This window comes from Ictalurus furcatus, chromosome 13, assembly GCF_023375685.1.
Source record: "Ictalurus furcatus strain D&B chromosome 13, Billie_1.0, whole genome shotgun sequence".
In the NCBI taxonomy this organism is placed as follows: Eukaryota; Metazoa; Chordata; class Actinopteri; order Siluriformes; family Ictaluridae; genus Ictalurus; species Ictalurus furcatus.
The window spans coordinates 15,182,497-15,326,675 of record NC_071267.1 but is presented as its reverse complement, the minus strand read 5'-3'; the positions used below and the strand labels follow the sequence as shown (position 1 = coordinate 15,326,675).

The window sequence follows — 144,179 nt, the reverse complement described above, 5'->3', positions numbered from 1 at the left end:
CAAATTAAGGAGCAGTTCAGTATTATCTGGTGACTGTTTAACTGAGTCAGAAACTCTCACTAGATGTGTAGGGAATTTAGGATGGAATGGTATGTGAATGTAACTGGAGGCAGTAGGGCTGAGAGGCCTACAGACGTGTGTGTGTGTGTGTGTGTGTGTAATCCCTGAACTGCACTCTACAGACCTGCACTCAGTCCCTGGAAGCCTCCTGTATGTTCTTGTAAGGGATTCACTAAATTAAAATCGGCAGGGGAAACATATCCATTCCCACCATCAATGCTAAGATTCTTCTTTTTCTTTTACTTCCAACTTTTGGTTTTCTCTTTTTCTCCCTTTGCTCCCTTGCTCACCCCCCGCCCCATTTCACTGTTGTTTTCTTAGTTTGTTTTTCTCTCATACTCCCCTCTCTGTCGCTGAGCGCTGTAGCCACTTTCAAAGGCTCGGCTGTCACGCACAGGCTTTGAGAGCTGGTTTAATTTTTAACGTACATGTTGTCAGGGTGCCGTCAGTCGTGATTGACAGGTTCGTCCCAGAGCAGCCCGGCTTGGCAGACTGGCGTCTTTTGTCAGATAGAGCGAGGAGGAAGCAAAAAAAAGCAAAAAAAAGAGAAAGGAGCAGAGAAGAAAAAACACACATAAATAAAACAAAAAAAGGAGAAAATATGTACACTTTCCAGCAGAGATTCAATTCAATTAAATTGAACACACAGCATTTTTAGACTAGAAACTGGACTTGATATTTTGCTCTTTAATTCCAATGATGAAATCTAGTTCGGACTGTTTTCCCTTTAAAATAAATTGATAGTGCAGAGAAGTAAAATACAGATACTAAGAAGAATGGGTTAGTTATGGGCCAAATTTGACCAAGAAATCCAGCATTGTGAGATTTATACAATAGCCAACTAATCATTTATTTGCTTTTACTGTGCACAATGTGGCCCTCTGGAATGAAAAGAAAAGACCCACTCATCACAATAAACAGACTTTGGTTGCAGCATGGCCTTTTTGTTTCTCTGTCGAATTGAAGGTTATATGGTTAAATAGAGTAACTGATGGCAGTTATGTTACTGTGGGCAAGAAGCTTAACCACAGGATACCTGAGCTACTGCACTTAAGTTTTAAATTTCCAATGAGAAAGTATGAAGTGAATTTGCTAGGGATTTCTACTCTTTCTCCTTGTCAGTCTAGTGTGATGAAGACATGACACTCCTCTTGAGAAAACGCACAACAGGACTTCTTTGAGTGTCAGGATTCTGACAGGTTGGCCACAAAACAGTGATGCTCTGTCCATGTATATTGGTTCCTCAGCCTCTCTAACTCTCTAAAAGCCTGTGTGTGTGTGTGTGTGTGTGTGTGTGTGTGTGTGTGTGTGTAGAGACAGTGCAAGGTCAGGAGTATTTCCAGAAACAGTAGAAATCAATGATTATTTGCATCCTTATGAATCTTGCCAGAGCTTCCAAAGAACTGAACTAAGTTTCTGTGTGCCTTGGTCATGTTTTTGTATACAGTATCATAAAAAAGGAACAAAAGAAACCGCATTTTGGATATTCTTCACTGTACATAAACTCTCATATTTTATGGAAGTTAATACGCTGAGCCTACAGGCAATTTGATTGAGTGATGTATTGTATATATTGTAAATGTATTTTGTGTGATATATTAAATAATAATAATAATAATAATGATATATTCAATATAATTTATATTCACTAAATTAATGAATAAATAACTCTGAAGTCAGTGTGTGTCTGGTCAAAGATATACAATTCATGACAGTGATTATTTGTTCATTCAGCAAACATTTCTTGCGTTTGAAAATACTGCTATTTCTTATTTTGTACGCCAGCTTGTTGACACATTCTTGGTAGCTTTGGGGTAGAACCCTGAAGCAATGGAAAGCCTCACTTAACTAGCAGGAATGATGCTTTCTTCACAGAGCCTCCCACTGGTTCACATTATAACTGACACTTTTGACATGGGTTCAGGGACAAATCTTCTCTAATGCAGGGGTCATCAACTGATAGACTGTGGTCTAGAGGTGGACTCAGCAAAGCATTTCAGTGGGTAGAGCTGAGTAGCAGAACTGACAGACATATGAAACAACTAGCTGTAGTTTAGAGATTCCAGATTTTGGTTTTGTTTTTTCACATGAACCATACCAGCTTCTGTAGCAGATCCATTGTTGGGGCTTGTTGTAGCCAATCACATATTTTAATGCAAATTATTTAGCTGAAGACAGCTCATTAAGAAAGGGAAAAGTTGATTAGTTTTTCACAGTTTTCATAAATCTTGTCAAATCTTTTTTTAATTTACCCTCTCTGTTCTGATTAGTGAAGTTATGACGTGGTTTTTTTTGTTGTTGTTTTTGTTTTTTTAAAGGTGATAATGAAAATAGAATACTTAAAGATGACTGGACAGAGAGATCTATGTGTTGCTTAAAGTTCAAAACAAATGTCACAGTCTGGGGAACAATAATTTCAAGTAGCTAGACTTTAAATCACAAATTTAATTTGAATGCCCTTGCTCTAGTGTATTATTTCCCCACAGATAATTGATCACCATCCACGGAATGAGTAAATCAGACACATTCTGCATCCAATCCACCGTATTTCAGTTTTGCATGCCTCATAGAAGCAGTCGAGTTTTCAGCCAGGGGTTATACAATTTATATCAGCCATACTCAAACAAAATTTAACACATTGTCATTCATCTAGAGGCATGTGTGAAAAAGCTGGGGTTACTCCATAGTAAAAAATTAATAACAGGGCACCATGGGAGCATGTGAATGAGCATGTTTAATCATTCTGTTTGACAACAAAAGGAAAGTGTCTGTATCCCTAGGAGTCTCATCACTTTACTTTCTTTCTCCACTGTTAACCCCGATACCCTCACCAGGAGAGCAGCAAGATGGGATTAAGTTACTCATAAACAATGTAAAACACAAGATGAGTGCAAACTTTCTCACAGTTAGAAAGCTCATCCTGATGATCACTGCAACAGCTTCATTTTTAAAACAAAAAAAATGTGTCTGCTCCTCTCTGTTGTTGTGTCTCAAATTGCATATTATGTACTATTTTAGACCGTTAATACCCAGTAATACTAACCAGTTTTCCTATTACAGCTAATGTTCATTTTGTGGCCTTCAAACACACCAAAAGGTCTGTCTTGGGTGCCAGTCTTCTGGATTTTATGGGATAGTCATACTTTCGAACGTAAGCACTTGATTTGAGGCGCAGTCCATGACAGAGGTCAGAATTTTCTATTTGAGAAGCAGTCCATAACAATAGTCATGATAGTGGGGGGAAATTTTGAAAATGAAACAGAGCTGGTCTTTGTGTTTAATGTTACTGTGCATAAAATCTCTAAACAATTTACAGTTCGAATTGGAAACCTGATGGTCTGGGATGTTTTGACTCTGGCATGACATCTGGTGAATGTCACTTTTAAATCTTCTGGATGTACATAAGGCACTGTACACAGCAAGTGTGTGAGCAATGCTGCTTGCATTGCTGCTGCTTCCATCAATTATAAACCAGGCTCTTCTGTTTCATGTCAGGCTGTATCACATCACCCCGGCGTGGAATATTTTCCTGTAACAGCACAACACTTCCCACTAGACTGGTAAGTAAGTAAAGGGATATTCCCTTGTTTGTAGTCACTTACTGTAGGTTACACATACATACAGTATGTTACTATTATTGTATAAATCTAGAATTTAAAAAAAGTAGGGTGTTCAAGGCTTGGGGTTGCAGAAAATTCATAGTGTCCATTTAGTGCCCCTTGCCCCAATAATTTGGGAACCCCTGCTATAGGTTATTTACAAAACAGATAACAACAATTAATTAAAAGTGTTTTCATATTTAAATATTACAATGTGGTCTAAATATTTTGTGGGGCATAATGGGTTAGCATGCTTGCCTCGCACCTCGAGGGCACGAATACCTCCCACCTCTGCTCAGTGTGTGCAAAGTTTGCATGTTTTCCCCATGCTTCAGTTGTTTCCTCTGGGTACTCATGTTTCTTAACCGAATCCAAAGACATGCATTGTAGGATGATTGGCATTTCCAAATTATTTCATAGTGTGTGAATGTGTGTGCGATTGTGCCCTGGGATGGGTTGGCACCCTGTCCAGGGTGTCCCCGCCTCGTGCCAGGAGTTCTCTGGGATAGGCTCCAGGCTCACTGTGTAGGATAAAAAGTATGGAAAATGGATGGATATCAGATTTTTTTTAGGGATCTCATTCAAAGCATTGAAACCCTTGATTCAGAAATGAAAGAAACATAGACACTAAAAAAGAGTAGGAGAAAAATATATGAAAAAAATAACTGCAGGCCAAATCTGAAAAAGTCCTTAGAGGTGAGTGGAATGAAGTCAACATTTGTATCACATTCAGAAATATTTACAACCAGCAATCACCCCGTACAACAGTACTGTGCTATCACTGTGCCAGGACATTAATGTGCATTAGAACCTATTCCTAGAATAAGCTCTTTGGATATATGTCAGATTTTTGCACTGGGATGCATTCTGCATACTGCAATGATGCTACTCATTATATTATGGCACTGTACAACTGTACAACTGTGGTTGCTCTGTTGATCACAGCTTCTTTGCTGCACACCTAAAACGGAACTCTAATTTAAACATCTTGGTTTCATCATCTTATGTTTATACAAATGTTTGAACTATAAAGAACTAAATTTTGTTTGGGTGCTGAATAAGAAAACTACACTGGGCCTTGAAGCACCCAAATAGTCAATATGTGAACCTGTCAGTCAGTGTTTGGGAATGTTTATTGGAAAGCATGTCAGTGTGGTTTGACTGAGTGAAAGAATTTCAAAATGAAAACATGTAGACTTTTGGTTATTGCAGATCTGAGTCAGGGTTGGAGTGTGCAGGCATTATTTGACAAGTGCTATACATGAGGAAAAACCCGGTTAGCACCCACTGTCGTTTTTTTTCATTTGTTATTTGTTTTATATATATATATATATATATATATATATATATATATATATATATATATATATATATACAGTGAGGGAAAAAAGTATTTGATCCCCTGCTGATTTTGTATGTTTACCCACTGACAAAGAAATGATCAGTCTATAACTTTAATGGTAGATTTATTTGAACAGTGAGAGACAGAATAACAACAAAAAAATCCAGAAAAACACACATCAAAAATGTTATAAATTGATTTGCATTTTAATGAGGGAAATATGTATTTGACCCCTCTGCAAAACATGACTTAATACTTGGTTTAAAAACCCTTGTTGGCAATCACAGAGGTCAGATGTTTCTTGTAGTTGGCCACCAGGTTTGCACACATCTCAGGAGGGATTTTGTCCCACTCCTCTTTGCAGATCTTCTCCAAATCATTAAGGTTTCGAGGCTGACGTTTGGCAACTCGAACCTTCAGCTCTCTCCACAGATTTTCTATGGGATTAAGGTCTGGAGACTGCCTAGGTCACTCCAGGACCTTAATGTGCTTCTTCTTGAGCCACTCCTTTGTTGCCTTGGCCATGTGTTTTGGGTCATTGTCATGCTGGAATATCCATCCACAACCCATTTTCAATGCCCTGTCTGAGGGAAGGAGGTTTTCACCCAAGATTTGACGGTACATGGCCCCGTCCATCGTCCCTTTGATGCGGTGAAGTTGTCCTGTCCCCTTAGCAGAAAAAAAAACCCAAAGCATAATGTTTCCACCTCCATGTTTGACGGTGGGGATGGTGTTCCAGGGGTCATAGGCAGCATTCCTCCTCCTCCAAACACGGCGAGTTGAGTTGATGCCAGAGAGCTCCATTTTGGTCTCATCTGACCTCAACGCTTTCACCCAGTTGTCCTCACAATCATTCAGATGTTCATTGGCAAACTTCAGACGGGCATGTATATGTGTTTTCTTGAGCAGCGGACCTTGCGCGCGCTGCAGGATTTCAGTCCTTCACGGCGTAGTGTGTTACCAATTGTTTTCTTGGTGACTATGGTCCCAGCTGCCTTGAGATCATTGACAAGATCCTCCCATGTAGTTCTGGGCTGATTCCTCACTGTTCACATGATCCATGCAACTCCACGAGGTGAGATCTTGCATGGAGCCCCAGGCCGAGGGAGATTGACAGTTCTTTTGTGCTTCTTCCATTTGCGAATAATCGCACCAACTGTTGTCCCCTTCTCACCAAGCTGCTTGGCAATGGTCTTGTAGCCCATTCCAGACTTGTGTAGGTCTACAGTCTTGTCCCTGACATCCTTGGAGAGCTCTTTGGTCTTGGCCATGGTGGAGAGTTTGGAATATGACTGATTGATTGCTTCTGTGGACAGGTGTCTTTTATACAGGTAACAAACTGATATTAGGAGCACTCCCTTTAAGAGTGTGCTCCTAATCTCAGCTCGTTACCTGTATAAAAGACACCTGGGAGCCAGAAATCTTTCTGATTGAGAGGGGGTCAAATACTTTTTTCCCTCATTAAAATGCAAATTAATTTATCAAATTTTTGACATGCGTTTTTCTGGATTTTTTTGTTGTTATTCTGTTTCTCACTGTTCAAATACAACTACCATTAAAATTATAGACTGATCATTTCTTTGTCAGTGGGCAAACGTACAAAATCATCAGGGGATCAAATACTTTTTTCCCTCACTGTATATATATATATAAACATATATATGTGTGTGTATATATCCATCCATCTATCCATCTTCTACCGCTTACTCTTTCTTCAGGGTCGCGGGGGAACCTGGAGCCTATCCCAGGGAACATTGGGCACAGGGCAGGGTACACCCTGGACAGGGTGCCAGTCCATCGCAGGGCTCAATCACATACACACACCCATTCATACACTACGGACACTTTAGACACACCAATCAGCCTATCATGCATGTCTTTGGACTGGGGGAGGAAACTGGAGTACCCGGAGGAAACCCCCACAGCACGGGGAGAACATGCAAACTCCGCACACACATGGCCCCAGCGAATCAACCCCGGACCCTGGAGGTGTGAGGCGAACGTGCTAACCACTAAGCCACCGTGCACCCTGTGTGTGTGTGTGTGTGTGTGTGTGTGTGTGTGTGTGTGTGTGTGTGTATATATATATATATATATATATATAATGTGTGTGTATATATATATATATTACGAATGTATGTATGCACAAACACACACACACACACACACACACACACACACACAGACACATGCGCACACACACACATACTGCATGTATGTGTTTTATGACCAGTGTTAGCATCATGAAAGTCAAGTCTGTGTTCTAGCCTGTAAATACTGCATTTGTGCTTTTGTGCTCATCTTTAGTGCAAAGATCTCTAAATGTCTTGTGCAGTGGGCAATTGGTCTATTTTTTGTCCTCTAGATGTTTTGACCTCTTCATTGCACTAGGTGTGCATTTCCTTGATCTAACTCCTCTTTTATTACCAGACAGTCCCTACCCCCCACCTCAAAATCCCTTCATGCCCCACATCTTGCTATGAATGATTCACTCCTTTTGCTCTTCTTCTCTCAGAGTAAGGCGCTTGGTGAAAAAGCTGTGCTGCCCAGCCAAAGTACCACTCTGATCTCTCCATGTTGTGTAACTCTTCAGAAACCCTGCATTCCTCACACTCATCTCTTTGTCTTTTTTCCAGCAGTTACACTCAGTATTGACTGCTTATGCTTTTGAATGTTTGTGGAGAGGCCCTGGGGCTTGTAATGGAAGGGAAGCGTTCTCCTTGACACCCTTAACGCCCCCATAGTGAACTCTAGCCCTGAGCGCTCCTGGAAGTACAGAGACCCTGTCTCCAGCCGGCACTGTGTATGAGCGCCAGCACTCGCCGCCCTCCTCTGGAGAGATCACCCAATGCATGATGGAGATCCACAAAAGGCACTCATACAAAATGTTTACACAACGACCCCTCTCTTTCCCTATCAAAGCTGCTGAAGAGCTCTTCTACTGTGATTTCTTAAGGGGAGGTTGAGGGCACCAGGGAGAAAGAGGGAGTGAGGGAGAGAGAACATGTACACCCATGAAAAGGGTGCGCATCGGTCACATTGAACAGGGAACGAATGACTCTCTCATTCTTTATGTCTGCCTGCCTCTTTTATTTTCTTTTGCTCCCATGTGAATCAGTGCTTGAAAATACTCTTGGATCGAATCTGGCAATAAATCTATGTGGGCAGCATACAGACATTGGGGTTACGGTGATGTTATCTTAAATCTATTCCAGATGAAGAATTTACAAATATCATAGTTTTTAATAGACCACTCAGTATTCATAATGTTGAGATGAGAAGATTAGACATGTTCATGCAGGTTTTTCTCTAAAGATTAGAATGTGTAGGAACGTCTGTGCAGTGAAAGTGTAGGTAGGTCAGATGTCTTTTATACTGCACTTTATGACATGACCTTCTATTTGTAAACAGTAGCTCTTGACAGAAATTATCACACAGTGGTTTGTTTCTGGCCTTCTAGAAACTATTTTTGAAGTACATGTTGTTATAGTGGAAGTTGTGTGCTGTTTCTAAACTCTGTCTTTTATCTTTCCATTAAAAACCCATTTTGTACTGGGCAGGATATATAGTATGATCCATCGGTTTGGAGATTAACTCCCTGGATGGCCAATGGGTCCAGATTCATCATTGTAATTATATACCATTCCTCTTCCTTTCACTGTATATACTGAATAATCAATTGTAGTCACCAAATAATATATTTTAACTGTTAACCATATGCTTTAACCCATTACCTCAAAAACGCCTGTCCAATATTCATCACCTTTGTTGCCGTTAAAATCGTTTAGAAACATCCATGTATTTAGGAGTTGAATAATGAACCTGAATATATATATATATATATATATATATATATATATATATATATATATATATATATATATCAATTTACAACATATGGTTACTACATTGAATATTCCTCAACACTCCTTTTACTATTTCTGTTTCTACAAAGTGTCAGAAAATATTGTCTCAAATAAGGACAATGTGTCAGGCAGCTGTAGAACAAAGACACACTGTGCTTATTGAGGACCTGTGCTATCCATGTCCCATGCCACCCCTGCTTTTCTGAAAAAGAAAGACATCATAATGTGTTAATGAGAAGAGGCAGCTGATGCCCCACACTTCTGTTTTACTTGCACTGTTTGTAACTGCATGTTTCTGGTTCCTGCAGGCATTCAGGGGTCTACGTCAAAGGGCTGCTGCCTGAACAATATTGATTCGTGATTCGATAAAAAAGGTCAGAGGACCCCTCCTCTTACCCACCACCTTACTGAAAATGCAGCATCTAACTCCCTGTAGTCTGAGCCCACCTCAGTTTGCTGTCCCTCTTACATACATAATACACACACACACACACACACACACTCCCAGCTGCCACCTGGGGGAGAAGGACAGGCTGCAAACAAGCTAATCATCGCTTACTGTGAACACCTCCCGACTGGCTGACAAATGTCAGGGTGACTTGTATGGTTATTTTTGAAAAAAGAATGAATTAATTGAACTGCTTAATTAGGTCCCTGAGGCCTGTGCGCTAATTGCAAGCCACCGCGCTGGCGAGAACAGAAAGCCCTAACAAAAGAGAGAGAGCTCCAACAAACAAGCGAGCTCAAGAGCAGGCATCCACAGACGCACACTTGAGCACACACACAGAGATATGCACACGCTCTGCTCATATGGGCTTTTCTTCTCCTTCTCAGGCTTCCCCTCTGCCTGCACAATTCCATGACCTGCCAAATGTTCTCGGTGTCTTGATGTGCGGAGACGTGTAGCCACAGAAATCTGCCACATTCCACAAAGCATCTGTCGCTGCACCAACCCGCATTCATTAAGTTTCCACCAATTAGCCGTTATAACTTGGCAAACATCCGCTTGTGCTTCCTACTTTGAAACATTTCCTAAAGTGACTGAGTTCCTCAATGTCTCGCTGTGTCATCCAACTTTGTCTTCAGAAAGTGTTCGTCGCATTTAATTAGGAAGAAAATGCATTTATTCCATTTTCTTCATGGCAGTCACTTTTTTAATGTTTCCCACTCAAGTGCACCTTGAGAGATGGTCTGCTTTGTCAAGGAATCACAGCAAGGTTGTTTGAAAGACTGAGAGTAAGAGTTGGAGAAGGAGGAGGGTAAATGGGGCTCTAGGAGTTAGAGAACACTCTGTGCTCTGCCAGCTTGGGCTGCTGTTTCAACAAATTATCGCACCTTCTGATACTTGGTGATGTCTTTCTGTCAGCACTTGCTTTTTAAACTCCAAATTCAACTTGCCTTTGAGCTATACATTCCTTGTGTTTTTGTTCTCTCTCAAAATGGGCTCTCAAAAGCTCAGCGTGCGAGGGCGTTCTGATACGTTTGAGCAGAGTCACATCCCTTAAGTACTACAACAGGATTACAACTGCGTGCGCCTTAAGCTGAGTCTTGATGTCAGATGTGAAGTGCAGGAGAGTGCACATGGAATCCAGGTCTTCTGATCACGGAGAGAGAGTGTTGAGTACTTGTGGATGTGATCAGTGGGATCACTGTTGGTGTTCTGTATGCTGTTGCACCTCCTCCTTAAATCACTATCATTCCTGGTCAGTTTTCTAAGGAGTTAAAAGATGCAGGAGTTACAGGAGTAACTTACTGAAGTTACATGAGTGAATGGGTTGTGCCAAGCCTGTGTAGTGTATCAGCTCTTTCAAAGCCAATATCCGGGTGCCTACTAGTACCAGTAGCCTATTAGTTGATTTGATTTCCTGTGTGGAAATATTTTTTAAATCACTGGTGTCCCTGGAGGTGCCATTATGTAGATTAGGACTTATAAGAGTTTATACAAGAGTTTATTTATAGGACGTTGCTTCTGATCACTTCCTGGAGTCCATTTTTAAAATGAATTTCAGCTGATGCAGAAAACTACAAGTGTTTGATGGGGATAATATTTAAACATGCTGGTTAAATTTTTGGCAAAGTTTAATACAGATGTTCTCGCGGTGACAGTTTGTATCTCAGTTATTTCTGATGAACTGTCAGTTTGCACAGAAGTGGATCAGAAATGATACCACCTGGTTGTAAATGTGGAGTAGCATAGCATTCAGTAGATAATTGTGTTCACATGCTATAAAAGTCATATTATGGTATTTATGAATAGTATTACCCTAGAAGCATATCAAGGGTAGACAAGTATTTTTATTTTAAGTCACATCTAAATGTCTAATATTGTATAATAATAACTATAATGTGTAACATTTACTTTGAAAAAGGTTGATTACAATTTCCACAAAAAACAGAGTAAATAATTTAATTTAATTTAATTTTTTTTTAATTAACTTATTTTAAAGTAAATCACCACATTTTCAGCATACTGTGCAAAAAAATATGAAACCCCCCCCCCCCCCCCCATCATCTGTCTGCACTAAAGCAACATTTGTTGACGTCCATTGTTGATAATCAGGTGTAAGTGTTAAATCGCTTTGTCCACCTGGACCATATGGGGAGTAGATGTCAAGTAAGAGAGTTTAGAAAGTGGCACTACCAAACACTATGTTGCTGTTCTGCTGGTCACTCTGCTCAAAATAAATTTTTTGATAAATGTTTTTCAAAATCATTAGCAATTAGTTTTCTATCATGTATTATAAAGTTTAGCTTAGTTCTTAGAGTGTCCCAGTCACAAGCAAAATTCTAACAAGGCTAGCTATTTATCTAAAATAAAGATGCCATCCACTGCATTGGATGTCTTTGCATGCTCCTCCCACAACCACAATTTTAGCCTTTAGAGATGCTCTAAATGTACAGAAATGTATGCCCTAATAACATACCGCAGACAAACCCTTCTGGAAAAAGGAAAAGCTCACTACAACTCACTTTCAGCCTGTCTGATTTGGATGATATTTTACTCAAATCGGCAAGGCCTAACAACACAGTTACTCCATCATACAATATAATTTTAGTGTAATAAACAGATTAATAACCCTTTCTGTATAGTATAGGTGACCAGAAGGAATGCAGAGTAAAAGTTTCATTATACACTTTGATTGCCTGTTTTACTATGCCTATTACAATAAATTATTGAATCTATGCTGTTTTGGGAGCTTTACATGTCAGGCAGAAGTAAAAGATAGTTTGGCAGCTTTCAACCCTACCTAGTTTCAGTCTTTCAGTCTCTCAGCTCTTTCAGTGCTGAAAAGCATCATTGATTAAATGCAATGCTCCTTCTTGCTCAGGTCTATTTTTTTCTGATGCACTCATCTGCACTCTTTAAATTTTTTTCCCATTTACAGCATTTGGGAGCTACTCTTACCTAGTGTGACTTATAAAAGTGCTTTTTAATCTCCACTGAGAACATATCCCTTGTGCTAGAATAAATAGGTCAGGATCGAAGAAAACAATTCAATTAAGTTAATCTCCTGTTAGAATGGAACAAGTATGGGAGTTAGTACAAGGTTTTCTTTTAAAATGAGGAGGTCAGAGTGAAGTGACTCAATTGTTCAGACAATCAGGAGAAGTTCATTACACCATCTGAGTGCCAGTACAGAGAAAAGTCTTGATACATGTCTACCTTGGGTCTTGTGTGGGATGGCTTGAGGCCTGAGTGGAACATCCTACAGAAGTCGTTTTTAACAAGTGTTTTGTAGGGTAAGGTCTAATTTTATATTTCTGAGTCTGCAAATCTATGAAAGTGTGCAGGCAGATGTAAAGTGAACATGTGCACTAGGAGGCAGTGTTGCACATACAAAACCAGAATGTATAGAAATAAAAACAAATCAACATGAAGTCTCACATTTCACCATAGCAGAGAAGCTAATTTTTTAATGTGACAAAGAACTGTTTAGATTTTGAGAATCATTTGCATAGTCAACATTTCGGAGGTGTGCATGTCAGCTCTTCTACAAGCTTCGACATTTACCCATAAGCCCCTTCTCTGCATACTGATGCTGATATATTTACCTGCATCTTTGTAGATAGTAAAATCATTTTAAAGCTGTTGTTGGTATTGATATTCCTGAAACAATAACTCTGCTGTAATCCTAGACATATTCTATCTATCTAGATATCCATTTCCTTTTCATTTATAGCCTACTCTACCCATGCACACTCATAATACTTGACAGGCACAGAGGACCACCACCTTGTAAATAAGTTCCTGATTGGTTAATATAGCTGGGCCATGTTGAAATAGCGGATTACAGAACTCACTACAGTGATATTTTGTAGGATCTTTTTTTAGTGTCTACTTATAAGAATAGTTTAGCCAAGCTGATTTAAAAATCACTTACAGAAGCTTTAATGTGCTGAATATCTATTCCCAGAGTACTGTTTATGCAGCATTTGTAGGGTAATATATGAGACCTCCATGGCAGCCCCTCTAACTCCTCATTAGCATTCAAAATCATTCTCTCATGGCTGTAACAGGGCATTAGCACAATCTGCTATGAAACAGCACTGCACTCTGTGTATGCCCCCTAGCATCATGATAATGCCCCCACACTCAACTTTGCCTCTGACCCACAATGCTCTGCTCTGTGGGGACTGTTCACACATGGGTTGAACAGGGAAAAGCATGCCTCTGGGTCAAAGGTCATGTTCAGGAGGAGAGTGAGAATCTCTTCACATTGATGAATAAAGGGATAAAAACCGAAGAATATGGAAACCAAATGCCATGTGTTTTACTGTCGATCAGACTGGGGTTTTAAACAGCCACATCAGCATATAAATCGTACAGAAATGCTTTCATTATTTTTGTTGTACTTCTTTTTCTTTTTTTCATAGAGCCATGCAGACATCACTGCTTTGAATTCCCATGATACTTGATGGAGAAAGACACTGTTTAGCACAATCATTAGCTTTAATTTGCATTTGTGGTTCTTCTATAGTGTAACCAAAGCTCAGTTAGTATCATGTTGTGTCTTTGAATGTATGGCATCTACCAGTCTTCATAGACACAGCACTCCTTAGAGACCCCGCTGTCAATTCTCCTTAGACTAGGCCATATTGATCGGCTTGTTATTGACATGACACCAACCAAGCAGGGCTTAGTTATTGATAACCAATGCTATTTCTGCCCCAGATCAAACTCCAACTGCCAGCTTTTATGTTTGTAAACACTATCGATTTGCATAATGACCTCAGAAATGAGTACCTGGGATTAGGCAAGGACAGCGTGCGTTCCAGCATTAATTATGAAGCATATAGTACTGGCCTTAAAAAAAAAAAGGGTGGCGGGGAGGGGGGGGGGGGAGGGGGGGGTTGAAGTGGGAACAGACCTGATGATTGACTTGACAAGAGCATCTCTGTCATCACCTTTTGTAACGTTACTGATAATGAAAGTCATTGCATTAAATAATAAACTCACCCCTACCTGATCTCAGTAGACAAAGTGCTGATGCATCATCTTTTTACAAATATGCAAATTATTACTGTGTGTCATGATCATTTATTTATGAGCAGGTTTGTGTTCCTGCTTGTTCACCTGTCCTTGGCACTCTCTTCTCCCCATCAGGCAGTGCAGCACACTGAAAGAGACATCAGGATAAGGGAGTGAAGAGGAGACTAGCTCCTTCTTTTCCTGCCCTGTAGCCGTAACCTTCAACTGTAAAATAAATCCCATGGACCCCTCAGTACAGAATTATTTCATTAACATTATTTATGTGAGTACAATAATATTTTGTCTATATTTTTCTATGGCTTCTTAGAGCCATAGATGTTCTATTCCTGAAGAGGTTTGGATTAAACCGATTCAAATCAAGGGTCCCATGAAATAGGCTATAACTATAAGAACTCAAAAATAAATATTTCTTCTTCTTATTATTATTATTATTATATAATAATGGCTGGTTGTGATTTCCACAGCTGTACCTGAAACTGCTATTAATTTCATATCCAGTTTTATAGTCATTAAATGCTTGAACACTGAACACTAAGTTTGGTATGTTGGATTGTTGTGTTTAGGTTTGACCTAATTACTGATGCATATACAGTGGTGGCTTAGTGGTTAAGGCTCTGGGTTACTGATCGGAAGGTCAGGGATTCAAGCCCCAGCACTGCCAAGCTGCCACTGTTGGGCCCTTGACCCTCTCTGCTCCAGGGGCGCCATATCATGGCTGACCCTGCGCTCTGACCCCAGCTTCCTGACAGGCTGGGGTATGCGAAGCAAACAATTTCACTGTGCTCTACTGTATATGTGACCAATAAAGACTCATTATCATTATTATCATTACCTAGTCAGTACCTAGGCAAACCTTTTGTGAATTAGCTAACTAGCTTCATCTTAAAAAAAAAAAAATAGTATGACATAATAACTGTCCTATGTAAGCTCTCTATCTGTTAACAATAGCTGGTTAACTTATCTTGCTGCTTATCTTGTTCTTTTTTTCACATTATTGTCGCTATGACTTCAAAATTACAACAGGTACACTTTTTAAAAGTAAAACTAAGGCTAAATCATGCACAAACGCCACTGGATTATTTACTGGATTCACAGAAATTTTCGAACAAACTTTTAATGAGTTCAGGCTCTAAAAAGAGCTATTTTTGGAACAAATATTCTCATTATTTTAATGTAAACAGTTGCTTTATTGGTTTTTGATTGGGAATCTGTCATTTCTGACTGTCTCATTACAAATTTGTCCGGCAGAAACTGACTACCATACTTCTTATCCTGCCAACTTAGATTTGAATCCCTCAAGTGGTATCAGAATTGAACAGGATGGTATTTAGCATTAGGTACAACTACTATCTAAAGACCTTGAGCCTTGGGTCTGTTGTGCTGTGGATGAACATACGTTGAGTTGATTATTCTTCTTTAAATAAAGTGCTAATGCTTTTTTTTTTTTTTTTTTTTAAAGAGCTCAGTCATCTTAAAATGCATTATGAGGCAAAAAGAAGGCATTGAATTTTAAAATCAGCATTTGTAGTTTGGTTTGACCAAATTTGATTTGAATATCATGAAATGGACTAAATAGACTAAGCTTTTGTGTATTTGTGTTGTCAAAAGAAGTTTGAGCAATGTTGTATATTAAGTGATGGGTAATGTTTCAATTATTTTTCGCAAATCAAATTTTCTCCTTGGAACAACAAATCTCTAAACAGAAAGTGACTGTCTACAAAGCTTTGTCTGTGCCACCTGACACTAGTGACATCTCGTCTTCAGAATTCTGTGTGTTTATTTCCTGATGCAAGCTTGACAGCCATCACCGAGACGGCTCAGAGGCAAGTTTGGCTTCTTCACATGAGGTGAAATAGTGTCTGGCAACAGACCCGTGACACAAGATGTTGAAACGGAGGTATGCTGTGACTGTCTGATATGTGGCTAAAACCAGAAAGAGGCAGACTGGAGCGAGTGGCTGAAAGGAAAAGCAGAGGTATGGCGAGAGCGGGTGTGTTGTGTTGCTTTTTAAAGCAGCGTAGATAAGAGCAGAAGGAATGAGATGACTCTCACAGACTTGGCTTGAAAAATAAAATAATTCCACATGTGCATGGCTGAAAACCACTCCCCGTTCACTCGCCATTATTTACGAAGTGCTGACACCAAGGTCTGAAAGAATTAGTATTCTGTTAGGTAAATGTTTTCCTCTGAGGTCCTCCTCAGCAACAGCTTGCAGATGTTTGGATGAAGCAGCCAAAGAGCACACATTCTCACTGCAGACTGAATGAAAAAGTATGTTACAAAGTTCTCCTTGTACAAGCTCTCACAATGATCTATGATCTTCGCACTGCTTTCTCATTTACTACACATCCCAAAATTCATTACCACATTTGGGCTGCAAGATATTTATCAGTGGATTGGTAAACCTGAAGAAGCTCCATCAACACAGGTATTTTTAGATAGTATGCTGATCTGGCTGGTGTCCAGTAGCAGATGTTGTGCTGGAGCTGTAGCTCCAGCACATCATACCAATGTCTAAAAACACAGTAAGTTATGTCTGGTCCACGCTAGAGGATAATCACACCAATTTTGTGGCTGAATTGCCTCTCTCCATAATCGTAAAAGGTCTCTGGATTTTAGGCTGGTCCTAAACAAATATCTACCCATATTATCCTGTGGTGTGTGGTGTATAAATCCAATATTAACTGCTTAGATTTACTCGCAGTCCCAAAGTGGCCATCTCATATGAAAAAAGTTAAACATGCTCAGTATTTAGGAATCAACATTCTATAGTGTGAGTAGATTCCTGAGTGTTTTATGTGAAAACGCAATCCAGACATCATGCCTGTATGGCCGATAACTGTCATTCGCCATGTTTGTTTTGATCTGAAGTCAGGTTCGTTCAGGACAAATTCTGTGACGTTGTCAGGATCATTGCTTGGGATGCTAATCTGAAAGTGTGTAGTGTTTTATTCTGGCAAAAAATGTCATACAAATGTCATTGTGTTCTTTTTTTCAACATTGGTTAGAAATGTATAAATGTAGTGTGGCCCAGACATAACTAACAGCTTCTAGGCAAAGACAGGAAGCTATGCTTCACCCTGCCTCAGATAATATAAACCTATAGAGTTTCTCACTTCAGAAAATAGAAGAGAAATATCTAATAGATTTATGAATTGAAAATAGGTTAATATCTTATATACAGCTGTTTACAGTTCAATTGCTTCTTATTGCCTCTGTTGTTAGAAACGGTTGCCAGGCCAAGCCTAATCCATTTAAACATTTGATTAAACCTTGTATACACACATCAGTGCAGAGATTGTCTGATGCAGGTGGCAAATGCCATCCCCATAGGTAGCATGTGGCACTGAAAACATTGTTATCAGCAGGCTGGATAAAGCACCTTGGTGCAGAGCGCCTGCCTCTGGGCAAATAGAGATCTTATCCAAGTCACAAGAGCAGGTGTCTAGAAGGACGACAATCTTGAAAGCTTTGCTATGGTGGGCCTAGTTTAGGTTGCAGATGACACCTCTGGTTCAAAGTTTGACCTCTGAGCACAATCAGCTGCAAAGTGAATGTTTTAAGATGTTTGGATGATGTCATGTGACCAAGGAATACACTTTGTTTCATAGAATAACTGTTTGTCTTTGTCTTTGCAGTTAAACCAGAAAAGTCAGATCAATATCACAAGATAACTCAAAGAAGAATCTGAATAATGTGCAGTAGGCTGCGTATTGACTGTGTTGCTGTTTGTTTTAATTTGTGTGACTTATTGAGCATTGTGTTACAGCTTTACTATTGGAGAACATGGTTGTATGAAAACAGTTAGGATCATGTAAAAAGAATATTTGTTGAATTTTGCAGACATGAGTTGTTGTTGTTTAAAAATTATTATTATTATTATTATTATTATTATTATTATTATTATTATTAACCCCATAAATTCTCAAGGTATTATTTAGTTATGTATGGATGGTTATTCAGTAACTACAATGAATCATTTAATGACTATAGAAAAACTAACAGAAAAGCCACACTGTTAGGGAAAAGGTTATTTTTATAGTTAAGGGTTCTTAGGGGTTTTACTTGGATCGCTCTCTGATAGAGAAACAGTGTGCTTGTGTTACAGAAATGTAGGCTTCTCTATAAACCCTATGTGTATGGGGGTGTGGGGGTGTGAGGGTATGATGAGAGTGAGTATGGCCTGCCAGTGAGTCCTGAGAGTGTACAGTATTCAGTGTATTCTTCATACAATTAGTAATTATTGTAGATAGTTTCATTAATGTGCTCTATCATAAATGTTTTTATTTAATCATCTTTTACATGTAAAGCACTTTGAGATTTTGGATTTAAATTAGAAAATGATATTTAAAAATATTTAAATAAAGTCAAGTAATGAAACAAATTCAAATAACTAAAAAACTACTACTACTACTACTACTACTACTACTACTAATAATAATAATAATAATAATAATAATAACCATAATAATAATAATAAGAAGAAGAACAATAGCAGTTATAACAATAGGCTAACGATTATGATGATAATTATAATATTATTATAATATTCTGTTATGATATTTATTATTATTGTTGTTATTGTTATTGCTATTGTTGTTGTTATTATTATTGTTATTATCAACTGCACAGTGCACTGTTTCTCTCTTATTCTTCATGTGGTATATGTTTGGTATGTTATTTTTGTTTTGTTTTGTTTTTTTTTGGTTATTTAGGATTGATTGATTGATTGATTGCCTGACTGATTGATTAGTTTGTTTGTTTATTTATTTATTTATTTACTTACTTACTTACTTACTTACTTGCTTATTTTAATACACAGTAGCTGTGGTTGAAACACAGATGGGTCCCTGTAATTGGTTTCAACGTATTCAACTATGCCATGTCTGTGAGTCAGAATTGGAAGTAGCAAAGCTTAGTGCATTCTGTCTCTCGGAAGTTCAGTGCATCACGAGAGGATTCACTTCAACACACTTTTGTCTCTTCTATACTTCTTTCTATTCCTGATTCTTTTTCTGTCTCTCTGCTCATATTTTCATCTGCTGTTCCTAGAGTTGCTGTAAGTGTGCGAGTGCCAGAGGCATGGAAAGACGAGGCTTTTTTGTTTTTGTTTTTTTTAATCCTCTCTAGAGTGTGTGAGAGGGTCCGAGCCACAGTAGTTCAGTGAGGGACAGTCCATCTCTGCTCGTCCTGAGTCAGGGCAGAAAGCTGAGTGCGCTCTTATCTCAGGGCTTCATTATTTTAGCGCGAGGCGGCTGCAGTCCTGCCAGACAGCACGTGGCTGCACAATCACTACTACAGGCGAGAGGGGATGCTGCACCTGTCAGGAGTAATCAACACACGCCATAATAATGCACTGCAAATGAGATGTGTGCACACAAAGATGGGAAACAAACACAAACTGGATTGCAGAGCACTGGCAGTGACAGATGTTGGCAAAGGAATGGGCAGGAAAAGAACACTTTCATTTTATCTTTGCTTCATTTGGCTTTCATGGCGAAAAAAAACCCCAAGCTGTGGTCTGTCTATCTCACTACACATTGTGGTCCAGTCTCAGACTCTGGTTGCTGCTTGTAACCCCCCCCTTCAGATTTAAATGCCCAGCGAGAATGGAGCTGGAAAAACACAGGAACATCGTTGTGATGTCTCAGTAATCAGCTGTAGACATGTGTTTGTTTATGCTTTTTATATATATATATATATATATATATATATATATATATATATATATATTTGTGTGTGGGTGGGTGGGTGGGTGTGTGGGTGGGTGTATTATATATTATATATGTATATATACACAATAATGCATTGAGTTACAATAAGGAAACTCGCTGCTTTATTGTACATGTTTAATCTAGGTAAGTTTTTGATTGCGAATTGACTTCTTCATAATCACAGCACACACATTTCCAAATAGGTCTTATGACAGAACTGGAAAAATGCGAACAAATTTCAAACTAAGTCATGAGTATGATCCAGTTTCTCCAAAATAAGTAGTTGTGCACTTTGGCCAGCAGGTGGCGGTAAAGACACAGTTAAAACACGCCATGCTCTTTCATCGAGCAGATCGATAGGGCCGGTTCTCTGAAACACTGAAGGATATGGAAGACAAGGAGGACTTTTAAGCGATCAAGGCCTAAAAACCTAAACAATATCTACAGCAAATACTCTTAAAATATATCCCCAAATCTTGTTATGCCGCCAGATGAGTTTGTGTATGTCTCTGGCCTTTAAGGCGCATATTGGATAAATCGCTAAGGAAGATTCTCAGAGGAGTCTTTTTTTAATATATATTTATATATATATATTTATATGAGGTTATAGACTTAAGCAGTGATCCCAAACCCGTTTTAATATTTTCAGGAAGAAAGGATAAATAAAATATGTAGGTCAGGGATACGCCATGATCACTGGGCTAGAGAATGAAACGTTATTCCTGAAGTTATATGAAATGAAACCGCGAGTTTTAATGTGCAGAAAAGCAGCTAGTATAAACAGCATGCATTAAATCAGGAAATAAAACCAGCAATTGTTTACCTTTATAACACACACTAGAATCGCTGGCAATTCCGTTTTTATTTGGACTTTTACATATGAACACCACTAATGTGGCGCTGATATTTTATTAAGCATGAGAATTTAATACATTTTATACATAATGCATGATAATAATAATAATAATAATAATAATAATAATAATAATAATAATAACTTCTTATTAAGCGATTGATTTAGACTATATTTCGCATTAACGATTTGTTTAGGGTTTCAAAGCGTGCGCATTAATAATAGTAATAATAATAATAATTGTTGTTGTTATTATTATTGCATTAAATATTATTATTACTATTGTTGTTATTATTATTATTATTATTATTATTATTATTATTATTTTAAGGGGTACCTTAAATTTATCCGCTTTTATTTTCTAATATCCCTGTTTACCTACTTCATATCGTATCCGTCGTTCGGGTCGTTTTCTTAGAAATATAGTACTGTAGAAACACCGTTTTATTTCATTTTCTTTCCTGAGCTTTGGGCTGTAATGTACTGAACGCACTGCGTTTCTTTTCAAAGTGTAGAATCTACAAAACAATTTCAGTGTGTTGTATTTTGTCATTTTAAATATACATCATTTATATCTTATCCATATGACAGATTTTTACATTTACAGTTACTCATTACCCCGTGCCAGTTTATGTGCATTTAATGTTATTGTACCAATACACTCCATTACAATGAAATTCTATTTTTGTGTATCTAAAAAAAAAAGAAAAAGAAAAGCCCATCATTATGCAGAGCCAGTAGTGTGGAGAGAGAATATAGAAGATGATGGTCTCTCAGATGATGCCACCTACACTTAGCACTGATGTGAAGCAGTTTGAGACATGCATTTGCTGCCTCAGTTTAAAACGAAAGCTTGAGTTTATTGTGGATCTAAATGCAGTGTGTGTTCATATTCATTCAAATAAACCTTTCAGTCTAATTTGGAAATATTAGACCAGACTGAAGGACTACAGTGACAATGATGCTTTCAGCCAACTGAGGTTAAATGTCCTTTCTTGTGAATTAATGTTCTATTTAACTGCATTTTCATTTAAATTATGTAATTATGGCCAAAGAGCTTTTTTTTTTTTTTTGCATGTTTTTTTAACAGAGGGAATTAATGTTTTCTTGTCACAACGAGATAACATGCTTTTGCTTTCCACACTTTTAATTAGTTATCCATCAGTTTGTAAATAGCCATTTACCCCCATATATAGTTAGTGTTAAATGGGATTATGGGGTATAGTTAATCATTTCATCAGTCGATCATCTCATCTCTTCACACACCAAGCATCTCCAGAGCGCGAAGCAGACCTCTGTCACCATGGAGACATGGCTGTTCTTTAGCTCATATGAGGAGATTAAAAGTGGTCGTTACAGATACAAACCCAGATTCGAATACATAGCTGTGGGAGGAAAAAAAAAAGCAATGATTGGCTTCTTTACTTTCCTGGTGTGGTAATACACTCTGTTTGTGTCCGTGTGCGTGGACAGGAGTTCTCATACACTTGTGTGATGTGACAAGGGCGAGCTCATCTCCATTCAGCCTGACGCGGTGCACTCAGCAGGGGATGGAGCTCTCACACTCCTCATCTCTACTCCTGTCTCTCCAGAGCTGTCGTGCTAATCATTTTAACAGTGCAATCAAAGCAAATAATATGTTCCGCCGGCAGAGAAGAAAGCAGGCAGGGTGATTATTAGTGTTTGTGAGGAACAGGCAGTGTGATGGAGCTGAAGGGGACTTTGATTTTTGTATTTTCTCCTGTATGCTGTTACTCCAGGTTCGGCACGTGTTTCTTCTGAAATTGTGCATGTCGTCACGTAAATTTAAAGTTTTTTATCCAGTCTAGACAGAGAGAGAGAGAGAGAGAGAGAGAGAGAGAGAGAAGAAAAACAGGGAAAAATCAGCAGAGATCCAAAAGAGACATCTAGTGCTTTGATATTTTATTATTTCATGTTAAAAAGAAATGCATTGTCTTAATCCTGTGTATTTTCAGTAAGCGTCAAAAGGGGGAAGAGGGGCCATATTTAAATACAGGTTCGGGGGGTGGGGTCCCTCTGATAAGAGCAGCATCTAAATAGCATTCAGCATTTTAGTACACATCTGGCTTCAGCCTGTGTTTATTAATTCTGTTGGGTAAATGTGATATATATATATATATATATATATATATATATATATATATATATATATATATATATATATATATATATGAAAATAGAGTAGAGATAAATCAGCTGTGTGTATCTCTCTCTGTGCTTGTGTAAGCTAATAGACACATTTGATGTCATGCCGCATCAAATATCTTAAAAGGGAGTTGTGTAAGAGTTTCTTACTTAAAATAACAAACAGCCAGTACACTCTAGAACAGCAACAGCTAACCTACAGTCTTTTATATCAAACACCCATAATAGTTTTATTTAACACACCAACTTTTTAATATGTACTCTAATGGCATTAAAAGCACAAGTCAATAGAGAACTGAGTGGAAAACACTTTTTTTTTTATGTTTTCTAAGGGAAAGATATTAAGAACATATGGGTCAGTGAAACACTGAAATGGCAGAAAGAGCTATTACTGAAAAACAGCAGCTTTGTTCCTTAAATCAATGAATTTGCTCTCATAATAGTGCCTGTGCATTTATTTCTGCCAGGCACTGACTGCAATAAAAGATAAAAATGTCCTTGATGTAACTAACTTGTCCTGCATGTGATTTGCTAAAGAGGATGTGTTCGGTTTCTTCAGTAGCATAGTTGTGCAGGGCCGCAGATGTGTTGGAGTTCAGGTCACACAACTCCTACATGAGATTTCACCCTTCTCCTCCGCTCTCTGTTCTAAATCGAGCATGCAGAAAGCTGAATCGCTCCCAGTTTAGTGCCAGGCTGTATGTTCAGGAAGGCTACTGGCTCTCTCACTTGATGTTCTAAAGTGCTGGAGAGAAAGTGTAAAAAAAATAAAATATTTTTTTAAATAAATAAAAATAAAAACCTTGGAAAATTGTAGGTTTGGTTGACAGATATAGTCACTCCAAGTATTTCTGCCTCTTGTGATCACAGGATTTTGCAACATTTATATGTAATGTCTATTTGGTTAAATGTTGATGGAGTACTGGGGCATGGGGTGTATACCTAGATGAACACCATCTAAATAAGGATCTGGCTTATTGTGCACTTATGTGAGTCTGTAGCCTAGATGACAGTGAAAGTATAGTATTTCTATGTTAGTTATTCTCATGTCTGTGCAAAAGTATAGAACTGCTTGTGTATTTGTGGGTTTTTTTCTTCATGTGTTCTCTGTGGTACATTTTTCAAATGGTAGGAAGCACCAAGAATCCAACGTGGTCATTTTACAGCCCTGTTTATTTGTCTAACTCTTATGGGTCATTACGGTACTGACAGATTGTAGTCTTTTAACCCATTTTTGGCATCAGTGCTCAAGCAGACATTTTAAACGGTAGTCATGATGAGATGGCACCGTGATTACTCCATCGTTCATCACTGTAATATGCATGTGGTAGGATGGCACAACAGAGCAGCTGGCAGAACAGATGTTCATCAAAGTGTCCATCAACAGGCTGATTCTCAGTGTGTGTTTTCATTGTACACACCTTTGCCCTAACAGCTCAATATGTTTTGTATATGACTAGATTTGATTGAGATCTAAAAAGGAACATGGGGGTTTGTATAATAATTTTGCCTAGCTTAGCTTCACTTGGTTTAACTTGACAGAAAGTGTAGATGTGCATTCTTTTGGATGTCTGTGCATTAATTAGGATTTTGATTGAGGACTCAGAAGTCTTTAGCAGAATCGAACTCCAGAGAAGTGCAGTCTTCTATCTCCTAGACTTCTGATGACCTCATCAGAAAAGGAAGGCATCCTTGGTGTGGTTTGTTCAAAGGCTGTCTGAGTCGCTGAGGCAGAGAAAAGCACAGCCACAGATCTCCAAAACGAACGCATCTCCTAGTGAGAACCCAGCACATTCCCATACTTTCTTCCTCCTGCCGTTTCCCCCCACCCGCTCACACTCACACTCACACTCTTTCTATTTCTCTTTCTGGCTCCTCTCTCTGGCTGGTTGAAAGTTGTCCTGCCTTTTATTTTCAGCAGTATTAATTTGGTGAAGTTTGCCAGCTCGGCAGTGGTGCACTCCTTTCTCTTGACGTTTTGCTGAAGTTTGTATGCCACTCGAGCCTGCCGTCTCCCTCACTAATGATAGCGGTGTTGAGTCTCTGGGGAGCGAGGGGCCGCCTCGCTGCTGCCACGCTCCCGCACCTCCCGCGCACGATATTTTGGGAGGCAGGAGGGGCCCTGTGAGGCACATCAGTCCCTGCTCCCTTCCCTTCCCTTCCTTCCTCTCTCTCTCTCTCTCTCTCTCTCTCTCTCTCTCTCTCTCTCTCTCTCTCTCTCTCACTCACTATCTATCTTTCCCTCTCTTGGTTTCTCCTTCCTTCTTTTTTGTTGTTGTTATACTTCTGATCACACATATATTCTGAGACTCGATTTTTCCCAGTCTCCTTTTCTTCTCAGTTTTTTTCTGCTTCTGATTTTAGAGTGAAGGATGAGAGTGGAAAAATATGTGCATGTGGGGGAAAAAAAAAAATCATTTTTATTAACTTATTCATTGTATATTAAATCAAGAGGGTTTCTTTTTTTCCTTCTTCTCTTGGTTAAGCCAAATGAATGTTTAAAGAGGTAATTTACTGGGTCCTGGCAGGATTCACATTGTGTATTGCACAAACACAGCAACAAAAGGAAATTCAAATCCAGACAGTAACATGGCTGCATTGAGGAATCTCAGCAGGGGGTCCAGATGAATTATACAACAATCTGTGTTCTCCCTCTTTTAATTTAAAGCTCACTTTTCAAGGCTATTGCCGGGTTCAACATCACAGGAAAGGGTTTGCCCGTAGAGGTCAAGCCCATATTGACAAATATGAAGAGGGGAAATAGAAACGCAGTTAAAATGAAGAAATGAATAAGTAAATGTACGACTTAGCAAATACAGAGCAACAATACAATGAAGACAAGAATTTTTTTTCTATAGCACACCTAGAGTCTTGACCTGTCTATCTATCTGCTCTTAATTTCCAAGGCACAACACTGAGAGGAAAGGTGGTATATTAATCAATATTTCAGTATATATATTTGTGCATGTTTTATATTGCACCAGAACTATATAGCATATAGCATTCCAATGCAACCAAAAGAAATCATCGACTGTTAGCTCTTGATATTTTGGTGAAATGATGTAAAAGTTTTTATATTGGGCTCTGTAACTTCAGTCAGCATCATATCCAGATGCTCCTGTTTCCATGCTGTGACATTTCTTCAGTCTCTTTCTCGATCACTTTTAAGCCTTCACTCTGTCACACACATGTCAGCGTGGCAGGTGATGACAGACTGAATCATCCACACTGAATCTGCTCACCCTGAACAGCTCACCTCTGATTTCTTTCACCTCTGATATCTCCTCATCCCACACTCCCACAGCTTCCTCATCCTCCTCACCTACATCTCCCACACCAATCACCAGAGCTCATCATGCCACACCCAGCTGGCAGGTTATGAGCTCTAAACTCACCCTCTGCCTTGCACTACATGTTCCGGTAAGGAAATGTTGACCTTCTGACCTCCTGAAGAAGGAAGCAAAATTGCTGTTGTGTGGTAGTGGGAGAAGAGTGATTGTATCTTCCAGACGCTGACTGAAGAAACAGTCCTCCTGGTTACTGTGTCAATCATAGTGTCATAGGATCAGGGGGGTTTTATTCTAAATCTAGTCATGTTATCCATATTGATGAATCTACATTTTGCTGTTTGTTTAAAAAGTGTAGAACATGCAGCACAGCAGGATTAGGATCCTGCTCTCCACAGCAATTTGGTTTCATTTGTGTGCACATAAATCAACAGAGGAAACTGTAGTGCTAGTGATTTAGTGCACAAATGCTGCCAATATTGACTTGGAATCATATGCGTCTACTGGATTTTGGAGTTTCTTCATAAATAAAGAACAAAAGACATGTTTTTCCTTATGTAACTGTTAACAAAATCTCGAAATGTGTAAATTATGTCTGAATATATTGATCTTGATAAAAAAAATATTTTTAAATGTATCATTTGGCCAACCTGAGCTCATAAAGAGCTGGAGCTCTTCCATTTTTCATATGAATTAGCCCCTAACCCTAAGCTTTCTAAACTTTATACCTTTTTATTCAACTTGAGGTATGTGATTCTTATAGATTTTAGAAATTAGAGATCAGCTAGTTTAAAAGACTTTACACGAACTCAACTCTGTCATCTACCAAAACTACAGAGAAAATTTTGCATGTGTGTGTATGTGTGTGTGAGTGTGTGTGTGTGTGTGCATGTGTGTGTGTGTGTGTGTGTGTGTGTGTGTGTGTGTGTGTGTGTGTGTGTGTGTGTGTGTGTGTGTGTGGTGCCTGCCTTGGAGCAGAATTATAAGTGAAGAGATGGATTGGAAACATTGGGGAAAACCCTTCTGATCAAAAAGCTCTACTGAAACAGTGTGACCTCTGTGTGGGAGTACACACACCTGTTCCTTTAGGCAGCTGAAGAAACTGTGTGTGCATGAGCGTGAGTGTGTGCGTGTGTGTGTGTGTGTGTGTGTGCGCGGCCTCTGATTCTACCAATCTATTTCTTCCTCTTTCCCATCTTTGACTCATACATGAATAAAAAGCATTTGCTGATATCGACTGATAGTTCCTCACATGTAGCGTTTCTGTTTCATTGTACCGTCTCTATTGTACACCTTTAATATTCAGAGTGAGCCGCTGAAAAGGCCTGAGTTGCATGTTCTAGTGTTGTGCTGATTGCATTGGTAAACATATACGTGTTTATAGCAGCTCGAGCTCGAGCAGTGTGCTCACATTAAGATTAATGCAGTTGTGACAATGGATTCGTCTCTGCTCAGGCATGGCTTATGCAGTCATTACAGCATGATTGACAGGTCATTGTCTTGTGTGCGTATGCTCAGCAGGGTGTCCATAGGGAAGATAAGTAAGCTGTTTGTTCAAGCATACAACCCTGAAATCTTCGACAAATCCATGGGCAGTATGTTGTGACACATGCTAATTATCACTCAATCATCTGAGTAAGGTTATATGTAGGCGAGAGCATGTATCTCAAAGAGATTACAGGTCAGGAAATAGATGCATGGGTTATGGTATAACTGTCAAACAATATTAAGTATTTTCAAAGATTTTTTATAATGAAAATGAATCTTTAAAATACCTGTGCATTGTTCTACCTTTGTCTAATGTTTTAGTAATGTATGGACTGTTGGCCAATTAAATACAGATTATTTAATTATTTTCATAATAAAATGCATGGGATTTATGAGAATAGTCAGATCATCTCAGCTTAATAGCATGAGCAGGTGCACTGTCCAATATTTTTAAACCTTACTGTTTTTGAGGATATCTTCTAAAGAGAAATCATAAGAATGTTTCACAGTCATATAATTGCCACTCAGTTCACACACAGATGTGTTTAATCGTTAGAGAAAAGCTCATAATAGTTACATAATTGATGCACTAAAAATGTGTGCATGTGAAGTGTGATTAGATGATTTATAATGAGGCGCTGGATCTTATCCACCTCTTGACTGATTGATTTCAGTAAATCTTGAGAGCCGTGATTAATAAATCTTTGCACAGTGATTATATCAAATTGAAGTGAAATATTTTGATCTGCATTTATAACCTATAGTAAACTTAGTGTGTGTGTAAAAAAAAAAAAAAAAAAAAAAAAACTGCCCTATCTTTCTATCTCTCCAGTGAAACATCTAGCAAGCACCAATGCTCCCACAGAGACACTGATTCACACATATCAAGTTTGATTGATGAGGAAATGGAGGGCAAATTGCATTGTCCATTCTGATGGATGGCATCATTTGGCCGTTGTGCTGATCATGTGTACCTAAGAGTTGACCCTACTTGCTTTCCTTACCATTGATTTGCTTGAGCTTGTTCTATTGTCATTCTTTGAATCTAAAGCTTGTCAAGGCTTGTATCTCTACCCATCAGCTACTGCTCCTACAATTCATCTCTATCTGAGGGGCACTGGGCGTGACTATACACTGGGATCTGCCCTCATTCCCCCAGACACACTGCTCATTTCTGTTAAATACGCTTCATTTCTCACCTGTGATCCCCACAATACAGTGTGTGTGTGTGTGTGTGTGTGTGTGTGTGTGTTGCAGAAAGTGATGTGAATATTCATTGTTCCAATGAATAAGGTTTGTGTTCAGTGTATGATCCCAATAACAACGTATTGTGATTAGGTGATTTGATATATTTTAGGATTTCTGAATAATTCATGGCCGTACGAATGAAACAGAAATAATACTTATTTATTTATCACTGCTGCTGGTGTGTAGTGACAGGTGATAATGAGCTGAGCTGATGGATGGAGCGCAGCATGCAGGGACATCCAGCTTTATGAGCCACACTGCATTTGAATATTGAGAGCAGCTGTGTCATATGTGCATATTTTGAATTATTTGACAATATATTATAGCCAAACTTGGTTGCATAAAAGGATGAGCAAGAACTCCCTGTGCAAAATTTATGAAGTTCTATTTGTGTTTTTTTTTTGTTTGTTTTTTTGTTTTTTTTTTTACTCTGCTACTGGACTCCTGTAGGTGAACACCTGAATTAGAAAAAAAACATTTCCAGCAATGTCTTTCATTTGTTCTCGACTTGGTACACAAATGGGGACAATTTTTACTTTATTAAATTCATATTATTTTATAAATGTTCAACCTTTTTCCAAAATACAGCCTATTTAGAAAACACATTTTGCCTAAATGTAAAAAATTAAAGACTGAGAAAGAATAGAAACTTCATTCCAAAGATTTTCAAATATTTGATTCCAAAAGATTTTTTTTCAAATATTATGAATTGCACATGTTTAGTAGGTTAACCCAAAATATAATATAAGGAAAATATTGTGTTCAAAGGGTTGAGGGTATAACTACAATTAAATACATATTGCTAGCAATGTTATTCCTAAATGTCATAAAATTGCTCTGCAATTTATACCCTTCAGCTAAAATATACCTCACTCCAGCAGGTGTCAAATATGTCTTTATGCAACAAGCAACAAATAATCAGTGCACATGAATCAGTTAGCTACTACTGTCATTGATTCAAGATTATAAAATAATCCTAAATTTGTAAATGCAAATGTTTAACACGTCAATTAATCCAAAGGAGGTCTGATTATGGTGTATAATGAAATTAATTATTCACTTGAAGGGTATGTATTTCACATTTATGTACTTGATCATTGTTTTTTTGTTCATCACTTGTGTTTTTAGGACACTCATCAGTTCTGATTTTTTTTTTTTATAAGCAATGGAATACATTGTGTCTATAAGTTATTGGACTGACTTTATGAACACTTCATTTTTATAAACAAACTGATATTCTATATGCATTTCTATTGAAATGATATCCACAAATATCAATGATCTTATCATGTGTACTTAATTCAAGAAAGTCTCTCTCTCTCTTTCTCTCTCTCTCTCTCTCATTAGTAAACACATCCTTGGTGTGAGTATGAGAGCGAGAGAGAGAGAGGAAAGATGGGCTTGGCCTGGGGGGCCCATTAAGCCCGATAAGTGGTCAATAATGCCCGCCCACTTCAGCCTCTGCACATGACTGACAGATGTAAAATAAAGCTACATGACTCCAGGGAATAAGTTATTGACTCATGCTCAAGGGAAAGAAGCTGTTGAACAGCCAAATTAATTTTCCACAAGCCCTTCAGTTCAATGGTGCATCTACATTATCATCACAGAGGATATGTTCTGGTTAACCCTGGTTCTCTATATCTCCTCCTGAAGAGCTACAGTATATACTCCTCCAACTCTCGTGCTACGTAAACTGTGAAATGCCAATAAACTATTTGGGAATTTTAAAGAAATTACATGTGTTTCTTTTGATAGCAAAAGGCCAAAGCTGTCTGACATGTGAAAATTTGCTAGATTACAGATGACCACAAAGGTCTTATATGTCCCCCCCCCCCTTTTATTTGCACAGTTTAATGCTGTTATTTAGTCAGTGTGGCATAACACACAGTATTATAATGGTTATCAATCATGATAATCACTTTAGATCTATATTAAGTAGTCTAAATAAGAGTTCATTTGAATCTTTTGAGAAGTCTTTATTTAATACAGCTTTAACATATACTACATTGTGAATTGTGAAACATGAATAAAGTCTGCAGCTTGAACTGACTTAACATAAATTCTTCAGCTCAGCCTCAAATACAGTCATGTGAAAAAATAAATACAATAAGTTGGCTTTTTTGACATATTTGGACAAGGAAATATTTTTGTAACTGCAGTCATCTTTGAAACTGTGCCTATTAATAAAGTTGGTATACTTGAATAAAACCACAAGGAAAATTAGCTTTTTCAATCATTTACTCAACAGAAATATCAATAGATGTGATGTTCTGTGGAAAAAGTAAGGACACCCTTGGCTTCAGAAGCTAGTATTGGCCCCATTAGCAGAAATAAATTTTTGCCCACTCTTCCTTGCAATATTCTTTCAGTTGCAACATTTGACTGGGCCATTCCATAACCCTCTATTTCTTCTTTTTGAGCCATTCCTTGGTGAATTTGCTAGTGTGCTTAGGATCATTATCCTATTGAAAGGTCCACTTTTGGTTCAACTTCAACTTTCGGACAGATGGCCTCACATTATCTTCAAGCACTCTTTGATACAATGCAGAATTCATTGTTGAATCAGTGAATGCAAGCTGTAAAGTCCCTGAGGCAGCAAAGCAACCACAAACCATAACAATTCCACCACCGTGCATCACAGTTGGTATGAGGTGCTTCTTCTGAAAAGCTGTCTTTGGTCTGCACCAAACATGTCTGCTGTTACTGTGGCCAAACAACTCTATCTTAGATTTGTCTGTCCAGAGCACATTATTCCAAAAGGCCTGGTCTTTTCCTATATGCTCATTGGCAAACTGTAGTCTTGCTTTAATGTTCTTTTTAGACAGCAAAGGCTTTTTCCTGGCACGCCTCCCATGCAGGTCACACCAATTGTTGCAAGACTTACTAGAGGATCCTGTGATGAAATTTTGGGTTCTTGGAGACTTCAGGCAGCAGTTGGCAGTTCGAGTCCCTGCTCACATGACTCCACATGACTCCACATGCCAAAGTGTCCTTGGGCAAGACACTGAACCCCAATTTGCTCCTGATGTGTAAAGTGCTTTGTAGAACTGCTAAGGTTTAAAAAGCACTATAAAGTACAGTCCATTTACCATTTACCATTCTTTTTGCTCTTGGACTGAATTGTTGGGACGGCCCGTCCTGGACTCACTGGCAGGCATTTGAAATCTTCACCACTTGTAGATTATTTTCTTTACAATGGAATGATTTTTTAAAATCTCTTGCCAGATTCAGATAGCAAAGGGAACACCAGACAATAGATATGAGAGGGGTATAAACAAGACAGGTTCCACCTGCACTCCCTAAGCAGGTTCTAATCACTGGCACCCAATCTTGAACACCTGATTCTAATTTTATGAATGTGAAGGTGTCATAAATGTAGGGTTGTACATACTTTTTCCATGTGACTGATCTGTTTATGTTAATTTAAATTTAACTACAAAATGTCAATTTTATGTATTTTAATAGTGTATCAACTTTATGAATAAGCACTGTTTCAAAGATGATCAAATGTTTGCTTGTCCAAATATATATATAAAAAAATCCAACACTTTCCATGGGGTGTACTTATTTTTTCACATGACTGTATATGTTTGTTTGTTTGTTTATTTGTATATTTTGAAAAGCCAATTTTAGTACAATCTGCAACAATCCTCACTTACAGTGATGCTCGTAAGTTTGTGATTTTCTATATATCTGCATAAATATGATCTAAAATATCATCGGATTTTCACACAAGTCCTAAAAGTAGATAAAGAGAATCCAATTAAACAAATGAGACAAAAATATTATACTTGGTCATTTATTTATTAAGGTAAATGATCCAATATTATATATCTGTGAGTGGCAAAAGTATGTGAACCTCTAGGATGAGCAGTTTAATTTGAAGTGGAAATTAGAGTCAGGTGTTTTAAATGAATGGGATGACAGTCAGGTGTGAGTGAGCGCCCTGTTTTATTTGAAGAACAGGGATCTATCAAAGTCTGATCTTCACAACACGTTTGTGGAAGTGTCTCCTGGCACGAAGAAAGGAGATTTCTGACGACCTCAGAAAAAGAGCTGTTGTTGCTCATCGGGCTGGAAAAGGTTAGAAAAACCATCTCTGAAGAGTTTGGACTCCACCAATCCACAGTCAGATGGACTGTGTACAAATGGAGGAAATTCAATACCACTGTTACCCTCCCCCGAAGTGGTCACCCAATAAAAATCACTCCAAGGGCAAGACTTGTAATTGTCTGTGAGGTCACAAAGGAGCCAGGGTAAATTCTTAGCAACTAAAGGCCTCTCTCATGTTGGATAATGTTTATGTTCATGAGTCCACCATCAGGAGTAGACTGAATAACAACAGTGTGCATGGCATTGTTGCCAGGAGAAAGACATCAGTCTGAATTTATCATTATCCAAGATTGGTGAACACTGTGATATTTAGTGAGTGAAAACTCCATGTGTGCTGCCATACCACCTGTTGGCAACACATTTTGAATCCCAGTAATTGCTGTTTGCAGCCATATATATTTTTTGTTATCAAGCTGAAAGACTTGCACCTTACATTTGCTCATTAGTTGAAGTTTGATGTAGTTAGAGTGACTCTTCGTCTAGCCATCCTCTCCCATGTTCCATTCCTTTCTTTTGATTTATCCTGGTGACAAAAGTCCTCCTACACATGCTGTATAACCAGCTGTGATCACTTTCACAAAGCTACACAGGAGCCGTCAGCATTAATCTCTTTACACTGCTGTTCTAACATTCTAATTGTTGTATAATATTGTAGTTGTACCTGTTTCCAGCTTGTTATTGTACGTTTGGGCATTGAACTTGCACAGCAGAAACTGTTAAACGAGCCAATGATATAAAATGTAGCCTTGCAAGGTGAATATGTGGAGGGAAAAAAATTCATTGTCTTCAGGCTGAGAGCTGTAATGTTACATTTGGGGCCAGGATTTTGAAAGGCATTTTCCAAACAGCAGAAATCTGGCTTGTTCACAAATTCTAAAGATTTATTGATCTTACTAGCTTCCTGAAACGAATACTGCTCTTCATAATGAATTCCTAATAAAATTGCAGACATATCTTCAACTTGACAAGAGACTAGTAGGTGCAGCCTTACCAAGCCAAAACTGTTGTCTAAGAGACATAGTATATAGCTCCAGTCATATGTATGTGAGAGGGAAGCCTGAATCTTCAGCTAACTAAGCTATATGACCAGATAAAGGCCTGCCAGGGACAGTGCAGCTTATTTTTGGAATAACCAAAAGGGACATTGTTACAAGCTAAATTGCTTTTTTTTTTTTGGAAAATCTTTCTTTTTTTCTCCTCCAATACTTGGATCTTTTGAAGAAACTTCATCATGGCATATTTAATAAAATGAATGCAGTCACAGCAGCTAGGGGAGCAAACAGAAATGAAACTATAATCTGAACAACTCTAATGATATCCACACAAGCTATCACTTTAAAAAAAACAACTGTCTTCTATTTTTCTCTCTATACCCTCAGAAAGTCAGACTAGCTCATCTTGCCCGCAGGACAGAAAGCACCCAGCCCTGTGCCTGGTGGGGTTGCTGTGAGCCGAGTAGGTTTGAAGTATGTGATTGGCACTCTCCTAACTGTTACCAGTCCGCTGTTTCACTCTTTGTTGACACTCACATGAATAAGCAACACATCAGAGATGTCCTCCATGCAGACCTGGAACAGCGCTCTAGCTCACTTCAATCTTCTTTAATTTTGCAGATAAAATCAAAGAGGTTCATTTTCGCCTCTCTATCTGAAGCAGGGAGCTGGAGCGGGTGGTAAAAGGAAAATCAATCTGGTCTAAGTGAGAGATCAAACTCGGTATGTCTGATCAAATTCCAGTGACAGCATCTTCATTAAGGCAAACGAATCCCTTCCCACACAGGGCGATCCAGGTCATGCTTTGTATTTGCCATGGCTTCCTGTTTATGTGCACTAAAGCAGTAATCTTAGAAAATGTAGTTCTGAAGAATAATTATATTTAAGGTACATTTAACTCCTTAAACACACTTGAACTGTTATTAGGTTCAGACTTATATTTCTCACTCTCGTAACTACACTCCTTTTCTGTTAATGTCACCGTTACTGAATAATCTGTATTAAGATCAGTAACTGAACAATAAGATGACAGCTGGGTTTTATGATAGGGTTAAGTCTTGTCGTTGTTTTTGATTGTTAAAAGTGACATAATAGATCCTAGATTTTCGTAGTGATATCCTTATATTGCAACAAATTTTACCATACTGAGCCACAAATTTGCACTTTAATCCAATGTTTTTAACTAGGTCATAAATATTCTCTTAAACAGGGATTTTTAGATTTCATGAGGCATTGCTTCTCACATCCATAATTCCACTCACTTAAATGCGTGACTGAGTCAGAATTACCACAGGACGATATCAGTGGTCACAATGGAATGCTTCAAATGTGGACTGAGGTCTTATTTCACAGACAACAGTCATATCAAGTATTCATTACTGCATAGAAGATAAAGGTGTTCTTTACTTTCTGGCAGCCCCTTTAAAGCCTGATGAAGTAGTTTGAAAATGTCACTGAGCTCCAGTACCTGTCTAAGGAGGCTTCATTGCAAGCTACATGCTCAATACAATATGAATTATTACTCTTTTCGGTGTGTGTGTGTGTGTGTGTGTGTGTGTGTGTGTGTGTGTCTGTCTTTGGAAAGGTTGAGTAAATTGGGATGAAGGAAGGCCTTGACGGAGAGATGTGGCATTAGCCTGAGGGCTCACAGCACAGTGAGGATAGTTAGCTCACAACATACCAGCATCATTAGCACCGTGGCTGGGCCACTGCAGTCACACACACTCACACACACTCTCAGCAATCTCAAAACCCCACACTAACCTGAGCACGCCATCCCCCACTCTATTCACCCTTTCATTCATCGCTGTATTCCTTTTACTATCTCTATTTCTTTCTATTCTTCGGTCTGTGCATTTCCTTAGAAAACGAACATAAATATACAGTATTAATAAAAATGCATTGAAATGCAGTAGTAGATACTGCAATACTACTGATTCTAAACATTTAAGTCAGGCTTATTGTTAAATATTTGCTCTGTTGCTACAAATCCACAGGTATTGTGCTCATCAATGGAAAGGGGCATATTTTTGGAAATGAAAACATCTCCCAAATGTAACCAAACAATGCTATTGTACACTTCATTATGGTTTTCAAGGTTATATTATATTTCCCTTCTTGAAATGACACATGGTGGACCCACTGTTGAAGACTGAATACCTTTTGTTGAATCAAGCATGTTTTTCACCCACGCGCTTATTAAACGAGAAAGGAATTAAAATGTATCTTTTTTTTAAAATGCATGAATTATAATATTTTTATGACACATGAATATGTCATAATGAATATATATATATGGATGTGAATATGTGTATACTCCACTTCTTAGTCTAATAATATTATAATAATAGAGTAAGCACCTGTATCTGTAGTATAAATTTATTATAAGTCATCAGCTTGGAATTACCATTCTGCTGTCAAACTGTTTCTCTTTTTTTCCCCTCCACTCAAAGTCGTCCTGTCATCCACAAGGTTTGGGCCAGCGGTGACAATATCACTCATCTCATTACCAAAGTACACAGAGTCTCAGTGGGATTCCTGCCCTGTCTCTGCCTCGGCTTTCAAATACACATGTAGACTCTCTAAACTTTTTTGAGCTTAAAAAGTGTTGAGTCTCCCAGGAAGTACTGACAGCTTGAGGCGATAACTGGATGAAGTGACAGTAGGAAGCCACTCATTATGATCACCTCCGCTTCGTTCTCTCTCCTCCCCCCCACCCCACCCCACCATTTTTTCTCTTCTTTCTCACTCCCTCTTCTGCTTGATCTACTTCCCCCTTGACCAGGTCATGATTTATTAACCACCACACTAGTGTCATACCTGCCATAGTTGATAGCCACAGACCACAGCACATTTTCAGCCCTGTTTTTTGATGCCACAGTAAAACAGCTCTGCTCAAACTGAAAGTTATGTAAATTGCCGTCATAGTCTAGTTCAGTTATGAAAATTGAGACAGAAGAATGTTAGAGTTTCGCCAAAAGCTATGCATAATGCTTTCCCGATACTGTACAACTAGATGCAACAGGGATTACTGAGAAATTGATTTAACAACAATTAATTTAATTATTTTAACAACAATTGAGCAATACTTCATTGCTTCCTCCAGTTTTAGAAGTTATTGCTACAATAGTATGTTTGTATGAAACTGTATTAACTGTTTTAACATTCAGATGGAGTCAGATTCACTCATAGCTACTTATATAGTAGGATCAGGATAATTGGGGAATGGTAGTTGACAAGGGTTTTGCCACCAACCCAATCTGGGATAAAAAAAAAAAACAGAGAAGTCCTAGGCCCAGAAGCTGGGGGGGACTGACAACAAAAATCAGCCCAGGAATTTGCTGTCAAGTGGCAATTTGATACACCAAATTCGAATTGACACATGTTTCTCCATCAACAAACCATTACTTAAAAAAAAAACAACAACACAAGCTTTATATTTATATTGGTTGTCTTAAGGTAATATGTAAAACGATGAAACAAATTTTTTTCTGAAGGTTTTCCCCCCCAGGTTTGTGTGTACAGAAAGCAAAAATTCAAAGTTGAATTAATGTAATTATCACCTGACACCTAATTTGACTTAATAGCCTGCTTTTATTATCAGAATTATTAAAAAGACCAGACTTCACAAGACCTGCCCACTGGGAAAATTCCCGAACTTTCCAATGGCCATTCCGAGCCTACTCAAGAAGGTTTAGTGATTCACTGTAGAATAGAGCTACTGGATACAAAATACATTGATCAGCTGTGGGGGGTAGAGTACTGTGCAGGGAAGGCCTGTTTGTCATACATTTTCATTTGGATTAAAATGAGAATATCTATTTTTTTGTTGGTTTTTTTTTGTTTTTTACTGGAGACAAAAACCAAAGGTCTTCTCCAGTCGTCAGCGGATCTCAGCAGGTTTTTGTTCAGGATTTGTCTCTAATATGCACCAACTTTAGCAATGAAATGCCAGTCGCCACTTGTTCTTTGCAACCTTGGACTGCTGTCTTTATGGTAAATGCCTTTAAAATGGATGACCCATGCATATTTTCTCTTGTTGCATTCATTAATTTCTGATATCACAACTGTCTTCACAGTATTGTCTGTGTGTCTCCATCAGCTAATTTTACTCAGTGTGATTCAAAATCTTTGCAAGGATCTTGTAGCCTACCAAACATGTATTCCTTTCTATAATTATCTCTCGTATATATCTCTATTAGGGATGTAACCAAATACATTATTCATATTGGAAAAAAGTGTTCTAAGCAGATACAAATACAGATACGAATAGAAGATGCACTCCTATTCGTTTATTTATTTATTTATTATTTTATTTTATAAAACATATGCTGTCGTTAGTAAGTACCTGGTCAGGGTTGTGGTGTTTTAAATTAGGCTACTAGTCTGTTTATTTTTGGGGAAATAGAAACAACTTTTTATTTATTTATTTATTTATTTATTTATCTTTTACAAGAAAATACCACTGGGAGGTACAAACAAATATAATAACAAACAAACAAACAAAAAACAGTTCCATGCACATCTCTAGCTGAGGCTGAGGCATTGTCAGAGCCAGATATGCTACATGCTGACAGTGCTGACATTCATGCCTGCAAGTGAGTTTAGGCCATGCCCACTTCAGGTTTAAATACAGATACAGATATGAATATTTGGAGCACTAAACAGATACATATTGCTATATGCACATATCTGTATACAGTGTATGTCATTGTGTTACACCCCTACAGACAGTATTTTTTGTACAAAAGAAATATTATGCACTATTTTGCCCCAACACACTGTGTGGTCAGTTTCAGCTTTAAAGTACAAAGGTATATGAGAACTGTTTAAATGTGCTCCCTCATGTGTTTTCTTTTATTATTATTATTTTTTTTAACCTTGATTCTTTGTTCAATAAAATGTTCCTTGTGTTCACTCTTTCCTTTTTTACTGATACACCCTTCCTCTTTCTTCCTTTATCATGCCACATCACATCTGCTTGTCAGAAACAGCCTAAGACTGATATGTGGACCTCTAGGATTTTCTGATGCCTGTGTTTGTGAGCGAAAGATTTGCAGAGGCAATAAACAGTGCTGTTGTGAATCAATTGTTACTTCTTGATGTTTGTTTACTTCTGTGTCTCCTCTTTTCAGAAGAAAGACAGGCACAGAGCTTGCGGACATCTTTGTCCTTATTGATTTGTTCCTGTGAGGCCGACGTTCAGCATTCAGGAGAAAATCTGAACAAGCTTATACACAGGTCAGTTTGTAGCTGTACATCAACAATGAAACAGTTCTGTTTGGATAAACAAGATATTAAGGTAGGCTAAAATCAGGTAATGCATGAAAGTTTAACTATTAGTTAGGTTTAATAATGACACCACGTGATCAAAATGACATTGCATTGTGAATGTGATGCAAAGGAAAGTATAAGGTTTGTGGTATTGTTGTTGTTGTTTTTTTTTGTCTGACTACAGAAAACATTAACTAATGAGACTGCTTGTTTCATGTATTTTGGGACACGTGTGTAAGCTTTGTAAATAAAAAAGGTGGATTTTGAGGACCTTGTTTATTTGCATATGTGATGTGAGAGAGAGAAAGTGGAAAATTGAAAAGCAAGAAGTTATTTTACATAAGTGCACAGGTCCACAAAAATACTTTCATATTATACTAATAGAGTACATGCCCCATAAATCATATACATCAACATCCACTGAGACATATGAATAGCAATTTATAAAGGTAATACTTCATATATTTTCTTAAAATTGTTGTTCATTTATTATGTTAATATTGTGACCTGCAGTATTAATAAAGAGTATTTACATTATGAAGAATATGTTTGGAAATAATATGTAATTCGGGGCAATTGAAAGACTTTTCTGCTTTTGTTTTCCAACACCTGCAACCCTAAACTAAAAATGATATATTATAAATAGACATGAAATATATATATTACTAAAATGTTTACCTGTGGTATCAAACATACAGTAAATTAATAATACGGTGTTCTAATATCATCTGTACACACAAGTTACAAGTTAGATGATCATCTTATTTATTATTGTTGTTCCCAAATTAACAAATGATGACAGAAAACTGTCATTTTTAAACACAGTATACGAATGTTTTCGCTTTAAAGTTTTTGCTTGAAAGTCAGTGTGGGTTAATGTGGTTCTTGGTCTGTATATTTTAAGCAGATTAATTTTTTTCCTTAAACTTAACACATGAATGCTGCTGGCAGCAGACAGAAAAAAATGGCACAAGGAATCTTATTTGGCTTATCATTTCTCCTGTGGTATCATAGACAGTTTTTTAGTATCCCTAAACAGGATCTTGGGGATTTCAGAAAGCATAAGTGTGTTGTGCTAAAATATAGGATTTTTTATGAAAAATGTTTATTTAAAATGACAAAAGCTTCATCCTGTATACTGCAACAGTTTTTTGTTGTGGCATGTAATGATATGTTATTATATTTTTTGATATATTCACATGTATTAGTATGTTTTACTATGCATTATATACCAAATTGCATACTATTGTAGTATGTAATATGTAATAAATATATGCTTTGGGATTTAGTGATCTGGCCATTTTGTTACAGTGTACGTTTATATATATATATATATATATATATATATATATATATATATATATATATATATATATATATATATATATATATATATATGATTATTATTATTAAATATATATTTTTCCACAGGATTTTTTTTTTGGCATCAATGGAAAAATACTAATCAATCTATTATTTATAATTATTTATGTGGCACAAGTGTTACAAATAAAGATTGAGTACTGAGTACATTTTAATACACTGTATAGAATGTAATAAAGCTGATGCCCATAACAGACAGATGTGAAGGTTTAGAAGCACTTCTCTGCCTTTCCTATGATATACACATCCAACGCAAACACTTGTCCTCTGCCTCAACATCCTCTTACAGCTCATAGATCTGAAAGCCTGCTTTTAATCCTGAATAAAAGACACTATAAATAAATATAAGTAAATAGACACTATAAATAAGATTATGAGGTATTAAATGTACAGCATAGATAAATATGCAGTAACGGGGGACTTTCTTTATTGAGGAGACGGATGTTGACAGCCTTTCTTCACCGTACCACGCTAAGCTGAATGCATCTAATTTCAGTTCTTTATATGCACCTGAATTTATCATAAGAAAAACAGCATGAAGTCATGTAAATATATGATGGATTTGAGATGCATGTCGATTGCTGCTTCTTTTGATCATGTGAGACTAAATAGTGATCACGAAGACTAGTGATGTATGAATCACGCTAATCAAACTAAACAACTGATAATTTAATGAATATTAAAAGAATAACTGAATGTGCAAGTAAATAAATGAAACTAAGAAATTATGAACAAATCAAAGTTTAAAAAATGGATAAAAATAAAAATAAATAAAAACTTTATATGTATAACAATACAAGCATGTTGCAGAGCTTTTGCTCTATTATACATAAATGAAATGAAAGTAAATGAAAAAAACATGTTAAATGTTTTAAACAACAATTTGCTGTTCTGTTTGGGTTAAGAATGAATGAGAGATAGAACCATATAATACTGAAAAAAAAATCTGGGTTACATGGATCCACCTCACTGTCTGCTGAAATCTTACATGTATAACCTACAAAAGCTGTTTTACCAGATACAGTCCATGAAATGATATTGCATTAATTTGATCATGAGCGGTAAAATAGATTTAGAATTGGTGGGGATTTCTGACAAGTAATTTGCAATTAATATTAGCATCAGTGTGTGTTAAGCATTTCTGCTATCACAGAGTCAGTAAACTGCTGGTAAACAGACAAACGATAGATGGCTGCTAGTGTTAACATAATAGAGACAGTCAGCTCTCTATAGGAAACAAAACCATGATGCTTCACATAGCATAGACATGTGCCTAAAGAAATGATAATACTATCAAACTATAATTGTGGCACATTTGGGGCTGTTGTGATTAAAAGCATATATGTTTAGAAACATATGTTTAGAAATATACATACATACATACATAGATACACACACACACACACACACACACACATACACACATATATATATATATATATATATATATATATATATATATATATATATATATATATATATATATATATATATACACACAGAGAGAGAGAGAGAGAGAGGTTTTCCACAGGGAGGAATTTGAGTTTGTATTACTAGCATGTAGTCACTTTTTCTCTATTACTAAAATTAGTTGGATAAAACTAGATAAGAACAACTTTGTCTCATCCTATATATTTTCATATATTTTTAAATATCGATTGACAGAATTCAGCAACTGCCTTTAGGTTTCCATTATGGAAATTTTGATTTTACACTGTTTTTCCGGCTTGGTACAGAGAACCATCTTAATTAATATATGTTCTATGCATGTTTTTATGGCTAAAAATACAGTGATGATGATCTCAAAATGTAAAAAACAAAACAAAACAAATCTGGAATCAATTTGTACACTTTCTGTCCTGTGTTTGTTCACTTTATTTTCCTGCACATGTGATGGACAATGTAAGAGTTACTCTTCAGCTCTGTTTTCCATTTATGTCAAGATTGATTACACATGTTGGACCTACAAATGTACACTGATCATAGATTACATCAGATCCCCAATTCCCACAACAACAAAAACTAACATGAATGAAGTAGTTAGGATGCAATCAGTTTGGTTCAATATACAAATAATGAAATGACATGTTCAGATTGTGTGTATGATGTTGTGACTAATAAACAATAGACTTTAAGCTGTTTATCAAGACCTTGAAATTATGAGATTCTGCATGACATTATTGTGATACATTATTAAGATATCGAGCCATATAAATTTGATCTCCAAGTCTCCCATGCCAATGGCACACTGTTACGCTGGCACACAGCAGTTATTCCCAGGCCAACAGAGGTCTCAGTTCACTGTCATGTTAACTAATCAAGTTCATGTGTAGCTCATCTGCTTTTTGTCTATTTAAAAGCTGCTCTCTTTGTGAAGTCTTGCCTATCACTTAGCAAATCTGGGTTGTGTTTCAAAGCAGTTTGCATGTATCTGCTGTGTTTAGAACCTGGGTTGTTTTTTCTGTTTGGTCTTTAAATTACCCCTGATCTTCGTTTGCCTGAAGTATTTGCGACTGACCGCAGAACATTGAATTGGATATTTAATTGTTTTTGGATGTCAGTTGTTTGCATTTGACTTTGCTTCTTGAACGTAGTAAAACCACATGAATCCTCACAACTCTGATTAACCTTTTTTGTTGTTTTTGTTATTTGTCTGGTGCACTCTTAGAAAATTTCTTAAAGGTTGAAGACAGTTTGTGCCTAAGGAGACCCCGTAAGGGTCTTGTGTAGAACCCTACAACAGATTAACCCTTTCACAAAAGGTTCAAAGTGAAGCCCCTTTAGAAAGCTGGAACTGCTAACAATCAAAAGAACCACTGAGAAACCTTTTTTTTTTTTTTTTTTTTTTTTTTTTTTTTTTTTTTTTTTTTTAAAGAATGTACATTTTTGGGAGCTGGGAGGAAACCGGGGAACCCTGGGAAAATGCTGTACAGACGTCACATTACTAGTAGCCGTGAGGTACGTACCTGTAGGTAGTTCAGTTCTTTTGTTGACAAAGATCATTCTCAATTTCTAGTTACAGTGTGATATCACAGGAGCCCAAAGCCTCAATCATGTCTTCTGTCAGTCAGTGGCTGGGTTCGTTGGACCTTGAATCTGGGATCTTGGGTTTTCAGAACCCCAGCTCAGATCTTTTTGAATATCTTGATTTGGAGCTCTTGAGTTTAGGCTTGCCTTTAATAGCTACTGGCTCAGCTTGATGACAATTAGATCCTGATGTATAAAACCGACTTTGTATATAAGGAGGTGGTTTAGCAGACAAGAGATGTAAGCAGAAATAAATATATCAGAACAAAACAGTAAGATGCCCAACAAGTTAGACCTCTGGGTATCAGTAAAGTAAGTCTAAACATTTACACACACACACACACACACACACACGCACGCACGCACACACACACATAGAGATTCAGATTAAGACAGTGGTAACAATGGAATACTTAAATGGTTGGAAATTCCCATGAAATGCTATATGGAAAATAAAATCAAATGGTAGGTCAAATTGATAGTCCATGCAAGGTCAAGTGAGAGCCTTAATAGGCTGTGCAGTGCAATGAAAAGCCGGAGAATAATGGACAGTGACAAAAAAAACACAACCTACAAGCATGAGCCCCAAGATCACGAATTCCTGAAGCCTTCTTTATCAGCCTTGAAGAGTGTTTATTCACACAGAGGTGTATGAAGTGTGAATGATGGGCCTTTCATATACCAAAAAATAGAACACACTTCACACACAGCGAATAATAGCTGGATTGGGAAAATGTAATAGTTCTAGGTGTTATTGCAGTGTGAAGATGAACAATTAGAGCAGTGAGGTTTGGATGGATGAATGCTGAATCGAATGCATATGAACCTTGAATGCTTTTAACTGATTTCTACCAGTGAACTGACCAAATGAAACCTCATCTCGAACCTTCTCTTTTTAATGGTCAAAACAGAACGTACAGAACAAATGCGTACTCCTACAGTCTCTCCATTCATTTATTTAATGTATTATGAGCCTTTGAGAGTTTAAGCTGCAGACAAAATGCTTTACCACTCTGTAAAAGACTAAGAAGAACACTTTATGTAGGACTGAGTTAAAGCCCTTGACCTTCCACAGAGAGGGAGATGAGATATCGACAGTTTGGCTGTTGTGAATGCAGCAGTTTCTGTCTAAAAGTCTTCATTATGTGTGTGTACAGTTGACATCTTTGAATACAACAAAACGTTTTATTTTTGCATTTCTCGTATGCATGGCATCTCTTTTTTTTCTTCCTTCAACGTGAAACATTGCATCTGTCTGACTGATATGTGGACCTCTAACATTTTGTGAGGCCTGTGTTTGTGAGCGAAAGCTTTGCAGAAGCAATAAACAGTGCTGTTCTGAATCAATTGCTACTTCATGATGTTTGTTTACTTCTGTGTCTTCTCTTTTCAGAAGAGGCTTCAGAAGACAGGCTTGTGGACATCTTTGTCCTTATTGATTTGTTCCTGTGAGGCTGACATTCAGCAGAAAAGCTGAACAAGCTTATACACAGGTTATTTTGAAGCTATACATCAACAATGAAACAGTTCTGTTTGGATAAATGGGAAATTAAAACTAAATACGATTTTTGAGAAAGGTTTGCTGTTAAACTCGCTCTCTGACCATCTTTTTACAGGAAGTTATTGTTGTTGTTTTTTTAAAACTTTTTTTTGTTTTTAATTTTCTTATTATTTTTATGCTTTTTAAGTGTATTAAAGAAACCTTGAGGCCACAGGAACAAAGTTCGAAGATAAAAGAAGATAAAAGAAGACAAGATTTAAAAAACAAAACAAAACACCACATCAGCCTGGGTCAGATGAGATTTCGCATGTTACCACAACTTACAGTAACCTAAGCACAAATGCACCTAAGGGCACAAATTAAAAGTGTTGTTCTTCCATGAATGAGTGCATTTGAAAATCCTTTAATCTAAGCAGGGAAGGGAAAATCAACAACGAAAAAAGTTAAACAGCTCTTTAGAGAGAAATTAAGAGAACACAAAATAAACTCTGATCAACTGGCTGCGTAGTACAATAAATTCAGAACTGAATAACTGATTTCATCTCCGTAGTTTCAGCCAGAAAAATGAAATATCTACTGAATATCCCCCTCAAAATGGAACCAGATGCAGACAAACGTCAGGAGATTTATGTGAAACACCCCCCTACCCCCCCAGAGGACAGGAGATTTATGTGACCCCCCCCACTGAGAGTCCTAACTGTTTTCAGGTGGATTTGACTTAGCTTGGATATCATGAATCATTCTTTACCAAGCGACATTTATCATACGTGCGCTGCTTAAAATTTATCTGCTATTTTGCCACAAAATCAGGTAAATGCTAAGCTTGGAGTGGCACGCTGTCCAAGTCTATATGGCGAAAATGAAGGTCAGAGGCAGAGTGATGAGAGAAAGCAAGGCAACAAACTAATCTGCACATACTAAGTCGCTTTTATTAATACAGAACTGCATGCTACAGAGACTGTACAGCATAAACATTTATTCATTACAAAAAACATGGTCTGGGAACCATTTCAAATAACTAAAAAACCAAAAAAAAAAAAAGAAAAAAAAAAAAAAAAAAAAAAAAAAGAAAAAGAAAGAAAATAAAGCAAACAAAAATAAAAGCTAAGAGCATAAAATAGAACAGGAACATCACAGCCGTTAAGGAAACATTCAAACTATTCATCATTAGCATCTTAATAAACCAGAGAAGAGATTGACGGCTTACAGTCGCATCATGTCAACTACAATGGCACCGAATGGATGATTCTCTTGTAGCTTTTTTACAGCTTCTTGCAACATCAACATGCCTATTTTTTCTATCTACCTATATGTAGTAGTGTACTTAAAAGTGGCAGTTTGTGTATTTTTTGTGTTATTTAATAGTTTTTTTATGAACCTCCTAATATACATCATTTGGCCCTTGAGGGTTTATACAGTATGATGATGTCCGTCTTTTATTAAGTTTAAATTTTAATATTTGACAATCTGCTACCAAACACATTTTGTTATAGCAACATTTATACTACATACATAGCAATCTATGTAACGTCACAGCAAAGTATGGTTGAGGGAAAAAAAAAACAAAAAACAAAACAAAAACAAACAAAAAAAAAACCTGACAAACCTACAGCATTGTAAGAGGGGGAGTGAGAATTAGCACAATTTCGGCACAGAAAATCTGTACACAATTCTACAGTCCAGTGGAGATGAACTTGCAGTTAAAAAAAGGATGGGCTTTCGATGATGAAAACCAATGACTAAAGACACGGTATTCACTATCCCCGTTTCAAGTTTTCTTTTCTCCTATTGAAAAATGGCTTATAGATATGCTTTTAGAAATTAAGTTGTGCATACATCTGTTTTGGAGAATCTACACTGTGTTGGTGAAACTCTGGTCTTCAGCAAAAGAAACAAATGTTAAAACAAAACAATTCAACTTCAAAACCTCCTTGTAAAAATGGATCATTTATATATATATATAAGTTGCTTACATTAAAAAAAATTTTGTACAATGTATTAAGTAAAAGAAAAATATTTCGAAAAAGGGACAACATACAGGATACAACAAGCAATCTCTAAAGCAATAAATACTACTGGTCCTAGCGTTGTGACATTTTGTATTGTATACCACAATCACCCACCCTCCCACCCACCCTTAAAACAGTCCCCCAAACATTCCTCCAACTGAGTCTACCCACCCCAACCCACCTCCACCGCCCTCCCACGGTAAACAATGACAAAAAAATAATAAAATAAACAACGCAGTGGAACAATGCATATTAACACAGTAACCCCCCAAATATTTCTGTACATTTAAACAAGAACAAGTAACATCACAATTAAAGTTGTTCCTCAGCTGGAGAAGGGTGTCTCCACGGTCCTCGTGCCCTCCAAGTTTTGAACAGGTGTAAAATGATTGGTTCGCAAGCTCGTATTTAATACAAATAATGAAGAAGAACCAACTTTAAGAAAAGGGCTCACTGAATCCTCACCTAGACTACGTTTATATCTGTCTTTTAACATGTCTATGTCAATTTACATAACAGGTATTATTTTTTTCTGTTGTACAGTAAAAAAAAAAAAGAAAAAAAAAAGAAAAGAAAAAAGTCTTACATTTTGGCAGACTTATATAGCTATACTCTACAACTCATTTTACTTTATCGTCAATATTATTATTATAATAGTTCCATTTATTTTAGATAATGACAGGTCAAATATTGACCAATGAACTTTGATAAAAGAATTAACTAATTTCAAAAGCCATATGTGACAGAAAAAATGAAAAGAAAAAGAAAAAACAAATAGAGGAAAAGAACTTAAGTGTCAGCAGACAGAAGGGAGGAGTTGAAAGCTGGTAAATCGGAGCCAGTTTAGCCTAGTCTATGGACTTGGTTACGAGCGAAAGCGGTTGCGTTGGGGCAGAGCTGGGCAACAGAGAATGGGAATTACACGCTGATGCAGGCTGGGCGGAGCCTGAGGGGCGAGACGATGACACGTCTGAAGGGTCCAAGGAGCCATTGTGGGCGGGGCCGTGGGTTTTGCCTGCCCCTGAGTTGTCCAGCAGAGCTAAGGGCGGAGGCGGTGCCATGGACAGGTGGTGGTGTTGGTGGTGTGAGGATGAGACCAGGGGGCCCGATTTCATAGTCAGTGAAAGAGGTTGCATTTGTTCAGTCTGTGGTTTGGACTCTTTCGAGGGCGGAGAATTGGGGACCATGGAGGGGGAGGATGGGGGCGACTCTAGTAAGCTTCCATCCGAAGAGGGAGGACTGACACAGCTGCCTTCACCTTGAATGTAGCGAATGCACTTCTTTTTTCTCCTGCAAACAGAGAGCAGGCTTGTTTAACTCCTACGTAATCTCAGCAGTGCTTTGCAACTTGTCAGTAGGCTTGTAAGAAAGCCTTAGCATCCATTTAAATGCACATCCTACATCATACAGTTCTGCACACACATATGAAGACTGGTGATATTTAGTCAGCAGGCCAATTTCAGCATGACTGAACTACGCTCAATCGTTTTCAGATATAGATCGGGACATCTAATTGGATGCTCTTGCTTTCTGAGAATGCCAATACAAACAGATGAGCAGCTGAGCACTGGCTCTCTGCCACTGACTTCCTCTCACCTTCCATCCAATATCATACATGCAAAGAAGACAGACATGGTGGAGGAGGATCTACAGAAATACAGATGCCAGATGAGGAGACGGTGAGACAGATGGGGAAAGTGATGACAAGAAGCACTAGGATGAGGAATTTGGAAGAATAACTACCTCCGAGGTTCAGAGGGACACAGCCAAAGAGGTGAACACTACATCTCTCTTTGTTTTCTCTTACTAGGATAACAGAACGAGCTTGAAACAAAGAACTCCACCCCAGCGCGGCAAATCGCACGGGACTCCATTCGGTTTACACATCAGCTTGAATTATTACACTCCTCTTTTTCCCTTCCTTTTTTCATGTCTCTTTACTGCTTTTTTCTGCATGTTCCTTGGGGGGAGTTCAGATGGAGAGGTAAGAGGTTAGAGGAGATGCGCTACTCTCAGCCTGCCCCTAAGACATGTGTGTGAGTGTTGTGCACAGAGGTCGCGCCGCCATGTTTGCATTTCTGCTCGGGTCAGGACCCTCCCTCGTCTGCTACGCCTACGGCCAGCCATTCCAGCCAGCCACACGGGCAAACACAGCAGCACCAAGCCAGTACGCCGAGAGGGGTGCGAGAGGAAAAGAGAGCAAGAGATATTGAGTGAGGGTGTGAGCGAGTGATAAATAGAGAGAGAAGTAGAGAGAGAGAGAGAGAGAGAGAGAGAGAGAGAGAGAGAGAGAGATTTCCAATGTCTCCTAGGTGCTTGGATGCATACCCTGTTTTGAATCAGGAGGAAAGAAAGAGAGAGTAACCAGAGAGAGATGGAAAGAGAGCTAAAACCCTCAGTGTACCTTGCCCTAGCGTGACCTGACCCCATACCCCTGCCAAAAAAGGGGGGAAAAAAAACAAGAATCTAATGCCTCAAGGCCACGTTAAGCTATTCAGCTTCCTACAGGTTTGTAAGACAGGGACAGAAAAACAAACAGTGAACATGAGAAGAGAAAGATAGGGGGAGCTATGGAGTAAGGAAAGGTGTGAATTTAGTTGTGACTTTTTCCTTTTTTTATACCGGCAATATAAAATCCTGTTGAAATCCAGGTGAGGATTGTTTCTTAAGTTATACCCCTGCCTGGTCTTATGCAAGTATAGGTTTGAGACAAAAATAGGAGAAAGAGAGCCAGAGAGACAAGGACAAGAGTACAGAGTGCCTGGGAGACGCATTTAAGATGAGAAGAAAGACAAGACAGATATGGATAGAGTTGAAGAAAGAGGCAGACGTTTGATCCAGACGCATACCCTGTATGGCTAAAGGACATGCACGGCATGCAATTATTTGTAGAGAGCTGTGAGGAAGCACAATAAAAAAGTGCGTCACTATTGGGACAGAAACGACGAACAAAGAAGCATCTTAAAGAGTACTTTAGAGTGCGGGTCTTCAGGGCCAGAGATGGCTGAATGTACGAATAAAATCAACGGATAGATTCAATACGGTGTACATCACTGTATTCAATATACGGTGTACATCATTTTGTGAAATTCTGATAGCAACAGTATAGTTTCCTGTGAACTGAAACGTATTTTGCTGGTCTCTGGACACACTCCAGAGTGCAGCTCTGTGCTAACTGCCCGTCAAACGGCTGCAAATAAGCTAATATCCATTTTTAAGAGCCCTATTGATTCTAAGTATCTCCCCTTGTTCCTTATTGATTTCTGCATCTCTGGGGGAATTAGTGCGGATGCATCTTTCAGGAAAACCGAGCCTAGTGGGGTCTTTTAACCTCCCAGCTCCCTGAATAAAGGGCACAATTACCAGCGCTTCTCCCAAAGCAGCCAAACACCCAGACACCTAGGGTGCTTTGTAGGGACACTACTCAATTCTAGTCTCCTTATCTAGGCTGCTTAATTCGAGTGTGAATGAGTCATAAGTCAGGATTTAAAATGGACTTGAAAGATTGAACAGGATGAAAGTTTGCTACAAACAGCACAGGGAAGTGTAACACAACAGAACAGGACAAATATCTGGCATTCGCAGTGAAGGCAGGAGATGGAGGAAACACAAGTGAGACACAGAGAAGGGTATTACTTAGCAGAAACAAATACCTACCATCAACATATTTCCAATTCAAAGACTGCTTGTGTTAGAACAGAAAGACAAGAGGTTGGGACTGAGTAAAGGGTTATCGGAGAGGTGGGGGGAGGGGTGGGGTAGTTGAGGAGGGAGAACAAGAGGTTACAACAAAGTTTATACAGAAGGTTGATCAAGACTGTTCTGATGGCAGAGATATACCATAGGGCAGAAAATGGGACAAAATGGTAAATAGTGGCTTTACAATGATCATTTCTGTTGTAGATAGCACTGTCAATATAGACTATAGATGATGCGTGATTATAATCACAGACAGACAGTTCCACTTTCTGCCCCAGGAGTTCAGCTGCTCTATTACAGCACATCTCAGTTAGACAGAGAGACAGATCCCCCAAAATCAACCAGTTTGCCAAACATATAAAAGATTGAAGAGACTAGAAGAAAGAAAACAAACAGTAAAAGTGGTGAGAAGAAGAAATCAATCTTCATCTTTTCATAATCATCATTATGATCTACATCCTTCCCAAAAGTGCCTTTCAGAGTATACCTGCAGGGTTTGCACCATAAACTGAGTTGGTCAAGCCCGAACAAAGCACGGCACTTCTTAGGGGTATTTGCATCTGTTAGCCAAAAAGGTAGACACAAAAACACACAAGGAAAACAAAAAAAAAATGGACACATCATTTGGACAAACAAGACATGTAGCTAGAGCAAAGGTGTCAGCTGGGGACACTGGCACTGTACTTCCCCAACACTTACCGCCAGTTTCCAATCCTAACCCTTCTCAGCCACGTCCCCTTTTCAGGCATAACTTTCAACATATTTTACAATTTACTGAGTCAGATCACAGGGTTTAGGTTGAATAAATGTACACATACACTGTGCCTATCTGTGACAAAAAAAAAAGTCTGCTTGCATTTTAAAAGCACTCACTCATTCAAGTGCACCCCCACACAAAAAAGCATTCATATGCCATTACGCCTGTTGGCATGACCCAGCTTTACAGTGGCAAAAGCAGCTGATTGGTAGCATAAGGGGTGGCGTGTAGAGAGAGAGAGAGAGAGAGAGGTAGAGGTAGAGGCTTGTGAGAGGCAGGCATAGGGAGGAGTTGCCAGTGTAAGAGTTTCCCAGCTGTCACCTGCTCTAGCGTACCTGCCAGCACACCAGATACACACCTGCAGGGGCCACACCAGTTATTCTGCTGATCGAGCCCAAAGCGTGCGCGACACTTCTTAGGGGCACTCAGGTCTGAGCCGATGAAGGGAGGAGAAGCCAGCAGAGGGAAGGAGAAATGACCGAGTGAAGAGAGGGAGGGAAATAAAAGGGAAACCGATGAATCTAAATCACTTCAAGTCAAAGCATTATATTACTGTATATTCCCAAAGATATTCCCAGAGTCAGATTATTGCTTTAAACTGTGCAGTATTGTTTCTACAGACTCGCATATATTCATGTTAGTTTTCAGACATTAGTAAAAAAAACAAACAAAACAAAGCTAGAAACCAAAAGGTCAATGAGTAAGAGCAAAAGAATAGTGTGTAAATAGAAATAAGAATAAGAGCAAAGCCACAGAAATATGTAAATATGAAATGCTTGTTTGTTAATAGCGTGTGATGCAGCAAATATGATTACATGTCTGCTGCAGGCCTGTTCTCTGATTTACAGTGAAGGACATGAGGGGACAGAGTGGCAAAATGTTGATTAGTTGCAGCCGGTGAAACGGTACACAGCCAGAGAGTGCAGGTTGCTGGGAGCTTGGGCCTGCGTTCATCAGCCTCTCACAGCCAGTGTGTGGAGATGTGAAGATGAAGATGAGGGCAGGCCGCAAGACATCGTTCTGAGGAGCAGGCAGCCGCGCGGGCAAACTACTGAAGCCAGCAGATTAAGGAGGTTTACCCTGATAACGTCTCTGGTTATTCTCGGCGTTCGATTTTCTTAATGAATATACTGCAACTTGTGTTTGTCAAATGGAAATGCTTTAAACATTCCAAACTGGTTTCTAAACATAGAAGTGGGATATATACTGGATATATTTTTATTTCAAGCAAAGGGCAGTATGAAAACGTGAATAAACATAAGAGCAAAATTAAAGTGAGCAAAAGAGCAAATCAAAAGCGATTCGTTCTTGAAAGAGAACTGAAGGATAAATGAATACAGTGCAATAAAAATATGGAAAGATGTAGCTAGCATTCTTCATGACTAAAGACAATATACTGCACACACAGATAGATAACTAAATATATAATAAACTAGAAGAGAGGGGGAAGAAAAGCAAGTTAGTAATTTAAGACTCAAAATGACATTAGCACCTGTAATCGGAGGGAGTGAAAGGCAAGGATTTGGAAAATATTCTCTGTGTTCTGGAAGAAAAAGAACAGATAGAGAGGTCTTCAAAAAGGGCTCCATGTTGGTGAAAAAAAAAAGAGACCGCAAATATATCATTACTCGCATTTCTCCTTCACATATCATAATATAGATCAAGAATCAGAATCATAAGAGCATTATAAAGAAGAATGTCAAATGAGGGAAAAATCAAAGAACTAGCAAACCTCCTTAATTTAAAGAGATGAGGTGATTTGTTTTTCCATTCATCCTTTTATTTTAGTTGAATTATTATGTATCGGTTTGAGGCATGCAGCAGGCACAGCTCAAAGTTAAACACACACAGGACAAACATGAAGCACAGGCCAGTGGCACGGCACACAAACACATTCGGCAGCATGGTCAGGATTGGCACAGGAGCAGCACTCATTCAGCAGCATGATTAACACACACACACACACACACACAGAGCTCACACTATGCTAAATGCTGGAGAGGGGGCTGTACTAGGAGGGACGACGTGCTGGGGTGTAGGATTCATGCATATTCAGTGTTATTAGTGCTCGACATGGGGCTAGGGTGGGGGATAACAAGCAGTCTAACGTGTAAATATTGCATTGGGTAGCATAACTATATACAAGATGAGGCAGGCAAAAAAAAGGGTTGAAGAGGAAAAAAAGCTGGACTTTTATCTTTGAGATGTCACCCTTGTGACAGATGATGGATCTGCTCTAATATGAGACATAATTGCATCTCACTTACCATTGCCATCTGCCTGCTGCTTTTCCCTTTTTCTCTTCTTCTTTTTCCCCTGTTGGTTAGCAGCCAAAAGAAAGAAATAGACAGGAACCTTAGTTATTATATTGCAAGAAAAGGCCAAGACACAAACTGAACAAGAGAGCCGTGCTTTTACTCATTCATTTATTCATGCACGAGCCTGAAGGAGTGGAATGCCACTGTGGGCCATAGCACAACTTTCCCTTTCTCTCTCTCGTCCTTCTCGCTTTTCTCTGTGTTTATTCCTTTGTTTTCGAGCTACTCCTTCGTTCTCCCTGTGTTGTGAAATAATTTAGGGCTCTTGAGATTTCTTTGAAAGAGTCAGATTACTTGGGGGGGGGTATAGAAAGAGGACGAGAGCGCGCTCCTTATCTGCTCATATGTTGTTTCACCTCCTCATGCCTTTAACTGTCCAATGACTAGGTCAAGGTTGAGCTAGTGAACCTGAGCATGTATTTAATAACGATCTTGTACAGAGGCTGAATTTTATTCAACTAAAGTGGCTCTTGTTAAGTTCTTTCTCTTTGCGCTGGCTGCGAGGCGTCAGACAGCAGTGGGAGTGACAGATTGGGCGGAGGGCGATTTGTTGGGCGTATGGGAGCAGCGCTGCACTCTGTCTGGGCCTTAAAATGGTGTGGTCATCCCCCATTGCTGCTGTCTAAGCTGTGGAGAGACATTCTCTTTCATCAGATCTGTGAGGCATTTAGGCCCTGCGGTTATTTAATTACTCTGATCTAAGTTCGTCTTTCTTTTTTTTTTTTTTAGACGAACCGCTGGAATACTAATGAAAGCAGCCGAGAGTGAACGAGGACGTGGCTGAGAACATCTACAGCAGAGGAGAAGCTATGCTGTGGAGCGGATGCTCAGGGATGCATCATAGGCTTGACCGCAAACCGTTCAGAGCCAGCTGAACTGACGTGGCCTGAGCTACTAACGCTACAAAGAAGTAATCCGTTAGATTCCAGTATTTTGGATGGCGGAAAATGTGCAGGTTGCAGGATAACGGAAGCCCAATAAACACCCTCCAACCTAAATGTGTGAGAGGAAGCCTGAAAACCTAAAAACATACATAGTTGTCTCGTGCTGACCAGCCGGGGTAGAGCTGCATGTGTAGCTGTCGTTCTTTCCTGGCCAACTCGTAGTATTTGGCCTGCTCCTCTCGAGACAGGGCATGCCACTGAGGAAATGCAAAAAAAAAAAGAAAAAAAAAAAAAAAAAGAGATAAATGTTAAAACATTGAGTTCATTTTTCATTTATAAACAGTTCAGACTTCAGTGCTCGTGTGTGTGTGTGTGTGTGTGTGTGGGCGCCCTCACCCTTCGGCCCAGGATTTGATTGATAGCTGCACTCTCTTTCAGCGTGCATTCTGCCACTACTTTGGCCCTCATCTCCTTCATGTACAACATGAATGCGTTCAGAGGCTTCTTTATGTGCGGCTTCTTCTTTTCATCCTCCTTTTTCTGGTCCTGATGTTTCCTGTTGGATTGAAACAGATGTTTTTGGGGAAAGGGGACGAGTGTTGGCATGGGTGGCAGTTTGAATTGAAAACGGGTACGATATTTAAAAATGCCGGGTGTATGTTTGCGTGTGCTGCTTTTGAACTCACGAGCTGTTGAGCGTGCTGATGTCGCTGTGAGAGGACTCTTGTTTGACGTTGGGCGTGACTATGGCAGGGTGCGGGATGCCCGTGGTGTGCAAACTGTGGTGGGGGGGCACCATGTGGGGAGGGAATCTGGAGGAGAGAAGACTGTGTAAATCGTCAGAGTGGTCATGGGTGAAATGGGGGCAGATACACACATGCACAGTACATTTATGCACAATGTATTATTTAGTAGCCTATGAATTCAAAGACAACTGCAGATGACAATCATTCTCATTAGGTATTTTAAGATTTTATGCCTTGTTTAGCTTTTCTTTGCACTAACACACTGCCCACTTGACTGATTCTGAATATTCTTTTTTTCTTTGTTTTTTTTTTTTGTTCAGACCCAGTGGGGTCTCCTTCTCCTCCCTCCATCCAGTTCTCCATAAAATTAATAAAACTGGTTTCCCATGGCTGTAGGGATTGAAGAGATTATCTTTAATATGTTCATAAAGATACATCACATCATCTTCTCTAAACACAAAGTAATTAGCCTGGAGAAAGCCTATATAAACCGCTGTGTAGAAAGCAAGCGAATATTTGTGTGTGTGTGTGTGTGTGTGTGTGCGAACTGTGCAAATCCTTAGACATATCTGAGAAAGAGTGGAAGATGATAAAAAAAAGAAGAAAAAAAAAGAGCAGGAATATTTTAAAAAAACAGCTCATTATCCGGCTGAGTCTGGCTTCATAGCTTGGAGCCAGAATATAATGATGAGCATAAACTCACAAGGAACAACTAGTTTCTGTTAGAGGCGCTCTCTGGGGACGGTGTTTACCCAAGTCTCTCCTCCTCTCCTCCCGTCATCGCTGACACGTCTGCGTTTGCGCCGTGTCACATGCCTGCCTCTGCTGAAGGCGACCTGTACTATAGCGGTGGCTCCGCCATCATTAGAACCCCCTACTCCACCCATTCTCCTGCATACTTGTTAAAATTTCCTCTGTTCCAGCACCCAACTGCCCCCCCTCTGCTTCTTAGTGTCCCATCAGTCCCTGCATGCCCCCTCCCACCAGTGCCGTTTCCGCTGCGAGGCCCAGATTATGGTTTAAACATGACGGCCATGTCTTTGAAGCGGAGTGCATCATTCAGCTCATCGGCACAGAGCTGAGACTGCCACCAATTTAACCCTGGTACTGAGAGAGAGAGAGAGAGAGAGAGAGAGAGAGAGAGAGAGACAGACAGACAGACAGGCAGAGAAAGAGAGAAGGAGAGAAAGTGATGGAGAGATAGAGAGACAGAGAGAGAGAGAAAGAGAGTGAGAGAGAGAGAGAGAGAGAGAGAGAGAGAGAGACAGACAGGCAGAGAAAGAGATGAGGAGAGAAAGTGATAGAGAGAGAGAGAGACAGAGAGAGAGAGAGAGAGAGAGAGAGAGAGAGACAGACAGACAGACAGGCAGAGAAAGAGAGAAGGAGAGAAAGTGATGGAGAGATAGAGAGACAGAGAGAGAGAGAAAGAGAGTGAGAGAGAGAGAGAGAGAGAGAGAGAGAGAGACAGACAGGCAGAGAAAGAGATGAGGAGAGAAAGTGATAGAGAGAGAGAGAGACAGAGAGAGAGAGAGAGAGAGAGAGAGAGAAAGAGAGCGAGAGAGAGGGGGAGAGAGAGAGAGAGAGAGAGAGAGAGAGGGGGCCCCTGCGGGTTGCAACGTCTCAATCTTCTCCCTCACCAGCCGCATGTCAGCGAGAGCCATTTAATTGGCGATAGGAGCTACGGCCCTCGTGTCTGTTTAATGTATAATGACCCCGCTGGTGTACTCTTTCGCTCCCTCTAGAAAAAGAACGGATGGGAGCGTAGGTGCAGATGGAGGAACATATCAAAGGGCAGACACAGACAGGGGGCCTTGCACTTCCTCCTCCTGCCACTCGGGATGGGTGATGGACCCGCACAGCCTTCACCCCATTATCAAAATAATGTAGCTCATTTGCCAGATCTAAGTCCACTCTGCTCAAATGTATTTTTCAGGAGGTCGCTGTGGTACCTGGCTGCAGAAAGGACTGCTCCGTGAGCGCTGTATGCTAAAATGCAGTCTAAACGGTCAGCACTAATGCCATGTCCTGTAGAGGGAAATCCTCACAAAGCCTTCCAACATCTCTCTCTCTCTATTTTTTTCTCCCAACTTTTCAGACAGACTAAATGAATATTCCTGGCTCTCGTTATTTTTTCTTCCAGGAGGCGGGGTGACCATGGGGTTGAGTACGGCCACGCTGTTGCAAATTTTTGACACAAACATGCTAAAGCACTTTTGCTGCACACAGACACGAGACTACCATCTATTAATCTATGCTAATTCAATTATAGATTATCAAAACACATTAGCTGTTCCCCAGCCCAGCTCCAATCCCCCTAGCCCCCATTCACCAGATTCAATTAGGCAGCACTGGAAATAGGATGATCACGATATAAAGGGCTCATTAGGGGGGAATTAGCTGTCACTTAAGACCAGGTCCACTAGAGGCTGGGGAGCGTGCGGCATGCACACACACACACACACACACACACCTGAGTGTAGAGATTTAGCAGAGCTCAGCCAACCGAGGCAGAGTACAAACTGCAGCCCTCCAGAGCCAAAGCTGCTACCTACACACACACACACACACACACACACACACACACGCATGCGCACATGCACACACACGCGCACACACACACGCACACACACACACACACACACACACACACACACTAGACCATGTGGGACCTCACTGATAACTGGACCTACGGCAGGGTTCTTGCCCTTTTCTTGTGAAAACATTCCAGACCTTCTCAAGTCTTTGTTTTTTTGTTGCTTTTTTATTTTTATTTATTTTTAAGCTCATTAAACTCTCTCATGAAAAGAGAAAGCCTTGAAATGTATTAGAGATGCAGTTTTAATATCTAAAGACAACAAATTTAGAATTTCGGTGGCTTGAGATTAGAAAAAAAACCCAGAATATCCAGAATTTTTCCAAACTGTTTTCTGAATTTTGCTCATTTTTATCAGGTCTGAAAAAGTGTATCATTAAATTCTATTTCTCTATATCATGAGCAGCACTAAGAACTGAACTCATGGTGGGCGAGACAGCAAACATATGTATTACATTATATTAATCAGTACATTAGGCCTGTTAAAAATTTGTAAAAATTTTTTTTTTTAATGCTAGCAAATCCACATGAAATTTCCTCAATAATTAATGAGTAAAAATAGATTTTAATATCCACTTGCAGAGAGTAACAATGACGTTGGTGAGTGTTGTAAAAGTACTAATGATACCTTCAATCACATCATGACAATTTATCGTGGTATTAATACCAAATCATCCATCCTAAATGTTTTCATTTGAGGACCTTTGAATATAACTTTGTACAGTGTTAATGCTTCTAATCTGAATTTAATAGTGAATATAATATAATTCAAATGGCACCTATAATAAAAAATCTTGTAGGTAAATATCCTGAAAATGTTATCGTAGTGACAATAATGAGTTCTCCATCAGTTGTTCTGTGTGAGAGGCCTGCGAATGGTGGGTTCTCTCTACGCACACTAACCCCAGGTCAAGCTTCACAGGAGTTACTCTCACACCGGTTCTCTCCTCATTTCTCTCACTCCCTCTCTCACACTTATCCATCAACGTCCTGTGGCTCAGCAGGACCAGCCCTGTCAAGCTGTTTTTCCAATCGCACTGCAATTAAATAGGAGTTTGTCGTTGTCTGGAGACAGACTGGGCTTCTCCAAACTATAAACCAGACCTGCCTCTCTGCCTTTCAAAGCTCTTTTATCATCATCAAAACCATCATCATCATCACCATCATCTGTGAACTGTGGGTGACGTGCAGCAGGACAAGGGAAGGATGGGGGGGGGGGGGGTGGAGAAGTGGGCGGAGGGAGCCAGGTTTTCTTTTGCACCTCTTTTGGTTTTTAACACAAGACATAATAATAACAACACCACAATAAGATGATTTGTCATCTGTAGTTAACTCGTCCTTCTACTAAGCATCTGAGAATCCCTGTGGAATGATTGCAGTGACACACACAGCACTATAAATTCTCCCTTGGGTGTGTTTGTGTACTCTTAATGGTCTCCACAAATCTCAAAAGCACAAGCAGTGTAAAAAAGCAGCAACCTCTACTTCTCAGCAATGCCTTCATTGGCTTATTTATTTTTCTATCTAAACAGCAGAGAAGACATTCACAGTCTATAATATTCTGTAACGTGCATCGGGGATAAACGCTCTTCAGGGATCTCATTATAAAGTAATAACAATAATTAATATTTGAATAGAGAGCACAGCATGATGGGTACTGGCTTTCTGAGTGCTGAGGCATGAGCAGCCTCTTCTTAAGGGAAAGTGCACAGCAAGTTTGACATGTGCTATATCTAAGTCTAGATAATATTCAGTTCATGTGCGCTGTCCCAGGGCGCAACTCACCTTGACATGGATGCGTTGACAGTGAGGGCAGTTGGGTAGGGGTGTCTAAAACCTCCCGTTGTGATTGGGTAAACCGGTTGACCTTGCCTGGGAAAAGAAGAAAGGGATGAAGGTAAAGCAGGGGATTAAAAAAAAGGGGTGAAAAAAGCTTCTCTCTCCATGCAGACTGCTTTATTCTCATTTGATCGTGACAAAAATCTAGGGGATTGCAGAGTGCCGATCAAAGGGAAGCAAACGCCGAACAATTTGAATTCCACAAATCTGATAGGAATAGCTAATTAAATTTCATAACCCTGTGCTTGGTGTCGACGGAGGCCCCTCTTCCCTGAGCTGGAACTAGGTGTTTTGTTGTGATAATTAAAGACGAAGCACCAGGCCCTTTAATGGAGCCATCACGCTAATTGAGGTCTACACATCCAAAGACAAACAATAATGAATGTAAATTTATACCAAAATAAAGTGCAGCAAATCAAAGGACCGTGGCTGTGCTTGGGGCCTCTCTCGGTATTTAGATCGTGGTGAGAAAACATTAAATTAACAGAGCTTAATTTGTAGCCTTTTGTCATATTAACAAGTGTTGACAAGAGTTACCAGGGGAGAGCCCCCATGTGGAATTGTGGGTAAAAGACGGGCAATCACAGTTCATTACTCTAATCGGACAATACAGAGACATGCAAAATAGCGTTTGCCACAAAGAAACAACTTAGGGTTCAGGGGAGGAAGAAAGAGGGTCTCGGAGGTGTTTTACTGTAACGTATAAACTGCGTAGTGGAAGAGAGCTTTAATCTGACCATGCACAAGTCTTAAACTGCTTTAACACACACACACACACGGTATAAGGTACAGCAGTGGCAGAATTAGCCATGTCAGAGAAACAGGCACAGATTATGGAAATGACTTTAAGATGTCTACATAAGCTATCCGATACTGTACACTATGACATCATTACTGAGATTTAATACTGCTGATATGACAAATCAGGACACACAGAGAAAAGGACATACAGACATAAAAAGAGGAATAAAATGGTGTGCTTACTGTGGTACTAACCATCCTAGCGGATGGGGGATCTGGCCTACAGTGCCAGGTGACAGAGGGTAGTACGGAGATATATCTGAAGGATGTGGAGGCCTTGGGATTCCTGCAAGGACATTTCAGAGAAACAAAAGATGCACGTTGTCAAGATATTCATCTCCTTGTCCTGACATTAGAGGGTTAAAATCATACAAACTGTACACAGTAGATATCACTAAAAGGTGTTCAGTGAGAGAGAGAGAGAAAGAGAGAGAGAGAGAGAGAGCAAGAGGAGAAGAATAAACAGTTGTGTATAACACAGCCTGTGATAGCACATTTTTTGATCAAAGCTTGTGGAGGCAGTCGCAAAGTGCTGCGCCGAGAAATACAAGAAGAAAAAACAGCAGTAAGCTGTCACTTTTGTCTGTTGTGTCAGAGGGTTAATAATGTGAGATAATTGTGTTTTGGGAAATGCTCTGTGTGCTGAGACAGGCTCAGAAATTAGCATCAGAATTCAGGTCAGACCTCAGCTTTCCAGCCACTAGGTGGACCCTGCATATCTGACTCAGTGCAATCTCGCTGTAAAGGAAGGGACTTTGAAATACTTCAACATCAAGAACCTCTTACCGCACTCATTCGAACTCAAGATGAGATGAGATGAGAACATGTTCCTAAAGAATTGCAGAAAATCTACAAGTGATCTTATTTAATCTGAACGATTGGGCCTAGGAATTACATCCAAAAACATGCCAAGTGTTTCAGTGTCACAGTAACTACTGCTTACTAATATAGGCCTCATGGCACCGCCTAGCAATGAATGAAGCTGATTTGTCAAAAACCATTAAATACGTAAATAACGGGCATTTGACAATGTGTTAGAGGTGGGGGTTAATGTCTCTGAAGCTGAGAAGAAGGAAAGCAGGCAGATGTAGCACTGCAGCACACATGCAAGTTCAGGCAAGGGTCTTAATACCGCTTGTTAATGAATAAAAAGCTAAACTCAATTAAGCAGCTCTATTAAACGGTTACACGGTCCATTAAACAGCCTCTAAATCCTTATTGGCTCTGTGATGAGGATCATCAACAGTTACCTCAAAACACAGCAGAACATGTTGGCTATGGATACATAATGTGTGCGCTTTGAAAAACCAGTGGTGGTGCTGAAGTTTATTACAGAAACCAGTACTTTTTGTGAATATTCAGAAATGGCAACGCTTCAGAATCGGATTGTTTGTTCAGTTCATAAGAAAGAGCTGTACCTTGACAGTTTAAGAAAATATGAGTGCAGAAGGAGTAATATAAACGCGAGCCCTCTCTCTGACCCCTAAGGTAAAAGAGGTAAGTCTAGCCCATGCTCCTATCTTTCTATAAGCATACATATTCTTTTCATTATATTCAGTATACAGGTCTTTTGACTTTTGCTTTGAGGCTGATGTTATCATGCATTTGAGGTGGGTTTTGGATTAGCAGTGCCATCACTTCAATGGACTGGATGTGCATGTGGCTGTTTTTCCTACCTGTTTTGGGGTCCACGTCTGTCTGTAGGTGTGGAGGAGGGTTCCCCGGCGTGAAGTGTTCATTGCTGTAGGTGATCAGAGGCGTAAGCGGGTGCACATGGTGAGGGTGCTGTACCACCGGGACCTTATTAGACTAAAGAGACAGAAAGAAGAAAGAGAAGAGAACAAGGTGTTAATATGTATAATAATTAGAATTGTGCTACAAGTCTGTCAGGAACCAACTAAATGCTACGCTATCAAACCAAGCCTGCTGACTCCACTCCAGCCACAGGCCTGTGTTCAGCATAGTGAGGTTTGAAATGAAAAACACTTGTGCAGAGCTGCAGGGCCACAGGATATTGAAACAGACATTTGACACCGAAAAAGCCCCCATGGCTGCTGGTTACACTATACGCCCCTCTCATCCACGGCTTTGCCCAAAGCTATCATCACGAGCACTATCAGGGAAACCACCTAATAAACAAAATGGCAGGCAATCCAAACACACTCCAACAGCAGCAGCCCGCAAGTCTCCTACTTATCTTGCTCTCCCTCTCAGCTCCCCCTTTTCCTGTGCCTCCTGCTCAGAGCTCCCCGAACGTCCCTGTCCCCCTCCTCTTCCCCTCCAGTTCCTCCAGGCTCTGGTTTTTGGGGAGGGTTTGCTTTAGAAAATACTGGGAGGGGAGGTCGAGAAAATCCATTTCTGCGTTGTGGCCAAATTGGTTTTAGCTATGTAATCTGCTCTTTGTGCTCCTAAGTGGCACAGGCCCCATTTTCAATTACCCAAGATTACAGTTGAGCAGAGGGGTGCTGAAGCATAGCCTGGCATTAGCGGATTCCCAGCACACTCTACCTAACCAGATTATGGCTCCGCTGTAGATTAGACAGGCCCCACCGCAGCCTGCACGCGAATTACAGTCTGCCGTTTCACCCACGATCCTTTTATTCGTCTACAGTACACAGCCTCGGGAAGCTGATGAGGAGCAAGAGGTGATTCAGTAACTTCTGCTCACCTGCCCTAGTTAGGCATGGAAGGGCATGTAATAACTTGTTATTTTCTCCTCTTGTGACTCGACAAGTCGAATCAGGTCCCCAGTGAGATGCTGTGAGGGATGGCCATGTGGGTTGTCACAAAGTAGTTAAAACGCTCATGAAACAATGACAGCGACTGCGTGTACAGGCTTTTTGAAAGCGGACACAAGCCATCCTTTTGTTCGGGCTAATCTCTTGGAGTCACTCCCCCCCGCATTTAGCCAAGGAGAGACCTTGCATGTTGAAGGTTGACTACAGCTTGGGTCTGAGTGGTTAAAGCATTCAGCTAGGGCCCCCTCAGCTAGAGAAAGATCGAGAGAGCGAGAAAGAAAGAGAGGCCACGTTGTGGGGGGGGGGGGGGGGGGGTTCCACTCCACCATATTCCCAATGAAAGATTAATGAACTGAGCAGAGCTGCTGGGTGAAAAAAAAGGGCTCTGGGGACTCATTCAGGGTCCTGAGCACAGCCACGGCTGGGGAGAGAGTTAGTGAAGGAAAGACCATAGAAAGGGGAAAAAAATGAGCGTTAAGAATGGAGAGGCAACTTGTTAAATTTGGAAATAGAAGGCCTGGGAGTGTTTCATTTTATTATTATTATTATTATTATTATTATTATTATTAAATCCCATAATCAGAAAAAGAGATGTGGTGATGACAGCTGCCAAACACAGCTGATGAGTTTGCCATTGAGGCAGCAATGCCCTGGTCCACCCATAACCTCCCCCTCCATAATGATGTGAAAGAATGTTGTCAATTCTCCCTGTGCTGAAAGGCTTTAGTAGCCATTTAAATGAGTTCTTTTGTCCAAGGCTCTCCATTGAGAGACAGTTCCAAATGGCTATCCACTGCAGCCACATTCACCCAGAGACAAGCCAAATGATTTACATCACAGTCAGTGCGGGCCTAACAGGCGCCCTTTCAAACGCCCCACGTTTAATAGGGAGACATTCCGTTTATCTGGAGCGCTGGCTACAGTTATACTCTCGCCACACAAAAACATGGCCCTGAAAACACTACTGGGACAGAGGAGACCTGAGAACTGGAAGTACACCTCTTTAAAAAAAAATACAAAGCCCAAACAGCTCCTGCGTGACATTAAGTAGGGCAAGATTTAAGATTTGTGAACTTGGGTCAAGATACAGCTCCAATATCCTCACTGACCTTTCATGTAATTTATGCATAGCTAAGATATACATATAAACAATTCTTAAAACATTTCTTTAATGAAATATAACTTTTACTCATTAACATCTGCTCCTAACATCATTGCTTTTGATTCCTCTCTTTCACACTCACACACACACACACATAAACACAAACACACACACACACACACACACACACAAAAATAACAAGGCAGGTGGATAAATCAGTTGTCTCATATTATACAATCAGATCCTGCAAACTCTCTTCTCAGAGGACTATTCAACTCCATTAAATCCTCAGTCTTTAGAAAAGCCCCACTTTAAGTTTGGCATATTGACCCCTTCTGCTATTATATGACGGCTTCACACTGTTCCTCCAGACATGGCTAATTGTCTCTAGCAGTTGTAGGGAGTGAAGAAGACCACCTACACACACAGCACACAAACACCACAGCAGCTTTCTCACAATCCTACTTCAGGATTGAGACGCACACTAATACTGGTGTGTGAAAGAAAAGAAATATGGAGGCGTCGTATTGATATCATCTGCAAAGCAAAGTGGTGTGTTCAAGCGTTTGTCAGTACCTCCCACAACTAGCATCACTGACAGGGATAAAAATTTTTAAAAAAAGATCATTAAAAGGTTCACTGGAAATGAAACCAAATGAAATAAAATTGCTTTCAGGATAGATGTTTGTCAGACAGTGTTTATGACACCTGTCTAAGAAAGTGTGAGTGTGTTTGGAGCGCCGATGCTCATTCTCGCCAACGTAATGTGAATGACAGTTCATGCTTGGGGTCGTGACCCCTCGAGGTGGTCCTACAAAGGCCAGGCTGTTTGAATGGAGAGTGTGGAGAGGCCTGTTTGTCACACTCGTTTCACTGGTGCATCTGTCAAGTGAGGTCGCACATAAAATCCCGACTGAACGTGCTAGAAGACAACTAACGGATCTGGTATCGGATGACTATTCTGGTCAAATAATACTGTGAAATATCAACAGGATATTTTGCAGAGCAGTGGATTAGACATGTCAAAAGCAGAGGGATGAGGGACAGCGATGTGGACGAATCAAGACAAGCTGTTTGCACTGCGTTTCCACTCAGTGGCACCTTGCACAGCAATTTAAAGCCTAAATGTGAAGGTGGTGACCCTGTGGTCCCCCAGGGGCCCGGGAGCTTCTCCCTGTTTTATGTCATGATCTGATGAGTTGTCAGTAGGGCCTGCGGGCCCTAATGAGCTGTGGTGAGGTTGCGGTTTGGGTTGCGGTGGGGGGGCTGACAGCGCTGTGATGGATAGGGGGACTCTCAGGCCTGCAAATTCCAGAGCTAGCAGGAAACGCTGCCAGAGACCTGAACTGAAGGAGTGAACATGCCAGTGGCTCGCATCCAAGCACACAGAGGGACACGATGCAGAAAACACACTCGCATACATGCCGAGTATGCACACGAGAGTCCCGTGCACTCTCAACTAGAACCGAGTGGGAGTATGAGAAACGTGTTAAGAATAGGATATTAAATCAGTTATCAAAATGCAGTTCTTAAAGTTTACAGAGCAGCCACGTGGCTTTTTGGGTCAAAGACCAGACAGAACATCTGAAAAAAGCTCTCTAATAATTTAAGGGCCTCAATTTCTGTTATCCATGGTATGTTTATGACAAAAATAAAAAATAAAATAAATAAAATGTTATCAGTTATTAAAGCTGGCACTTTACTAATATTTAATAAGATGTCTTAGGATTAGTTTCTACGAATTTCTCTGAGAAATTAGATTTTACAAACTAATATCATGGTACACACAAATTGTATTTTTTTTGAAATATGGAGAGAGAAATAAAAGCACCAGCACTCCACTGAATTCGAATTAAAATTACGATCGAATGAAGATACTGGTGATTATGGGAATCTGACAGCTGCACAGATACATTTAGCTTTAATATTTAGTGCTGTGAGAGAATTGATCAGATGGTAATGAATAAATATAATTGCATTATATTTATATAATGCGTAATAATCAAATAATCTATTTGTGTCATGAAAGCCTTATTTTTATTTACTCATTTATATTACACAAATGCAATAAGCACAATGGTACATGTGCCCTATGATTCAAAAAACATTCAGTTCCTCCCACACACACACACACACACACACACACACACACACACAGACACGTTTACAGATATACAAATACAGATACACAGAGACATCCCTCAGAAATGGTGTAAATGATCCTAAAATAAGTACTAAAGCTCCGGAATGATGAGTACTCACCCAGGCAGTGAGAGTGAGCGGCCAGCAGCGGGCCTGTTGGAGCAGAGAGAGGCTGGAGGGCAGCGTTGCTCTCTTCTCAGCCCCTTCATCCAGCCCCAACGCCAGGCCTTCCCTCAGGTTCATAACCACGGCCCCCTCCCCTTTACAACTTCGCTCCGTTGCTACAGCCAGCAACAAACTGCACGCCTCCTTTTCTTCCTCCCTTTTCTTCCCCTTTTTTCTTTTTCAGCCCTGTTTTCTGCCCCAGAACTCCTTTTGTGTTTAAGCGGACGCATGTGTGTCCCTCACCAAAAAAGCAACTTCACCAACGCGCTATACTGCCAGGGATGATATTTAGCGTCGAGGAGGGCGGGAAGCGGGTCTCAGGATGCCCGGTCAGGCCCAAAACTCCTCAACCTCATCACACACCTCTCTCCATCTTCACATGGCTCGGCTCAACTCAGCCCATTCCTCTTTAACGGCCAGCCCGGCTCGCTCCTCAAGCAAACTTTCAAATGGTTAGGAAAAAAAAAAGAAAAAAGAAAAAAAAAAGAAAAAAGATATGAAAGCATGTGAGCAAAAAAATAATAAAAAGCCTATGTGAGTTTATGCCACTGCAGATTTTCCCACAAGCAAAAAAACTTCTGAAAAAAAAAAAAAATCCTACAAATTGTTAAAAAAAAAAAATAGACAGAGAGAGAGAAGAAAAAAAAATTAACTTCTTATTTTGTGTGTGTAAGCGGTATGTGTTTGTGTGTGGGCTCTAAACTGCCTGCAGGATGCCCAAAACCCAGCAGCTTGAAAAGCCTCGGCTACAACAAGGCAAAGTGAGCAAGGGGAGCGAAGGAGACAAAGAGAGAGTGAGAGAGAGAAAAAAAGGCAGGAGAAAAGAAGACACAACAACATCCACAAGGAGAGGGCAAGATCAGCAAAGTGTGGCATGTAGTCACATAACACTGTAATTCTGACACTCGCCGTGTGTGTGTGTGTGTGTGTGTGTGTAAGGAAGAGGGGGGGACAGAGCAGAAAAAGGTATTTGTCTCCACTTTGACACAGACGTGGGTTCTTGCTTCTCCCTCCTTTCTAAATGGGTGAACCGACCACATTTCCTCCTTTATCTTCCTTCACACACACTCATTTAAACTTCATGGTGCTGGAATAATTCCTGTAAAAATGCAGCGGCTGCTGTGTGCACTTTCCTCCACGCAGGATCGAGACCGTGGTTTCCACGTCCTCACACCACTACATCACAGCTTATTCCTTTTATACGTCTTTTTAAAAACTCCGTTTCAAATATGCGAAAATATCAGCAGGCAAAATTACTCAGGAAATTAATATGAAAAAATTATTACAAATGTTAGTAAGGTAATTATATATATATATTACATTAAAAAAAAAGAAATCTCCTCATCAGATCATTTTAATATGCGTCTATTCTTCTCAGAACGGAAACAAATGATGACGGGGAAATTTAAAGAGGAGAAAATGTTCTTCAGTGCTGAAATATTTTAAGCGCTACTAAAATTTGCTCTTTTGTCTCACTTGCTGTCCAGCTCTCGGCTGGCGTTTGGCCGCCGTCCTGAGGCCTTTAACGCCCGAGCTGAGTCCTGGGAAAGTCTCAGACACTGCACACAAAAGCAGCAGGCTGCAGTGTGACGAGTGAAAGAACGGCAGCAGCGTGGCAGCTAATTGCCTTCAATCCTTTTCTCCATTCAGACGCCTGACACTCGCACACACACCTTCATCACGCTCGCCGATTCTACAGCAAACTGCCAGCCTGAGCGCTACTGACCGTCAGCCCACAGGCACCCAGCACTTTCACACACATGATTACACAAATAAGATAAACGCAAAGCGAAATAAAATTCCCGAGATTTACACATGATTTAAGATTTATGCAATTTAGCGTAGAATGCAGAAATACACAATTAATAAAAGAGTTGTATAATATTCATAATACAACAACAACAATAATAACAATACTATTATTATTACTACTACTACTACTACTACTACTACTACTAATAATAATAATAATAGTAATAAGGAGAAGAAACATATTTTCAATATTTCTTTTCATAAACCCAAACATTTTCCTATGTATATGGAAAACTGGGTTTATGAAAAGAAAAGTTAAAAAAATATCTGTTATATATATATATATATATATATATATATATATATATATATATATATATATATATATATTCTTATTATTATTAAGAATATAATTTAAATAAATTCAAAGTAATGTAAACATATTTTCACACTAAAATTATAATAAACTTGAATTAAATAAATGCTGAAAATATAATAACTGAATGTTGTCTAGAATTCATAATCATTACTGGTAATTGTACAAGAATATTTTAGTATGTAATCAAACAAAAAAAAACATTATTTCATATGTAATATATAACATTTCATATATAACAACAATTTATTATTTCCATATATATATATATATATATACACATACATATCTCTCTCTTAAAATATTACACCTATTACAAATTGAATGTAATAAAATTGTCAATAATATATCTGCAAATAATAACTGAAGTATAAGTGCTAATAAATGTATTAAAACATATATTTGGGGAAAAAAGTTTTTTATTGTTTTTTTCCCCCCCTGAAAAGATGTAATGTCTTCAACTATTTTGCGCACCATTCTTGTCTTTATAAAAAGCTGGATGAATGCGCCTGACAGGACAATCAAACAGAGCAGCCGTTCATTATAGAATATTGTCAAGCTGTCACTATCAACTTAAGTGATATAAATGGCTAAATATCAGTGACAACGAAAACGAGAAAAATAACTGGCAGGTGAAAAAAAAAAAAAAGGGAAAATTGATCAAATGAAAGGTATTGTTTCGAATAAGCAGGAAAATATGTATAAAAATAACGTCTTACCATTTAAAAAGCTCTATATGGGATGGGGTCCTGATGCTGCTTGGTTCCTGGTTAAAACGAGCATGCTGACACTCGCCCGAGCGCTTTGACTACAACATGCACCTCACCATGTCATCTGCTAATCCACTGGAGGGCAGCACCTCATCTGCAGCAGCCCGGCAGCCCTGATCTCCTCCATCCGATAACACAACACACTCCGATATACAGCATTCCCACTCGCCCGGCCCGGCCGCGTCCTGAACCCGTTACAGAGCGGGAACCTGCACCTTCAGCCCCGGAGCTACACTCGGCTACCACGCTACTCAACCTGTTCCCTCGCGCCCTCACTCGCTCTCAGGGAGAAGAGAAGATCCCTCTCTCTCTCTTCCCCTCGATCATCTTCATATCTCCTTTAATAAGCCCTTTTGTATCCATCTCTCTTTTTCGGCAATGTTGAAAGAACAACCCAAATTATTATTTTTTTAAAAAAGACCGAGGAAAAGAGAGAGGGGCTCTCCTGGTTTCCGCAGCTCGCAGAGCAGAACGCTACTCGAGCCTCTTCTATAGGAGTTGCCCTAACTTGGCTAAACTCAAGCAGCAGGGTGTCCCTCGTCATGTCATTAATCCCTAACGCCACGCTCCATTCACAGCGGCAGGAAAAATAAAACACAAAAGCAGGGGAAAAAGGAGTGCAGGAAAAGTCAGAGCGAGTAATCCGATGCGACTCGGAGCGGCTGGATGCGGACACTTCGGCACGTCGCCCCACGCTCCCGCTCGCCTCACCACGCACAAAGTTTGATGTGGGGACACAAGCCATCAGAAACGGATAAAAAAAAGGCAAACTGACATTTATCAACAAAAGAGTTCTGCACATGGAAGCTAAGCTTTTCAACTTGCAAGCGAGTCCCAGTAATCTTTAAGGAGAACAAAAAAAAGCACAAAAACAAAACAAAACAAAAAAAAGCACCCAACCATAAAGTCAAAGCGCAAAACAGCCCAAAATCAACAGCAATAAAATGCTAAAAACTGACAACTAAAACAAGCCACGCTGATTTCTGGAAGATGAGCAATAGGAAAATTAAGCACGGGCAACTGATGGCTGGAAGTGAGGAAGCCCACTCTTAAAGCCGTGATCCGACCAAACGCCGTGCCACCGCTGTGAGCCTTTTAACCATAGCAGGAAAAAAAAATCACCATTGATCTTCAAATGGCGATAATTGAAAAGATCAAAAAGATTAAACAAAAACTGAGAATGTGCTGACTTACCATGTTACGTTAGGTTTTTTTGTTGAAACTTTTTCGCTTGAAAAAAAAAAAGGAAAATATTTGCTCAAAGATGCAGCATCGGAGGTGTCAAATTTTCGCAGTGGTCTCTTGATCGTATTACTTCCGCAGCCCTGCCTTCCAATGCGTCTGAACTTTTTCCCTTTCTCTTTTATTTCGTTTGTGCTACCTAGCCTTTTTTTTTTTTTTTGTTTAAGACTTTAAACGCTTTCAGCTCAGTAAACCAGCACAAATTATCTTGCCGCCTTGCGCAGCTCTGATGCTTTGGCCGCTAACTTTGGAAGGCCCTTTACTACTGCATCAAAATTAGCATTGTCAAAGCAGTTAATGAATATTAATATTGTATTTGTCATTGGAGCTGGCCCGTTGCTGAACTCCAAGTCATCCATCAGGGACAAGATTAAGCACACAATTATTTCTGACTGACAGGGACTAAATCTGCCTGATTTTTTTTTCTTTCAACAATTTAAAGAAAAAGACTATCATTTTTTTTTTTTTTTTTTTTTTTTTTTATGCAGCACTCAGAAGATAATAAACCCGTTTAATAGACTTTTATTGAGTCAACATTTTATTTTCTGTGTGAAGGAGAATATAGGCAGAAAAAGAAAAGAAAAAAAGGACAAAATACTGTTCTACCATTCTGGGTATTTTTGATAAGTGCATAAAAACAGTTTGAACACGTTCACTAACACCTCTACAACCCGAGTCTGTAACCTTAAAGGGCTGCAATTTCATTTCACAGACAGTCATTTTTGAAACATTACAAATGATTCTATTCACGGGGAAATCAGCAAGCAAATCACACCATGAACATGAAAGAATCGGATGAACCGCTTGATAAATGGTTATGAAATAATTATGAAAAAAAAGAAGAAAAAAAAGACGGAGCATTAATCTGAAACGGCAGGCCTGATTTTTCTCTTCTGGAGTGTTTCATTGTGATCGTCATGGACCACACAGACAGCACTAAACCAAACCACACACACTTTCCTCACCTCGTCCACAAACCCAATTCCACACATTCTACACACACTCTCGCACGCGCAGCTGCTAATCACAAATTTATCATCGTTTCATAAAAAATATGATAAAAAAAAATCAAAATAAAAAAACCCCAAAAAGCTTCGTTTTTAATCATTGTTCATATTTTGCAGGAATTCTACAATACAATGACTTCATCGAGAACATCTTACCTTAGACAGTGCCTTGGATAAATTAGCCAAGTAATGTGCCATTTAATCCAGCTCAATTTCTGCCGCGCGCTCCATCAGTAACAAACGCATGCAGCCGAAACACGCGCAGCAACACGCAAATATCACAGCTGTGTTTTTGACGTGTTAGGAATAAGAGCGAGTTTAAGTAAGTTTAAGATCGGCGAATGAAGTCTACTCTCGAGTCTTTCTGAACTTCAACGCAAGTCTTCCGGCGGCTTTCGCCCGCATCATCACAAGCCTTATCAAAAACAATCGTCTTTCCAAAATCCGAATATTTTTTTTCTCCACTCTTTGCTCTGAAAAATAGGCGAATAAACAGTGGATTGAAAAGGCGCAGGACGGGGGGCTGAGAAATGACAGATGTGACGGCTCTAATGCTATCGGAGCGGTGAATCGGTACGGGCGCGGGTCAAGCTGTGGCTTCACCTTAGAGCTCGGCGCTCCTGCTGACCACCCCGTCGCTCTCCTAATACCATTAGCACCCTCAGATGAACACACTAAATTGGGCTTTTGTTCTGGTGGAGCTGCTATGAGGCCGCCGGCTCAGGTTTACCAATACGACCAGCAAAAACGAGAAAAGCCGCTTAGGAGCTGCTTTCAGGTCTTCTGTAGTGTTTTCTTTTACATTCGAACCCTGACGATCGTGAGAGAGACGCACTCGGGGTCTTCTTTCTTTTTCCTTTTTGTTTGTCCTGTTTTGAATTGAAATCTTCTGAAAACAATTTGGAATTTCAAATGGTTGAAAAACAAAAAGCACAAAAAATGTGCCTTATTTAATGTTAAAAAAAAATGTCAAACGTTATATATGTAATATATAAGGAATTTTTGCAGAAACGCTTTTATATTGTGAAATTCTGTACATACACTGACATGCAGAGTGGAGAACCAATCGGAATTGTTATAATCATTAATTTTATTATTATTATGATTATTATTATTATATTAAATAAATTGTTTTATTAAATAATTATACATTTTTGTAAGAATTTATACATACATATATATATATATATATATATATATATATATATATATATATATATATATATATATATATATATATATATATATATATGCACATGCTGGTATTTGTGAAATTGTTCACATAAGAAGAATTCTTTTAACAATTCATTTTTATGTTAATTGCATATTATTATTTTACACTATAATTGGCAAAAATATATCTTACAGATCTTGAATCAATACGAGCCCAGAAAATATAGAAAATCATAGAAAATATAAAAATATAGAAAATTCTGAAATACAAGGCACCACTCTTAAAAATTTTTTTAAAGCTTTAAAATTGTGTGTTGAATCAGTGTCAAGTAAGGAAGTGCGAGCTGAGATGAAAAGACGCCGCCTGTTAATGTGCACCGAGAGCGGCAGAAATAGATGCGATGTGCGCACGCGAGAGTGTGTGTGTGTGTTTGTGTGTGTGAAGCGGCTGGAGGAGAGGCAGAGAGGTGCGAGTGAGTGGTTGCCGGCACAGCATGATCACATCAGCACTAGTATCAAATTAACTCTCCAACTTTGAAACTTATTGATCTGCTATTAAGACACTAGTGAACTTGATGAAGTGAGTGCTGTAGGTGACTCGGGGACTTCAAAGTCTTGCACAAGCCACATAAAACAAGCTGCTTTGATTCCTTTCTCACTTCAGAGCTGGAGAGGGAGCAGTAAAAAAAAAAAAAAAGAAAAAGAAGCCCCGATTCCTCTCCTTCGGCCTTCCATTCAACCGGTCGCTGAGCCGAGCCCCGGCTTCAGCATGAACGACTTTTCTCCTCCACCTCCAGAACCGCGGCCGCCCAATTTACACCTACTGTGCGTTAAGCGAACCTCAGAAACAGCACACACAACTCAACTCAGACATCCCTCCAACGCAAAGCTCCATGGCAGCAGAAATAAAACACACACACACACACACACACACACACACACACACACACACACACACACGGCTAGGAGCATCGACGCCAATCTAAAAATGTCAGCATTCAAATTCAGGAAGTGTAAAAATTCTGTTCTCTGTGCACAATACACTGCAGCAATGAGAGGAAGAATAGTGAATCGTAAGGGCACAAATTTACAATAAACACCGTCATTAAGACCTCTCCTGTGCCACCGGGTGGAGACACAAGAAAAGAGAACAAAAACATTTCACCCGCTCATCATTTATAACTCCAAAATTATATTAATTTAAATTTTTTTAAAAAGAAGAAGAAAACAAATAAAGCATAGTAATTTTATAAATATATAATGATTATGTAATATTATATATATATATATATATACACACACACACACACACACACACACACACACACATATATATATATATATATATATATATATATATATATATATATATATATATATATATATATATACACACACACACACATATGTATGCATTTTTATTGCATAGATTATAATTACTATATAAAAATATCAATTTGCACCTGAAACACAAACTGCCTTTCTGCCTTTCACATCCCTCCTCTAAGAGACGGCTGCTAAATGGATTTCAACAAGTGCTTTTGTAAACAGAGGAGGTAAAAGAGCTCAAGTTTACACACAAGTCCTTATCTAGCCTACAGGGGTTTGCTAAAATAAATATTAAATATTAACAACTAAATTAATCATTGAGAGGACACTGCCTGTGCTCGGGCTTCAAATCTCAAGAGGAGTGTGCCATGGCACCGAGTGTTAGTGCTAAGCTGTGTGTGTGTGTGTGTAATTAAGAAGCCTAAACAGATGACAAATAGGAGACAGTTAAACATTTACTGTGTGTTTCTCTTTCCCCCTTCACATTAATTTATTTAGTTATGAATGGAGTCAAAGAGGGGGTGTTAAGCACGTAACAGGAGACAGGAGATGAGAGTGTGTTTAAACACCACGCTGGAACATGACAGTCTGCACTGGAGCAGAATGAGAAATTGTTTGAACATGTCTCCCACTTTTTCTTTTCTTTAAAAAAAAGAAGATGCAGAACATGTTATTTATTTACGTTTCCCTGCAAGTTAATGCAGAATAAAACTGAAATACTAACGTATCATCACTAACAGCACATCATCATGTTTATACCATTACATGAAATAGGTACGTGGCTCTTCTTTTCTGTGCTCTGCTGCAGAGAATCGCTATCAGTCCTCTGCACTACAGAAATAATACAGCGAAACAGAAGGAACAACGCCTCCAGCACACACGTCATATTTAACCCACTTGCAGTATCGCAGTAAAAGTTATCACTTCCATCGTGGAGGGAAAAACATATAGTGCACTGACGGGAGAGGCAGGAGCTAAGGAAGAAGGAGAAGCCGACAAGGTTGAAAAGAGCCCAGTGCCACAAGCATATAGAGCAACTTTCACCAATTAGTGAGGAGGGTGAGAGAGAGAGAGAGCGAGAGCGAGAGAGAGAGCGGGAGCTGCTGCGGCAATGCTGCTCAAAGAGCCTGGGCCTCACGGCAAACCTGTCACGTCGGCTGGATTGATCAACAGGCCCGCCGTTTCTAATGGCATGCTGTCATGAATTGGGAGCCACCTGCTTCTCTGCTTGTAGACAGTGTGTGTGTGTGTGTGTGTGTGTGTGTGTGTGTGGTATGGGGAGTGCAGCTGGGTCTATATGTTGCTGGCTCCACTGCGGGGCAGTTGGGGCGTGTAACTCTGCCCTATCTTTAACCAGCAGTGTGAGGATGAGCTGATTTTCTCCTCGGAGCTTCCTGCTTTATCAGCCCTCAGGTGCTTGTGTGTGACACGTTCAACAATACCGCTGAAACGCAACGCACCGGCTACAGAAAGACACACACTCACTGCTGAAATATTCCAATGAAAGACAGACAGAGGCGTTGGAGCGTTACGCTGGCGTATTAGTAACAAATGAATGCCATGTTTTCCGCACAAGCAAAAAAATCTTTACAAAATAAAAATGTTAAGAAAGTACTAATATTAATAGTACTAATAGAATAATAGTAAAAGAAACAATGATTATTGTTATTTGTATTATTATTATTTTTATTATTTTCAGAATTTTACCTGTGCTTGTATTTATATTAAACTATATTTATTAATGTAAACAATTATTATTACTATTAATGCTAAATCCTTTCTATTATTATTTTCGATTAAAGTAAGCAAGCAAGCTAATTTAGTTTTAAATAGTTCTTCAAACAAAAGCATAATAATAATAATAATAATAATAATAATAATAATATCTGCTGCATTGTATACATGCAATATTACTGGATTGACTGCAAGTACTAAAAAGTAGTTTTATCTCTGCAAAAGTAATGACAACTTTCAATAAATGAATAAATACACTGAAACACAAACCTTTCCCCTTATAGTATATGTATGTATACGTTTAATGGTAAGTAGAACTTGCGATAAAACCGATATAACGTCCAATAAAACAATCACGTATATGTCCTTCGTTCTTCCTCTGAAAGGCCAGAAGAGCGCTGGCGTGCTAACGATTAAAAGTCAACTGAAAGTTATAGAACTTTCGAGTTCAAGGTGGCACTACTCATTTGGAGTGTATGTCACGTACAGGTAACCTTTTTATCGCGTCTGCCTCTGGTCTCATCAGTCGATGAAATTCTCTGCCCGCGGCAGTGGCTTAGCCGAGGGACACCAACCAATAGAAAAATATTTCATTGTGTTAGCATTTCAAATGGCGGGCGGAGGGCGGGCGGTGTGTTTGGGAGAAGAAGAAGCGCTAACCGATAGCTGCTAGTGGAATTAATTGGCTATTCCGAGAATAATGTCCCTTACTCTCGATCCTCGGAGGGCCAAGCACCGGTGGAGTCCACTTTTTTCGGTGTCTTCAAAAAGAAGAGCGCTTGGGGGTACGGGCTGTATTAGGGTTTTAGCTCATTCCCCTAAAGGCCGGCGAAAAATAATCAGAAGCACTGAACCAAACTCGGCTAATCCACAGCCTAATTAAAAACACAGAACCCCATTACACAGAGCCATATTGCCAATCAACAAATACATATTTGCAGGAAAATTTCTTTACATTTTAACACCACACATTTCAATTATATTGAAATGGTTTAATTGTTCTGCGAAAAAAAAAAGTTAATCAAAAAACTTAAAACTGAGTAATGCGTGATATCCGAGAGAAGCGGCTTTATCTTGGATTTCAGCCAGTGTTCGATAAATGGCTAAAGATGGCGCTACCATGGAGGTGCTTCAATCCTTTTATTCAAGGGGATTTGAGTCTGAGCTCTGTTCCACATCACCCAAACACATGCAATGACCCTAACTGATATTGGTGCATCTCTTAGACATATCTTAATCTAACCTTTTGAAAGCTCTACAGCTTTTCAAACTCAAAACAGCATTAAGAATGAGCATTGTTTGAAGCGGGAGAGTAGCCCTGGGAGATGAGTCCTTCGAATTGTCTGGCCTGGTGCAGGGCAGGAGCCCTCTAGACACACAGCTGCTTACAGACACCTAGCAGAACCACCAAAAAGAAAGAAGAAACAAACCAAACCAAAACAAACAAACAAACAAACAAAAAACGGGGGGGGGGGACGTTGATTTTGTCCAAAAAGTTCTTCCAAATTTTAATTTTTTCCCCCCGTTGAGTCTATAGGGCTAAATGCATGGTCTGGTGTCAATTTCATCCCATGGAAAGATGGACGGGCGAATTCGTTATACGCCTTTCGGTTGCTCATTGTAAATTCCGTCAACGCAGTCAATCTTATTAACTTCCGCGCTGGTTCACACATGACATTTTCCTCAATTTTCTCGCCGACATCAAAAACATCAATTAGCAGCTCGAAAATAGGAAGGAGCGAATGACAGAGTCCGATAACGCTGACTTATTTGAAGCCGAGGGTAAATCTATTCTCCAGTTTCTGAATGTGTTCATTACAATTTGCGGTTTCAAAGAAGACCTCCAAATAGCAAAGAAATTAAATTTATCTTCGAGAAATGTCCAGAAACTGCGAATTTTTTTTTTACATTTTTTTTTAAATCCCATGTCTGTGTCTTGGCCTCAATGGGAAACACAAAAGCAGACAAGCGCTGCATTTATTATAACAGATCTTAACTCGGGCAGAACTTGAATCCATAGACCACAACGTTAAGACCACTAACAAAAGAATACAATAGATTTGGATTTTTTTATTGTGAAAAATATATGGTTCTCATATAAACTGAAACTAAAATGTGGTATAATTTACCACATGTACAGTATAATGCGAGTTATAATAAAAATTATAGCATGTATTATTAGCTTAGTTGAAAATAAGCTCAAATGATTGACTCAATTCGACGGTTTGTGTTATCCATAAATCACGCATAAATAATAACGTAGACCTACATATTTAACATCCAGGACGTTGTAACAAAAAATCAAAATGAGGAAAGAACTGTATAATATATATCTTGGTCATTTGTGTTGTTCTTCTACAAATATCACAAATTGCACATAAATGGAGACATGTATTATGATGAATGCACCGCTCTCATCTGTGTACGTAACTCAATAACGCTCTGATAGCAACCTTAAAGTAAAAGCCTGGGTTTTTTTTGCTGATAGTCGGACACTGTAAGTCGAGTGCTTAAGTTACATCTCTATGGGAGTGAACAAAAGCAACTTCAGTGGCCATGGAGAGACACTGTGGTGGAATAAATGTGAGAGGAACGAGCAGATCACGTTCCCCCGGCCCATTGATTTCTGATCTTTTGACGTTATTTAGTTGCTTTTTATTTTCTCGGCTGTCCGTTGTTCTGCTCGTCACCGGCGACAGCCATGTCCAAACAAGCGACGGTTGGGATATCTACTATCTGTCAGAGGAGCGGGGCTCTTCCCGGCACTGAACTAGTGGAGAGCACTGACGCAGTGCCGAGAACCGGTGGGATGAAAATATCACTCGTTATAATGGGGGCTAATCAGATTTCCGATGCTGTTCACTTTCTAGTGGAGGGTGTCACTGAGCAGGAGCGGTGTAACCAATCTGCATCCCCGACCGTCGATCATCCATGTCCAACGTCCTCCTGCCCCGCTAAGATCACGGGTGAAGCGTTGCTGTTCAAGGTGTGTAGCATCTCCTGATCGCTGAGCCAGTACAGGTAAAACAGAACAATACACGAAGAGATGCATTTCTAATGCCGGAGGCAGACAAAACCTCGACGCTGATCTTTTTTCCATTACTCTGAGATTTGATCTTCCTCAGCATTCATTCTGCGAGTCCTTTCGATTAGATCACCCTGAACACTGGCTCTATTTTTCTCAGTGTAATTATTTTGATGCGGTTGGCACACACTGTATTTCTCAGATGGAAAACACAAAAGTGGACATGCACATGTGCGCACACACACACACAAATTTATGCACAGACCAATTATTTCTAAAAATCTCTGAATGCCATTAACCCATTAAATGATTTTATTAAAAAGCCATGATGAATGTTGGGGGGGGGGGTAAAACATCAGACTGTTTTAGGTCAAACCACAGCTATTATTGTCCTATCTCTAAATAAACAAATGGTGACAGTAATCTCCTCTGGCCTGACACTAATGGACTTTCAATAAGGTAGGAAAACTAGGAGGGGTGCAGGGTGACCGGGGAATGTTTTCCACGTCCCGTGTCCGCTTTCAGTCGCTCGCTCTAGAAGACACAACGCAGGCTCTCTCAGGGTGCTGACCCGTAAATACAACTTCACCCTCATGCCAACAGCTCCTCGTTTATTTGAATCCCATTTCTGAACCCCTTTTACGAACACAGCAAAAACATGTGCAAATAACGATGTCCGTTTAGGCGTAGCGTAAATTACAACGCAAAGAACCGTACCCTGTCATTTAAAACGAAACGTATATTTCCAGTAGCGGTGCGTATCTGATTAAGCGATTTTAAAAAACATTGTGCTTTCGCACAAACATCTTATTCCCATTTCGGTTCCGGTGAGGCCGCGTCACTTTATCACTCCCCTCAACATCTACCTTTGCAATTACTTTCAGAGTTTGGGATTTACAAATTTGCTCTTTCATGTCCTATGTTGGCAGATAAGTCTCTGCTCCTGGCCATGAAAGCAGCTTTTTAATGAGCTAAGCTGAGGTTAATTGCTTTGCCAAGATCCCAAAGTCATGTGTCTCAATATGAAATTAAGCCATTTCCCGGAGTTTCCCTGACTCATTTAATTAAAAACACTTCAGTCCAATTTTCATTTCCCACAGAGCAGTAAACTATGACTGGGATCTCATTTGTTTTTTAGTGAACATAAATATTTTGTTTGCAGCAATTAAGCGTAAAACGCCTCACATTTTCAAGCCTCGGTGATGATGTGTACAGCTGCAGAGACATCAGTGATGGAGACTATTATAGCAAACAAGCCTTGTTTTTGTACTGGATTTTAGGCCTATCCTATTTTCCCTCCTAATTTTTCTGTCATCAAGGAAATTTGTATACTTGTTCTTGTTGATAATAATAATAATAATAATAATAATAATATATATTTTTTTACCTTTTGCTAACACTGTAATATTCCAACTAAATTCACTCCCCCGACAGAGCACACTAAATGACCGCATATTCACTTGTGATTAGGGATTACATGAGGTGCATCTGCCCATATGAGGGACCTTGTAATTAACAGCAGTGTGAATGTGTTAAGGTTAGCCTCTTGTTGAGACGGTTCACTTCCACTGACGGCGTAATTACGGGTTTGCTCAGTTGGCCAAGCGTTTCACTAAAAACTCATTCCATCCATCTTCATTTGGCCGGCACCGCCCCCTCTGATTGATGGATAGTTATCATTAGGCAGTGACAAAGTCGAGCATGGATGGGGAAATGTGATAATTCCCAAAGCTAATGCTAGGCCACTAGTGGATGCCACCTCTCGCTCTATCTCACACACTCACACACTTCTGTGGTCTGCCTGCTCTGCACATAGATTACTGCAAGGGTTGGGCTGAAAAACAGAACTGAGCTATGGGTCACTGACCAAGGTGCTGCCTGTGGGAGAGGGCCTGCTCATACACACACAAAAAAAAACACTTGGCTTACTGTGACCCCTGCATACACAGAGGCTACAGTTCTACCCCTTTTTATAGCATGCTGCTTACACTGCTGAGAGATTGAACACACACACACATATACACACACACACACACACACACACACACACACACACATACGTACACACACTCTGAGCAGTCTCATGTATGACGCTGTCCAAAACTAACCACAGGCGGCTGATTAACGGAGACTCGTCTGCTTCTCTATATTTTAAGTCTACGGCTATATAAAGAGGCAGCCATATGTCTTAATTATGTGTTCTGTTTTTCGCTCCAGAGGGAGGCAGCGCTAGGCCTCTGTAAATGACAGCCTTGCAGCCTTGCAGGTCTGTGTTTGCAGATGGCATTGGAGATTACATACCTCGCTCAGCGCCTGGAGAAATACGCTTTAAGGCCAGACTCCTCCAAAACCCAGCGGCCGATTCTAACCGCTATCGGCGGCCTCTCGCTCCTCCTCACCACCACGGCTACAAAAGCAGAGCCGGAAGACACTGCGGCGGCGTCCATGACACCTCATTATCTCACACTCAGGGGTTAGCATGCACTTCGAGCAGGCAGCTGGACTCTTTGTGTGCACATAAAGCTGGCAACGCTCCGACCCAGGCCTGTCGTAGAGAGGCGCTCTAGCCGTGATTATCCTCTGTCCCTCTCCTCTGCTCTGCTCTCCCCTGGCTCCAGGTTTCAGGGTCAGTGGCACTACAGGAGCGCGTCTGGCCCTGCCATTTCGCTGATTGAATTTTGTCTGGATCCTTCAATCAATCGATTGTGTGTGATGACCCCTGGGAGAACCTTGTGAGAACACGCACACATCCTCTGAGCATTAAGGAGAGCATCTTTCACACACCATGCTCACACACCAGGGGACATGCCATGGGGCCAGCAGGAACTCACGCACACACACACATCCATTAATAAAAATAATAAAATCATTTGCTCCTAAATCTGGAGCAAAACAGGACACACACATACACCTCCATGTATAAATAAATAATATAAAAAGGGGTGGAGTGATATGACAGTACCAATATGATCATTTAAATGAAATTACAATGCATTTTCAAAATTCTCGGAGATATATATATATATATATATATATATATATATATATATATATATATATATATATATAGTTATTAAATTAATTCTTGTAGATATTTTTCAAATGCAGCAGAACCATTTCTCTGTTAGCTCTGTGTGTGTATGTGTGTATGTGCATGGGTGCGCATGCGTGTGTGTATGTGTGCATGTGCGTGTATGTGTGTATGTGTGTGTGTGTGTGTGTATGTATGTGTGTGTATGTGTATGTGTGTGTGCTTGTATGTGTGTGTGTATGTGCGTGTGTATGTGTGTGTATGTGTGTGTGTGTATGTATGTGCGTGTATGTGTGTGTGTGTGTGTATGTCAGTGTGTGTGTGTGTATGTATGTGTGTACGTGTGTGTGTATGTGTGTGCACGTGTGTGTGTATGTGCGTGTATGTGTGTGCGTGTATGCGTGTGTGCATGTGTGTAAGTGCGTGTGTGTATGTGTGTGTGTGTATGTGTGTGCGTGTATGTGGTTGTGTGTGCGTGTATGTGTGTGTATATGTGTATGTGTGTGTGTGTGTATGTCAGTGTGTGTGTGTGTATGTGTGTGTGTACGTGTGTGTGTATGTGTGTGCACGTGTGTGTGTATGTGCGTGTATGTGTGTGCGTGTATGCGTGTGTGCATGTGTGTGTGTGCATGTGTGTGTATGTGTGTGTATGTGTGTGTGTGTGTAGTAGGTTTACTAAGAGTTTTTTTTTCTGAAGGTAGAAAACGCTGGAACCTGTGCTCTCTTGTTCTGATCCACTGTAAGTGAGGAATGTGAGCCATCTGCAAGTCTTAACTAATAAAACGTCAAGCTCAGAGAGAGGAGACATAGGAAATGTAGGAAGTGTGCACTACATAAGCACGCACATGCGCATACACACATACACACATACACACACACACACACACACACAAACACACACTCTAAGGTGGCCAAACGAAGTGGCAGACGCAGCTTGCTAGGCTCCAGACCCTGCAGTTTGTTTAGAAACACTTGAGTTGACGACGCCCGAAGGGTGCAATTAAGGCCAATTACAGGCTGTGGTTTTTATTAAGAGCTACAAGCTGGCCAGGCCGGTACACAGTGTGTGCAGAGGAAGCATTCAAATCTCTCATTCTCTCTCTCTCTCTCTCTCTCTGTCACACACACACTAAATATAAAAAACAGCATGTGTGTAACACTACGATACTTTCTTGAAAAAGCCAAACTAAGAACCATTCAAAACTTGGGTCGATAGGTCAGTGACCCCACATGCTCCAATGATGTTACAATCAGGATCAGCGAGCGAGAGAGAGAGAGAGGGAGAGAGAGAGAGAGAGAGATGACATGCTGTTGAAACCTGCCACCGCAAGCTACTCGTATAATACAGTGCTGTGGAAACAGACTGTACAATTCTGAGCCATTAAAACAAAACCAAAAAAAACAAAACAAAATAAAATTCACATATTCAGTGATTATCTCACATTCAACAGCAATTCATTATTATTCACAGCAAAAAAAAGAGAAGAAAACACCAGAATATATCAAAAGCCTGGCCCGGGCTTTTGATGAAAATAGCAGGGGCAGATGTCACAAAGCATTTTGGGGCTTCGGTCATGTGACCCCATGCTGGGCTTACTCGAGATCATGAAAAGTGAGCTACAGCTGTGACGGAACAAAACACAAGCGCATCCTACTGCATTCATCAAGGCATCACAAAAATCAGCTCTGAATCAATCAGCCGTTCACACGGCGAGGGAAGTGCTTTCCTCTTTGTGTTCCTGTTATTGGGCTGTTTACTGATCGTTATCATCCCCCCTCTCCTCGACGTCGTGCTTGGACACGTTTCAAAAAGCCATGCATCTTTTTTTTTTCTTTCTATTTCTGTAAGGAACCCCACTCCTTAATGGCTTTCAAAACAGGAAGCACAACAATACAACTGAAAAGTGAGACTGCTCACTGTAGACATCCTCTCATTTTGGGGCATGCGTCTCTCTCTCTCTCTCTCTCTCTCTGTCTCTCTCTCCCTCCCCCTCCCTCCCTGGCATACATGCACAGATGCTCATACACATGCACACATAGATTGACCTTCATACATTTTACACCCTGTCTGGAGAAACTTCTTTATGGGATACAGATACCTTGGAGAGAAACTAAACCCCTGTCCTTGGAGGTTTATAGCTACATGTCCAGCATCTCTAAAGGCTTATCTAGAGTTGAGTTCAGCAGTGTACTGAGAAGTTTTCACAATCTTGTATAGACGTAACTGCTTTATTAGTTTGCATCTTCTCTTACAAAATGTATTCTGGCGTAAGGGAAAGTGCTTGTTTTAGTGAGTGGTCTAGACGCGATCGTACAACTCCTTCCACAAAGGTTCTACTCAAGCATATCCTAAAAAAAAATGAATAAAATCTGGATGTGTGAATCCAAGCAGCTAAATCTAAACGGGCTATCGGAGGTCATCAAGTTAAGCACTTGCTAAGCGCGAGTCGGAATATTGAAAACTTTTCTCATGTTTCGTTTAATTCGCCAACTGTGCGCAAACTGCGTAAGAGCTAATAAAGTAAATCAAGGTGTAAATCTTGTAAAAGCCGAGCTGTAAGATTCACTGCCATCAAAGCCGGCGTACATCCACGCAGCGATGCTCAAGGCGTGTATGCATCAGAAAGTCAGCTGAACTTAGTCCACATTCCTCTGATGCGTCATTACAGAACCTCTCTGAGCTCAAACCTGTACACATCTCAGCAAAGCCAAAACCCCATCCAGGAGTCTCAACATGACAGGAAAAGTGCTTTTTTGTTTCCTGACTCAAAGAGCTTGGAGAGACAGCTACACAACCTTCTGCACAGTTGGATAAAACAAATCCTAACAGCACAGCTACACCTGACCAAAGAACTCCTTTTCTTCTCTGAATCCTCAAATGGACTGCGTTGTCTCTTGACACCCTGAACCTATCCATCAATTCAGTCTAAAAACGGTACGTGCCCCCTTCCTTCTCAAGTGTGAGCACGCCCTCCCCCATCGATTTCTCCCAGTCGAGGCCTTTTCCCTGTGCGGCGCGCATCCACAGCAGTGTCATCTTTACCACTGGTCCTCTTTTAACTGACTTTTACTCCAGTGGCATAATGTACAAACGGCGAAAGCGGACGGGAAGAAAGAGAGAAAAACTGATACACGCGCTACAAAGTTTTGTCTATTGATTTCTTTTTGATGCACGGCCGAAAAAAACGAGCGGGAGTTCAAAGCCGAGAAGGTCTTTTTTGATCACGGCTACAGTAGCGCTGGTGGTAGTAGTCCAGGAAGCGGTGCTGTTAGACTGAAAGCGTTTGTGTGGATTTCTTTGTTCTGGTCATGATGTGGTTGTGAACCAATTTGATGCTCCGTAACGTTTACACGTGCGATGAGTATCTGCTGTGGCTACAGTACCTGCTGGACTGTAGCACAGAAACACTGACAGAATAAGACTGTGCTTATGGTCATGTAAATAACACTAGAATGCCTGATAGGGGAGAGTGAAGAAAAAACAAACATACGGATAACACTGATCAAAGTCAGCAGACAAGTGTGGGAGGAGAGAAAAGAAAAACAGAGCTGGAAAATGGACAGAAAAAAAAAAGGGTAAGAGTTTGGATGCAGAAAAGCATCACTCCAGAGCGTGTCCAATCCTGTGATCTGGCGTCGGCGAGTACGTATGCCTCGTGTGAAGGTGTGATGAGCGCTCGGCCCCGGCTCTCTGTGATGTGCTGCGCTGTCCACTGGGGGCTACAATTAGACCATCAAACTCATTGCAGCCAGGAAGCGGCACACATCTCCAGAGCCTCTCGCTCCAAAGAGACGGCCAACTTGTAAGACTGGGGGAGGTAAGCTTTGATGTGCCGTGCACAGCAGAAGCCTCCCTTTTTGCTCATATTAATGGCGAGGAGATATAACAATTAAAAGGGAAAAGCAGCAGGCAGGCAGGCGGGCGGGCAGGCGGGTGGGCAGCACGACTACTCGCGCACAACTAGCATTAGCATAGAGGACCTGCAGCAGACACAGAGGTCATAAATGGATTGCTAGTAGAGCTTCACAAGCCACTTGAGATGCATTACTACCACATTCGAGGATACACAGAGGACGAGTGAGTTCAAAACTCAATATAGAGAACTGTGCCATAATAAGGTCTACGAACTGAAGATGTGCCTACGACACAGATTTATCAACAGGATCTTTTTTTAGAATGAGTCCCATTGCTCTATGTTCAGTCATTGAACATGTGCTTAATCCAGACCCTAGTCATAGATCTTAGATATGTTTAGTTCCTTGTCAGATTACATAGTCTAATAATATGTCAATTCTGCTTTATCCCATAATCCAAATACCACGCCTTTGCTCTCAGTAGCGTTTTCGTTAAGATCCACCTTCTTGGAGAGAGTGTGAGTAAAACACCATGCAGTCGATCTTCTGATGCGATCGTCAGGCCTGCCAGGCTACATGGCGACAGAGTGAAAACTTCTAATTAAAGGCTCCATTTATGTGTTGCATAAACACAAAACAAATAAAGAATCGCTCGGCTGTGCGACGCGTGAAGAAAAACAATTATTTATTATTTTTTAAAGCCAAATAAGAGACCCTGCTCTGTATCCAAAGGTCTGTGGCAGCATCATCTGAGCTTTCCACCGACCCGTCTGGTGAGATATAAAAAGAGAAACGAAGGAAGAAAAAAAAACAGCCTCGTGAGGAAGAAACGTCTTGTTACGGAGGAACAGAGCATGTCGCAGATGAGAGTCGGACAGTGTTCAAAGAGACGCAGGCCAGTGAAGCGCTCGCTCGCTCGCGTCTCCTCCATGCCGCTCCGTCCTTAATGAGCCTCCCTGTAAAGCCCGGGCTCTGCGGCTGTCTGTCTCGCTCCAATCACGGCCCGCCGCTTTATCCACATCCGCTCGCTCGGCTCTGTTTACCTCTCCCAAAACGGCTGTTAACAACACAAACGAATGAATAAATGCGCAAATTAATGCGTTTCATTAACGTTAATAATGCATGAAACGTGAGCAGAGCTTTGACAGCTATCCAGCTGCACTAAAGCAGAGGAACGCTATGGGTAAAACTAGAGATGTTGGTGTAAGGGTTTTGGTACCACGACTGAACCTTGAGTCCCCTTTTTTACCTGCACGTCAAATTAGAGACACTGCAGCGTTCCTGTTTTCACCACGCTGCACAAGTGACACGTTCTTCTTTTAGACTGAATAAATGACCACGATGACATATTTACACCTACGACAGTACGCATCAACCGGATCATTTACTACGGCGTTCAAGAAGAAAACCCTCACAGGAGAAACAACAAAGAAAAAAGTACGTTTAAAAAGAAATCAATAAATAAAGAGTGAGTTACGACTGGAAAGAATGAAAGAGTTTGGTGTCACTTTTGCTCTTTTTAAGACACAATGGAGACGGAGAAGGTAGATACTACTGGCTGCGTGTACTGTGGAGAGACATCAAAACCGAGATAAACAAATAAAAAGCCGTGAGACGGTTGCACCGAAACTGCTGAGAGGAATAAAAGCGAATAAATTGGGCGTTAGTCGCACAAAGGGTAAGCTGACACACGTCTGAAAATGATCTGGAGGAGGAGAATGTGAAAGGACGACGCAAAACTGCATCGAAATCAGATCCCAAGTGTTCCTGAAGTATCGTTCTCGCGCTCTCGGTGAGGCCTAGCGCAATGAACCTGAATCGGGTCGGATTAAGAGCTTGCTCGGAGCGGTCAGCATTCCAGTGGCCAATACACACACACACACACACACACACACACACACACACACACACACACACACACACGCGCGCGCACATGCACACACACACGCACACACACACACGCACACATATACACACAGACACGCATACACACACACACACGCACACATACATACACACACGTGCACACACACATGCACACACACACATACACACACACACACACACGGACACATACACATATACACACACACCTACATACACACACACACACATGCACACATATACACACATGTACACACACACACACACGTACACATACACAAACACACGCACACATACACACACGCACACACACATACATACAAAAATTGTTCAAATGTAAGTGTTACAGAGCATTCAGTTACAACAATAAATTATTCTTTGGGAATGTCAGATTGAAGCTGTACCCCTCCTCCCTAACACTCGCTCACTCATTCTGCTCTCCTCACTCCCAGACACACACTCACACACATAAATGTACACTCTTCCCGCCTCGTGAAATCTCCCTCGGCACATTACGTGGCCAGTCTGAGTGTCCATAAAGCATGCAGTAATTGTATCTAAAGCATAGGGGGCTTTCATCCAAACTAAACAATGGATTAGCGAGGGAACATGCTGCGGGACACCGAGCGATTTCAATGGACCACAAACGCCTTCCCCTTCATGTCCCTAAAGGCAAGTTTCCATATGGTGGAATTTCATAACGGGAATTTTCACAGTCACAAATGTGGTGGAAAGTGCTATTCATTTTCACTGCAATTTAATCATTGCGCAAATCTATCTGGGTTTTGTGACGGGGGTGGGGGGTTGTAGTGGCGAGTAGAGGGTTTACTAAAACAAGCACAGCACCTCCAAAACCAGCTCCCCTGCTATAAAGCCACCCAGGGGAAGCAGCGTAAATCACTCATCCTTCTCCCCGAAGTTCATCTAAAACTTCCTGGAACCAGAGTGAGCGCACTCGAATATAAATAAAGAGTGAAGTGGAAGACGCAACAGTGATTATATAAAGTGGAACAAAAATGGAGGACAGAAAAGGCCACTCAGGGCTCATGAACAACAAAACAATGTCCAGCATGTCAGTAGTCAAGATGTCTCCTGTGGGTTATGTTCACACAATATATGACGGCTAATGTGGCTAACTGCTTAGCTCATATGAATCGTTTTTCATGCGACGCTGCACAATGATTAAGCACACAGGAATCCATTTTTGTTTCACGAGTAACAAAACAGCTGCCTCGTGCTAAACTGTAGGGAAACGGGGCATTTTCTTCCTGTGCTTCATCCTTATCTTGTCCCTTCCTCTTCCTCCTCTTCTCTCTCTGCCACTTTCCCAAGCTCCTCTATTACAGGCCTGTGAAAAGAGGTCATGTATCAGTTTACTGAAAGTCCCTCTCTGACCACACGACCCCCCCACCCCCACCCCACCCCCACCCCCACAGCGCGCTCAGCCCCATGTCATTCCATCACTCCGTCCCGCCCTCCCTGCTTTCCTCTCTCCCCATTCTATTCTTCCATAACGCTGCCCAACAGCTCCGCCCCCCTCGTCAACCCACAGCCCGATACTAATTGGTAAATCTGTCGAACCGTAGCAGGCCAACAATAAGACACCTGGAGTTCTGTCAAAACACGTTTCTCTGTGAAACAGCCTCAAGTGCTAATACTGTACCAGCTAACTCGGCCAGCCTCACCCTTAACACCACAAGATGTGTGTGTGTGTGTGTGGGTGTGTGGGTGTGTGTGTGAATATGTAGGAAACAAATCTGGGTTATACTGCGGTATAGTGGAATGCAGTGTTGCTTGAACTGGGCACGCTAACATCACAGTTTGCCACTTGGTGAACATAGTGTTCATGATTGTGTGTGTGTGTGTGTGTGTGTGTATTCTGTAAGCATCATGAACACTCTCAGGTAAGTTTTATGTTGGTGTGATCGTTAAAATAACATTTATTAATAAAAACATTTCTTTTTTGCTCAAAATCAATCATGGTTTATCTTGGGGGGGGGGAGGATGGGGGGTTGGTGGGGTTTTCACATCTTTTCCAACAATATTTTAGATTCTTTTTTAACTTTCCCACCATCTATGTTCAGCTTTGTCGCTACAGTTTAAAGGTAACTAATTGCGTCATAAATATATAACATATGAAATGTGCTGAAAATAAGACACTCTCTACATATAACAGATTAAGAAATTCAATCCTGTGCTTCTTACGTTTCACACGAGCAAATCCAAATCCGTATCTATATTTTTCCTAAATGTTGTTTTTTTTTTAAAATACAACAGCTGTTACTCTTTTCCAGGTAGGAAAATAGGTGTTTGAATATTTTTAAACTTTCCCGACCTACACAAGGACCTTGTAATCATGATGCATTAGAGGCTCACTAGTTTGTTTTAATATAGTTTAAGTCGTCATGAGGGTGCAACAGGGAAAGTTGTGCCTGGCCCCAGGGCAGGTTGAGGTGCACATCTGGAAAAAGCCTTTAATCACAATACACATGTGAAAAACGCACGTCCCGCCTTGAGGCGTTATGCAAGGCAGGGCTGACTGCAAGGTATAAGCGCAATCGCAATCCAAATGTGCAGCTATATAATCTCAATATACTCATTTTGTCCATTTGGTGCAGCCTGTGCGAGAGTAGGAGTGTGTATCCACTTACAGGCTGGCTCACAGGAAGTCCTTAAGGCAGTTCCGTCATCAAAAAAAATCTCACCCATTTTCAGAACACTCTCCTGTGTCATGGTCTTTCCCCTCCCGTAGACAGAAAGTGAACTGTACTGTTTCAGATCCGCCGCCGCGCTGCAGTGTTGCAGTGAAATCGTGTGCAGCCGAGCTTGAAAACATGACCCAGGCTTAGTTAAGACACGCATTTGCTTGTCATTCATCTGAACTCTCTCTTGCACGCATGCAAAACGGGCACGGGTGGGAACACCTACACCAAAAATATGTGGACATGGAGTTTACACCTTCACAAACACCCTCTACAACACAAGTACACTCACACCCACAAACCCAGCGGCACGTGCTGACGAGCCCCACCCCAACCTTGTCAAACAAGTTCTCGCGGCAACATTTTACAAAAAAACCCTCAGAGCAGGGTGGGGGTGGGGGAAGAAATGGAAATCTGATTATTCACCCAGCATAAGACCACTTCAAAAGCGGAGTCCATTATTACCTACACGCAGCGAGGCGATCAATGAGCAATTGATCAGTGGAGCAATACAAAGAGCTATTCCCTCGATGACTTGGCGGCGAGCGCTTCCCACAATGCCGCAGCTCTCTTCACAATGCGAAATGTAAGAAGATGAGCTAAACAATTTCAACCCCCTGATCTCCGCGCCAACGACGCATTTGGCAGACCAAGGCTACTCATTGTACGGCGCTCTTTTGAGCTCCCCCAACTATTTGTGTCCACTAAGGAGGGTCGAGGCGTGAACGAGAGACACTGCAGCCCCGTATCATGCCAGCCTGTGCCTGGTGAATTCTGCCAAACAACTCTCTTTCTCTTTCACACACACATACACTCACTGCTTTCCTCTTAATAGATCATTTCTCTGCCAGTGGACAAGAGGACAATTAAGGCAGATAGACTGCAGCCTTGTCTTGTGCAAACATCCTTAACCTCGACCCACATGACACGCCACTGCACATGCATGCGCATAAACACGACCCACTCTGCTTCCTCGCTCATACGCTGGCATACGTTCAAGCCCAGATGCCAGAACTGAAAAGCAGCCTCTTGATGCCAGCTGCTTCAGGAGAAAGCAAAAGAAATAGAAATAATCGCCACCATTCCGGAAGCTGAGAGAGAGAGAAAAAAAAATCATTTACATAACACAAATGCGGCTCGCTAGCAAGAGCGCTCACAAAGATGACGCTCGGAAGACGACGAGGCTGTGAGGAGAACGCCTGGAGGGACCGAACGTTTTAAAAGTCCCGCAAACAGACCGAGCTGAAGTTGAGCACCAAATGTTGTCTCGTGAATACAAATGACAAAGGAGCAGCTTCTTGCTGATCTACCTGTCCACAACGCTCCATAAGAGCTTGGAGATTACATGTACGGAATGAACATTTGAGCTCATATCTTCTCGCGTTATTGATATTTCGATTGCAAAATTCCCAAAATTGATTTATGTATACATTTAGTTCCGACTATAAGATACGTAGAATTAAAAAAGTTCGAAAAGTGCAGATCTGCTTGTTCGGGGACTTCGAAGACGTCACAGGTCGCACAATCGCTCCCTAACTCGCACTCTTTCACACGAGTCACGAAACCGCTAACATCCTTTTTCACCATCATCCCTCATTTCCTACGTCTGAGGTCACGCTATTCATTTTACACAGCAGGATGCATGCACTTTACTACACACACACACATACATACATACATGCCATAAGGGCAGGCAGGCATTTCCTGACTGTGAGGCTGTAAACCCGAGCGCATCCTCGCTGCATGAATGAACGCACGGCTGTGTGAAGCATGTGGACGGTCAGCCAATGTAAACTAGAGGGGCGCATTTTGAGAGTGCCACAGCGCTAACATGGTCGACGCAGGCTTCCTGCCAAATCACGAGAGGTTAGAAGAGGAACAGCAGGGGCAAAAAAAAAAGAAGAAGAGAAAGAAGAAAGGAGGTCAATATTACATAGACCGCCTCATAAAAATGTTGATGCTAAACGCAGGCGTCAGAACTCGACACGAATAGAAACGCCGAGCAAGCTATCTTTATCCTGAGTTTATCTGATCATGTGACCTTATGTCGAAGTCAGGTCAGGATGTTGCTGAACAAGCCCACATGCACACCCACGCACGCACACACAATGGGTGTCCTGAGCGCTGAGAGCAGGTTAACGAAGATGGGCAGGTTGAAAAGCACACAGGCTGATAACCTCGTCACTGTTTGCCCTCAGTAAAGAGCCAGTTTCCCATAGATCTCTTTATCACAGCACAAACTACTGCCACATTTGTCATGAGAAAATTAAAAGTTGTGCTTGTTCCACTGATCCTGTACCTAATAGGGATGAGCGATATAGACTTAAAACTATATCACAATATTTTCTGGTATTTATTGCGCTAAAGATGTCAGTGATGATATAAATATAGTACAGTGCACCAATGTTTTTGGCTCCAAGTGATAGCAGTGATCTTGAGAGCCTCAAACACAAACATTGATCTAAAAGTAAAAATGATTTTCTATAACCAAACCAGTTCCAGATTGCAGAGGTAACTCCTCTTTTAGCGATAAACTCCACCTCAGCGTCACGTCCACCTTCCGCTGTACTTGTTTCCGCTCTGCACGTGAGCTGCGAAGGGTCGCACACCATCACACACAGAGATACGTCATCAACTAGGCTTTATCGTTATCATCACGGGAAGACTCATTCTTATCGTGGGGAGAATTTCTACCGGTATATCGCAAACGATAAGATTTCGCCCATCCCTAGTGCCTAAGTACCTGTGCTCACGATTAGTACTAACGTGAACTACTCGGGGGCGGAGCTCACAACATGCAACACTACAAATGAAGTGCAAAATGCAAAAAAAAACTAACAAATAAACAAAAAGAAATACACACATTTGAGTGCGTATTGGTTTCGTTCGAGACTGCCGAAGGGGCTCAATGCTTATTCTATACCTGCGTCCAAATAGGCATACAATCCGTCCTAAATAGTATCCGAGATGAGAATTAATGTATCCAAAATTATGTTGAAATGAGTATCCCGAAGGGACCCGGATGGTCTACTATTTCCGGTAAACACTTTGGGAAACAACTAATGTTTCCCACAATTCTTTGCGCGAGGGAGGAGTCTTGTGACATTTTTTTGCATCTCCGAATTCAAGGATGCATTGAGAGGTATAAATGAAATGTAGAGAAATAAATCACGGGAATGATAAATGAATGGATATAGTATAAATGATATAAGGAATAACGGATAAAGAAAGGCTGAAATGCACGCGGAGTTTGTTTACGGTGACGGTGTTCTCTTCCGGACAACAACGCTCTCTTCCGTTACGCAGCGTGTTAGTACGTCCTAGTACTCGCATACTCTTAATACGCACTCAAAAGTATATACTTTTTCTTAAGTATATAGTATAAGTATGCTAATTGGGACACAGGGTATGTCTCAGCCGGCACAAATGACTTTAGCAAGTCTTCTTCTTCAATAAGGTGTTCCGTCAGTAATCTTTCACCCGATATAAGCTGGTGAACCCAACGGCGGATGAACAAATGAACAAGCACTTCCAGTTGGTGTCAGTGCTTGCTGAAAAGATGATACAGTTACTCTGGTAAAAAAAAATTGGTGAAAAACGACCAAGAACCAAAAGTTGTGTCAGGTGGCTAGTGTCTGAATGTTCAGGAGAAAAACTCACCATGTTGTGTCTGGGTGAGAAAGTGTGCGGTGGGGGTTCTGTGGCTACAGGAACAATATTACACACACACACACACACACACAGGCTGTAGAGATGTAACGGTATGAAAATTTCATATCACGATTATCATGACCAAAACTATCACTGTTATCAGTATTATCACGGGATTGTTAAAAAGTTCTGAAAATGTACAAAAAGTACTGATACACACTGAAATCATTTAAACAGCTTTTATATTTGACTATAAAGTGAGGGATGGTTGTCACTAGGCTTGCTGTGAGAGTCATGTTCCCGGTGGTACACGATTACATCAGTTGCCCACCGCGGCTCCGCCCCCACTGTCGTTTTTTCTCTTCTACAGTAATAAAAATCATTTGTTTCGGTTAGAGGACACGGCGGAAGGAAGTGACAGCGGTCGGGAGAATTTCCAACCTTCCAAGAGGAACAAATCCAAAGTGGGGTCATATTTTGGATTTTCAAAAAATGCTGAAGGAATCTTAATAGAAGATGGTAACCCTGTCTGCAGAACTTACCAGAAGAAAGTTGCTGTGAAAGGGGGTTTTGGTGCTTCGCTGGTGCTTTTCCCTTGCCCCCCCCTCGCTCTTAAATCGCTTATGAATTACCACGTGGCCGCGCATTTCACTTTCGTTTTCGAATTCGGGGCAGCAACTGCTTAAATGGTGGGTTCATTATTATTCTTAACGAAAAACACAACAACAAAACAGTACAATGACAAACTCGCTTATACTAAACCAAATCCTCCGCCATCGTCTTGTCAGTCGCTTCGCCTCACTCTTCCCGTCAGTCGCTTCGCCTCACTCCTCCCGTCAGTCGCTTCGCCTCACTCCTCCCGTCAGTCGCCTCACTCCTCCCGTCAGTCGCTTCGCCTCAGTCTTCCCGTCAGTCGCTTCGCCTCACTCCTCCCGTCAGTCGCTTCGCCTCACTCCTCCCGTCAGTCGCTTCGCCTCACTCCTGTAAGTGGGCTCACCTCACTCTTCCTGTCAGTCGCTTCGCTTCACTCTTTTCCGTCAGTCGCTTCGCCTCACTCCTGTAAGTGGGCTCACCTCACTCTTCCTGTCAGTCGCTTCGCTTCACTCTTTTCCGTCAGTCGCTTCGCCTCACTCCTCCCGTCAGTCGCTTCGCCTCACTCCTCCCGTCAGTCACTTCGCCTCACTCCTCCCGTCGGTCGCTTCGCCTCACTCTTCCCGTCAGTCGCTTCGCCTCACTCCTCCCGTCAATCGCTTCACCTCACTCCTCCTGTCAGTCGCTTCGCCTCACTCCTCCCGTCAGTCGCTTCGCCTCACTCTTCCCGTCAGTCGCTTCACCTCACTCCTGTAAGTGGGCTCACCTCACTCTTCCTGTCAGTCACTTCGCCTCACTCTTCCCGTCAGTCGCTTCGCCTCACTCCTGTAAGTGGGCTCACCTCACTCTTCCTGTCAGTCACTTCGCCTCACTCTTCCTGTCAGTCACTTCGCCTCACTCTTCCCGTCAGTCGCTTCGCCTCACTCCTCCCGTCAATCGCTTCACCTCACTCCTCCTGTCAGTCGCTTCGCCTCACTCCTCCCGTCAGTCGCTTCGCCTCACTCTTCCCGTCAGTCGCTTCGCCTCACTCCTGTAAGTGGGCTCACCTCACTCTTCCTGTCAGTCACTTCGCCTCACTCTTCCTGTCAGTCACTTCGCCTCACTCTTCCCGTCAGTCGCTTCGCCTCACTCCTCCCGTCAATCGCTTCACCTCACTCCTCCTGTCAGTCGCTTCGCCTCACTCCTCCCGTCAGTCGCTTCGCCTCACTCTTCCCGTCAGTCGCTTCGCCTCACTCCTGTAAGTGGGCTCACCTCACTCTTCCTGTCAGTCACTTCGCCTCACTCTTCCCGTCAGTCGCTTCGCCTCACTCCTGTAAGTGGGCTCACCTCACTCTTCCTGTCAGTCACTTCGCCTCACTCTTCCTGTCAGTCACTTCGCCTGGCTCCTCCTGTCAGTCAGTTCGCCTCACTCTTCCTGTCGGTCAGCTCACCTCACTCTTCCTGTCAGTCGCTTCGTCTCACTCTTCCTGTCACGGTTTTAATTATAATTAAATGTGACACAGTAATATTAACCGCCGGGGAATTTTATCGTGGTTTATCGTGAAACCGGTAAAAGTTTCATCCCTAACAGGCTCTGGCTAAACATGATAGCCTGTGGTCCTGCTCACATGGAACAGCGATAAGAACGTGAAGTGACCATGAGTTTTAAACAACTCTGTGAGTTCAGGACAGGAAAGGCCTTGGAAAAGCTGCAGGCAAAATGCCATCTGGGTGCACACCATCAAAAGAGACAGAACACATTGCACAGTACAGCTCTTTGAGAAAGACAGCAAGAGAGCTAGTATGTATGTGTGTGTGTGTGTGTGTGTGTGTGTGTGTGTGTGAGTGTGTGTGTGAGAGAGAGAGAGAGAGAGAGAGAAAATGCACTGGAGTTCAGTCTGAAGTCTGTGACACTGGGGTGCTCATTATCAGCGAGGGGGCTGGGATTTCCCAGCAGGCCTCTGGCCCTCCCAGCTATTGTCCAGCCGGTCCAGGTGCACCACCATTCACAGACAAAAAAAACAGAGCAAATTACCAGGCAAAACTTCTGTCCCTGCACCATCGTGACACAGCCTGCTCAGTCTCACACAGTCTCAGCGGGAGGTTGGGAAGATGCAGTGCATTGAGGGATTTTTCTTGAAATATTCTACCCAATATGAATCGACGTTCATGGCTGGATTAAAAGACACCTGTGACTCTGTGTTGAGAGTTCATCATGGTGATGTCTGGTGTTAAGGACTGCACGGTATTCAGTGGCACAGAATGCAGGGCTTCAGGTGGGAGGTCCCGCTCTGTACCAACTGCTCACATTCCATTACTTCCTCACTACTAATTACCATACACTCGGAACTGGCACAAAACACAACTCTTCCCCCTGTTCTCCCCCTCCTTCCCTCTCCCCTTTCTCTGCATCCTTCCCGTTCCCGCGTTTTACACACACGCACACACACACGCTTTATTATTTCTGTGGGATATTTACATATTTACATTTACAATGTAGTTGTACTTTTAAAAAATACTACTAATAAAAACTACTTTTTTGGTAAATCTCTTTGATATATTGTGATGTACTCTTCATGTGGTCCTCACAAAGGGATAAAAACCTACACACACACACACTCTCTCAGCAGTGGAGCCCGGTGGGGAAACAGTTAACACTCCAGCCGTCCCCTGCTGCCAGTGAAAGCCCTGAACACAATGGAGACATTGTCCAGCCTCAACAAGACCCAGAGGGAAGGGTGGTGTGTGTGTGTGTGTGTGTGTGTGTGTGTGTGTGTGTGTGTATGTGTTTATTTCTTCATCACTCTCCAAGCAAAAATTACTTTTAGAAAAGTTTTTAACAGAAGTAGTCTTCAGAAAGTCTTCGGTCTTGTTCCCGCCCTCATAACGCTTTAAAATCAACTCCACACTCGAATGTAAATCTCACACTATGGCACCTGTCTGCACATTTCAATCACAAAGTGCATCTGACTGATCAGTTGATCTGATTTCAGTCATGAACCTGGCTCCTATGGTATGAACGAAATGCTCTGTCTCAGTCACATGACGGGAACACAATGGAGGCTGCAGGAACAGCAGTGGACAGCTGTGCGCACAGAAAGACGGAGAATGCAGGAAAGTGAGCCTGGAACGAATGGCCAATCTGTCACAGCTGTGGGGAAATATCCCATCTCACCCTGCTCCCTCCCACCAAAAAAAGGTTTCCCTTACACCACACTGGACTGACGTCACGCAAACGAGTATGTGTATGTGTGCAGACGAGAGTGTTCGGGATTTCAGCGAGTAATGCATTACTAATCACTACATATCTGTGGATCTGTGTATGTGCTCTGGATGGATGTGAATTAAGGACATGCGTTTAGGTCATTCCTCAACAATTCCAGACAGTTGATTGTATTTGAACTAGCAAGTATTCAAGTCTTTTCACCTGTTAGATGTGTTGTTTTCTCACCTCTCATAGACTCATACATGGTGTACACTGTGGTAAAAGACGTATTTGAGTCTGGCGAGTGCCCCCAGTGCCTCGGTGAGCAACTAGTAGTGTGAGCTCGGGTTACTGTCTGTGTGGTGTTTTCTGTGCACGTTTCCTCGGGGTTTTCCAGTTTCCTCCAACCTCCCAAATACATGGCGATAGGTAGGTAGATGGCTACCTACTGCCTATGCTTAATTGCCCCTAGGTGTGAACGTGTGTGTGTGTCACATCATGATGACTTTGCAGCCAGTATGAAGAGAGAGAGTGTTTCAGGCCGTGTTTACACCAGTGTGTTTTCGTTTTAGAACGCATAACTATGGTTACGCCTGTAGTCTACACTAGTCCGGTGTCTTCGACCCTCGAAAACGGAGACTTTTGGAAACGCCGAAGACCCCGTTTTAGATTGAAAACTCCGGGCTCGCGTTTCAGTGTAAACAGACCAAAACGAAGACTTTTGAAAACGAAGGCATGACTTCGCCCACATGTGACACGTGTATTTGGTCGTGTCGTGTGGACGGAGATCGTCTCTGAAACACAGCGGAAACGCCAGTGTGGACGAGGATCGTTTTCATCCTCGTCCACACTGAACGCACTGGTGTAAACAGGGCCAGAGTGTTTCAGTCTCCTGTCCTAGCCTCCTCTTTAACTCCTCTCCATCAACTGGTCAAGCTGTATACTGTCTATTTCTCTCATTATACTTATTACACTTTTGGTTTCTTTTGGTCATTTTTTCTTTTCTCCTTCTCTCTCTCTCTCTCTCTCTTGCTCACATGCGTGTGTCTCTCTATCTCTCTGTCTCTGTACAGCTGATTGGAAGAGCACTTGAACTTCGGCTGCTGCTCCTTATCTCCTGCCTATCGGCATTCTCTTATCAGGCTACAGCAGACAGCCCAACCTGGCAGCCTTGGGTCAAGGATGCTAGGTGTTATTCCAATTTGACAGCAGAAGAAAAAAAACTCTGTACTGTTTACACTTTGCGGAAATAGATTGATAAGAGGATCACATACTGGGACAAATCAGAAAAAAAAAAAAAAATGTACACTATGTATACACTGGGTTGGATGTTTCAGACCTGAACGCATTCACCTGTCACAGACAATAGCAACATGTCTGACTAAAGTTCATCACTTGCATGATGCAAACAAAGGAAATGCTGGATCAAGCACACAGTATCTGAGTAAGGAGAGAGACGGAAAGAGAAAAGAGGCAAGGGAAGGCGAGAGGAAAGTGGAGAAAGTGAGTAGAGATTATTTCAGGTAAACCGCACATCTGATTTACACTTGCTAAACCAGTAAGTTCATGTTGATGGTTTCTGGTTTCATCAAGCCAGGACTTGATCAAACAAAAATCAAGATCTAATCACTACTAATAAAGAAACAAATAAAGAACACGATTAAATGGAGTTGGAATTCAGAGTAAAGCTGTTCACTGGAGAGAGCTTTAAAACTCTACTCTAAGGCAATAAAAAAGCATTACACTGTGTTGATAAGTATTTACAGCCTTACCAGACAGGCAGGGATTATAGTCAGGCACAGCATGTACCTGAAACTGCTCTTAAATGCCTCCTGCAGTTTTAATAATTTTGAGAAGGAAGAAGTGCCCATTTTCTCTACCCCTCTTTAAAAAAAAAAAAAAGGGAAAACAGGCAGAAAGCAGCCTTGTAAACCTGCCCATACCCTCCCAAAATAGCCCAGTACCTTTACAGAGTGAAGATCTCACTGGCTGTTCAGTTCATCAAAATGCTGCCATCGCCAACTCTTTGGTGCTAAACTTAACTTTTGACAGCTCTCTGTTTCAAATAAACACAGCGTGGCAGGCAGCTATTCTTAACTCAGCTCTGCCAAGATGCACTGAAGTCTAGGACGTTATGTGCACTGTGTGTTCACTTCGGGGAAGGAATGGAAGCTTTTCGCCATTTAATAATGGGACCTGAGTCACCCACAACAAACTCTGAAAGTGTCGAGAAGTTTTGCACTGTCAAGCTCAAAGCTGTACTGTTGGGCAAAAGTAGCAAATTATCTAACACCAATTTAACAAAATAAATCAGGAATACTTTAATGGTAAAAATGTAAGGCGTGTTACTGTAGTTATACTATGCTGATGATGAACACTCTTAATTGACTTCACTGACTTATGCCTGACCCTACATCCAGATGGGGCCAACCAAAACAAAGGGCTGTAAATTCAAATAAGGCTCTCTGGAGTGAACAGAGCAGTTGGTCTACTGACGGACACCATGAGGTAAAGTTACACACTTCCATTATACCAGTGCACTGATATGTCTACGCTTGGCGTTACTGATGATTGCTGAATGCGTGAAGGGTTTGGAGTTTACTGACTGGCTATAATGTCACTGGAATCTATAGAATAAAAGCTTGCAGATATTTATTTACCTCCCTTTACCTCCCTCATGGGCCTGGACATTAATGAACCGTTTCCATATGAGAGCTCAGGGAGCACCTGCAGCATCTCTGCAGAGACACTAGTCAGCTTGTAGCATTGTGGCCCTGTTTACACCAGTGCGTTTTCGATTAAAACCGACCTTTTTAAAATGAAAACGATTCTAGTCCACACTGGCGTTTCCGCTGTGTTTCAGAAACGATCTCCGTCCACACGACACGACCTAATACGCATGTCACATGACCGTTCATGCACACTGGGCATGCGCATACAAGTGTAAACAGGAAGTTGGTTGCTAGTCCATACCGGCGTTCTATGTAGGGTTTACGCCACGCGAAATGAGATTTGTTGCTAATTGCTCTAATCATAGCTCACCTCTTGCACATATAGGCAGCTGTACATACATACCTACTATATAGTAGGCGAAATACATGTACATGCAAAATACATGCGGTTTCAGACGCAGCCATGGCGACCAGCGGAGCAGATCACAAAGGGAACATCATCAATAACCAAAAACCAATTTGCAAGCAGTGTAACCAAAGTTTTGTGATGAAAGGAGGAAACACATCTAACCTATTAAAGCACCTTGAAGACCGAAACCCGGATTTATGTCAATGTTTGGTTTCGTTGCTTATTTATTTAAAATCATCATTATTAATTTGCTTTTGCTGTGTACGAGCTCTCGGGCGCTCGTTTTCCACTTTCGGTGCTGTTACCGCTAAGTGTGTAAAAGCCACGCCCCTCAAATTTATGTGCAGCAAGATTAACCGTGTTTTCAGGAAGAGTTTAACGCGTTTAACGGTCAGGAGTCCTTATTAACCATTTAATGCTTTAGCTTTTATTGGGGTAAAATAAATGGAAGGACATGACGGGGTTTACTAATTTTACACAACAGAGGCTTTTTAATGACTGATATATCTAAAATTTATGTGTTACAAAACAACAGATGTGTGGCTAGCACTGTTGACGTCTTTACTTACCGGTCAGTCAGAAAAACATTTCTACTCTTGGCTGGATAACTATACATAATGGCATGTTTAAAAAGACATTTTATATTGACATTTAACTTTATTAATAAAATAGAGTGTTGTTCAATTCGCATGTTTTTGTGTTTTGCTTTGGTAGCGAAATTGGTACCGAGTACCGTGGAATTTTACTCCTATTGGTACCGACTACTAAAATGTTGGTACCGTGACAACCCTAAAACAAACATTAGCTAGGAAATCAGCAGCAAGAGAAAATACAGTGTCTATCATGTTGTCTTGCCACTACAAAACATGAATAATACCGTTTGCCAAGGAGAAGCCTGTAGTTAGGATAGCTATGATAGCTGACATTAGTTAGGACCAAAAAACAATGAAAAGATATTTCTCTGTCTCCAAAATGATAGCTCAGAAAGCCAACATTGCAGCATGACATTGACTATTAGACTACAATACCCCTCCTCCAAACCTAGCATTATCATAAGATCAAGACTAATAAGTAGGATACTCAGGTAGGAGAATTATGATTTCCCTATTATAATTCTGGCATTTATTGTTTTTCCTATATTAAGAAATGTATATCATATATTTCCTATTAGCCTTAACAGTTGCACGAGTACAACACAAACTTTTTAAAACCACCGATTCATAGGCATAAGACCTATCTTTCTAAATCTTTCTATATCATACTTTTTCAAAATGGACATTAATAAGTGTTTTCAAATTTGAACCTGAAAAGCTTTGACTCTTCAAATGCATTTCTAGCAGAAAACGCCACCCAGATAAGAGTGTGTGAGATTCAACTCTACTCCTCTGAGTGCTACTGAATTTGTAGCCAACTAGCACCTAAAGTAAGTGCACAGCTCTCTGCAGCCCTGCTTGTCACACAAAAAGCTGCAGTCATTTGCACTCGATTGACAGGTTTGTTTTAGGACAGTAGTGCGAGAACCCGAAGAGGCGGGCCGTACAAGAGACAGGAAGAGGATCTTTTGTCTGTGCCGTGAAACAAAGAGCTTTGTAAATGCAATGACTAATGGGTGTTACTTACAACAATGTGTGCTGGAGAAGGGGACCTGGCATCTTTAAGTGCTTGTCTACTTTGAAGACTTCCTGCTTGAACATCTAGCAGTGGCCATTTCATCTGTAGATACTGAATTGGTGGAAAGAAACAAAATGGAGAAACAAAGAAAAACATGTTAACAATGCAGAAAAGCAAACAGAGGAAGGAACAGAAGAGGAAAAATATCCTAAAATGACCATATGGTTCAGAAAGCAAAAAGAAAGCAAAAGCAAATTGTGTTGAAACTCATCCTGGATCAAGGGGGGAAAAAAACATGAAGTTGGAACTGGCTGTTTAGTGCCATGGAGACAGGAATCAGGTCTTTGTTAACTCACAGATGTCCTGGATGAATAAGAAATGTCAGCATATGTACTGTTTATTTCATATAAAGGCTGATTTGTTGCATATATGAAATTTCAGATGTATTATATTGCTTTTACGTGTCTATAAAAAGTCATTTCAGCAACCGTTTGGGTAAATGATTGATCCAGCCTGGCTCCTTAGGACTCATATACACACATGTAAGTACACACAGACACGCACTAGTGTTTCTCACAGTGAAGGAAGAAACTTGAAGTGCCAACCTGTACCCAGAGATATTCAAAAATATCAACCCGTTGTGCAATTAAGTTATAAAACCTTCTCATTATCCTTTATAGTTAGGATCAGAGGGCACACACTCAGCTGTAGAAATGGGTGAAGATTAAAATGTACCGTGTAAGAGAGAGCAATGTTATACAATAAGGTCTACGCTAAAGTCGAAATACAAAGCAAGAGGGCTGTAGGTGATGTTTCTGAACTCTGCCCCATTCGCCTCACTCGGACACAGGAAACGAGTGTGTCATTCCAGCTTTCGCATCTTTCCTTTGACTCTGTCCTGTCTGAACATTAGCCTGCAGTCGAGCCTGGTCCTTCCTTTAAGAACTAGGCCTTATTTTATATCAATGCTGTCTCTTGTGTACCTGATCTACGTGTGCACTCTGCTCCCAACACACTCCCAGATCTGCTCACTGTCCATGTCCTCCTTCCCAGCCAACCCAGAACCTCACTCACTGCAGCTCTTTCCTTTTAATGCCAAAAAAAATCAGCTTTAGCAAGCACAATCAGTCCAATATTCACAAACCCAATGACCTCCAGCTGTGCACCTTTGACCTGCTGTACTGAACTATAAAACAAGGTCATACACAATAATTTTCTGGTTCCAGAGTGTCAGACTGTCAAAGTCATGGTCATGGCCATGATACTTGCTATTTTTTTTTTCCCTGTACAAAGTGTGCCCTCCGTAATTACCCCGGTCAGAGGTTAACTGGCTTATTGCTGATATTAGGGGAAACCTGAATAGCACCATACATAGAGGAGGAAACATGTGACCTTTCAAAATAGCTGCTTCATACACTGCCTGAGAGTAAATTCAAACGATTATTCAAACAATCTAAGGATGTAAGAGGAGGGTTCACTGGATTTGCATAAAGGCTTAGCAAATGCTTGATTACCCAATGAGGTTAGACACAACTGAGGTGGTTAGCCATCACAGAGAAATAAATAGGCCAGGTAGGTAAATAGAGGATATAAACAGCTAAATACGATACATAGAGGGACAGGGAGAAAGAGAGTATGTGCTGTCTGGCTAAAGGTTAGTTAAGCAGGCCTTAGCCAGGAACTGCTTCTTAACCTTGGAACCGCAGGCTATGGTATGCTGCCTAGAGCTCAAAACATGAAAAATGGATTTGGAGTAAACTTGACATAAAAATAGATCACTTTTTTTATCCATAATGTATGCTGTGGTATACTACCCAGGATCCCCAAAGAGAACTTCTGACAAGTTGGTTGGCCTTGTAGGTTGGCCAGTGATTCAATCGGGACGTCAACCACTGGGCTCGGATTCCAGCCAAAAAACTTGGCCGAGCTGCAAGTAAATAAATGTTATCATTCCTTCCTCATCTCTAACTAGATCCAACCACAGCTCTTCCCACTGTTCCTTCTCTTTGTCCTCCTCTAACCCAATCAAAATGCGTCTTTAAATCGTATTACCACACTTATGTGCTTGACCTTGACAGTATTCTGCATGAAGACATTTAGAGTTTAGCATTAGGTGCACTAAAGATGAAGGAGTAAATAAGGAGGTAGGACGCTCAGATTTGGAATTTGGTTTTGCCTTACATGCAGTTTTCAGTTGTTGCCTGTGGCTATCTGAACATGGGCTTTGTGTTGGTGCAGTACTTGTATAGTGGATACGTGCCTACTTCGTGGCTTTGTTGTACGAGAATGTTTGTACCATGAAAGTGTGTGTGACCCTTTCGGGGAGCCAGTCTGGTTCAGTATTAATTAGCGGTAGGTTCACTGCAGGGTGCAGTCCTGTGGTTGATGCTGGAGGGACTTATTGACTCCCACCTTGGCCGCAGCTCCACTGCTCCCCTTTCTCTGCAGTCCTACCTCCTACTCCTGTACATCTATTTGTTTATGAGTTTGCATCTGTACTGGGGGGAAAGGATGTATAATAAAGTTCTCCTGTTGAGCTCCTTGTGTTTTTTATTGGCTGCTGGTTTTAAGAATGCCAAACAGGGTGATACAATTAGAAAAAATATGGAAAACCAAATCCATATCATAGGAAATGTTTAGAAAGGGTGCAGTTTAGGGATTGTTTGCCCATTAAATGAACAAATGGCATTCGTAAAAATGTATATTTATTGTAAGTGTAATTTATAAGGAAATGTAGTGGTGCATGGTGGCTGTGAGCCAGGTGACATCCTGGCTTCAAGCGTAGTACTGTTTGGATTGAGGGAAGTGAAAGTAGACACCTCAACGAGGGCATAGTGCACATGCTCGAACAGGCGTATCCACTTCAGACCACTACTGCAAATGTTCTCTCCTTAATCCCTGCCACAGTTTTTATAAGCATGCCAAGGAAAGCAGCAGTGCCAGAGCTCTATCAACCCCCTCTCCAACTCCCTCCTGGCCCACTGACGGATGTACTTGGTTGGGCTGTGACCCCTAACCTCCGCCTGCTGCCTCTCGTCCTCCACCAAATTTCCCCATAGTAGGCCCCTTGGGTAACTCAAGTGCCATTCTGATGTGTCAAATTGCTCTGGAGTTTTACGATACGTTGCCCCCCTCCTTCCGCACTCGCGGGGTTGCGTGAGATCTGCCCAAAGTGTGCACTTCGTTCCTACTCTGACAGCAGGGGCTCCCCCTGTCACTCCCCCCAGCCTCTATCAGGCCTCCAAGCCTACCTCACCTCCTCTCTCCTGCCTCCGAACTGCCACAATGGCCCTGAATGACTCAATTGTCTCTGATGAAGTGAAAGACAAGGGAGTCTTCTAAATCCTCCCAGAGGGATGAACTCTCCCTCTATTGCCCAAAGAGTTCCCAGAGAGAGGGAGAGAGAGAGAGAGAGAGAGAGAGAGAGAGAGAGAAGGGGCACACTGGCAACAATAAGTTAGAAAAATAGTTGGGTTTTTTGCCATATTCCAAATCAGTAAAGTAACACTTTTCTTATTTTTAACTGAACTGCTCACATTTAGAACATTTTAGCTTTTAACATTTCACACATTAACTACAGGGAAAACTAAGAAGCTTTTTTGCACCGTGTCATGTCAGCACACAATGCACCACAATATAGTTCCATTTTAAAGAAAACTTTAACTTGCAGTGGAGAACCTCAGTATACACATGACTGTGAATGAGACGGTTCTGGCCATCATAGCACTCAGCGTTGATTCAACTGGACACTTGACATGACATTGCAACCACAATATTATTGTGAGTTAGACAGTCATTGAAGTACTTCTAATAAAATGATGTACCTTTGAAAGAGAACTCAATGTCACTTTGTATGTCAGGACCATCCTGACACAGAAAGTAAGCCAGTAAATCAAGTAAACATCAGACACTTTTTCTTTCTCTAATCAGACAAATCATATGTGTAACATGCCAGAGAGGCCACTGGTCCAGAAAAGCATGAAGTGATCCATAATAATGTATTACAGATATGTGCATTATGTAAATGTATAGGAACTGGAGGAAAAAACATATATATATATTCCTCCACATATATGTGTGTGTGTGTGTGTGTGTATACATAGATAGATAGATAGATAGATAGATAGATAGGTAAATAGATAGAGAGAGAGTGAGAGAGTGAGAGAGAGAGAGAGAGAGAGAGAGAGAGAGAGAGAGAAGAAGAAGAAGAAGAAGAAGGAGAAGAGGGATGCAGGGTTGGAAGCTGTAGTCAGCATAAGGCTGGCCAGCCTCCCACTAGAGACACCCAGCAATGCCCTCCACATCCCAGCCCATCTGTGCCCAGGGGTCAGGCGAATACATGGCAAAACAAACACACACACACACACACACACACACACACACACACACACACACACACAGACACAGGGTTAAAGGATCCTGGGACTGGTCTAACAGCTTGCAGCTTATGTAGACACAAAAAATACAAATCCCTTCTTTTCACTAAGGATGTATGAAGGCCATGTTAAACCCTGGAAGTTCTGGTTAAACAGGGAGTGCTGAAGAGACTGGAGCTGACACTGCTGTGTTCAAATGCAAAAGTCCAGAGAAACTCAGATCAGACTTGTGACAGATACAAGAGCTCCTGTTCTCACAGGCCCCACCTGCACCAGCAAAGCTCTATGTACTTCTTAAGCCCTTCGTCTCATGGGCTTGTTTGCAGGTGCAGGAGCAAAGGCACTCAGGGATGCTAATACTTTACCGCATTCATGTACAAACTCACGTTCACAAAAAAAGCAATTTTCTGTGACTGTAGAGAGGACAAAATGATGATCCAGCCAGGCTATTTGAAAAGCGCTGTACCTATCGTCAGATGTAAGGGAACGTGTGTGTGTGTGTGTGTGTGGCAGACATTCAAATGCCCTTCATTTCAGCTGAACAGAAGAGATGGAGATGGAAAGCAGAGGAAAAAGAGGATCGGTGATGGAAGAGTTGCCCCCTCACTACATGAAACTAAAAGTTAGTCTACACAAGGGCTCTTCACACTTGCTTAGTTCTCCTAATACACATTTTATGAGTAAATAAAGAAAAAAAAAATGAGAAAAGAACGTCCCACCAGCTCAGACAGCCTGAGGCAATTTGCAAGCAGGAAAATAAAGGCAGAATGTGGGCAGGCCTGGGGTTTGTGTGCCCCGGGGCAGGAGAGGCTCTGTAGGGCCTGAATTTACTCCAAAGCCAGAACCGCTGGGGGTTTCTCAGCCCTCTGACAGCGCGAGGCCCGAGACGCCAGCTCACTCTCCTCAAACCGCTCACCTTTCACCTTCCTCATTCTCTCTTCTCCTCCAACTAACTCCCTCTGACACGTTCTCCCTTTCTCTTTCAGTTTACTCCTCTTTTCCTCTAAATAAATCCTACAGACTCTCCAAGAGGCAGCTGCCTTTTGAAACTCATGGTGCTGTCTTTCATCCTGTACTTCTCAAAGAAAAGATGTAAAAAGGAAGTAGTAAGAAATACTATAGTCCTATACCATGATTCCCCAAACCCCAAACTCCATCTGCATGTAAATTCATCTCATCAAGGTGTAGTTATACTAAGCAGTCCCAAACACTAAGGCATGAGGTATGTGTGGCCAGACTCACGTTCTGTTTGTCTTGCAGGTGTGGGCTCATGCGCTAGTCAAATAGCAGCTGAGTCACCTGAAACATACAGAACGGCACTGGGCAACACCATATACCAGTACTATCAACGGAATGGGAGCTGCTAGCAGCAGAGCCAAGCTAACACAGTCATGTGACAAAAATAAATCCCACAAATGGTTTTCTAGGAGATAATAACGAAGGATCTGTCCAAGTCCACAAAGGCTAAGCAACACTTCTAAACTTCTGATCTAAAAGTAATGAAAGTGTATGGTTTTTGGTTACACTCTCAAACAACATGTGATACAATATACATAGACAATATATAATTAATAAAAATAAAAAACAGTTTAAAAGCAGAATATTCTGGTTTTGAATTGCTAAAAAGACTACATCCACTTTATCAAAAAACTGCACTAGCACAAACAATGATTTTTGCCACACAAAAGTAGTAGTAGTTGTAAAAAAAAAAAAAAAAGTAGTAGTAGTAGTAGTTAGCATCCTTTAGTTTTTTTTGCAGCCAAAATAATCTAGTTAAACAAACAGCCATTCAGACAAAAGCGCTATGTTAACCCAAGCACTTGTATTATTTGGTATTTACGATGTAAAAACATGGCTATTACTCTCAGCACTGTGACGCTAGCCATTTCCCCAGTCTCAATATCTCTATCTGTCTTTCAGTGATTGATTACGGATGCTCTATAAATAGACGTGTATGTCAGAGTGTTCAGTGCCAGTGTTTGCACCAGCAGGGGCACACAGGCTTCTGAAGATCGCAGTACACACACACTCACACACACTCACACACACTCACACACACTCACACACACTCACACACACAGAGTTCAAGTCTTCCACACTGAGAGGTTCTCATTCTGGTCCTGTGGAATCTCATACACACTGACCTACCTAACAGCTACGTGCGTATGGGCCACTCAGCACTAGGTGTGCCTTGAGAACAGCTCAAATGGAGTCAGCACAGGGTTTGGACTTTGGAACGCGTACACAGACATGCGCACACACACTGAATACTGTAATTCCGTAGGGAGGTGGGTCATCCCTAGCCACCATGAGGTGGTAATTACCACACTAGCACACTCCCCAAGTTCAAAATGAAGACGATGTCACCTCCAGCAGCAACAGCAGCCTTCAAAAAGCATCAAAAAGCAAAAAACACACACACACCCACACACCCAGAGAAACACCCACACACCTCGGAGCACTTCAAACTCCATATTCATAAGGGCTGGCCCTGGAGTGCAGCAGAAGCCCATTATCAGGAATGTGATTCGAAATTCAGAATGGTTTCAGGACAAGAGTGTGGACGTGTCCACAAAGAACACCCTAAAGAAACATCCTTACAAAAATCCTAAAGACCAATCCTAGTGCTCACAAAATTAAACGCGCTCTCACTGAGCACATGTGTGTATCCTGCATCATACACACCAAATACATCCAACACAACTCTTAAACAGTGAAGAATATGGACTCGGATAAGCTCAGGAGGGGTGTGAGTTATATATTTACACATTGCTGGTTATATTGTGGACCCTGTAATTATGGGGTCATTCAGAAAAACCTCAGTCAAGCACAGAGACACCATCACGTGGAATAAATCAATAAATAATGTGCCGGTGGTTAATTAGAATGGTGCAAGCATGGCGAAGAGTAAAACCCAGGGAAGGTCAGGGAGTGGTCACTGTGGATAGAGTAGAGTAGGTGTACTGCTGACCCCGTCCTCTTCTGCTGTGCATCCCACGAACAGCACCCCTCACATACAGAAAAAAAACGCAGAAATGACCTGGACCTGAGCCACCTCCAGAGCCTCATTCAGCTCTCCTCCCACTCTCTGTTAATTACCATCAACGTCCATCCACAAACGGTGGCAACACACACCATCACACAAGCCAATTACTACAGATTCTTTAATGCCTTAATGCCTTCTTTCCACAAATCTCTCTCTCTCTCTCTCTCTGTCTCACACACACACACACACACACAAACAGAGGTGATCACTGCCTGAGAGACACACAGAAGCAAGTTTGCCTACAATGATTATACGCAATAAAACCGACAAATTTAATTATTAAAAAAAACGGTGACAAGATACACAAACAAGCTGTCCCTTAATGTAGAGAATTGGTCTGAATAAATGCATCCTAATTTTTTGGTCATGTGTAATTTTTTTTTTTTTTTTTTTGGCAATTATGTTTGAATTAAAAATTCAATAAAAAAAAAAAAAAGAGTATGTCTTAAAACTGACTGTGTACATAAACACAATATGATGGGGAGGAAAAGGTTCTACAGATCCATTGTTATATCCCATGTTGTGAGCATAAATAGTGAATAGGTATTCACGTGGGATTCAGCTTCACTGTTTGTTGGAGGCCAAAATGCTGCTAAAGTTCTCTCTGTCTGACTATAAAATTAAAGACTCAACATTATCGCAATCCAATGCAAGACTTTTTAATAATTGAAAGAAACTGAGTGTACGTTCTGAAAGGAATTTTACAGCTCGGCTTCATTCCCTGGTTAATTCAGCACGGATAAACTACAAGGTGTGTGTCTTTCTAATTGTAGGCCTATGATCTACAGCTCACATTAGACGGTGGGTTGGATTCGATTTTTATTTGATTATGACAAATTGCAAAAGCACATTTTCCTAGACATGCATAAACCATAGGACAAATGAGTGTATATTATTGTCACGCAGAGGTTACGTTAGAGCGTTGCATTCCCACCATGACATAGTCTCTTGTTACAGATCGCAACGGTGTATAGAGCCTCAGTGAGGTCTCTACACACTCCCATAACAGATTCAGACAGCTCTGTGTCAGATCACAAGAGAAGGAAGCTGGATGTAACTGAACATGCATGTAGCTGCTTCTTCAGCCTCCTATCGTTTTTCATCAAACCTCCATTTAAAGAGTTGCAGCATTGATGCAATACGGCGCAATATGGCAGCTGCACGGCATCCATCGCATGATTAACAAGACGCAAGCTTATTTAGCCAATCCAGCGGAGTATGGAGGGATAAAAATAAAATAAAAAAACGACACAAAAAAACAAAAAAACAGATGGCTTTTATAAAGGTTAACATGTCCTGAAACAAGCCTTGGCTAAAAACTGTGTGTTTTTGTCAGCTGAGGGAAGCCGTATCAAAAAAAAAAAAAATCCCTCAGCCAAGCCATCAAGTTGAACAGTGAACTTCACAGTAGTAGCTGCCTTTCTATGCCTCTCCGTTTGATGTTACCTCCAAAGCAAGGGATCAAAGGCTTGGAGTGTGGTGTGGGGAAGTCCCAGGCTCTTAGCCTGCCAGCCCGTGATATATGCAAAAGTCTATGCCAGAGAGAGAGAGAGAGAGGGAGAGAGAGAGAGAGAGAGAGAGAGAGAGAGAGAGAGAAAGCTTGCATGGAATGTGGCTAAATAGTGTGCTTCGTCCTAATGAAGTCCAAAGATGATGCAATCACTCCTTTCAGCAATTTCTGCTGTGCCACTAGTACAAACCGAGGGCTAATACGGTTGGTGGAGTAGGCACGAGGTACGTGCACCACCTACCTACACTCGTCTAGCCGCCATCACTTCCCTAAATCAAGAAGAATCAAGGTGAATCATCTGCACTGAGAGCACGCCGTTAATAAACAGACGACTAGAGTAAACAGTTGTGCGTGTACAATATACACACTGAAAGAAATGGGCATGTACAAAAAATACAGACACACACACAGACACAGACACGGGCGCGGACACGGGCACGGACACCCAAACGGACACACGGGGACACACACAGACACAGACACGGACACACGGGGACACACACAAACACGGACACACACACAGACATGGACACACAGACACGGACACACAGACACGGGGACACACACGGGGACACACGCGGACACAATGGACTCAGCTGTGCAAAATATGGCCACAGAGGTGTATTCAAAATGCCAGACCTACTGGACACACATTGGAATACATGCACACACACAAACATACAGACACATATACACACACTCTACAAACACACACACACACACACACACACACTACAAACACTCTCACACACACACACACACTCAAACACTCTTTCTCGCTCTCTCTCTCTCTCTTTCTCTCTCTCTCTCACACACACACACACACACACACACTCTCTCTCTCTCTCTCTCTCTCTCTTTCTCTCTTTCTCTCTCTCTCTCTCTCTCTCTCTCACACACACACACACACACACACACACACACACACACACACTCACACACACTCACACACACACACCCTTTCCCCCAGGCCTATAGGATTAAGAGGTCCAGCTGCTGACAGCAAGCCCTTCCATCCCACATCTCCCCCGATGCACCTCCCCTCCCCACCCTGGCCCTTCGGCCCTGTTCTGCCAGGAAGGAGGACACACCTGAACTTGACATTGATCTGCCCCAGCTTCTCTCTCTCTGTGTTTTCACACACACACACACACACACACACACACACACACACACACACTATGGTATTCATGCCTGTGAGGGGTGGGAAAGTGAAAGGCTATAAAAGACAGGCAAAAAAGAGCATGCCGAGACGAGAGAGAGGACAAAAACTTTTCTTTTTTTTTTTAAACGAGTCAGGGTAATGTCCTCTTTTCTATTTTACATCACTGACAGTGTTTGATCATGCTGATATGAGCGTCAACCTCTGCGTAATACACATTCACCAACACTCAACCAAGCTCTTTCACAACAGCTGTTATTAGCCTTAGTGGGTCAGTGCACGTGTGCCCATGGGTCAGGCGGCGTGGCCATGCTAGTGTGTGTACCGCGCAGCCGGATTCTTCAAGAGTCACAGCCTCAAGAGGAGGAGGAAAGACCTGAACACATATAATAGGCCTGTTGTTGGAGGGACGGAGGAGAGTGAGGAGGAGAGAAAGGGAGTGGGAATGAGTAAGGAGGACTGAAAACATGGCTGGATCAGATTTCAGCCTGCCTGCCAGGTCCGGCCAGGGCTGCTGGCACACCGTCCTGCTCAGAGTGTTCCTGATCCACCAGGTCAGCTCAAGTGGAATCGCAATGAACTCTGCTCAGTTAATACGGCAATAATAAAATGAATAGCCTCATACCAGAGAGGAACACATGCAGTCGAGTAGCAGCTCTTTAGTAATAAATGTAGTAATAAATAAGTGAACCTATAGCCGAAAGCATGTTTGTTATTACAAGTCGATCCATGTGCAGAACTGTGTACCTATTTGTACAATAAGAAGCTGGATGTAAGGAGCAGGAGTACAGGTAGAACTGACCTGAAATAAAAATAAACATTGAGCTGCCAACCGGGATGTGCTTCTAAATCCAGGCTTCAATTTGAGCTGTAGTGATGGATAGCTAATGAGAAAGAAAAATCCATCCAGTACAACAGCAAAATACCACAGACACCACTGATCGCTAACTCCCCGCGTAGCTCAGATAAGACAGGAAAAAACAGAAAAAAAAAGAAAGCGAGGAGTAGACAGCTAAAGGGAGGGAGAGAATGAGAATGAAGGAGTGAGAGCCATAGGAAAAAGAAAGAAAAAAAAGAATCACAATGATGACAAGTAAGCGCAAAGACCAACCAGGATTTACTTTCAAAAGAGCCTCCATTGATCTTTTTTGATAGACCTGCAATAAATCAAACCAGATTGACTCACATGAGAATGATGCCTAATCCTTTAGTCAGATCCAGAAGAACTCAAACCAAACCAGCTGTTAATTTAGGCTTTACAAGATAAAGCAGGAGAAATCCAACCTGATGTACCCTAGGGCAGGGGCTTACATCATGTCTGTAAAGCAATCAACTTATTGCCAGTTTGGAGACATACAGTGCATCCGGAAAGTATTCACAGCGCTTCACTTTTCCCACATTTTCTTATGTTACAGCCTTATTCCAAAATGGATTAAATTCATTATTTTCCTCAAAATTCTACAAACAATACCCCATAATGTCAACATGAAAGAAGTTTGTTTTAAATCTTTGCAAATTTATTAAAAATAAAAAAAAAACAAAAAAGCACGTTTACATAAGTATTCACAGCCTGGCTGTAACATAAGAAAATGTGGAAAAAGTGAAGCACTGTGAATACTTTCCGGATGCACTGTAATCAGAGAGAGAGAGAGAGAGAGAGAGAGAGAGAGAGAGAAAGAAAGAGAGAGAAAGAAAGAGAGAGAGAGAGAAAGAAAGAGAGATTGGATATAGTAGGATAGCGTCTCAATGGGACAAACCTAGAGATGGTATTTGGAGAAACAAATAAATTGGTAAAGAGGACGAAGGAGTTATCTAGAATTCAGAGATATGGAAAGATGGACAACATCATAGACAGAGGGAAGGAGGGAGGAAGTGGAGAGCTTAGGCTAGGTTTCTTGTTTGGACAGCCTGTAATTTCTCAGGAGCTTGGCCCCATGCCCAAAGATAGGGCCACCTCGGTCATGCCTGGGTAACCACATAGAGACCATGTCATAATCAGCCATGCTAATTAAAACCGCTATTTTTGTTTGTGTGTTTCCTTTCTAAATGCCACGCTTCCTCTTGGCGGAAGTGTCACCTAACGCCATCCAGCCCATACTGGTTATATTTCTAATGTCTTTTTCAGCTCCACATCCTGTTTGTGCATGAGAGAAATGACAGACGATGGAGAGAGACATAAGCCGAGAGGGTAGGAGAGAGAGCAACAGAGACGGGAAGGAACTGTATAATGATCACAAACTCAAACACAGCAACAAACGCATTCATTAGGTCACATATTCTCTCTTTTCTAGGAGCAACAAGATCTCAAATCCGAATCCAGATGACCAGGGCCTTTCACTCAAGTTCTGAGGGGCTTCTGTAGCCTCTGGAAAGTGTCCAAGGGAAGCTGTGGCTCACGAGTCAAAACAACGGTTCACGTGAAATCGAGAGATAAAGCAGGAGCCCTCACCCCCTGCCTCTCCACACCCTTCTGGATACACAGGCTGCACACAGGGATCACTTGGACTTTGGATGTCTGCTCTGTTCCAACTAAACTCATGCTAAATAAGCCAGTGGGTTTTACCATGCATACGCATCCATGTACAGGAGAGTGCCAGTTTTGCTGCACTCTGTTACACATGCTATCTTTAGTTCTGCACTGAAGCACTTCCTCTCACCCCTAACCCCCTCCTTCCCCTGGTGTAATGGGATCACTCTACCTAGCCCCATGCCTCGTCTTCCCTCCTACTAGCCCAAGCGAGGGTCGCACTTTTAATTACACAGAAACTGTAATCCCAGCAGACAGATGGCAAACAGGCCAATTCCCAGTGACTGGACGTCCAACCGATTCCTTACCGATGATTTGTTTGCTAAATTCTAGCCAACGCGACAATGTTACAGAACAGGATTTGCTCGACAGCCTCGTGAAAGCAGATGTGCCTCTTAACCAGCATCTGTGACAGAAATCAAGAAGGCGTGAAGGAATAGAAGAGACCAGGCTCTGTTTCAAATGAAGAATAATATAATCAGTGAAAACAAAAGTACACCATTTTTAGCCCCCCAAAAATGCCCGAGTCTGACTGAGCCGTTCGGAGCAACTCGGTGTGGTAAACCACATATCAAGTGAAAATGAGAAGTGACAATGATGTTCTTTTCTTAAAAGAGGGAACGTGTTTCGTTTATGGGTTTTATTCGGCATTGTGGTTTTTCTTTTGGGAGCATCCCAGGAATCCACTTTTTCCTTGAAAACCCAGCAGCAAGCTCGAGTCTTTAGCCTTTCACTGCCAAAGTTCCAGTCATCCTCCACCACTCCCTCTGCCACTGGCTTTGGTCAACAATTTGTGGTCGTTTGTTCCAGCATCTCAGACCACAGCTCCAAGAGGGCTAAACTATGCAGCTTCCCTATCAAGCCCTCAACATAAATTCACTCAGTGACACTGTCTGAACGGCAAGAACCATCAACGCCAACATCGAAACAATACCGCTGCTGGTGACTTTGACTCCAATAACTGTAACCAGCATGGTTATACATGTCAGTGCTCATGTGAATGCCTTCCAAAATAACGCCAATAAAAATATTTGGAGCCTGTCTTCTCTGGCATACATTTATGTCTGAATGGTCACCTGTCATGTTGCTTGGTGTTAATGAATCTCTGATTGGTGAATGTTCTGGCCAAGCCCCTGGGTATCATGTTTCGTGCAGGGAGGACAAGCAACTCCTCAGCCTCGCACCAGAGCAATAAATCTTCCCTAACCATCAGAGGACATGTTACAATGCATCGCTACACTAACATCTATCCGTTTATAAAGCACAACATGGCAATGAACACATTCTCGCTTTGATTCTAGAGCTAAATCTGCTGTTATTGTACTTTATCATACAGACGCCACAGGGTCATAGGGACTATAGCTTTGTCTGTTAGCCCTGCAAGTAAAAAAAATTATTTTAACACAGTCTCATGTTTGAATCCATATAGAATGGCTGGTTCAAACGTTTGTCCAGTCTTTGGCTCTAATAAGACTGCCAGCCTTCTCTTAAATGGAAACACTTGTGTGAGGAGGCATGTTGATCACTGTAAACTGATCTGAGAAGCATACAGAAAAGTCCGAGCTATGTTTTTTCTGTCTGAGTTGGACAAGGAATTCCAATCGGCAGTTGTCTTGTACCAGAGTATATGAGATAGAAATGGAAGAAGGAGATATCATTCCAACTGCAGGGCTTTCAGAGGAAGAAGGGTCTGGCTTCCAAACGAAAGTACAAGGTGAAGATCTGGAATATTGTCTGGCATGTCTGGTTAAGCAAGGAGTTCCTTGTATAAGCAATTGGGATAAAAGGCTACTTCCTGTGGAAAGCACAGAGCAGGGAGAAAGCCGGAAATTGCTCTCAAATCCATTTGGCTACTGAAATGAAAGGATTCTGAAAATAGTCCAGGATCTTGGGAGAAGTATTTTTGCTTCTGTAGCGATATCTTTAAGAAATCCCAATGTTGTCATAAGGAGTGTGTGTCTAGTGGCCATCAGCATTATGTCTGTTCACACTGAGGTAGTATTAAGCTGACCACAAGGAGCAACATGAGTGCAGAGAGGTCTCCCTGTCCTTTAAGCCCCAGACGTGAGCATTTGAGGCCGTGGGCCACACAGCAACTGTTAGCAGGCTGCTTGGCCAGCTGCCCAAGCCCGCTCTCATTTCTTGACTTCACCACCAGAGAGGTATACAGTCAAGTGACAAGAGACAAACCCGGTTTGTCCTCCAACACAGAAGCCTCTCCTGATCTCATACCTTAGCCATGCATGTAGTGTTTGGTGATGGCAAAATCTACTACCCAGCCACCAATGTTGTGTCTCCCCTATTTGAAAAGATCTGTGGTTTAACCTGTGTCCATAAGCTTTTAAGCAACGCCTCTTCCTTCTTGCTTCCCTGTGCTGTGCCCCCTGAGTTTGCATACTGCTCAACTTGTGTAACTGTCAAGTGGTTTTCCCCCACAAGTTTTTACATGTTCAAAACATACTGAGCACAAGTGATAAAACTGTGGTTCTGAAGACAGATGCAATAGGCCATAATAAAAGAATAAGATTCCACTCTTTATATAAAGAAAAGAAAAATATTTTATTATCTATATGAAAAAAATAAGCATGTGTTTTTCAGCAATAGCCCTTTTCCAAAATAGGAGAACAATGAGATAAATGAGAGCACGAAATGTGGTGTTGGTTCCAGCAAGCAGTAACTGTACACAGCATGAACCTTGCAGTCCTGCAGTAAACAGCAGCAACTGCAACTTAATCATAAACTGTAGAAAATTCACATAAAATGTTGCCAGGGTGCCTTGGCTCTGGTTCACCACAAAACTCCCCCCTTGACCTGCTTCCTTCTTTCACTTCAAACTTATCTCCAAATTAAGTGTGTTACTGAGGTGAGTAGAATGAGATGCAACTGGTGTATGGTATTGAGACTGAAAGGAGATGAACTGGTGTATGGTATGGAGACTGAAAGGAGATGAACTGGTGTATGGTATGGAGACTGAAAGGAGATGAACTGGTGTATGGTATGGAGACTGAAAGGAGATGAACTGGTGTATGGTATGGAGACTGAAAGGAGATGAACTGGTGTATGGTATGGAGACTGAAAGGAGATGAACTGGTGTATGGTATGGAGACTGAAAGGAGATGAACTGGTGTATGGTATGGAGACGCAACTGTCGAGGCTGCTCAATGGACACCCCACAAGGACCACTTTGTCCTCCCTGCCTCATTTGCACGGAGACATTGCTTTCCTGCACTCTGTGTATCTTTGTGTCACTTCAGCACTCTGGGTCCATTTGTATTATCCACTGAAATGGCAGGAGAAGTAGTAATGACAAAACAGGAGAGATGTGAGGGGGAGGGCAGGTCCAAAGAAACCAGGGCTCCAATAACACAACCCCACTCCCCCATTTAGACACATGCAGACATACACAACCATCCAGGCTTTTGCGCACCCCTGACTAATGTGCTCCGACACTCGTACATCACCCGCAAATTGGCCAAATGAATTAACCACGGCCCCTGCTTAGCGTTACAGGCTTTAAATAGATTTTCCCTTTCCAGGTCTGCCCAATAATTGCGTTTATCCATCTTGTTGAAGCACAGTTTACACACTTGCTAACATCATGCCAATCCAGGCTACATTTTCCGCTCCACTGGCAGGAGTGGGGGCGATTTGTCATTGGATCACAACAGGTCATTCAAACAACAATTAGCTGATTCCCCCGTATGTCAATGTCTACCTCTCCAGTAGGCACGGTCATGGTGGAGCAAAGGGGACTTCTATCTATCGCTTCCTTGCGCTGTCGTTACACAGCCTCCGTTGCTTTGCTTGGAGGTGAATTGAGATGAATTGAGCTAAGCTGTACTTCGATATCAATCAGCTAAACCACTAGGCTCTAGCAAACACCATCCTGAGGAGTAAATGGAGCCTGCAACTATGGATCCTGACTATGCAACTTTCAGCCAAAAAACAAAGCAAGCTTGTGCATACACAAAGTCAAGCACGCACACACACACACACACACACACACACACACACACACACACACACACACACACACAGGGCTTGTGGCTAAACTGCAGTAGGGGTCAACTCTACACTCTTGAGTGTTTGAACAGTAGTGCATTAGACACTGTGAGGCCCGCAGGACAATTGAGCTATGTAAACACTGAGAACTTCCTTCCCTGCAGCCATTCAGGCCTGTGCTGAGACAGCCCACTGTTTAAACAGCTCTGAATTCCACAGCACACTCACTACCAAACATCTGCTCTCTGTGGTACCGGGCCTGGGACTGAGCAAGAAAGTCGATTGAGGACTATCATTAGCGCTAAACAAAAGCAGGTGACCTCTGAGTCACTACGTTCTTACGTCTTGGTCAGTCATACAAGAACTCAAAATGTTACTGTACAAGTTTAAGTGCACGAGCTTTTAGCTAGTTAAGCTAGTTGAGCTTGAAACCCGGAACTTAGTCTCAGACCTGAAATCCGGCCACTCGACGCCACTCGTTATGACAACACAGGCAATTTATCTAGACTGATATCTGAAAAATGCAAAGTGTGACGACTCATAAAGATAGAGGAGCAGTAAAGCTGCAGATAAAGAAAAGCTGCATTCTAAAGGCCGTGCTGATGAACGGAACGCTGCCATGGTCACATGACTCCCGGTGGCGTGTCTAAATCTGTCCAGCGTCCAAAGCCAACAGCCCCAGGTCAGGATTAGGACCTCTTTCCTTATAAATCACTCCCGTCTCATCGCTCACTCTTTTGCCTCTGTCAGATAGGCAACGAAAAGAGATCGCTATTTACTATCGGTGACAGATGCTCATCGTGTCTGCTAAATGCGAAGAGCTGCTGGATTACACACCTCCTCTGTCATTGTGACGAGTCTCACACCCTCGAGATGAGAGCGCGTCGTTACAATCTCACTCCACATCACTAAACGCCGTCTAACATCTAGCGTATTCTCCATACCCTCAGGCCGGGCGACCACTGATACACGTCCTTTCGCTTGCCCTCCAATTGGAATGTAATTGACAATTCAACATAGGAAGTCAATTCTGTACATTTCTAGAATTGTGTTTATAGCCCTGGAATTTTTTCTACCTTGAAGTTTTGCACGATTCTCTCAAGATTTTTTTGTCTATATTAATCTACGTATCTAGCTCATATAAATAACAGAAAATAAGTGCAGCAAGCATGGAAAAGTAAAGTGCTAATCATGTAAAAAAAAGTTATCTATACTGTATAATAGACTGAAATTACTGAATACATCAACGCTATCTCCAAGACGGCAGGTGAGCTCCCATTTCATGCCTATAATTTAGGAATACCTGTGCTTATAAATGCATTATCTGTGACTGCATGACAAACTGCACCATGAAGATTCATTTGTGTTATAAAAAAAAAAGAAGAAGAAAAAGCACCAAAAAACCCCCATATTTAACATATATAAATCATGGTAACATTTTCCCCCTAATCCATAAAGTAATAAATGTGTACTTCTTCCTATCCTTGAGAAGCACTAACTTTAAATTTTGCTCACATAGGACTTCAGTTCCTTGAATAGATGCAGCAAAAGAATTAGCTCAAAAGAAAGAGAAAAAAAAGGGGGGGGGGCGCGCGGGGAACGCATTTGTATATACATTCACACTCTTAGGACCTTTCTCTGAGCTTAACTGGCAGCAATTAAAGGTTTAATTAGAAGATTAAAAATACACAGCATGAGTGTTATCATCTATTATTTTGTCCATTGTGTTCCACCAATACAAAATGCTCCCGAAGTATCCGTAGGAATTAGTACTGATAACTGCAGCAAACAAGATTTTACCTTCCACAATAGAAAGACTCCAGAATCTGAGTTTGCGATCTGAAGACTGAACTCGCCCGCTGATCCCAAATTAGCCATATTCTCTTATCAAAGAGAAACATTTCACATAATAAACAGGAATAAGTAATCAACAAAACCATTCACACAGGCCGTAATAACACAATCATAACATACGCGCGCTTCTACCGCTTTCATTTGAAAAAATATGAAATATTTCATCTAATATATACCTGAAATATAAATTAATATCAATAAAAAAACATTAAAAAATATTGATATTAAGTGACATGAAAATGGCAGCACAACAGAAATCTTTGAGCTTGAAACAATGTAGTTAACATTGCACACTCATTCTTAAAGGTGTGTTCTGAACTTTGGCACTGATTATTATCTTTTTGCCATTATCTTTACCATTTTGGTTATAAAAGTCCAGTGAAATCATCATGACAGCATGCATGCGTGTATACGTAACAAAAACACACACACACACACACACACACAGAGAAACAAATTAGTCACTCAATCATTTGCCATAAAAAGGTCAGGGGGAGAATCCTTTCCAACAGAAATCATGTCAGTGTGCGTGCACTTTGGCCGAGCGTGCTCCAATTCAAACAAAAAGCCCAGCGCCGCTGAATTCCAGAGTCACTTCACTCTGAGCAGTCGTTCTGATGACGAGGCTCGGGTCAGGAGGAGCTAATAAACGCAGTGAACGGGCCTATTCACTAAATGAGGAGAAAAGCCACACACATGGCTTGTCCATCAAACACGGCTATAAACTTGTCACCTCCCTGCCTGTCTTTTCTCGGCCCTGCTGTGTTTTTTCCCTCTTTTTTTTAAGGTAGATAAATGCAAGGCCTCGGGGCTCTATTGTTTGGACATCTAACCAGGAACTGTGGCCGCTCTCATTGCCCCAGCATTAGCAGCAATTATGCACCCTATTCAAGCAGCCTTTGTGCGTCTCCCTCCCCATCATCCACCCTCGGTCCCTCCACAGCGGGCACACCGGCCACTGGCTTTCCCGCTTTTCTCGGCCTCCCTGCCCCCTCCACACCAATACAGCACGGACTAACGACCCCAAACAGCGTCGTCTAAAACCGTTCACTACTGCAGTCCCAACTTACGAGATATTACAGACAGAATAGCATTAGTCATGAATTATCTTACGTAGTCAAACATCATCTTGTAATAGAGGATATCAATATAGGATTTGATTTATCATTGATTTATATTTATATGATTGGTCATATCATTGACTTATCAACCAATGATGCATCATATTAAGATATCTAACTTCACTAATTATGTGACGATGCATCACAAATTGTATATATTATATATATAATCATTACAAATTGTTACTAATATATTTCCTAGCATTCACTTCTACAAATACACCCACACTCCTACTAAACAAATACTACCAAATAACTTAAAATAAAAAAAAAAAAATTAAAAATCTATTCAACAGAAAGCAGTCGGCACAACTGAAGGTTTTTTCCCCCCAAACATGTTCCTGATATACTGTTGCTGCTGCAAAGTTTTACAAAACAAATTTGCACATAACGATTAAATCAGCACGAGCGCTGTGTGTGAACTGCATTTGCACATGCACATGTGAGGCACGGACAGAGAGAGAGAGAGAGAGAGAGAGAGAGAGAGAGAGAGAGAATAATATGATTCCCATGTTTTGGGAGCCCCGCACAGTGTGGGCCAGCAGGAGGACTATATTTACCAGATGACAAAAGTTGCATTCCAGATGTACAGTGCAATCTTTGTGCTGAACTTTATGGAAATGAACGGTAGACGAGAGGGGGCTGGGTCAGCAACACACAGCTGCTAAGGCAATGCTGCTCCATGAGACCTCAAATTTACAACGGCTTCGCGTTTATCAGGCCCGCAGCGGGACAGCGCCATGCTCACTGTTTCACAAACACACGCTTTAGAAATATAACACAGAATATTCTATATAACCGAGGGTATGTCTGTTTTCTTTTTGTTTGTTCCCCCCCCCCCCAAAACAATATTATAAATATTATTATATAAATAGAATTTTCCAAAATGGATTTTTACATCCATTTATTTATTTATTTATTTATTTATTTATCTTCTGTCTGAAAAGGACATAATTACAAGCTGGCTAATTCATGACCTACTGTTCTTAATACGGCTCAGAAGAGTGTAGATCATACTATAAACACGAACACACAAAACACATGTACTTAACAAAACTAAATACACAAACAACTCCACACCACTTTCTACACAAAAAAATGCAGCCCACCGAAATCACCATAAGATAACTAAACCCAGCACACACACACACACACACACACACACACTCACAAAATAACTCAATAAATATTTACAGGACTAATCTTTTCCATTCATTCACCAGGCGCTAACAAAACCTTACTGTACTCTGTCTCTCTCTCACTCTCTCCCCTACATCTGCGATTCATTGACTTTACAATTTACCACATGTCGAGATGGGAGAGGTCGAGACTCCATCTGAATCACGGCACAAATATGCGAGTGATTTATTGTTTTAAAAAACGTGGGCCGATTTAGTGCAACTCCACTTTTCCTGTGCATTACTCCTATTGGCAGACCATGAACAATTACAGTTTGGACTAATTAAGGCCTGAGAATGTGCTGTGTGCCACTAATGTCTCGCAGGCCCCAATTTCAGCTTAATGCTGCCAAACTTTGCTCCCCGACTTAACTCCCTCAAATCCAAAACAGATTGCACTTTTCTTTTCTTTTTCTTTTTTTTGTGGCTGTTTATCAAGCTCGAGCAAAACAGCACATCGTTTCTATCATGCGTGGGTCGAGAGACCGGGAGGAGGAGAAGAAAAGAGAAAAAGGACAGGGGGAGACAAGAACAGAGAGACTTTGCTTCTGCCATTCTTTATAAACAAAAGTGATTTGCAAAACAAAAGGATGGCAAGCTTCTAAATAAACTGAGAGTGTGTTTTGCGGAGAGCGACGACAAAAACCCGGCCGCATCGCTCGCTGAACCCCCCGCGGACAGCAATTACGAGCCATCAACGTGTAAAGCCAATTTGATAAGGTAGGAGTCTATCCCCCTAAATCCGCATTAAACTATCTTTTGCCCTTCACACGACAAGCTATTCAATGTGGCAACACAACATACATAATCCATGAGATATGGCATTACGGGTTAGGTATTAATAAAATGGTTAGAAAGATAGTGTCAGGGTTTATTAAAATTTGTTCAGCCACTGTCGCACGAACGACTCGCACATGTGCTTTTTATCAGAATACATTCCTTAAAAACAGCTCGCACTGAAACGGTTTCAATTGTTTATATACTCAACAATCAAACAGTTTGTATATGTTATAATGGGCAATAATTATATTATTACTATAATAATAATAAATAATAATAATTATTATTATTGTAATTATTATTATTATTATTATTTAAAATGACAGATCCACTACATATTTAAAAAAAAAAAAAAAAAAAGAAACAAAGGGGGGAAATGGAAAAAAGAAAAAAGGTCAGATTGTGAAATTGATCCACATGTCAGGCTTGCTGTGGAATTTCAGAGCCCATCTTTTTCTTTATTCATAAACAGAGCAGAGGACACTGGCTTTTGCAGGTTTTCCTCTTATTTTATTCCTGGCGCTTTTTTTTTTTTTTAACTGCACATAATTATACATTGAAACCCAAAACCCTTGCCAGAGGTCTGCAGGCCTTAGGAATTATGGGGCCAGGGGTGGCGTCAAATATCCTAACATTCATAAGTCGCAGAGGCAGTAAATAAACCCAGAGGATTTACAGGCGTAAAGCCCCTGGTCTGCGCGCTGCCTCGAGTCGGCCTCTGCCTGCCTCTTCACGCAGACCCGCTGAGGTGAAATGTTCCCCTACAGCAGCCCACATAACCAGCCACCTTTAAAACCACAACACACACATACAGGCCACAGCAGTACATAAGCATACCTCTGACCTGCTCCAGCCGCGAGGGCTGACTCGAGCAGATCGGCACCGAGAGAGACGGAGCGCTCACGCTGGCCGTGTAGCGTCACGTCGAATTCTAAACTCCACCTAATCATCATAGAGATTTTGAGGCCGGGCTTGTTGGAAAAACAAACTTCCCGTTATTATGGCCCTCCGAGGTCAGACTAATTCAAGTCCTCCTCCCCCTTTCCGCACACACTCAAACACAAGCCCAGGAACAGGCATTTCATCACTATTGCACGAGGCTGCTAAGGAAGAATCAGCTGACACAGGCAAGACGTCCCAATATCCTAAAGATCGTCACCTTTCAAATATACACCTCAATGCTGCAGCCTTCCACACAGCTGACTCTCGCTAACACATTACATCACCCTTCAGAGCTGTAAATTTGCCTTAACCTAAAACAGAGCTGCAAGCAATAGGCTGAATCGTACAACTGGAACCAAACCAACGCTGCATTTGCAGTCATTCTGCTTAATGTTAGTAAAAAACACGGCTGAACTGCAGAGATGCACAGCACGACGAGGGCTCGGCATCGGCCACACGGAAAAGCCTTCTGTAATAAAGATTTAACAGCATCAGAGCCGTTTAGCAGGGTTCAACTCTGAGTGTTTGTTAAAAAGAAAGACAGCTAATCGATGCTCATGTGAATTATTTATACTAGACTTAAGTAATGCGTTTGTGAATACAACGGCTTTCAACTTCAAAGTGGCACGGGTAGGAAGCCCAGGCAACACACAGGTAGCAGAGCTCACAGAGCGAAGGAGAAAGAGGGAAACGGAGCGAGAGTGACAGACAGAGAGAGAATGTAAAACTGATGCGCTAATAATTGTGGACTGGCTACAGTCGCTAAGCTATAACATTACATTGCACCAAACGCTATAAGCAAATAAATATATATAGATCTACATAGAATGCAGGTAAACTGAGCATTATACCTATTCCAATCTACAGGGAATAAAAGGATTATATCGTCTGAAGGACATTGTGAGTCTTAGACTCGTCAGAGATGATCGACAACATTACATTAATATTACAGGAAGCTTTAGGATATGATCGCCCTCGTCTTTCAGCAGCATCCCTCTCTATCTGCACTATCTAACCACCGTTTCAACAAACACCTCCATTTCTTTATGCAGTATCCATTTTATAAGTGGCCATACACTTATTTTGTATTAGATGCATGTGTGTGTGTGTGTGTGTGTGTGTGTTTCAGTATAAATGAAAGTACATGTCAACTCTCACTGATTTGGTATTACACTCTTGACGAGTTCTGTGAGTACAAGAATGGAGTTAAAACGACACCGTGATATGTGAAGCATGGTGACAGTGGCTACGCACTGACACACACACACACACACACAAACACACACACACACACAAACACTATGCCTCATTAAAATATTTACCACGCAGCATTTAAAATATCATATACGCATCACAGTTTTTGTGTTAATTTATATATATATATAAATATATATATAGACGTTTTTTGTATTTTTTAAATTTATATGCAATTTCAAATTTTACTTTCAACTAAACACTAATAGATACAAGCAATAAACAGAGATCAATATTATACTGTTCAATTTTTTTGTTTTGTGTAATCCATAAAGCATGAGACCGTGTACACGCCACCATTATATAAAAATAACACAAATACCAGCTGCGTATGAACTAAAATCGCCCTGTTAAAGCAACACTAATGTCCTCTGGGATGAGGAAGTGTACTGGGAAAAGTTGCAGAAACGCATCATTATAATCCAAAATTTTTCAAACAGCAATAATAGTAATTGTAATATAAATAAGGTTTATTTATATACACACACTGCCGTTCCAAATCCACTGCGTGTGAACAGTGCGAATGTTTGACTTGGGATTCGTTTTATTTGATCACGTCTTGCAAATTGCTGTCAATACAAATAATAATTGTTGTATGGGCTGTGCATATTTTATGCAAATGTTTACTCACTTCAAATGTTTTCATTAAGTGCTTCTATTTCCCTTGGCTCATGTTTATAATGTGCATACATTATGACCTCACATCTTCCACTGCTCGCCAGATGTGCCAATAATAATAACAATAATAATAACAATAATAACAATAACAACAACAACAACAATAATAATAATAATAATAATAATAATAGTTCTTATGTGAATGCTGATATTAAAGGTGACTTTTTGGATGTGGCCTCATTCTTCATTCTGCACGTGACTGAAGACACGACATTCAAGTCCAAATGAAAAGCGCAAGTCACACTGAATCATTTACACACACACACACACACACACACACACACATATTAGTCTATTATATGTATTATAGTGGTGTGTACAGTGAGTTTGTGTTTGGTATTTGGAGTGTGTGTGAGAGTGTGTGTGAGCTTGAGGAAGAGCTGTACGGCTGTAGCGCGTTAGCTTTAGCTTGAACACTATGAGAGCAATGCGGCGGTACAGTATCCGGATCACATCAGGGACAAGTTGCGAAACTTCTGAGTGGAGATTTCTCAGTCGAACTTTCCCAGCTTTGTGTTCTGACTTTACCTCTAACCGTGTTTCAGTCGTGTGTAGAGGACAGTGGAAGTTTAAACAATAACACACAACAACAACAACAACAACAAAAAAAAGACAGAAATAAGGGCACTTACTGTGCGCGCCGTCGGTGAGAGGGATCCGTTGGAGAGGTAGGGGCTGGTCAGGTCGGGGATCATTATAAATGGATAGCCCGGGTACGGGGGGCTCTTGAACAGCCCTCCATCTTGCCTTTTCGCAGCTAACATGGCGGGGGGAAAAGAAGAAAACTTTCTTAGGGAGCGTCAGGAGGGGGAAAAAAGAACATTTAAGCGTATAAGCAATGCGATGTGCGTGTTTTTGGTGTTGTGTGTAAGGGGGGGAAAGGGAGCTCAAACACAAGCTCATTTCGAGAAAAGAGCGACTCACCCTCTTCTAAACTTTCTCTTGTTTTGTCTCGGAAAGTTTCGGCTCTAGGCGGAGGCCGTCTTTCCGCCTTCAAATGCAGCGACACGGCGGAGCGTTGAACACAGCACAATGGCAAAACGGTTAGCTTTAGTGATCAGCAGCACGGCGGCGAAACAGACACAAAAGTTTGGCGCTTTACAGGAAAAAAATAAACTAACGTAAAAGTAAACTAAAGGACAAGTGATCCGCGGTGTTTCTGTCACTTACCTCTGAATCCGAAGAGCTGTTTTGATTCGTTTCTGACTCGTTTACGAGCGAAGATTTGACATCTGCTAAATCCCTTTCTGCAGAGGAGTTCTCTGAAATTTTCTCCTCCTGTTCTCCTTCGTCTTTGAAGGAAATCATTTCATCGTTCGCACCCAGATCGTCCCCTCCACCGCCGTTCAGCTGCGGCATTTTCTCCCGAGCAGTGTTGGGGGGCCAAAACACAAAGTTTTAAACCCTTGATCTCTCTGATCCCGAATCCGACTTGGAGTTTAGGGTCTGCCCTGGTGTTTCCCAAGGACTGGCGATTAGTACAAAACTAAAAAAAAAAAAAAAAAAAAAGGGGGGATCTTGGCAGAAAGAGAAGCCGTAGACGGAGCCGAGCCGCTCGGATTGAGTGAGTTGAAGTTGGTCGGAGTGGTTTTCAGTTCAAAGGCGGCGCTGATTGACAGCTAGAGAGGGATGGAAATAGAGAGAGTCTGGATTCGGGATTATTGACAGGGAGAAACACACAAGAAACTAATGAGATTCAAACAGGGAGGGACTTGAAGTGACGTTTTCATAAATAGAGAGGGGCAGGAAAGTAGGGAGGGGGGAGAGAGAGGCTGGAGGAAAGCGGCAGACGAACACAGCGGTTTGAAAAGCGAGGAAGGAAAAGCGAGCTTTGGTGGAGAAGAGCAAAAAAGAGAGAGAGAGAGAGAGAGAGAGGCCCTGCTTTACTGCTGGAATGACGAGGAGGCGGAAGAGCCGCAGATACACGGAAACTCTGTGTGTGTGTGTGTGTGTGTGTGTTTTAACGGCAATACTGATTCAAGTGCACAAAGCTGCTTCCTCGTTTTCTCTTTTTATTCTGTACCTAAAAAGACATATTTATAATAAAATAAAATACAGTGATCTGATTAAATGTACAAGATATTGAAAAAAAATTAGAATAAAACGAACAATTATGCATCAACAGCATTACACAACAGTTTGTGGGTACAAATAAATTATGGACAATTTCCATAAAGATTATTTGATGTATTTAATGAACATAAAAATTTTTAATAAATAAACATTATTATTATTATTATTATTATTATTATTATTATTATTTAATTAATTAATTAATTTGGAAACAATTTAATTAAATAATTAAATAAATAAAGTGGGCTACACGGGGATGTTCAGGTGAAAACCCATTTCACTGTGGGCCTGCAGTGTGATCTCTCAGAGAAGTGTTTCACAGCTGTAGGAGACTCTCTCTCTCTTACACACACACACACACACACACACACACAGCTGGTTGAAGGAGGCTGACCTCCAGCCATTAAGAAATAATAAACCGCTGTCTGTTGCCTGGCTTTCCTCTTTAAATAAATAAATATTTAGCAGGAAAACCCTGGGTCAATTTATTATACCCAAACATTTTGTTTGATTTCCATTGTTTCCCATATTCCTATATCAAAATGAAGAGGCTTACAAATTGCATGGATTATTATATGAATTATATCAATAAAACTATTTGTTAAAAAAAAGAAGAAAAACAAACAGATTTAGCAATTAGAACTAATTAATAATTCTGTTAGTAATTATCAAATTCATTCATGACACTGTGTCTTCCCCTAACTCAGTGATCAATTGTTTTTTCTGAATTTGACACACCCAGAATAATTTATGCAAGCGCATCATCATTCATCTTTTTTCATAGACTCAGCCAGTTCCTGTTGACAGAAGCTCTGCCCAATATGCTCCGAAACAAACATTCAAGTCAGGCACACAGAAAAAGGTCAGACGGACATCAGAGGGCATAAAAACGTGTTGAACGTCTGTGTGATTTGGAGCAGCTCATCGTTCCTGTTTCTACGCTTTCTAATATTTTATGAAGCAATAAAATCTATAGATTTTGCGTACATAACAGTTAAGCTACAGCAGTGTCTAAGCCAAACTGCTATAAATGTGATATTCAGCAGTTATATCATAATAGTGTTTTATATTGTAAAGCACACAATACTTGTAGAGGGAGTAAAATGTAAAGATTAAGTATAACAAGTCCGTATTATTTCATTAAAAAAAAAAAATTGACAAATGATACGAAGCATAGTCCAATTTTGTGTTTCAGTGTACATACAAAAAAAAAAAAAAAAAAAAGTTATTTTTAAAATAAAATAATGTCAGGATCTGAATTGGATAGAACCCTATTTCTATAGAAATCCATGTCTAGGTTTCTCGGCTATTTCATAGGTTAAATCACAATTTAGTTTATCTGTATTCCTTTCTGTCTCATATATGGCCTTAAACAGGTTCCAGGGCGACTCACAATGAAATTCATCATTTTTGTGGTAACCCCAGACAATAATACAGGTAATTTCAGCTTTTCAGATTTTCCACTCAAGGGGTGATACCTAGTGAGATCCATGTTTCTGGTCTCTTGCAGAAGGGAAGCAAAAATCAGGTCTGTGTGCAAACAGTTAATTACCCACAATGCCTGTGTGTTCCCATACGGCCTGAAATGGCTCTGTTCTTAATTAGCATATTATGGGCTCTGTTGGGCTCTAATGGTCTTCCTGCTTGTTTTCATGGTAACAATATGTGCATTTTAGAAGGTTGTTTAATAGTAACAACAGCTTGATTTATGCCAGATTCCCTCTAAGCTGGACAAATAAAACAGCATAAACTTTTCTGGTTTTAACAAGTGGAACTTGGCATTTAACCTTTTCGCATGTAATCAATTGTAAATTTCCCCATTGTGAGAGAGGCTCTGGTAACCATTTTAGCATTTTTCCAAAAGAGTTCAGATAAATTATATCCGCTGAGTAATGGCTTGAATATCCACAATTATGCAGTCCTAATAGCTTGTTGCATTTTGTGTCTATAAGACAATAATAGAGGAAATAATTATAGCTTTATATGGTTATGCAAAAATCTCTTTAATGATGTGTTTTTTAAAGCTAATGCAAAAGAGAAGGAAGCTAATTTCATTATAGAAAATTGCCCTGAATATTGATGCTAAAGACTAAGATAATATATATATTATCATATATATATATATATATATATATATATATATATATACACACACACACACACACACACACACACACACACACATACTTCATTTATACTCTACATGTAGTGTATCTATACGTGAAATGTTATCTGTAGCAGAATATTGATCAGAGCAGGTGAATAGCCACAAACTGCAGGTCACATCAAATTCCACACAACATTACATTGCATCATGTTTAAAATAAAATATGCAGTTATGTTTGAGGGCATGTCACCTCTCCAGACATTAAGTCCAGCCAAGCCTGTGAGTCTCACCCCGACTGTGTCTCGAATACTGCATAGTGGGAAATATATGAGGCAGAGCAGGATCTGCATGCCTTTTCCAAAACAAACAGTTTGCTTTTTCATACATGGATGTGATGGTCATTAATCTGAGGGTTGACCAGCAGCAGAGTAAACATGCAGCCACCTGAGTGTGTGCATCTTAACAGTATGTGTGTGTGAGAGTCAGTATTCATGGCCCATACTGTTTGTGGTCATATGGAATATAGCAGCCAAATCACACAGAATGAAAAAACTGCCATCGCATCAAGTCTACATTACACAGAGGACAGAGAACGAACTCCTGACCTCGGGGTTATGTATAGTAGACACATCATCAGATCGGCTCTCTTTGTCAATTACATGTACTAACATATATTAGTTCATATATTTGCCATATGTGTATATAACCTGGTATTGGTGTGAGCTGGATTTTATTATTATATTTGTCACTAAAGAACTGAATTGGTTAAATATTAATACTTTTCTCTTTACTATTTATTTATTGTTGTGTGTTTGTATGTAGCTAGTTCCAGGTTTACCGCTTAATTCAATAAAGTTTACTTGATTGATGTTTAAGTGCGACAGATAGACCGAGACGTAGCACTGTGTCTTTGTGTCTTCCTTTTAACCCGCCATGTTTGCCTGCTTGAATAGTAAACAATGCCACGTCAAAAGCCCTTGGATGGGACACATGTGGAAAAGGCATTGCAGTTCTGACCCCACTTTGTGCTGCTGACTAAAAGAGGGCCTTCTTTAATGACGGCCTTGTATTTTGGGCGAGCCTTGCGCTGTTGTAGGGCCCGCGGCCGATTGTCCCTGGAGAGGCTGAGCACCTCATCTGTGGAGCTTCTTCCTAAACCAGACACAAGAACAGCAGGGCCTTTTTTTTTCTGTACAGAGAAAGAACAGGAAGAACAGTTCAACAACAGCCATAAAAATGTCTCACAATCAACACAGACCAGTGTGGGTGGTGTGTGAATCGGTGAGGGAGTGTGTAAAGGAGGGGAAAAGACACATAAGGTGAGAGGGGAGAAACAGACAGAGATCTATGCATTGCCCTCCATAGGACGTTAATGTGTTTGCTTTTCATTTGTTACATTTCCCTCCTTTCTTCATTAAGGAATATTTCAGGTGATCTTTGCTTAACCTGACTGTTCTTTTAAAAGCATGCTTTTCATTCCTTTCTTGTTCCATGTCAGAAAAAAGGATGTACTAAACATTAGGAGTATTATATGTCTCTAATTCAAAACGTTCTAAAATAATACAATTCTGAACAGTGCTATTTTAGACATCAGTGCAACCTAGAGAAAAGTAGTCTCAAGACTTAAATCATATCATCATCATCAGCGTCTCTTAGCCCTTGTTTGGGGGTAAAAACCTGGTATGGGTTTCAGACCAGGGGCCTAATTAAGAAATTATTGCAGTAAAATCAATCTGCCCCACATTTGGCTCCAGTTCAGCTACGAGAGCTTCAAGCAAAGCCCAATCAATGCTTATCACAAGGGGGATCAATAGCTGCTTTTCTTTAGTTTAAAAAAAAAAAAAAAGATTGTAGCTGTAGGTTTTTGAAATACGTTTCAATAATTAAGCACAAGTGAATTCTCTTTCTAAATAAAGTGGAAGAGTTGTTTTTGAGTTGGATTTCTCTTCTCCCCCAACCCCCCTTTTGTTGGTGCAATAGATATAGTATAGCACTAGAGTTCATACTGGTGATATTTTATGCATTGTTGAAACTCTGACATTCAATTTATGATCCTTTAATACACATTTCTCTACGTTTAAAAATTAATTTTTAAAAATACTGTGTTGAGGTCAGATTCTAAGGATACTATCAAGCTTAGACCCTGTTAGATAAGCGTTAGATACAGTCTGTTCATCCAAAAAAACACTATCAGCTGAGGGGTTTTAAACCACTCATTATAATCTCATTATAAAATGTTAAAACCACACTGTTAATAAACTATTAATATGCTTTTCTTCTTCTTCTTCGTAGCCTTGAGAACTATTTGACCACAAAACAAACTAACTCGTAATATTTCCAGAAAGCACTTCATGACCTCAACAAAAGGGGCACTAAAGGGAACATACTGTAGTTGACTTTTAAACTGTGGCAAATATAAGGCTGTATGTCATTAACACTCTAAATCCATTTAAGAAATAAACTCAGGCAAGGCAAAGAGAAGTCAGAGCGCACTTCACAGGCGTAGTAAAAGCAGAAGTTATTTTTTTGGTCATATTAACAGTCAGTGTGAAACTCATTTTCTAGTTGGATCATCAGTGCTCTCTTCTCTCTGGGAAATGAAGCTCATGTCCTAGTTGTGTTCATTAACCATCTCCAAAAAGCATCATACGCACAGAGATCAGATCACAGTATATTTTATCAATATTAATAAGGAAAGGAAAAGTCCGCTTGTAATTAAGAGAGTCCCTTGGCTTTGATTTAGACCATTACTAACGCCTCTGCATCTTTAGATTAAAAACCAACCTCTTTTATTTAATAATATTAAATCCCGACATGTATCTTCTAAAAGCTTTTAATAAGACAAAGATAAGATTTGCATCCCCATACAAGTGTCTTTTTCAATTGATTATGAAGCCGCCATTGATGTGTGAGAAATTGATGTTTCCTCTGTTCTTAAGGGGCTCTAATAGAAGGGGCGGGATTTGAGGAGGAGACTTTGCCACTTTGATCTTCAATCAGGAAAAAAAATTCCCACTTCTTTGTCAGACTATATTTGGTAAATAACAGTGACAATCCGTGTGCTTTAATAACATGAAATAAAGAGGGATGGAGTGAGGGGAAGCAAAGGTGTGTATGTATGAGAGAGAGAGAGAGAGTAATCTGGTTCACTGATTTGTCATTTTGTAGCCGAATATTTTAAAGTAGAGGAGACATAATTTCAGTCTAATTGAAACAATTTGTACCCTTGAGGACGTCCCATCTTACGCACACTAGATACACACACATTTATTGTCACAGTGGTTCAGTATTCAGTCCCATGAGACACAGTGTAGCAGTTAGCATCTGTGTTTGGACTTTATTCGTCCTTGGTGACTCAGGTCTCACAGCGCCGTCCCAGTACACGCATAAGGAATGTCTTGCTACAGCTACTTCACCACCAGCCAGCATTATCCTGTTTCCCGTCCCACTGCTAAGGATGACGCCGAGCTCTGTCTCCGTTCATCCAGATTTGTGGATCCTTCATGTTCATCCTCTTGCTCAGAGTTCTCAGCAGCTTTGGTCACCTGAAACGTCTCCATACTGAATCTGAAATGTGCAGAGAGAGAAAGAGAGAGGGAGAGAGGGAGAGAGAGAGAGAGAAAAAGAAAGAGAAAGAGAGAGGCCACACTACTGACAATCTATGGAAACAAAGCCTGGCCTCAGGAGGATTTGACTCACAAATAAAGATGAGAGAAGACAAAGACAAAGCAGAGAGGAGGGGAAAAGTCTAATGGAACACGGCTTGACAAAATGGCCTCAGTCGTCCATGACAATAGAGGCGGACTTTACATTTAGATCAAAAGCTAGATAAGATGTAACTGAATGTTATTACAATGAACCTACCAGGTCGACTACAAGCCCTAGACAAACATAAGATCATGCCTGCTTTAAACCTGAACACAGGAACGGAATAACAGAATGAAATAACAGTTATTTTATGAAACATAAAATCTGGTATGCAACTCAACCAGATAAAGCACAGTCATGGATTTAGAGTTGTCATTAATCGTGGCGTTGCTGTTCACCATAAGAGTTTCCCTGTTAATGTGTTATTGCTGCTCCAAATTCTTCAGTGATGAGAACATTGTGGGATTCGCAGGCCAGCGCAGGAGATGAGCACAAACATAAAGCCAAACAAGATCACTTCAAGATGGAGAGAAAGAAATGCAGAAGTCTGCCTACTGGGGAGCCATGGACAGAGAGATTGGGTGTCAAAAGTGTATTTAAAAAAAGAGAAGGGGAAAAAAAGCTAGCTAGAGAGAGTAGGATGAGGAAAATGGACAGAGATGGAGTGTGAGATGGGATGATTGCTGACCAGGTAGATGGAGATCAGGAGGAGAGAGAGAGAGAGAGAGAGAGAGAGAGACAGAGACAGAGAGATTGAGTGCAACGGGGAGCAGCACGAGCTGGGGGCTGGCTCCAGGCAGTCAGAGAGCACGCAGGGATTTACTCACACATCAACAATAGCACACTCGATAAAGCCCAACGGAGCGGCCAAACGGATCCGCCTCGGCACTTGTGAGCCAAAATTTCCAAATCTTTACATCCTTTAACAAATAGCGAGACACCATAGATCCTGCTCGATATCTGCAACAAACACTGAAAACAAACTTGATCTGTGCTTCATTTACTCATCTACTATGTTTTAAAAATAAATAAATAAATAAAACTCCAGATTGATATATTTTGTGCACAGAAAGGATATCTTTCCCCACAGGCAAAATATCATTTATGAGAGACACAAGTATGCACAGCTGTTGCATTCATGCTATGACAGAGATGAAATATTATTATTAAAATACTGATTTCTATCTTCTCGTGTACAATTTGTCTAGATTTTTACACGCTGTCCCATATTTGAGTGAGTTATTTAAAAATAAGTAAGTAAGTAAGTAAGTAAATAAATAAATAAAAGCTGTGAAAAGTAGTGAGTTTCAGTTTCTGCTCTCCAAGCTTACTGTAGCTCATGTGTGAGCAGGAGACAGACAGCTTTCAGAAAGCTCTGGTAAGGCCAGCGGGCTCGTGTACTCACTCCCAGCTCAGTGAAGCCAGTCCAGTATCCCCCTCTCCAAACTAACTCAACCTAAAAGTGAACATAAGAGAGCCTGTTCCTAGTCTCAGCTCCTAACCACATCTCGAAAAAGCCCAGTTTCAGCTAGGTTACTCCAAACACCATAGTCCCCGAAATACGACGAAAGCTGGCAATCTCTCTTCCTGTCCACCTGAACGCAGAGTCATCCAGTGCACATGCTGCCGGTTTTCTCTTTAAACACCTCAGATCGGGAGGCTCAGTCAGCCTGTCACACACCAAGACTTATCACATTTCCCTCAAGCAATAAAAAAAAAAGAGTTCCACAGTATGTCCTCGGGTGAACGCTGGTCCACGAAAAAAAAAAAAAAAAAAAGAAATCTGTTTTAGTAGGAAACAGATCAACCTAAAAGGTTTAAACTCAACAACTTATTGTAGGCAATCTACTCTAATAGATAGGAAAGAAAACGCTGAAGTCTTGAATTGTGCATTGGGAGTTTCAGCAGGGTTCGAGCTCATTGCGTTTATTACGAGTCTGGGACAAACACTGCTGACACACAGTGAAGCCTGTGTCAAAAAGTCTGTTTTCCAATTGGGCCTCATTTGCATGTTTTAATAATGCATGCTGCTTATGAGAATATTAAATAGAATAGATCTGCACGAGATCAGACCTTCCACGTTAATTATAAAGATGTCAAATGGCAGTTAGTGAACTGTCACCCCCGAGGTTGCCCCCTTTAGTTTGGTGATTATATTCACAAACTGTAGATAAAGTGTCATCATACAGACTATTAGTGCTCACTATAAGCTGAAGAAAGACTGCTCTTTCTGTTATTCATATTCAGAACTGGAATCACCTGAAAACACTTAATGCTCTCACTTAAGACTAAAGTAGAAAATCACTTTCATTCTCTCTCTCACCATCTCTGTTCTCCCAGAGCAATATATCGCGAAAGCAATTCTCAGCTAATGGTGCAAATAATGATAAGATATCATAATAAGATATGATGATGCAAAGAAATATTAAGAATAAAGCGTACACAATCATGTTAGTGTTCCACCTGTTGGTCTGTCTACCCAGTTGTGTAAGCATGTGGACTAAAGCTGGTCTGTTTGGGTCATTACTGTACCATTAAGACCCCATAAAAGTCAAGGAGTCAGCAACTGGAAAAAAGAGAAAGGAAGTGCATCTGAGAGCCGCCAGTCAAAGAGGTGAGCTCTCTGTGTGTTTCTGTCAGTCCTGTCTCTCTGAAGTTCATTTAAACCGAGCTGGGACGCCTCACTAGCTCTTAACAGGTAAAAGGAGCCATATTATCAGCCCTCAGAGGGGGCAGCACAAGCTGATGTGCTCTTTCAGCTGTACTAAACTGAGTCCAGCTCACAGAAGTGTAGCGTGAACATCGGTCTGATTAAAAGAGAGAGAGTGAGAGAAAGAAAGAGAGAGAGATGGGGGGGGCACGTTAAGTGAGCATGGCAGAGGGTTCAGCAGTGTGCTGAGCTTGGTGAGAGGAGTGTATTGCTCTATCAGGAGGCTAAGCAGATAGCTGGGCTGAGAGGAGCACTGCTGCCTCCATCTGTAGCTCGGAGCACGCTCAATATTTCATCTCCTCCTGCAGATCACAACTGCTGTAGGCTGACTCAACGCCTGGGCTTCCATATGCTCGTCCGAGCCTCTCACTACTGCTCTGTGCCACACACACAATCCTGAAAAGTGATTTTGACCCTCACTATAGTCTAATATAGGGGATATAACACTTTTTAGCTTATATTATATATATATATATATATATATATATATATATATATATATATATATATATATATATATATATATATATATATATATATAGAGAGAGAGAGAGAGAGAGAGAGAGAGAGAGAGAGAGAGAGTTCCCTCCACTAATATTGGCACCCTTGTGTTTACTGTTTAACCTTTTGATCTTTTGTTAAAATAAATTCACAAAAATACTATTCCCTCAGAAATATCAAACAATTGCAAACACAACACAGGTTTATTAAAATATATATATATTTGTTAAACACAGGTGTGCAATAATAATTGACACCCCTATGAATTTATATGAGAAAACTATATTTGAAGTATAGTTCTTTAGTACACCTGGGTGACTAGGAACAGGAAGCTGTTCAACTATGACTTCCTGTTCCACAGGGGTATAAATATGAGGTAACACAAATTCCCTTAGTCATTTATAACAATGGGTAAAACCAAGGAATGTAGCTGTGATGGGTGGCAAAATGTTGTTGAGCTTCACAAAATGGGAAGTGGCTATAAGAAAACAGCACAAGCATTGACAATGCCTATTTCCACCATCAGGGCAATAATTAAGAAGTTCCAGTCACTGCAAATGTTATGAATCAACCTGGAAGAGGACGTGTGTCTATATTGTCTCAACCCACTGTTAACAGGATGGTTCGAGTGGCCAAAAAATCTCCAAGGATCACAGCTGGAGAATTGCAGAAGTTAGCTGCTTCTTGGGGTCAGAAAGTCTCCAAAACTACAATCTGAAGTCACCTACATCACCACAAGTTGTTTAGAAGGGTTTCAAGAAAAAAGCCTCAACTGTCAACCAAAAACAAACTCAAGCATCTTCAGTTTCCAGACACTACTGGAACTTCACATGGGATCGGGTTCTATGGTCAGATGAAACCGAAATAGAGCTTTTTGGCAATAAACACCAGAGGTGGTTTTGGCGCACAGAGAGGTAGCCATATGGAAAAGTACCTCATGCCCACGGTTAAATATGGTGGTGGCTCTTTAATGTTTTTGAGCTGTTTTTCTGCCAGAGGACATGGACATTTTGTTAGGATACATGGCATCATGGACTATCAAATATCAACAGATATTAAATGAAAACATGACTGTCTCTGCCAGAAAGCTTAAAATGGGCCATGGTTGGATCTTCCAGCAGGACAATGAACCAAAACATACATCAAAATCTACACAAAAATAGTTTATTGACCACAAAATCAAGGTCCTGCCATAACCATCCCAGTCTCCTGACTTGAAACCCATAGAAAACCTGTGAGGTGAACTGAAGAGGAGAGTCCACCAGCGTGGACTTCAATGTTTGAAGGATCTGGAGAGATTCGGTATGGAGGAATGGTCTCAGATCCCTTACCATGTATTCTCCAACCTCATCAGGCGTTACAGGAAAAGACACAGTGTACTGATATATAATATGAAGTTACACACATGTAAATTCTCTTTGTGGACAGTCATTGCTGGGGGGAAAAAAAACAGCTCTTAATACAAATAGATACACATGATTTCTGAACTGCAGAAGTCAAGTAATGGATGCATCAAGGTCATCAAAAAAGGTTTAAAGTCAGGAACAGTTGAAAATTTGCCAGACCTGTGAGAAGTGCCAGAAGCAAAAAAGAACCCAAGGATCTTGGGGTTTTCAAGTTGAAAATCAGCTATAAAGCTGTAAATCATGCTATTTGGGAGGGTAACACAAAAGAAGCCCTCAGATTCAAAATGTAGCACCTGAACTTCATGAATCCTCATTAGAACTACAATTGGAATTGGTCAGATGAGACCAAATTTGAGGTTTTTGGACATATAGTGATGGATCAATGCTACTTTGGGGCAGTTTTGCAGCTAGTAGTCCACAGGCAACAGAATGTTCTATTCCAGCACCTGGTTGCCTCTGCCAGGAGGTTTAGCCTGGATCTAAATGGATCTTTTAATAAAATAACAACCTAAACATGCTTCCAATTCATCACAGAAGTAGTTGTTGAAACAGAAAATCTGTTTGTAATGGCAATCTCTGCCTCCAGAACTAAAGCCTATTAAAAACCTGTAGTCTGAATTAAAAAGGGATTCTGAATGCAAAAACCCAAGACTATAAAGTTTTCTGCATGGAAGACTGTTCAAGATCTCTCTAACCAGTGTCTCCATTAAAGTCGGACATTACAGGAAGAGACTCAGTTTTGTTATCCTCTCCAGGGAAGGCTTCACCAAATTAATTGTGGTGGCAATAAATCAGAAAAAAAAATGTTTAAGCTATTCATTTTCAGAAAGGGTGCCAATAATTGTGGAGTTGACTGTACATAGGCATTTCAGGCTTTCCGATGTGTTTTGTGTGTGTGTGTGTGTGTGCGCGCACTTGTATGTGTGTAAGCGGGAGTTGGCGAACGTGTGCAGGCTTTGTTTTTCTTTTTGAAAATTCCTTTGATGTGTGTGTTTATTTATTTATTTGTGTAGTGAGCAGGCCTTTTCGGGCAGTTAGACTTCAGTAGATGTGCTGCGTGTCCATCACTAGTGAGCCTCTTTGACGGCTGAACCCCTAACCTTCCTACCAAACATCCTTACCACTACAGGAGCAGTTTCAAGAATTAGCAACGAGACAGATTTCATCAGGGTCTGTTTGTACGTTTCCTACACAGCTTGTTTACGGAAACTGATACTTTAATGGCTTTAATAAACAACAGCTGGAAAATGAAGCCACAACAAAAGAATATCAGACTGTTGATCATTTCAAGCCCAGATGTAATGCACACGTGGATGGCTTGCAGCTGTACATATTGTAATTTGTTTCTTAAATTCAAAGCATGGCTACAATAAAACTGTGTTAGGTAGACGTACATGCCCGAGTATGAGTGCATCGATAGTATAAATGTATGGTAAAGGTTAAAACACAAACTCTCTGATGAGTCACAGTGAGATGGGGCAAATTCATATATACTGTAGGAGGAGAGCTGAGAGTAAAAATATATAGTTATACTTAGACTGCCTTTATCATCAGGACAGCATCAGTACTTACTAAACTGTTAAACAACATTTTAACCATTTCTTTAACAGTTTAAAAATATTTCAGTTATCGTGGCTCCCAGCTGCTGTAAAAGAAAAGTGTTTTCCCTATTGTCAGTTCAGATACAGTCCTGTCTGAAAGTATTGGAACAGCAAGGCCAATTCTATTGTTTTTGCTATACATTGAAGACATTTGGGTTTGAGATAAAAAGATGAATATGAGATGATAGATCAGAACCTCAGCTTTCACTTCCTCATATGTACATCTAGATGTGTTAAAAAACTTAGTACACAACTTAGACAATTTGGCAGACCACTGATAAAGATTAGTGAGCCTGTTCCAGATGCAGCCATGCAAGCCCAAGCAATGACGCTACCTCCACCGCACTTGAACGATGTCAAGCGTATGTATGTTTTGGATCATGAGCAGATCCTTTCTCTCTCTCTACACTTCGGCCTTTCCATCACTTTGATAGAGGTTAATCTTAGTTCCAGAACTTTTGTGGCTCATCTCTGTATTTCTTTGCAATTTCCAATCTGGGTGTCTGATTCTTACTGCTGATGAGTGGTTTGTAGTTTGTGGTATGGCCGCTATAATTCTGTTCTTGAAGTCCTTTCCCCCTCTTTCTTAGCTTCAAAAACGGCTTTCTTTTCTCCCATAGACAGCTCTCTGGTCTTCATGTTGGTTTATCCTTTTAAAGAAATTTTTAATGCAGTCTTCACAGGTGAAACCCAGGGCTCAAACCAAGAGTAGACATTCAGAGCTATTAATTCTTTAAACAATCAGTCTAACAGGGCACACCTGGGCAGCAAGAAACACCTACAGGTCACAAGTTCCAATACTTATGATCACTTGAAAAAAACGTCTGGGTTCAAACAAAAGGTGTCATGTTCTAAATTGTTTAACACGTCTAGCTGTAAATATGAGGAAATGAAAGCTGAAATTCTGATCTGTCGTCTCATATTCATCTTTTGATCTCAAACCCAAATGAATAGAAAAAACAATAAAATTGTCCTTGCTGTTCCAATGCTTTACGAGGGGATTGTAATACTTAAATTAAGATTGAAACACACATTGCTTTAATTGCCATTTAGTCACTTTAGAAACAATGGGTTTTCATTTATTGTGTGCAGCAGGTAGCGATGCTGACTCACACCTCCAGGGTCTCGGTTCTAAATCCTGAGCTGTCTCTGTGGATTTTTTCATGTTCTCTCTGTGTTTGAGTGAGTTTGAGAGGGTTCTCTGGTTTCTTCTTACTGTTCACAAAACATGCGGGTAAAAAAAACATGCACTGGCTACTCTAAATTGCCCCTAGGAATGAAAATGTGTGTGCATGGTGCCCTGTGATTGACTAAAACCACACCCATCCAAGGTGTGTCCCCAGGCTCCCAAGCAACCTTGACCAGGATACAGTGCTGATTTCTTCTGTTTTTGTGTTTATCTCATCCTAGATTGTTTCAGAAATGAAAACAAAATCTAAGCTAAAACAAAGGCAACCCGAGTAAACAGAAAATACAGTTTTTAAATGAAAATTGAAGCGATAAAGTTATCCAATACCAACTGGACCTGTGTGAAAATGTATTTGCCCCGGTAGTTACTAATTCCCCAAATCTATGAAACTGCATTAATAATGGGGTTCAGCTGGACTAGACACAACCAGGCCTAATTAATGCAAACCCTGTTCAGTCATATCAGCACTTAAATAGAACTTTTTCAACAGCATGGATTGGTTAAAAGGTCTTACCCAGTAACACACTGTGTCAAAATTGAAAGAAATTCCAGAAATGATGAAGAAGAAGGTGATTGAAATACATCAGTCTGGGAAGGGTTATAAAGCTTGTAACTTTACTTCTCACATTATCGGTTGTTACCCAGATGAGGACGGGTTCCCTTCTGAGTCTGGTTCCTCTCAAGGTTTCTTCCTCATATCATCTTAAGGAGTTTTCCCTTGCTACCATCACGACCGGCTTGCTCAATAGGAATAAATTCACACATTTAAAATCTGTATCCTGTGTTTATATGTTTCTGTAAATCTGCTTTGAGACAATGTCCATTGTTAAAAGCGCTATACAAATAAAATTTTATTGAATTGAATTGAAAGCTATTTCATAGGCTCTGGAATTCCAAAGAACCACAGCGACAGCCATTATGTCCAAAAGGAAAAACTCTGTACAGTAGTGAACCTTCCCAGAAGTGGCTGACCTTTCAATATTCCTCCAGGAGCACAGCAACTACTCATCCAGGACGTCACAAAAGAGCCAAGGACAACATCAAAGGAACTACAGGCCTCTCTTGCATCAATAAAGGTCACTGTTCATGACTCCACTATCAGAAAGACACTGGGCAAAAATGGCATCCATGGAATTGTGGCAAGGTGAAAATCACTGCTAACCCAGAAGAACATTAAGGCTCGTCTGAATTTTGCCAAAACACACCTTGATGATCCTCAAACCTTTTGGGAGAATGTTCTGTGGACTGAAGAGTTGAAAGTGGAATTGTTTGGAAGACAGCGGTCCCGTTACATCTGACGAAAACCAAACATAAAA

General features: G+C 40.7%; 1 protein-coding gene across 12 annotated transcripts; it reads right to left on the bottom strand.

Annotated features, from left to right (window-relative positions):
* Positions 1–46,314: 46,314 nt before the first annotated feature.
* On the bottom strand, positions 46,315–129,743 carry tcf7l2 (transcription factor 7 like 2). 12 transcript variants are annotated; one of them, XR_008387581.1, is made up of 15 exons: positions 128,799–129,742; positions 128,553–128,676; positions 128,261–128,385; positions 103,208–103,309; positions 62,730–62,862; positions 61,237–61,339; positions 60,199–60,285; positions 55,761–55,901; positions 55,471–55,630; positions 55,224–55,331; positions 54,140–54,203; positions 53,365–53,415; positions 52,231–52,303; positions 51,603–51,675; positions 48,603–48,706 (listed from the first exon to the last, which is right to left on the bottom strand). XR_008387581.1 is itself a non-coding variant. In XM_053640756.1 (15 exons), exons 1-14 carry the CDS (start codon positions 128,985–128,987, stop codon positions 51,092–51,094), a joined length of 1,503 nt encoding a protein of 500 aa, XP_053496731.1. In that variant the 5' UTR covers positions 128,988–129,742; the 3' UTR covers positions 48,618–48,706; positions 51,074–51,091. The 12 variants fall into 12 exon arrangements, 11 of the variants coding, with proteins under 11 accessions (XP_053496727.1, XP_053496728.1, XP_053496730.1 ...); XM_053640756.1 differs by lacking the exon at positions 51,603–51,675 and adding an exon at positions 51,074–51,134 and having other exon boundaries at positions 48,618–48,706; XM_053640758.1 differs by lacking the exon at positions 51,603–51,675 and adding an exon at positions 51,074–51,098 and having other exon boundaries at positions 48,618–48,706; positions 128,799–129,741.
* Between the last annotated feature and the right edge of the window lie 14,436 nt (positions 129,744–144,179).

Bases quoted from the DNA above. Each gene is read 5' to 3' on its own strand.
- tcf7l2 (XM_053640752.1), bottom strand. From the start codon at position 128,987: ATGCCGCAGCTGAACGGCGGTGGAGGGGACGATCTGGGTGCGAACGAT. The intron at 61,340-62,729 runs GTAGGAAAAACA...ATGTCCTTGCAG, and splicing joins AGACGTGGACCCCAAAACAG to GAATCCCAAGGCCTCCACAT. The intron at 48,707-52,230 runs GTGTGTATCTGG...CTCTGTTTGCAG, and splicing joins AACTGGTGTGGCCCCTGCAG to GAGAAAAAAGAAGTGCATTC.